Here is a 140,580-nt window from a genome sequence, read left to right as displayed (position 1 = left end):
ACCAACTCATTCTAGTTGTAAAAGCAGAACCATTGGCCTCTCCCAGGGAGGATTAACTCCTTTCAATAACTATTGGTACTACCATGTGCTCATCTTTGCTTGTTTACAATGTAATATTGTTTTAAACATCGGTTGCAAGGTTTTTCTAAACTTGTTTGGGAAAAGTATTCGTGAGAAAACTGAATTCTTTCTCACGCAAGCTCTCCATTTCCGAACTGGAGAAATGCATTAGCATGCGAGTGATTTGCATTGGAAATAAATTCTGCCGTAAACTGCAAGAAAATGATCCACAGATTGAGCAATGTGACATGAGACATCATCTTGACATGTGAATACTTCTTTGAGGTGGAATACCAAGCAAAAATATCCCACGTATGACGCACAATGAAAGGACACTAAGTGTTCATCACCAACCTTCAGAAAAGTGCTTAAAAGCTGCTGAAATTGATTACTAGGTAGAAATTTCACAACGCATTGCTTTTTGGTTGAGCAAATTAACAAGGAAAAAAACTGCGATTATAAATGAGCATCAAACAAGGTTCTACAGATTCCATTTCATGCATGTCATTATAACTGATAGAAATGATCAAACACTTGCTCCGGAATCAAATGGAATTGCAGAGTTTAGTGCAGTTTTTGGATGTGCACGGTTGACGATCTTTTTGATCGTCTGGAAACTGCAAATGATGCCTTCACTCCTCCCCACAATTGTACTTCCACAATTATGAAAAGTGACATATAATCTTGATTTGGACATTTTCCTTTAGTCATGACATCTAAAGTTTGAAATTTATTTCTGGTATGATGTTTAAGGCATCATGCAGTTAAAGACTAAAGTCCTTCCCTTGAATATACTAGCTGTAGCAGACCCAATTCATGCCACTATGACAAGCCAGATGCATCATTTGTCTGTCCCAACTCACTGAACATGAGAAGAATTATCGCAAGAAATGAGAAGTTGGGTACACCACAGGCTAGCTGTTCTGGGGGATACAAACGGAATATGAAGAGAGAACAATAAAATGTCATCCATGACAGGAGGACCAATAGGGTTCTTGCTCTCTACCATTCATGATGCCTCCACTGTCAAATTCTTCTCTCCCCAAAACCAACCTTCCAGACGCTTCATACTGCTATTGATCATCTGTTCATGAAGAATAATATTCAAACACTAGCTTTAGTTGCTTTTGAACCTTCCATTTATATGCATAGCTTGTAAAAAGTTGACAAACTTTTCCATCCACCACCACCACCTTCTTCATCCCCTTTGGTCGTCGCCCTCCAATCATCTTATTCAAAAACAATTGTGAAAGTTATTCATGATTCTTTCTCAGGATTTGGGCTTTAATTTTTTAATCGTTAGACCTGAGGAGGAGATAAATTAATTACCTTGCATAATAGTGGTAAATGCTCTAAAACAATGTCCCACAGGCATGGGATGTCGGCTGTATCTACACCCGAGTTGTGTAGAATAGGGTGCAGCAACTTTTTTGAAGAATGTGTTACTTTGTACTAGAAGAATATGCCAATTCAGAAGGAATTAGTGCTCATATGCACAAGGGCTTTGGGTTCTTTGGCTAGTCAAGTGGGCTTAAGGGGCCATTTGGCACTCCTAATAAATTGTTGCCATCCAATGATTCTGCTCTACAATTTGGAGTAGATTCCTGAAACAATATGTTAATATGCTCTAATTTTTGGGCAGTTTTACTGGACAGTAACAATTTGTTATTAGTGCCAAAGGGCCTTTAAAGGATCCAACTTGAAAGTGGCTTGAAGTTAAACGACAATGTTTCTGTTGGGTAAGAAGAGTTCTGTCAGCCAGCACAGGAAATGGTAAAAATCACACTTCCTGACTCGATATACGTCTAAAGAAAGCGTCCAATACAAAAAAAGGAGGATTAACTGAGACATCTGAGGCCTCTAGGCATCATAGTGCTTGCCCTGCTATCTAGGAAACGCGTGGGGCCGCATTTTGATTGAACTCTGTGAAAAGTTTTCCTTTGAACATCAATATATCACCAACTTTCCATGTTAATAAAAGGAAATCTTCTAGTATAAACATAGTCCATGGATAAAGAAGCCCCAAGAAAGGGATGTTGGGTTTAGTTGAATGCTTGCCTTAGAAATAAGTGTACTTGCGTTCTACAACATTTAGTGTTAGCTTTTATGCGTTCACCATTCTTCCCATCAACCACTCCTCATGTTTTCATTTAGAGGCCATAATGGCTGAGAGATTTGGTCCCTCCACTTCCTTTCATGTCTTCCTCATTGTTGTGAACATGATTCCAAGCCTAGAGCTACAGAAGACAATAATTCCCCTATCCCCAAAGAGAGAGAAGCTTGTCAATCGCGCATGCACACACGCACGCATGCATACACACACCCACACATCTATGTGCATGCATACAGAAAGGGTGAGTGAACTTCAAATCTGAATTTTGTTGTCGCCATGGCCCTCAGTAACTATTAAATAAGAGGGGTTGTAACTTATAACATCTATGTGCTTCATATGAGTAACAGCAATTAAGCCTGCAGTCTGGACATGGAAGATAGATGGTTCAATAGCTTAATCTTCACAACATGATTCAAGCATCTTGGTTACTCATTGACATTGAGAATTCGGCATGCTCTAATGCAGCCACAAGTTGGAGATGAATTTTGACTCCCTCTTTCTCTTTACTACTTTTGGAAAGTAGAATGCAAGGACATGCATTTTTTTTTTTAAACTAATGATAAAAGTTTTCTTTTCCCAATATCCAATTAGTATAAGCTGAAGGTGGTGTGTTGGATTGCCATAGAACCAATTGAAACCCCCCACTCATATATGTACCTCAAAACTAACAATGGACTATCTAGGTCTTGAAGCAGTTCCGGACTCCGAAGGGTTTAGCCTCGCCTCTCGTGAATCGCCAATCCATAGTACTTTGTTTTACTTATTTCTAAGTCTGATAGCACATGTTCTAACTTCATATGCATTCAGCCCCTATCATGTGAGAAACCATGTGATATTGTATGGTGTTGATCGCTTCTAAAAAGTACAGAATTATCTGAAAATGGATTGGAAATGAGAAAGGGGTCATCAGGCCTCGGCCTCAGCTAGCCCCTCTCCTACACTCCAAAACGTGAATAATCTCAATGGCTTTCTGTTTCCTTGAGGGTCATTGCTTGATAACATAGTTCATGTGCCCAGGTCTCCAATCAGAGAGCTCATGCTTCATCATCCTTTGGCATAAACAGGGGTTTGGGTCTTGGATGCATTTAGAAGGAACCAGTCAAAAGGTGCCCATTCTTCAAGTTTCCGGATCAGATCCATGGTGAATGACCTCTTAGTTAGAGTTTACAGTAGTCTTGTCAAAACCTAGAGAGAGAGAGAGAGAGAGAGAGAGAGAGAGAGAGAGATGTCCAGAGGAAATTTAAAATTAGAAGTCTCACCATCTTTGAGTCAAGTTAGGTACTCTCACTGTAGGGAAAAATAAAGAATTAGATGAAAAAGAAAGACCTTAACGTGGCTGAAATAATTGCTAGACCACGGAAGGCTCATCCATAGACCTTGAAATACATGGAGCTAAAGCTCCTGATATTTATAACTCCTTGATTCTAGGAGCCGTTTACAATAGTTTTGATTTTATTCATTATTTGTTGCATTGTTTCTATTATTTATTGACTTATCAGGATCAACAATATCTCCACACATATGCGTATCAAGTTGAATTGTCGCCCAAAAGGTTTGGCTGCTTATATCCAACAGTCCCTCCTGTATGCAGGAACACAGCAAAGCGTGGGGTGCGACCTCCCCCCTGAGCAGCAGCCCACCAAGTGTGGATAAAATTGTATGTTCTTTCCCCTTTTAGCTTGCAAGTGTACAGATATCATCTTCGTAACCACTATCAGAACGAAATTAGATGGATGCCTTATATGTCCGTCCAATTAAATCCGAAACACCCACCAAGAATTTGCTTTCTAAATGGAGATACATACATTAACAGTTGAAAGCTGCAGATACTGGTCAGCCATTGAATATGTTCTGTAAATATCTAAATATAAACAGATCTTTAACCATGGGGATGGAGAAGCGATGTATATCTAAGTGGTTGTCATAGAAACATCTCAAGACAACATATGCTACGCCGCATTGGCTAGTGGAGATCGGCCAAATGGCTGAAAGCAGCCTTACAAGTTTATTTTCCACCTTATATCTTCTTTTTCATCCAATGGGCAGTCGATTTCTTGGCCGCCCAACAGGCAAGAAGAAATGGGCTCGCCGGGGCGGCGCATATCAGGAGACCAAGGCCGCCGTCCCATTCCCCAAAAACTAGCCATTTTCTCACAAAGTGTTGTGTGTTTGAGCTAGTTTTTTCGGCCACGGTCACCAGGGGAAAAGGGCTCTGGCTTGGTATATTCTTATAAAATTTATAAAGCTTTTCCTTTTTCAATCTTCATGTTTGGTTTCAGAGCATCTAAGTTTACGCTTTTGGGGAATCTGGTTTGCTAAAAACAGTGCAAAAAGCCTAGTTTCTTTTGTCACCAGTTTTTCGTTCTGCCGTCAAAGAATTCAGCAGAAGCGGACGTTGGTGCATAGATATAAAACTTGGTTTTAGCCAGCTCGAACTGGGTTTTGCATGGAAAACCAAACTTTTATTTTAAACTCGGCCTTCGTGCCATTCAAAAATATTAAGCCTTAAATGTGCTTTTTGGTTATGTCCAAAGATCATCTGGATATGTTCCTGCAAAAACCTCATAAAACTAATGAATGAGAAAGAGAAAAAGAAAGCTATTGGAGAGCAGTCAATGTCAAGGGTCAGATTCTTTGAGGACCCTCATGGATCTTCCTCTTCTCTTGCTTACGCCAAGCTTTTTGAGAAAGAGAGAGAGCGGTTGGTTTGTTGCTTTTGTTGACAGTAGAGAGAGAAACAGAGAGAGAGGTTTGCTTGCTTTTGTTGACAGTTTAACTTTTACACCCACCATTAATGTCGAGGGATGATCAAAAGGAGAGAGAAGGAACAAGGAGGAGAGAGAGATAGAGAGACTCGGTGCTCGTCGCTTTAGTTTGGTTACATCCGATTCATTGCTATCTTTCTTTCTTGACGCGGCTTCGGGGGAGAGAGAGTGGGCCTGCATGAGCTCATGATTGGCCGACCAATACGTCCCCAAATGAAAAGAAAAAGCTTCCCTTTCACACATGGCCCGACCGCCCTTCGGCTCGGCTCAGCCGTGCTTCTTGCCACTCAAGCCCCACCTTCTATTCCAGCTACAATTTTTCCAGGAAACCAAGAAATGATTTTTCTGACTTCTTGCGATTAAAAAGGTGTTTGCCTATGAACAATTCAAATATATATATGAAGTATGAACATATTATACATATCAGTAATGGAGCATGACTCTAAATGTGAAGCTATAAATTGTTTATTACAGAGGAGGCTGAACTACAGTTTCAAAGTTTTAATAGTTGCAAAAATATAATTTTTCAAAATTTTTACTTAAGATAAACTAAAATTTTTAAAATTTATGTGTAATTTAAAAAAAAAAACATGAGGAGGGCCATGGCCTCTGCCTTTGCCCCTGCATGGCCTCATGCATCCTGCTGTCAAGTTTGTCTGAGTAGCGTATCAGTTGTAGTTTCCTTTGGCGTGACCAGATTCACTCTTAGTTTCCAATATTCATTTTGTATGATGCATTCCGGTTTCCTATTGTGGACCTAATGCTAAACCCAATTTGAACATACAAGAAAGCCTATTTCAAAACCTAGTTATGTCCCGGATCTTGGATCGAATTGCGGGGGTTTGCGGGGTTCCACCTCAACATTCATGGTTTACTACACTAGGGATGTCAGCCATTATATATAACCTCAGCCTGATTTAAGGTGAAGACTTTGTCAAGATTGTCTCAATTTTTAGAACAGATACATGAAACAATAACATACTGTTATGTGATCAAACACAACTTAAAGTCTAAGTTTGAAAGAGCTTTGATGAAATTATACCAAGTTATTAAGGTACATTTTAAGCATTTTAGATATGATCGGACCAAATAAGCGTCGCATTTCAGATCGTTCGTACCTCCTTCCTTCTCCATTGTGTCTAGTTTCTGGTTCAATTCCCATGAGCATCTATCTCTTGCACAATCTAACACGGTTCTAGCCCCTAGAGTCAAAGGAAAAACGAAGGTGAAGGAGCCTTATCCTTTTGTTCTTAACAAATTCCTCTCTACCAGAGTTAAATTTGAGGCTATCGAATTAACACAATTTTTAAGATGTCTCAATTAAGACTAGCATTTTCAAAATCCGCCTAAATTCGATGCCCAATTCTAAACATTTTCTTACTTTAAATATTTTTATATATTGAAAATTATTTTGATATGTTTGTCTAATTCACAACGAATTCAATTGAATCAATGAATTGGCTGATTGACTAAATTGATATGGTTCAAGAACCGATTTGGATAACACTAGTTAAGATCAATTTAACATGAATTAGTGAATTGGCTGATTGTCTAGATTTGGCCACGACTGCTCGGCAAGTGGTGGAAGGTTTAAACACCATGAGTGTATATACATCCTACATATATAAGCCAATAACACAGGCCCTTCTACTAGAGAAAGGGTTTAGGGGCCACATGGTTTTACACATGCCCAGAAACCTAAAGATAGGACTTCATGATTTAGTGCACAAGATTAAATTACTTGAACTTTCATAACAAAGGATTATAATTACTAGGTTAGGACTTCAGATCATATATAGAACTTGGATTTTGACTTGACTTAGTCTTGACATAGCCAAACTTCTTTGAGTAAGAAAAGCAACATGGGTAGGCCACCTGATCTCTTCAAATCCCTTTTTCTAATATTAAAGATCTCATTCAACAAGTTGGTTCATACTCAATGGGGTAAGCTGTTGAATCATGAGGACCAACTAAGTCTCAACCATCCTGCTCCCACTAAAATGCCCTAATGGTCTAAAATTTGAGCTTTTTGTGATCAAATTTGAGATCTTGTCAACATCGAGAGTTAAAAAAAAAAGCGAGAATCCGGGAACCAACTAAGCCTTTATGTCTCTGATTTAAAGAACTACTTAATCTCCATGGCTATAGCAGGTTGAAAAGAAATGTCTAATGACCCAATGCACTCATGCATTGTACCCAGCTAGACGTAAAATAGTTTGTTCGACGTTAATGATCGTATTAATAAAAACTTACACAAATCAAGCTGGAAAAACTATTATCGAAACCATCAATAAAAGCAAGTTCAGCACTAAGAAACCATGATGATCAAATCCTGTAGCGGTTTCTTTGCAAGATTTCGTTTCCTAATTAATAATTTGAAGCTTGGATCTAAATCGGTTTCTAGAAGTGTAGATTTGAGCTCATCGAACTGTTGGTTAGTAAGCGTGTGGTCAACATTAAAAATATCATAATGATTGTGCCCCATAAATTCACTTCATTTGTAGGGGCAATCTGAATTTTTTATGGTTTGGAATTCTTTGGACTTGTATATTAGCATATAGCTCTTGTGGTGAGCTGTTTGGCCAAACTCTCTCAACAGGCAACCTGAGGTTGGGTAGACCTAAATCATAAGTTCAATTAAAGAAAAATGCCATATAAAACATCTGTACTTAACAGAGGTGTTGCCAGAAATTTCTGGCTCAGGGCGCTCTAAGTTTAATTTTCAAACTTTAAGGGGAACTCATATATAAAAGACTGAAAATTAATGAAGTTTTTATATGTAAACAAAGTATGGGCTGGTGTGGGCGGCGTAGCTCCGCCACTGTTGTATTGGATATCATCCGACCGAGGGGCCGGTTTATCTTTCTGAACTCTATCTTCTTGGCACATGCATGCATGCTTAAACTGTTCCATGGCTGTTGCTAGTACTTCCTAACATCAAGATACAAAGATGCTTTGCCATGTGTAGAAACTAACAGTCGCAGAGCTATAAATTTTTGGCTAAGGAGCACTCTAAGTTTAAATATCAGACTTTAAAAAGCACTCATATGTTAAAAAAAAAATGAAAATTATGAAATTTCTATGTGTAATAAAGTAAAACTTGTGGGCTTGTGGACAATTGCCCACACGAGCTACAACATAGCTCTGCCACTGGAAATCGAGTCTCCTAAAGCTCAAATTTTGGCTATCCATCTGCCAGCCACGACCACGGACCACCTGCATTAAGCCAACCCTTCTTAGAGTCATCAAAACTTTAATCTACATGCCACTGGTGTGTCCTCACCTCTATCCCAGACTCAATGATATCCTAAATAGCCGCAGACCCCACGCATACACACAAATATAAAGCGATTGAGACAAAGTAAATGGTGTGTCCCAAGTTCTTCTGTGCCTTATGAGTGATTTCACTTAGTCCCATGATATAAATATATATAACCACTGCAGGTTTTTTTGTCAAAAATTATGCTTTGAATATACATAAGGTTCTTGAGAACAAAGTACCATAATTGATTTTGACCAATCAAGGTCAGTTTGATTTTGCATTGGTCTTTGGTTTTCTATGTTTTTGATTTTTTCTTCTTGCATATGAAAAAAGAAAGGGTTTCAAAAGTTCTTATTTGTTAAATGTACTACATAAATTACATCTACCAATTCCCGTGAGTAAAGGAAGTATTTCATCTTACCGCCCAAGAGCCAAAGCCTCCACCATTCCTCTCTTCTCCTAAGGTACCAAACATGCTTTTGATGCCTTGGAATTACGTTTCTGCTACTTACATATCGTTGTATCTTCTTGTAGAACAAGGAGTTGATAATATGAAAACTCGAAAAGAAATGAACTGCCGACCAGCCCAGTCCTATCCATTGCGCTAACCCCCTTGGAGATCAAATTACATCCATCAAATTGTTTGTTATTTTAACTCCTGTACCACTTGATTGAATAGTTTTGAGATAAAAATTTATGTGCGCATCAAATTGAGAGCACATTAAGCAATCACCCATAACTGTAGGAAACATATCTATCCATCTATCTATATAGCATAGAGCAGTACCAATCAAGGAATTTTGTGCGCGCTTAAGGCCATGGTTTTTACTTTGTTTTGGGGCCTTTTGAACAACTATTCTACAGAGTCGATTGTTGTTACTGATTGATCGGTACTTAGCTTTTCATAGTTGCAGCTAAACGTGCGCGCGCGCGAGAGAGAGAAAGCTGTGTTTTATGTTCTATTTATTAGAGAGGGCACTCGCTAATTGATTAATTAGTTCATTTTCAGCTTTTCTTAAAAGGCTCTTTTTTACGCCCAATGGGAAAATATATTTTTTGGTTCTTTTGTTCTTCTATAGGCAAAATCGTTCCTATATATACATTTTTTGTCCAATCAAATGGGCGTTACTTGGTATGGCTTGAAAGCTAAATACCTTTATATATATATATATATATATATATATATATATATGAGAGAGAGAGAGAGTCAATAAAATGGGAATATATAACAAAATCTGGGGACAAGAGGTCTCCTCTATATATATATATATATATATATATAGAGAGAGAGAGAGAGAGAGAGAGAGGGGATAAAATGAGAACATATAACAAAATCTGGGGACAAGAGGTCCCCTAAGTACAAAACAATCCAGAGAGAAAGAGAGAAAGAGGAAGCCCTAAAATATAGTGGGGATTTCGTCCCTCAGCAGCCGCTCAATGAACCATTAAACAGTAACCTCAAGGCATGCACCCAGTACAAGTGCAATTGGGTGCATACAATAAATGAATATTTGATCGTAAAATTAAAGCGTTCCTTTTATTTATATTTAATTATACCTTTATATGTATGTGGGAGCTTACAGTTACGGGTGGGATAGCTAAAAATAAAAAAATTATCACTAAGAAAATAATCGATGCAAAACATTAATGATGTTTTATAGAGCAACAATAGTTCATAGTGCTTTTAGTAATAGTTTATTGTACTTTGATAAACATATAGCTTTAAGTTTTTACCACTTAGCGTCCCATATATTTGAATCTTGCATGTGTTTGTTCATGTGTGCGTGAAAGAAAGAGATAGAGATATCTGCAAATATATATATATATATATATATATATATATATGTGTGTGTGTGAGAGAGAGAGAGAAGAATTAATGATGTTAAATGGCTGTGTTGATCAGGATACGCTGTTGAGGAGGGGAGGGTAGGGATGTACAATGAGTGAGCCAAGCTCGAACTAGATCAGTTCAAACTTGACTCGATTCACATATGCTTGGTTCGAGCTCGAGCTCTTTTAAGCTTATGTCCCTTAATATATATTTTTTGTTTAAAATTTTCATGTTTTTATTTAAGTTATTTTAAGTATTTGAGATTACAAAAATAAGTATTAATGTTAAACAAGCCTAAGCAAGCTTAATTGAATCGAGTTCATTCAACTCAACTCGACTAGTTTACAAGTTCAAGTGATCAGTTAAGCTTGACTCTTTTAACTTTCGATCCAAACTCGAGTCGAGTTTAACCAAGTGAGTTGGAGTGTAGCTAGAGTTGACTCGACTAGTTAACATTGTTAAGGGAGGAGACGGACAGCAGCAGCACATGGAGCCGAGCCACTTCGTCCTGAGCTTCAGCCGGCTACTGAAAATCCTCGGTGGAAGTGGTCCCCCCGTACCGTCCAAGACCACGTGTCAGCTCCAGTAGAGAGATGATCCGTTGTGTCATATTTTTTAACCTTAAAGGCTGTAGAGGGAACAGGAAGGGTGACGTCACTCCGGGGGGGGCACAACAAGCCTTTACATGCCCAACAGCCACGCGCAATCGAGAACTATACCACCCCCACTCACCACCTTTTCCTCTCTCTCTCTCTCTTCTTTCACAGGCCATCTGATCTCTCTCTCTGTCTCTCTCTCTAAGAAACAGGGGGAGAGGACTCCCCTCGCTCTCCCTTTATATTCTTGTGTCTTGTTTCCCGTTAACGCCATTAACTTTCCCGTTCAACTTCTTCTTCTTCTTCTTCTTCTTCGTCAGAGACAGCACTCCTATTCTCTTGCTTCTTGCAGGTAAAATAGGTAAGAGAATCAATATTCTCTTTTCCATTATCATGCTATTACCAATTACAGTATGTAGAAATGGTACCAATTCATTGGGAGTATATTTTTAAGAAAGGAGGATCGTGCTTTTTTCTGCAGCAGTTGCATGGCTCTTGTTGTTCAGATCTACCCCTGACTCGACGGTTTCTTCGGGCTTTCATTGCAAATTTTAATGTTTTGACGGGGGGCGGGGGGTTGTCCTCCGTTTTATGTGCATGAAAAATGTTGGGGGGTTTCGTTTCGTCTCAAGACTCTAAGCGATGCAACCTGAAGATCACAATTCTAAGCAGTTCACAAATGCCGACTGCCTGTTTATCCGTGACGACGTACAGTCATATTGCATTTCTTCTAATTTCCCATGTGGATTCATCAATCTCGAGATCTTGTTCTTCTTCCTCTCTCTCTCTCTCTCTCTCTCTCTCGCATGCCACCCATTTCTCATGTGAATTCACCAATCTCGAGATCCTCTCGTCCTCTCCAGTAAAACGGCATATTCTCACCAATTTCCCTTACAAGTTGATGAGGTTGTCTCGATTTCTGATATTCCATGTCCAGAAGGTGCATTTTTTCAACAAGATATTCCTGCAATCACGAAAATACACATAACCAGGCTGCTGCTATCGAACAAAACTTCGTCTATAACTGTTATCAAAAGGTCCCATGTCGAGGAGAGAAAAGGGTGGGAAGAAAAGGCATTTTTCCGAAATAATTGTGTCACTGAATCCCAGACAAGGCGACAGGAGAGTCAGTAAATGCTTCCTTCCCCCTTGTTTTTTGCTGACAAGAGATAGTCATAACGATAACGCAGGCAAACTCATAGTGCAGGCCTGCAGCATGCTTCCACACTGTGGAAGGAAAAGAATAACTAAATAAATGCATTGAAGATGCATTGGGAGCTGAGCTTCCTTTTTAATTGTTTTCACCTTCTCTTTGCTTACTCTTGGATGCGGCGCGTGCTCTCTGTGCACTCTCATGGAGGCCAATGGATGCTGCCTACTTCTCCTTTTCTCCTGATTCTTTCTACATTACTCGAGTATTGTGCGCCTGCTTCCGTTGACAAAGCCAACTTCACTCGCCGCCTCCCTTCAGTAGCAGTATGCTAAGAAGCATACTCTTTTTTGGTGAAATCTCTAGCATTTCACATCATCGAGGGAATCATTTTGTGCACCATGACGTTACCAACATGCTTCTTCCTTCTCCTAGTTAGCAACCTTGCCGAACGAGCTTCAGGTTTTCCTCTTATCAGATCAAAATAACAATTTATGTTCATTCATGGAGGGGTTTCGTACGCTTGGGTTTGTAGTTTTGATGCAAGAGGTGAATGACAATATTACGATGTTTCTTACCCATTTATAGGACATTTTGTTGCTTTTCTTCCTGCTTGCTTTCCTAAAGCTTCTTGAAGTTTATTTTCTCGTTAGAGAATTCGAATGCTTTTCAGTAACGAACAAGGTGGTGAATATTCTGTTGCAGGAGGATGGAGGCCCCGGAGTCTTGTGTACCTCCTGGTTTCAGATTTCACCCAACGGATGAGGAGTTGGTTGGCTATTACCTCAGGAAGAAGGTTGCCTCGCAGAAGATAGACCTTGATGTGATCAAGGACATCGATCTTTACAGGATAGAGCCATGGGATATTCAAGGTAGTAACGATTAACCACAGAACTTTCTTTGTATGTGTTCCTTTGGGAGAGAGAGAACAGAGAGAAGATCGGCCACACCGTAGCCATGGATGTGGAGTTATAATTGTGGATCATCTGTGTATATGTATCCACATATGGTTCAAAGTTTGAGGGTCTTCTACGAGTTGTAATGGGTGAGTAATCCCCACGTATCTACCCTTAGATTCTCACCCATTCAGAACCTATGCAGTCGACCTTGACAAATGACATCATATCTATGTATTTTCAACAAAAGTATCATTCAAATACAGCCCTCTATTTTTCTTTCTTCTGTGATGAATCACAAAACTGGATTAACTATCTGAGCGTGGCCATTGTCTGATTTGGTTGGAACAATAAGCTAGTATAAATTCAAAAATGGGAGAGTACTTAAGGTTTGCGGATACAATTAAAAATGGTGGTTTCTATTAATTAATCTGCATGTTTTAATTAATCTGCATGTTCTGTGCGCTTTTCCGTTCTTCTCTGATTGAGATGCATACACTTTCTTCTTGATGAGAAAAACCAGACCAGGAGGCTGCTTGATTCTCCTTAGGAATCATAGATGTGAGTGTGCAAGTTATTCATGTCAGGAAACTAGAAGAGAGAGAGAGAGAGAGAGAGAGAGAGAAGTCACCAATGTGCGTGCATGCATTAAATCATGCGTAGATTCCCCATCAGTATGTTTGGTGCATGCGTTTGCGTGCGTACGTATGTCTGTGCACATGGCCTAACGCTATCCGATGCTTGTCAGATATAATAGTCTTAACTTTGTTTATGGGGGTTGGTGAAAACAGAAAGATGCAGAATCGGACAGGAGGAACAAACAGAATGGTACTTTTTTAGCCACAAGGACAAGAAGTACCCGACGGGGACGAGGACCAACAGGGCAACTATGGCCGGCTTCTGGAAGGCCACCGGAAGGGACAAGGCCGTCTACGACAAGCTCCGCCTCATCGGTATGCGTAAGACTCTGGTCTTCTACAAAGGCCGGGCACCCAACGGCCAGAAAACCGATTGGATCATGCACGAGTACAGGCTGGAAACCGATGAGAATGGACCCCCTCAGGCACGTTCCCCCTTTTCTAATGCACCTCTCTCTCTCTCTCTCTCTCTCTCTCTCTAGCCTTTGACTGATTTTCGTTCTGGATACATACTTGTAGGAAGAAGGATGGGTCGTTTGTAGAGCATTCAAGAAAAGGACCAACTGTCAGACAAGAAGCAGTGAGGCATGGGAATCGGGTTACTTCTATGAAGACCACAATGGTGCATTCGACTCCCTGAACTTCCTCTCAAGCCAACGGCCTGCTGTAGTATGCAAGCAAGAGCATGAACTTGAAGGTGTGAACAACTACAGCGTTGCAGAGAGGCTTCTGCAGCAGCTGCCTCAGCTAGGGAGCCCTAAGTTACAGTTTTGGAACGCACCCATCTCGCTTTGCATGGCAGAAGGTGGCGGCGGCCTGTTCCCACAGTATGACTGTGGTGGAGGAAGCGAGGAAATGGCGGGGAAACAAAAGGAGAACTTGACGGATTGGAGGGCGCTAGACAGGTTTGTTGCCTCACAGTTGAGCCATGAAGAATATGAAGGAGAAGGCGACCAAGGGTGTGAGTTTGGGTTGATCCATGATCAGCAGAGGGAGTTGGGCTTGGTTCTCTTGGAGGGAGTGGAGGGACATGGCCATGAGCTTGATCATCATGGGTTGCTGGATATAAGCCCTGGTTGTGATGTTGATGTTGTGCAGATCTGATACGTGGAATTTGCATCCTTCCGAAAGGGAGGATATGGAGCATCGTCTCCTCTTAATTTCTGTGCTTTTAATGAGTTAATTATTGATAGTAGCAATTGGGGTTGCTTGTGTAGATAAGGAGTAGGGATATATTGTTGAGAAGTATGTATGCAGCAGCCAGCGAGAGCTCTCTCTCTCTCTCTCTCTCTCTCTCTCTCTCTCTCTCTCTCTCTCTCTCTCTCTCTCTCTCTCTCTCTCTCTCTCTCTCTCTCTCTCTCTCAATTATTCAAGCAAAATGCAGGCTGCATTGATGGGTGAACCTCTATATCAATTTACAGCTTATCAGTGGCTTTTCTATATTGTGGTACTTGAATCTTAAGCAATTATATGTAAGAAATGTGTGTGGATATGCATGCATGTGCATCAGCTGTTCATGTGGTTGGCTCTAATTGAGAACCGTTTCTTTCAACTAATTTCTATGTATAATTAACAACGCCAATGCCCTTTCCGTGAGCGGAGGTTTACAGTCCACTGTCTAAAAAATAAAAAAGGTCTGCAAGCCCTCCTCATTTCTCTTACCTGTAGGGTCATGCTTGAGCATGGGGATGGCAGCAGTAAGTAGGGTCATGCTTGAGCATCGCGATAGCAGCAGTATATTTTCAACTTGGATACCACATCCCATCATTTAGGATGCAAAACATAATATGTAACACCCTAAAAGTTTAGTCTCATATATAAGAATCTTGTAAAAGTTATAAAATGGGTTGTTAAAATAATTAGTTGTTATTGTTCTTAGTTTTTTTTTTTAAGTTAAAATCAAAACTGTTAGAAGGCGAGTTGTGATCCATCAAAGCAGTGACTTGAGCCTGGTGCGAGTGGGTTGTTATAGTCGTATCAAAGTACGGTTCAACATTCACATTTAATATTGTGAGGAATCTTTGGAGACTTATAAAAGGAGTTGTTAAATTAATTGTTTGTCCTGGTTGATGGTTTTTTTCAGGTTCAAACCAAAACTACTAAGAGGTAGGTTGCAATTCGTTAGACTATGAGCCTAAGCCCAGTGTAGCCCGAGTGGTTACACAGCACCCATGACAATCAAACCATGGGCCTACCTTAAATAGGCCCCTAGCCCGCCTTAAACAATGTTAAGGACATTCATCAATGGTCTAGATGACCTTTCTTGCAAGCTAATTATGATTCTTAGAATTAATAAATACGAGCTTTTGACACCAAACCATAGATCAGTTAGGCGTTTGTGTGTATGTGTTTGTAGGTTTATGTCCAATTTATTTTAGCTTGAGTCATCATTCTCATTTGGAATTGTTCTATGGTCCGTCTGATCAGCAAATGCAGATGTAGGATAACATTATTTGCGTGTCTAGATTCAAACCTTTTTTTGACTTGAAAGAGAAGCTCAAACAAACCTGAACCGATTTAAGGGTAATGTGAAACATTTGAGGTTCCCCTCAACCTTAGAACGTATAATATCACCCAGCTTATTACCATAAAAGAAGGGACAACTTTGGCAACAGGAATAATAACAGAGTGTTTCATGAATCGTTCTAAAAATTAAGACAGATATTCATTGAACATTAATACAATGTTTCATGAACTTACTCTGGTAGTTAGGACAAAGTCATGGAAGTTGAAACGTTGTAATTAGTGTTCTTATTGCCAAAGCACTCTCAAAGACTCATGTGTGTGAATCAACCCTCAACTACTATAGAGACAACACATATAATTGTGATGTTTTCAACAGATCGAAGAGAAACCTTCTTTATTTTCACAAGTACTTTTTTTCATAAAAGTACCTAAAACGTTAATTTTTTTAGACATCCTCGTCACTTGCACATCTCTTAATATTTAATGGTCTAGGGTGAACTATAATTTTAGATAATTGTGACAATTTAAACATATACACACATAACCACATATAATGGCATTATGCACTACGGATCCCTATAACATGCTGTGAAAACTATAGCTGGACGTATTTAATTCAATCAGGCCTTATATACACAATATTCATCATGATTTATTTGATAGACATGTCTACCAAATAAATCGTGCTGAATATTGTGTTTTTAAGGCCTGATTTTAATAAATACGTCTAGCTCATGTACATGAGCTTTTAGATCGTGTTATTTTGGTCATAGAAACGTGAATATTGTCCAACTTTCACAATTGGCACATTACGGGGTCATAATTTTTTTCTCCAAGAAATGCAGCGCTCTTTGAAGAATTTACATCAACTTACCAAAAAAAAAATCCACAAATGAAATCATTTTTGTTCATGAAGCTTTATAAATATGTTCTACACATTTTTTTTCTCATGGGCTCTCCTTTTTTCCGCGCATACGTGAAAGATGAAACAACTGCGTTGGCAAGGTGGTGACGCTCACAGTTTTCAAGCAATAGTAATTGAAAAGGAGCACTGATATGTAAGTTACTTTTACATAAAACTTTGGAAAGTTTCTTGGTGAGGATGGTTCAGATTTTTGGGGATCTAAGGAAGAAACGGATTCTCCCTAACCTTTGAAGATACGTATTTTTGGTGCTTATGCTGTAGTTGGGCAAGTTGCTGCCCCTCCCACGTTAATACATACAGTCAATAAACTACATATGACATGTATTTGCCTCTAGTTGTTCAGAATTTAGCTTCTTGTCTGTTTGAAATGCTGCAAGAATCTGTCGTTGGCACCTGTATTAGGATACTTTTATTGGTAATTAAGCATGATGATAAAGTCCAGTCATTGCAAAGTCGTGCATGTTTTGCAATCTTATACTCAGTTGAAGTTGTAGTGTCGATGTTTGAGTCTCACTCGCATTTGGAAAATAATTTACAATTTTTGCTGTGTTAGATGCCTTTTTTTGTGTAGAAGGAAAGTGCATCATTTACATCCATTCTAAAATACAGCGACAGTGGAAATGTTGGTCTCTCTCTCTCTCTCTCTCTCTCTCTCTCTCTCTCTCTCTCTCTATATATATATATATATATATATATATATATATATATATATATATATATATAGACCTAGAGAGTCATCCAACTCACTCATGTAAACCTTCTAATCCACTATAATAGACAGTTGAGAGTAAAACAAAGAAAAAAAATGTAAACTAATATTGTGTGAGTAAGATAATCAATCAATGGTGAATTTGGCTTCCAAAGTCGATTATCCGACTGATCTGATAGTCGATTGAGAGAAAAAAAGAAGAAACAAAGTAATTGGTATCTTAATCATAAAATATTAGTTCACATTTTTTCTCTTTGTTTTTCTCAAAAAGTGGTTCAATTCTTACGAGAGCTAATCCATTAAAATGGACAAAAAAAATTTTAAAAAATGAGTATTTTCATCATCTAATATTATTCACACATTTTTTTCATTGTTTTTCTTAAAATTACAATGAACCAAACGGTCCCTTAGAGAGAGAGCGCGAAACTGAACCATGACTCTATCCCTTTCTGTGTCAAATGGACAGCTAAGCTCTCAAGGTGTCCATTTTTCTTTTTCTTTTACTTTTGTTCCTCCCTCTTCCTCTTTCTCACCAAATTCCATCACCAGCAGCTGCTGCTGGCGGTATCCACCAACGCCAGCTGGCCTCCGGGGGGATGCGGAGGCCCAACGGGCTGCCAGCATCGGTGGATACCACCGGCGGCTTCCCGGTTGATGGTAGATATGGTGAGAGGGAGGGACAAATGGGTGATACTCCACCCATCTTTGCCACCGCCACCCGGCGCCTCACCGGCACCCACCATTGGTCTTCCGTCAAGATGGCAGAGGGCCGGCCAGCCTATCACCAATGGGGAATTGTTTCGGCAGCCGCTGTGTTGGAGGAAATTGGAGGAGGTGGGGGAAGAAGGTGAGGAAGGAGAGTTGGGGAGAGGGAGGGAATCAGAGAGAGAGACAGAAAGAGAGGGAAAAAGATAAGAAAAAAAAAGGACAGCACTAGAGCCATCCCTTCTTCAAGATCAGACGACTTTGATTAGCTGTTCATTTGACACAAAAATGGACAGTCATGGTTAAGTTTCTATTTCTCTCGCTCTCTCTATTATATATATAATGGAAATCAGTAGATTACTTCTCTGACCGGACGATTAATTTTTGTATTGTGTCACTGAAAACCGTCACAAATAGAAAATTTCTTGGCTAGGTTTTTTCAATGGAAAACATCTTTTGTGACGATCTTTCGTGACACAAAAAAGAAATCATGTCCATAGAAATAGTCGGCTGATTTCAATTTTATATATCAAGTGATACAAACCAAAAGAAAGATGCTTAGTTATCCACATTGTTAACCTCTAGCTTAAAATGCCAGTCCCCAAGCCCAACCCAAACTCCACGGCTATCTTTTTCATTTCCCATATATTCATCTACTTTCATCAAACATTTAAAACAAATTCAGGAATAATTTTTCATTCTTTCAATTACTAGTGCAAATGTATATCCACAGAAAAAATTTTCATCCCCATCTCAATCTGGTAACTTTTTTTATGGAAACTTTTTCGACAAAAAGCTTTTCCAAACAATCACTTATGGAAGCCATGTAAGGGGTCATATTGACAGATATTATATATATCTGGTCCGTCTGACAGTCACCGTCTGATAATTCTTACCTTGCAAGCTTTAGATATGGCAATCTTTTTCTAGGAAATCAACTCTTTGTATAACAGCAGGATAGCATGATATCAAAATTCACATCTTCGAAACTTTCAACCATGGTCTTTCTCACATATCATGGTGGAATAGGAACCAGTGTAATCAAAATCAACTGATATGAATCGAAACGACAAACAATGAAGAAACAACCAAATGTATGTAACAGACTGAAACTGTAGCCTTGTTTTTTCATACATCAGCATATACACGGCAATAAACAACCGCCGACCATCCAAAAACATGCTAAAAAGCAAAATTAGAGTTGGATTTGAGACTTTTAAGCTTGATTGAAGCACCTTATGCAGCTACAGCATGCTTCAAACTTTCACAGCATTTACTGTTCATATTAAACAATGTCACCATCAAATCAGTATGCTAATCTATGGACAGCCAGCAAATTACATGACTTTAATGACTAACTGAATAGCCCGGATCCAACAGCCCCTCGATTTCAAACGCCTCTCAAGCACTGCTGCAAGCATGACTGATGTGATTGTATTTGACCATTCCATCACGAATTGCCTTCAGTTTCCTTCACGAAGCCACCAACCAGTTGGTAGTTAATGTCATGTTCATTCAATAACGAATTGCCTTCAGCCTCCTCGATGGAGCCACTCACCAAGTAGTTAACGTCATGATTCCACGTTCAAGCAGAAACCCAGTCCAGCATTAGACCACCAAATCTTTTACTACCGGTTTTGGATATCACTCTCGTACATCTACTTTTGAGGAGGATATAGACTCCAAAGAGCAATAGTAGCATCTTCTGAGGATGAAGCAAGCAACCTACAGTCATCTGAGAATGACACTGCATTGCACTGTAACAAGAAAAATTGAGAATAAAGTACATTTCTTGCACATGTTGACAAATTAGAAAAATAGCCTCTAAGCAGGTAATACAAGAAGAGATTATTTTCATTGATTGTCCTCCATAGGAGAGACACGTGGTTTTCATAATGTGTTCATGGCCACTTCTTGAATAGGGGATAAAGAAGAAACTAAAGTATAGAAACTTAAAACTAATGGGCTTAAATTCATAAATCAACTGTACTAAATGCTTCTAAGGATGACCATGAGAAATCTGTCACCATCAAGGATACTGGCTGATGGAGCCCAACGGCTTTGATGAAAACCAAAGATATTATCAAAGGACATTTCACATATGGCAAAAAATTGGAAAGCCACAAGTTACAGCAAATGAAACTGACCAGGGAGTGGGGGGAGATGCACTTTGACATACATACCGTAGCATAATGATACTTCAATATAGCTAGTGGATTCGCATTTCGGTAATTGTATATCCGAATCCTGTCAATGTGAGCCAAAGTGAGCATTAAATTTTATTTACAAAATTGACCCTAAAAATTAGAGAGCGAGACAGACAGAGCATGCCTATGCAGCTTACACATTTTATTGGAGAGAGCGAGAGGGAGAGAGCATGCAATATTTTTTCCAATTTTTTTGGAAAGTAGAGTGAAAGATGTGACCATGGTCAATTTAGTCTAAGAAAGGCAACACACAAGATGAATGGGTAATTTTGCAAGCAACAAACAGAAGACCAAAGTATATCTTTATTGAACAAAATAGTTATGTCTCCCCCTACCTTCTTGTTACTCATAGTAGTCGGCAATCGGCATGATGGCTTGAATGCTTCCTTGGTTGAGGATTCGGCTGTCTGCAGTTGAGGAAAAATTGGGGGGTGGGGGGATGGCTGGGGTACGAAAATAATCCTACTACAGCACGGATGGCTGGGGTACGAAAATAATCCTACTACAGCACAAAGGCAGTCTAAACTATTCCTTGTGCTATATATACACCTCAATTTCCATTTCTTTGAAATTCAATGAAAGATATCATCATTGCTAATTAGTCCAAAAATGTTTGGATATGTTATCCTACTGCCATCATTTGTCAAAACATCAAGCTTTCTTCCAGGCATATGGCAAGATGTACAGGCCATGCACCTCCATCCCTTCTCATTTAGGATCACAAGACCTCACAATCTCTCATATCACCTGTAACCATGCATTTTAGGTCCTTCATTCCTTTTCATATTTTTCCTGATTTGCTTCCATGCATTACCACAACCTTTTGAGTAGTATATTAGCAGCTTTCATAAAATATATGAGAAAACAATCTTGAGTAACAACTTTTTGTTTTTTTCATCGATAGAATTCCTATATAATCTATTTACTTCGATCTTATTCATTTCTTAGATTGCAAACACCATCCTAAAATACATATTTCTCAAACACGTACTCGCTCCTTTTCACTTCTCAACTGTGCCCAGCCCAGCCATGATCCACTCATTGCTACATGGAGCAGACAGCATTTGAAACTGCCTCAGAAATATCAAAACCACTGTTAGAATACCCTCACGAGAGGACTTTTCAAGAAGTTGCCATTTAGGTATTTTAAGATCTTCCAAAATTCTCAAGAAGTTGCTGTTTAGGTATTTAAGTATCTTTCAAATTATCATGTTAGTGCATCCTAGAATCATAAGTCTCAAGTACAATGAAAACTTCAAATATGTCCAAGATATTTTCATGACTTTCCACTGTCCCCATTTTACAGAAATTGGGCATTAATATCACAATATTTTGAAAAGTGAATAATAAATTTTATCTTAATATTAAGATCTCCATTAAATGTTTGATTTTGAGAGCAGAGCAGTTGGGAAGGGGGTAAAGGTGTGTAATAGATCACCTGTGATCCCAACCTGCAGTAGCAGCAATTTTATTATCCATTCGTATGGAGACACTCGCAATGCCTGGCTGCTGCAAACTGATCTCCTTCTTAGTTGAAACAGTGAACTGTGACACAATGAGACAAGACTAAGATAATAAAATTTTCTAACATACATAAGCTAATTATTTATTGCTTTAGTCGTTGGTCAAATTGCACAAACAAAAGAATAACCGTGTAAATCAATATGAAGGAAGAGATCTATTTGTTGCAGTCCCCACTTTATCCCCCAGTGAATCCTGGAATTCTAAATTATCTAGAAAGCAAATCCGAACAATGAAGAAATGGAGTTTTTATTCAGACATGACAGAAACTCAACAACAAAGTTCACAAAAGGTGGACATATCGACATGTTAAATAAAACCAATTTTACCATCTTGAGATTAAAGCTGATCCTAGAAGAATAGGAGAAAGTTAAAAACATATTCCCTATCAGCGACGAACAGTTAAGGCAATCTCATATTCGAAGCTCACCGGATTATGTGTAACATGGAGCAAATTACACCATGTCATAGATAAGATAATATGTTTGCAAGGCATAATGTGAATCATCAATCATGTGATAAACCCAAGATCATAAACCTGATTACTTCGACAAATACATACCATCTGATGATCCAAAGAGAAGAGCACGATTTTGTTGTCCGCACCTCCAGACATTCCACTGGTGCATGTTTTGTCAACTGCGAGACTCAATACTGGATGTGGATGCAATTAGTATGCATGTTCTTATGACATTTATGAATGAAACTACAATACTACAACTTTACCTGGCTCAGAGTGAAACCTAACTGAAGCTACTGGAGTCTCCGGCTTTCTTGAGTCCCACCAAGCAAAGCTGCCATCTTCATAACTACAATCCCGCATCCATCATATAATGTTTTACAAAATCAGCCACATTAAGTGCATAATCTAGAATAACATGGATCATGTTCCAATAGTTTACACTCTAGAAAAACCAGATTCATTCCCATTGTACTTTCATTTAAAATGAAAGAGAAGCACAGCCAAAACTTGTGGAACTATTTTAAAATACAGCTATCTTATAAAAACAAACATCCCCATGATAGAAGTCCTTATATATGTAATATGTCATGTCTTCTTCCTCTCCAAATTGGTCAGATAGAACTCTCCACGTTGTAGTGAAAAGAACTGAGAAAGAGAGGTCTTCAGAAAGAATCAGTATGGGCAGTTGACATAACGCTTTCTCTCAATAAAGGTAGTCAATGATCAAAGTGAAGATAAGATCATTCTGGTTCTACAAAATCTGGATAACAAGTTTAACATGGACACCAACTATAAGGACTAATAATTTCACTAAGACCAATAGTTTGTGCCAGGTGTCATAGAGATACAGATAAACTTGGCATTGACTCCTTAATGCTACAAGGATATGAGAGGACCAGACAGGACAGTGGTCATGTCTCATCCATAGCCGGAAAAGATTATCAATGCATACACTGTGCAAAGACTCACACACAAGTGAAGGAATAGATGGGATCCCATGTATCGTTACGTTATAGGCAAGTAACAATCTATCTAGCACAATGAAATGGATTAAGAAAGAGGATTTTGTTAAAGTATATGGGTCTAATTTCCTTTTATGTTGGTAAAAATTTGTACCTGTCATTTCTGTTGTAACTAGTTCTAATTTTCTTATTGTTATAACTCTTAAAAGTGAAGGGCAGTTTGGTCTTTTACTGCTTTCAGTATAGGGTTCCGCCCCATTCATTAAGTTCTTTTTAGTTCTCTTGGAATGTAGCCTTGGAGTACCGCTGCTTCTTCATGGCAGCTTGAAGATAATGAAGATTAGCAGTTTGATTCAACAAGTTTGCTATTGTGTTTGGGTTTGATGCATTTGAATTTTGAACAGATTGTTGAGAATATTTCAGTAAAAAGATGGTGAACAATCAATGCAACCAGATATTGACAATTCATCAAGTTGACCACCTGTGGCCAAGCAGAGATGGATAAACAAGAACACTTGCTCAAGCTATGGAAAGATTCAACCAAAATGATTGAGCAGCTGCCAAATTCTCTCACAACTAGAAAAAGGTAGTGGCTTCCATTTGATACAGACAACAATAGAAACTATAGCAAGCCCAGCTAGAAATCTCATGTTTTTTCACCATATAAGGGAGATACAACTGTTTGTAGTGGAGAGGAATGGAATGAGAAAGATGGCTCTTTGCAAGGAATAGTCAGGGTGGTTCACGAGGAACTAATCGCTTTGTTAAGAAGCATGGTCAATAATCAAAGTGAGAACAACTTCATTTCCCCAAGATCTGTCACCAATTTTATCAAGCTGGCTACTTATGCCTAGTTGATCACAGGGATGCAAATGAAAATAGATGCTAACTATTTAATTCTACAAGTCTTAAGAGAACTAGTAGAGTTACTTAAATAATTGGAAAAAGACAGCTATTTGACTCTACATGCTCAAATAGAGACCTATGAAATAAAAATATGTTCTGGGTAGATAGTGGGGCTTATGCAAAAGGTTCCCCAAAAAAGGGCCAAAAAGGGAAGGAATTGCCATATTATAAAGCCAGAAGCTTCTGAAGTGTGAAAAGATCTCTACATAGGCATGTCTTTGACAAATGAGATTCTTACCCAAAAAGAAGTTCATTGTGGACTTAAAAAGTCCAAGGGAAAAGTGGAGGTATTAGTTGTGCAAGATCTTGAAGATAAGAAAGTAATAAAGGCAAAAATAGATCCCCATGCTAGCAATCTAATCCTGTTGGAGTTTGCATCTAACACACATAGTCAGCCCATTTAGTAGCATTCTCTCAAGCTTACCTACAAGATTTCATTTATAAGTTGTATACTGCATGATATCTTATGCCAAGAATAAGAAAAGGCTTTCCAAGTTCCAACAAAGTACAGCAATCAAGTTATGCAAGTTGTGGAGGTTACTTTAGTTGATATGTAAGTCTAGAACCAAAGAAAGAGAAAAGATGGACCTCGTTGCATGAGGGCCCATATCTAATGAAACCAAGCTAACGCAAAACCTTGCCAGATTGTGGTCAATAAACACATTCAGGTACTTTCTTTATTCGTTTATTTAGTTTTGGGGACTTCAGTTATTGTCATAACATCCTTTTTGTGTCGTTGGCCTTAAGCATCAGACCGTATGCAAGTATTAGGACTTGATAAGACAAACAGTATGCCTGCCCATTGGAGAGTACAAACCAATGGCAAGGCAGAGACAAACCTTGACATGTTACAAGAATGGTTTATGTTTCATCTTATTAGGGGAACTATTAAAATGTATTATTCCCTTTCCATTAGAATTTTTCTTTATTTTTTAGTATATCAGCCATCTTTCAGGGATTTCTCAAGAAAATTGAATAAAAGCTCCTGATAGAAATTTTTCCAAGAAAAAACTTGTGAATAGAAAGTTTGCCAAGCAATTTTTTTTAACAAATTTCAGCTATGGATAGCAAAAGTAGGTAAGAAATTCAAGCATGATACTAGTTTTTTAACAATAAATAGTGGGGCTAGCAAACAAACCCTGCTAGAACGTTCAAGAATCCATTAGATGATTGGAAAAAAGCTTGGACAGCCATACACATGCCTGCAACATCAAAAGAAACAAATGTTTAAGGTACATGTGAGAAAAAGTACACCTTATCCACTCAAGCAGACATTGAACTAGGTACAGAATCAGCCATGAAGTACCTGGCTCAATATCACCCATTTTGCATTCCTTGACACATCTTCTTAGTAGTAAGACATACTATGGTAGATGTGTCTCATGGGTGTGAGGTATGCAAGTGTGGGTGTGAATGCAGGTGCTGTAAATTTCAAAAAAACTTGGGTGCAGGTGCAGGTGCAGGTGCAATTAATAAGGGAGTAAGAAGAATGGGTTTGAGTGTCATGCACGAATTAAAGAACTGAACTGACTCTTGCAAATGAAACACACAATCAACATATAATTTCCAAAACAAGTTACAAAAATCTAGCAGAGAACTATTACAAGAAAAAACAAACACATGGAAATTAATTGCAGACCTCTTGGTTTTGTGGAAAGCTCTCTGTTCTCACTGCTGTAAGGTGGAAAGCAAGCAACTTTCTCAGCAGCATTGAGATCCCAAATCTCTATCTGTACACAGCACATAACTAGATGTCAGAAGAGACTCATAAGGGCAAAATTGAAATGTATGCACATGAACAAGATGTATATTCACCTGAGAAGGATGTTCGCCAGCTAAAGCCACTATGCTCGGATGCTGGTAGGCGAGGTCTTGCGAATGTTGTGCTTAACCAAAACAAAACAAAATAATTTTTTTACAAACATTTATTGCTAGAATGGAATTTTCCGAGAAGCATGTTTTAACAGAATTTAAGATGACTGACGATACCATACAGAAGTACCAATAGGCAAATCAATAAATATATTTGCAACATAAGAACATTCTGTTGGTTTGCATGTATTGCATTACCTCTGCTATGTTTGGTTCTTTATTACTGATGCTATAATCTAATTCCTAGTATTTGTTAAATCTTTAGCATCATTTATTCTTGCAGTCTAGTGAATAGTGACAAGAGGTAGCTAAAGGAACATTACCTTTTACAGACTCGTGCACACTCGATATGAATTCAGAACATACTGCATCCATGACATATACCAACAGTAGGACAGGTTGAAACTTGACTGCTTTTATACTCATGCATATGGACATGGACATATGAACCAAAGGTTCAACCTTCAATAGAAAATATCAGTACTTTTTCCAATTTAGTCTGCCATTAAAGTGAATGTTTTCATATTTGGCCTTCCCATCTAAAGACTAGCAAAACAGTCTTCTGGTATTATAAGTTAATTCTAATAAAAAAATACAAAAATATGCCAAATATGGAAACAAATAGACTCCAACATGCCAGGACAGGTCATGCAATGTTACAAATAAGCTTTTCGAATGAGCTGCTTTAATCTGACAGCTGAAACATTAATAGACACCTTGTAATATGTGAGTCAAAATTTTTGAAACCTCACTCACTATATCTTTGGTCCCAAGCCATCCATAGACAAACTCAGAAAGCTTTGTTTATTGTTAGACCATCTCTAAATCCATATTTAGTTATCACAATCTGACTGACAAACAATGAACAGAGGAAAAACATCTGACAAAAACAAAGTTGAGACAAGAAAGCTTAAAAAAAAATCTTTCTGACGTCGTTACTAGTGTCGAGGAATATGAGATCATCAATATCTATAGTTCCGCAAAAGATGGAATAAAATATATTCAGAAACAAATAAATACAACAAGAACAAAAGCATCCAATGATGAAACAAGAAAAAATGTGCAGAAAAATGATACAGGAGAACAATCAAACGAAGTAGTCTAAGACAAACAACTTTTCTTCAACAAGTCAAAAGATAAATGAATGAATGGTCCTGAGAAGGATCTTATTATTCAGAAAATGCACAATAGTGGTGAAACATGCCCCCTTCTGTCTGCAATATGATGCACGCAAGCATCTGGCAAAAGAAACAGATATGCAAACATAGACATGCACATCGCAGACACAACTGCAGGCTTGTTAGGTACTTTTACTTGCAAACTAACATCTAAGTCATACAAACCATCAAATGGCATTGAAGTCGCTGGTCCAATAGTTGTAGAATCCTGCACGTCCAAACCCAGACTTGCTGTTCCTCCAATGAGAACATTCTTGATATCTTCAGTACATTCTACAGTTGACTTGCTTGATTGCTTGACAAATTCATCAACAAGTGCGGCACTCTGTTGTTGCACTGAACTGCATATTTTGGCTATTGAAAGCTTGCAAAAATGATAAGAGTCTGTTCTGAATGTAACTATGGGCTTCCTGGCCAACACAAAGCAACCAATAACAATTTAAACTTTAAAGCAATAAATTTTGAAGTGAATAGGCAAATAATCTTCAAGCAGTCATGATATAAAGCAGAGAAGTCAGCCTTATAAATAAACTAACTTAAAATCAGGGAAACAACCTTCATACAGTAATAACTTTGGTAAGAACACATAATGTCTTAGCAATGCATTACAACGCACACACATGTGAACTTGACAATCGTTCATGTTCTGATGCGAGACCTTAGAGGAATAACAAGTAACAAGAAAAGAATCTTGCGCAACTTATATAAAGATAACGACCATAGTTGGAGCTTCTTCAAGTGAAGCTCGGGAAGTTCCTTATGGTCTTACACTCCCGTAAGCAGACTGAATAACTGCCCCTACTTTTGACGGTAAGAGCTGCATGAGACTGCATGGACGCACATGTACACACAAGCACACGCCAGGCAATCGATCATACACACACAAACGGGTCATCAAATTTAAAATTTAAATGAAATTACACGATCTGCATCTTCTAAAAATCCGCTACGGTGATTTTTTTAGCTCTATCAAGGACCATCATAATATCAAAGATTATCATTTCCCGTTACCGAATCGCTTAAACTCAAACATGACAATCGTGTTGAGGGATCCGAAGTTGACGAACATCCAAATACTAAATACAGACCTTGATAAGCCACCTTCTTCGACATCCCAGAGCTTCACAGTTCCGTCTCTACCTTGGCTGAAACCGCATGTGAATAACAGGGAACGCGTTGAGGTGCACAAAAAAACATTAAAGTAGATGAATCAAGCACTAAATTGAGAAACCACCTTATGAGTCTGTTCCCTAGAGACGCGCTCGTTGCAACGCAAATAACCCCCGAAGTGGAACCGTGCGCCCTACAGCAAACCAACCCGCAAATGGTCAGAGTTAAAAACTTGCTCATGCATCCAAAAGAACCAATTTCAATATAATAAGCGAATCAAATAAAACATAAATATACCGGCATGAAGACAACGTCCGATGCTGAACCGTATCCCAAATTCGCAATTCTCCGTCCGCACAACTGTACCGAACAAGCGACCAAGGATAGCATTACCGGAACGGGACGTAATCAAATTACATCTCGTGACAAAAAGATAAAACCGCGGGCAGTAACGCTGAGCTAAAAAGGAGGGTACCCAGCGAAGAGGATGGGACTGGAATGATGGAAGCAAACGTCCGTAACAGAACTTCGATGGCCTCGAAGAACTGCGACGGGATCAGGAGGAGGGCGCTTCCCGCTCATCAACGATGCAAGATCACTCCCTCTTCTGGGTTTAATTTATCTCCGTCTCCTTTAGGGCTTGCATACAGCGACCTAGAGAGGCAGCCGCCCTCCACCTTATGCTGCTGCTTCGCGTAGCCGATCCTTTCCTCTCTTGGTCGACAGATGCACAGTTGACGATGAGCAGCCTCCGCTTCGATCGCCGGCGGTCGCAGGGAAGGATTGATTGAAGTAGCATAAGGCGGCTCAGAGACGAGGAACGAGGAAGAGAAAGAATAAGAGTGGAGCAATCAGAAGACGCGACCCAAGATGGGAACGGCTGATTCCGGAGAACCTGAAGAAGCTGATGGCATCGACGGCTCAGAAGAGGAAGAAAAAGCAGAGAAGGCCCTGGATTTCGACGAATCCGAATACAGCAACGACTCGGAAGAGGTGGAGGAAACAGAAACACAGTACACCATCAATTCAGACTAATCCGAAGACGCGGGAAAACTGCAGAAGAGCTCGCCAGTCGCCACCCACGGCGATAGCCGGCACCCAAGCTACGGGTTTAAGTAAATCGGATCAGTTTTATCTCGTACCCGAGAATCACATACCATGTTACCTCTCGTGAATATTTTTCTTACGCCTCACCTTTTAGTCATAATCCCGTGAACGACCCTCTCAATTTTTTGCCGACGCTGGGGTATATCAAAGTCCTGCTTGAAGTTGATTTCGTTTGGAGACGGGCCAAATAATCCAACCTTAAATTTTGGTAGGGTTAAAACTAAACTTAAATAAAAAAAATAAATTGAACAACTAATTTTTTTTATTTTTTTAATATAATTTTTTTTTCCAACTAATTCAAAACTAACCACGGCCTAGCCCTCCCTCCGTCCAAGGTGAAGTCAGAACCTAACGAAGGAAACGGCATCAAATTTTTTATGATCCTACTCGATGTAAACGATTGGGATTGCTCTATCTCATAGTAACCAAACATAAATTGTTGTCCTGCGAGATAATTCGATCCGAGAATTGATTATTTTCCAAATATTTGTACAAATTTTGTGATATATAATGTGGCTTAGTGATTTTTTTTTAAAACAAGTTCTTGGCCCATAATGTCTCTATCTATACGGGAGTGCTTACATACACCTTCAAAATGACCATCGACAAACGGGCAACTCTTTATCATTTAACGTTATTTCCTTCGAACATTCCTCCACCCAAATAGGTGGAGTTAAAATAACAGTACAGTTCGTAATATTATTGAGAATAATTCTGTAAGTTTTAGTAAGCAACCCAAGATCTGAGCCGGTGAAAGATGAGATAATCGAGCCGAGCTTTTGACTCGCTTTATCAAAGAGAGAGTCCATCTTAGACAAGCAGACGAGTCGAGCGGCGGTTAAGACAGAGGAGGAGGGAGCGGAAGGCTGCCACGAGTGGGATTTTTCCTTTTCCCCTTTTCGTTCTCACTGCTTCTTGCTGCGGTTGAAAGGAGGTCAGTGACGCGGGGTGTTTTTCGTTGGCGGGAAGATGATCCGAAGCAGCTAAAGACCAGAAGAGGCGGCGGAGGGAGGGGGACGAAGCGGTGGTGGTGATGGAGGCGGTGGTGGTGGACGCGGGATCGAAGTTCCTCAAAGCGGGATATGCCGTTCCAGACCAGGAACCAACAATAGTAAGAACTGAACCGAGGGAGAGAGGGAGAGAGAGTTCTTATTTGATGAATACGGTTCGATTAATTCCCGAATTCCGCGTGTCTGTTTGCTTATAGATGTGACTTTCTTCATCCAAGAATCCGATGATTGTGTTGGGCTGCTGTTGTTATTATCATGTTTTCTTCCTATTGTTAACCTAGAGACGGAGGAACAGGGCATCCCGGCTGTGTCTGGTTCAAGCGGCTATTCAACATAACGATGGTTCGTGAAGTCTTTGGGGTTCTGGCTAGTCAGGAAACTTCGGGTGTTACATGGGGCCTAAAATGCGGCAGTAGAAGTAGAACGAGACACTGCGGTTTTTTGCCAAGAGTGAAGGATAGGATATATAGAACGGTCTCACTCAATTGGATATTCAATAAAGATAAGGGTTTATGAAGCCTTTGCGGTTGTGGTGGTCTGGGAATTTTGGGCGTTAAATGGGGCTTAATATGCGGCAGTAGGGGTAGAAGGAGAAGACTTTATGGTACTTATAAAGAGCTGTCGCTCGTCTATGAGGGCTTACTACGGGGAGAGACAGGTCGTGCTTCTCCCCGGAAAATGAAGATTTTAGGAGAGTTGACCATATAGGGGTTTTTTACCATATTGCACTCGCTTAGATGGTTCCTTTCATTCTGTTGATCTATTTTTCAAGTTATTGGCACTGATCTGCTGCTTCATGCTGATAAAGAATTAAAAGAATGGGAGCCAAGGGAAATGTGATGTTTAAATACTGCTGTAGTCGGTTTTCATATGTTTTGCCCCAATGTGTAATACACTAATATATTGTTGTCAACCAGTTTTTGTGTCACTACACTTGTTGCCAAATTTCTTGCAATTATATGATTGCATGCTTCAGCAAAGTTGTCAAAAGAAATTGAGCTTTTGATTGGAAGCATAATTGTGCAATTGGCTAGCTTCTTTAACATTAAAAGTAGGATTCTCCACTATCTCCGGCATATTCATTTTCCTTATGTTGTAAACTGTTCATGATCGACCAAAGTTTCCTTATATGGATCGCAAGCCTAAGATAGCCTGGTCCCCGACAATCAGCTTCAAGCTCCTTAGTGCCCAAGAAAATTAGAATTATTATAATTTGTTTATTTTTCTATCTCCCTCCAATGAAATAATTATTTCCCTTAGAAACTGATATATATTTTTCAGATGAAAGAATTATTTCATTTCTTTGGAAATTAATATGTTTGTAGCCGTAACATTGAGATTGAATTGAACCCTATGCAGATAATTCCTACTAAGATGAGATGTATTCCTGAAGATGCGGAACCAGCTGATAAGTCGGTTTCTGATGAAATCACTGTCGATCCAGTTGTTAGGGGGTTCATCAAAGATTGGGATGCCATGGAAGATTTGCTACGCTATGTGCTTTACACAGGTCTTGAATGGGAAGTTGGCAATGAGGGGCAGATCTTATTTACAGATCCACTTGCAACACCAAAGGTAGCAGATTTCTTTATTCATCCTCTTTTCTTAGTTTATGCTTTCAGTCTTTTGTAGTCACACTGGATGTTGTAAGTTAACTGCTGAAAATTAGACAGAAGCATAATATAATTCACTAAGGTACGAAGCTGGGATGGCTACATGTTAGTGGTAATTGGTACTGATGCAATCCTATAAAGACAGTTGAATAACCAATAGGTTGATGAAGATTAGCCTTCTTATCAATGTCCAATTGGGTGATATTTCTTGATGCATGCAATGTTTTCAATGACTAAAACTTTTCCAGCATGCTGAAATTACTTATGAAAAAAGCAAACTATGATGATCATCCCATAATCTAATTTGTTAAGAGAAACAGAATGTTGAAGACCTCCAAAACGATTATTGCAAAAGTTGAGAATGGGCCGAAAGAATCAGAATAAATATTTGTTCACTTGCTATTTATGTTGTGTAATTGTTTCAAGAAAATGCTTGGCATTATCACCTCCAACCTGCTATGAGAATTTCTCTTGCATTATGTTTTTGTTGTCTTTTATTGTGAATTGGTCTTTACATAAAACTGCCAATCAGTTATTTCATTTATTGCTTTTGCATTTTTAAATTCATGAACATTCTTTCTACTGTGTAATGGGCTTTTGTATGCTTAAATGTGACTCTAGTAATCCAGAAGATTCTCACTCACTTGTAGGACCTTTCTTGTATTTCTCAGCTATTCATCTAATGTTGCTTTTGTTTGTGTTAGACTGTTAGTTGACAATTGATGACTTTGTGATGGTTCTGAAAACCTTCTACAGGTGGTTCGGGAGAAGTTGATACAGATGATGTTTGAAACGTTTAACGTTTCAGGCTTTTATGCATCTGAACAAGCTGTGTTGTCACTTTATGCTGTAGGACGCATCTCAGGTTGCACTGTTGATGTTGGGCATGGAAAGATAGGTTGGCATTCTATGATTGCTTTTTCATTTATTAAAAGTTAATTTGTTTTAAATATATGGATATGCTATCTGCAACAAGAGGTTTCTTTAATTCCAGAAAGCATGTTATAGAGTATGGAATTAACTGGACATGAGCATGTTACCATTGATATAAAATTGACTGATGATTGAAATGTACAACATCCATGTTATTTATTTAAGCTGAATAGATGAAACTTTGCTCTTTCAATCACAAATGCTGCTAAAATCCTATCTTGAACCATAAGCTATTGACTACATTGATAGCTACTTATCTTTCAAGTAACTTGGAGATTGTTTTTAGATTCTTCCACCACCCAACCCCCCTCCAAAAAATAAAAGAAAAAAAAATCCTTGGAATGTGTGGTATAAAGTATCAGCCAATTCCTCTTCTTCTTCTGACCTAGATCTATTAAAGTAATCAAGTTGAGGTTGGAAAGGAAGTTTTGGTTTCTTTCAGTTTAAGAGTGTGTCTGGTGTGAATTGCTGTGGCTTAAGAAATTAGGAATTTTAAGGTTGTAGATTGGCTAAAGAATGGTGTTGACCGGTAGCATTGTTCAATATTGTCCTAAGGCAGTCAGTAAATGCAGATGGTAGGTTGAGATTTTGGCTGTGGCATCTCATAATAAACTATTAGTTAGGCACAAAGTTGATCCACACTTGAAGAAGAAATTTTATCATTATCATTATACAATTTTTTTCCATTGGTGAAAATGACTGTTTTCTAGTATAATTAAGAATAGAAGTTTCTAGCAGTAAGATTTACTGCAATTCATCACCCTTGGTTCCTATGAGCTTTTACATAAAGCTCGTGATAATGAAACAGAGGTAGACCCAATGGTACTCTACCGAATTATAACTTTTTATTGATAGGAGCCAGTAACTTAGCAGTTACGTCCTTCATCTGGATATGCTTGGCACCAATAAATGGCTCAGTCTCCAGGTTGCTAAACAGGCTTGATCAGTTTGGCTTGTGCTGCCTTGTTATCGATTTGAGTTGAAATCATTTGATCTCATTAGTCATTGCAGACTGGTGCTAGACGGCCACTTACTGTTCAATTGGTTGCTGGATAGCAGATGGTAAAGTGTATCACAGGGACTTGATATGTCGTTTCCACTTTCCAGCATACTGTCCTTATGTCATGCATGATCATGCACACACACTCGTTTCTTTGTTTGAGAATATTATGACTTTTGATACACACAGAGGCATTTGTCAGACATTAGGGCATCACATTTTAATTTTGGCTCCACATGTAGTGTCTTTTGCACCACAAATATTTTCCAACAACTGTACACACGTAGGATATGGGCAACTAAAAGAGAAGCTCCTTCCATGTTTTTTTTTTGCAGGTAAGAGTAGGACATGACTTGTCCTGTTCTTGCTGGTTTGAGCTTGTTTTGACTGCAATTCTGAAAAACAATCTTTTTACCTTAGGGGAATTTGGCAAAGACGAAAAATTAAAACATCTTAGCAGGTACCACCTGTTCAGAAGTGCCACTGCTGAGTAGAATGAAAACTAAAAAATGTAATTGCAACTTAGGAGTCTGATCCTTTTTGACTTTTGGAAATTGAATAAATGCTTTCTATATATCCCTTTATAAGCCATGGGATTAGGGCAACCTGTCGGAGATGTTTCTTTGCAATAAGCAATTGCTGCTGTAATTTGACCAGATATTGCACCAGTTTGTGAAGGTGCTGTTCAGCACATTGCCTCAAGAAGGTTTGAGATTGGGGGCTCTGATCTGACAAGATTACTTGCTCAGGAACTCCAGCAGTCCAACCCATCAATAAATCTCAACATTGCAGACGTTGAAAAATTGAAAGAACAATATGCATGCTGTGCAGAGGATCAGCGTTCCTACAATGAGAAAAGGAAGGCATGTCAGGTGGAGAAGCACACTCTTCCAGATGGGCAGGTTTCTCTCTCTTTCTCTCTTGAACTGAGGACATGTGACATAGATCTTTCCTGGAATGAAAGGACTCCTTGTTTTTATTTCTTTACAGAATTTCATGGCTGAGCAGTTTCTTAGTGGTATATTGTTAACGTGTTCCTTTGTTGATGCCATCCATAATCTGTCTTGTTGGTGCAGCATGCCACCGAGTGTAGACAATTCTCGCTGTTTTTGATATGTTTCTTTTCCTGTCCTTGGGATTTTGGATTTAGTTTCCAAAGTGTTGGTGTCTTCTGAATTTCTGATGAGGTATAGACTAGCCGCTGTAGGGTTCTCCCAGAGTTCTGTGCTCTGTCCTGAGGTGGACCTATCTGCTGGGTGATATGGCAGCAGCATTAAGGAACACCATGTGAAAATGAAGTCTCTTGCCTCTTGGAAAGAGTTATATTCCTAGCAAGAACTTCCAATTTTAGGTTTAATGATTAATCTGTAAAATTGCCAATGCTTAGTAAAATTTCAAGGTTAACTAGCATGAAAAAGCTCTTATCCAGAGGTGGGCCTGCATTGCTGGGTGAAATGGCAGTAGCATTAGGGATCACCATGTGAAAATGAAGTCTCTTGGCTCTTGGAAAGAGTTGTGTTCTTAGCAAGAACATCCAATTTTAGGTTTAATCTGTAAAAATTTGCATTGAGATGAAGCACCTTTTTTGGGCTGAGCCTAATTGTAGGTAACAGCTGTTTTCCATTAATAGAACGGCTGATCTACATCTAATATTGTTTATCGATACTCATTCTACCCTTGTCGGTGAATCTGAGATGTGCCTAGGGTAGACTTGGACTTCCCGTCCTTACAGTTTAATCAGTCTCGGAGGATTCGCACATGCACTTCTTCTCGTAAGATAGCAGGTACATGTCAAAATTGGGACAATGGTCAAATTTCATGCTACGCTCTTATCCAGAAGGTATAAAATTGATGCAATTGATGGTTCCTTTCTGGATTATGGAAGTTGGAAATTGTGACTGTGAACCACCAACTTAGCCTTTTCATATATGTGACCAATAGTGAGTCTCACTGAAAATGGCCCTTTTGATGTTTGTTTTGCCCAGCCAGGGAAAATTACTATTTTCTGGACAAGCAAATTTTTGAATCAATTGGGGCCTAAAAGAAGGGAGAAGCTTTGTTTAAAATGGATCCAGTAGAGATGGGGATAATCATGGGTTCAGCAGGAAGGTATTGCTAGTATCAAATTAACAAAGGCATTTAAAAGCTTAGGAATTCAAACTTATAGATAGTTTCCAGTCTGGAGCCTTAACTGTTAAAAGAATCATGTGAAGATTGTGAAAGCGTTATGCAAGTATTCATTGCTAAATGTATTCTAATCTGCAAAAAAATTGCATTGAGATGAAGCAGGCTTTGTGGGGCTGAGTCTAGTTGTACTTGTAGGTAACAGCTGTTTTCCATTAATAGAACGGCTGACCTACATCTAACATTGTTTATCAATACTCGTTCTATCCTTGTCAGTGAATCTGGGATGTGCCTAGGGTAGAATTGGACTCCCATCCTTACAGTTTAATCATTCTTGGAGGATTTGCACTTGCACTTCTTCTTGTAAGATAGCAGGTACATGTGGAAATTGGGAGAACAGTCAAATTTGATGCTTGGATGTGCCATTAAGCAAATTAAGGATCAGGTGGTTATATGATGCCAAAAAACTTGGTGATTGAAATGATGTTCTTTTCTAAAATATTCAAACTAAAGCATCGTCTATAACTGGTAAGCAGCATGGAACATGTTTGTGTTAGACTAAGTCAAAAACATGCTGAGGTATGTTTTTTATATGTCTGTATCTTTTTGGGATATAAACTGTGTGGGAACTATTATATTGTATATATTATATGTAGACATACAGACTTATATGTCACATGGCACCAACTCCCACACTCGAATGACATGGCAGCACACAACAAACATCCATCCACAGACAGACACACACACACACACACACACACAAAATATATATGTGTGCTTATGTGTGGATAAACATGCATCCACATTTATGGGCCTTAGTGTGTGCATGCATTTGACATCTATAAGCTTCAAAGAAGTGCATAACTTAATTTTTGACATTGACTGGACTATGAAAAATATTTTTCAGAATTCTGTTCCTTTTCTTTTTCCCTTTGAGGATCTTATTTTGTTTTATGGTTTGTCATCACCTCATCAAGCATGCAACATTTAGATAACAGTTGAACATTATGAAGATGTGCTTTCGGGTGTACGGAAGGCTTACTAGAAAAAACGCATGCATGACTGTGTTCTTGGTGTCTGCAATAATAATAATCATCGAGTTATCCATTTGAAATTTTATGTTCCAGGAAATAACTATCGGGAAAGAGAGGTACACTGTCGGTGAGGCCTTGTTTCAGCCTTCCATTTTGGGCTTGGAGGAGCATGGTATTGTTGAGCAGCTTGTGCGCTGCATCTCAAGTGTTACATATGAGAACCATAGGCAGTTGTTGGAAAATACTGTGCTTTGTGGCGGTACTGCATCCATGGCTGGTGTGTCCATCTTTTTCCCTAAGTTTGACCTTCCCATGGTTATTTTTCTATAGTCTACTAAATTATAAAAAACAGTTAATCACACGTTGTCAGTCTGGTGCCATACTTTGTTTAAAACTTCTTACAACATTTGTTAGTAAGTCATGCATGCCTCCATAGATCTCATCTTAAAATGAGCTTCTGAAGCAAAACAGTGCTGGAGGAAGGACTGTCTGCAGTGAATGGAGGGTTGTCACACAATATGAAATTCTAGCAGGGTTCTTCTTCACATGCATGCCCTATAATAACTGGCTTCGAATTGGCAGGAGTTGGATTATGAACCAAGGCAAACATATACATGATATCATCAAGGCATCTGTAAAGTCACCGACCATCCAAGCCTGGAAGAGGAAAATTGATGGAGGAATGCCTGAGGATATTTTTTGAAATGGAAATTTTGAACTGAAGAGGCTCAGATAAAATTAAGAGTTTTAGTGTTGAATCCCATCAATATGAATCATGGAAACTCAGACTAAAACCACCCTATGCGTACTATAGATGGAGCTCTTTGGGAAAATGAAAAAGGGGAAAGGAAAACAAACGTTTCAATCCTGGTCCATATTCAGATGTTTTAACTTCTCCTCCCGTCGTCCTTCATGAATATTGGCAGATAGGTCTACTATTATTTACTAACTGCATATTGTGATAGAGTTCATCTTAACTAGTTACATCATATTGCCTCTAAGACCCCTGGCCTCTTTGTGAGCATGTTTGCAGCTCATCCATATTGCAGAAGCTTTGAACATTGACTACTAACAACTAATAAGTGCATGTCATCAACGCTGATAAAATGAAGATCATGAAAGAGGAGGCTTTTAACGTGCATTAGCAACCTCATAAAGTAGGTTATTGGTTTCATGTCTACATGTCTTGTTCTGCAGGTTTCGAGGAGCGCTTTCAGAAAGAAGCACATCTATGTTCATCAGCAGTTCGGCCATTACTTGTAAAGGTAGGAAATTTTATAATTCTTGACCTTTTATCGGTTCATTATTCCCCAAAACTATGGATTAATGTGCTTGGTGATTGCAGCCTCCTGAGTACATGCCGGAAAACCTAACAAAGAATTCGGCATGGATGGGCGGTGCCATCCTGGCCAAGGTGGTCTTCCCCCAGAACCAACATGTTACCAAAGGAGAGTACGATGAGTCAGGACCATCAATCGTCCACAGAAAGTGCTTTTAGACCTTTACTCTGTTTGTATCTTAACTGAAGAGGAAAACCATGGGACGCCTGAAGGGCGTTCAGCGTTTTGAGGTTATTTGAGTTGGTTTTGGAAGATGCAGCATTATCATATGCTTTGGAACAGCTGATCTAATTCAGTCTGTCTTAAGACTAGATTGTGTTGTATAAAGCCCTTCATACCCTGAAGTATCTTCCAAGAGCTGAGAAGCCCCTTTTGCTTTTCCATCCCCCTGCACCGGCTCTCCCTACCAAATGTTTCTGCATTATTTATTCGGATGGGGGTTTGCACATTAATTTGTTTAGCTTGTATGAACAATCTCTATTATGGGTACAATGACATTCCCAACATTTTCACTTCTTCTGAGTGCTTTTGTAGTAATTTTAGAGCCTCATGATGTGCTGTAAAGCTTAAGAACTGGAATAGCTTCATTCGTAATGACCATTTGTAGTTGAAATGGGGAGAGATACATATTCCATTAAGAATGAGACTACAAGTAGAATGTCTACTATGCGTAAGGTTCCTCTTTCCAGGACTTCATACTGCTAAAGTTGCTAGCTTTCTAGATAACAATAAACCACTTTCGCAATTATTTGAACTCGGTAAACACTGAAACGTTACATGGGGTTCTCCAATGAAGGCAATGACTGCAAAACGAAAGCTTCATGGGACCAACAAGAAATGGTACAGCACTCTCTGTTAGCATACAGAATCTTGTCTTGCAGTTCGATCCCAAAATCTTGTATTTTATCAAAAAGCTGGAATTGACAAGATGCTACGATCTGATCTTTCTTAAAGTATTCATGTAAGTGTACCGTGAGAACACCACAAACAGCCTCCGAAACCTGCAAGAAAATTCAGAGTCAAGCTCATACATTGAAGGAAGATACAGATCCAGATCAGCATAGCGAGATGGCTATGAGAGATGATAAGAATCACAGCAAAGACTACAAGCATGCTTATATTAGCTCCTCTATGATAGGGAAATGATAATCTTCCACCTCAACTGCTTGCCATGTGTAAATGGTGATTCTTTGGACGAAGAAGCATTAAGAGGGATGGATAACGACTATCGCTGTATAAAAACATAGTGCGAAGGGAACCTCTATTCTCAAGCAATACAGAGAGATACAGAGAATTTCAGTTGTGGACTTGAAGACTCTAGAAGTTTTGAACCATCTACAATGTGTCCTGATTCGATCTACAATAGCAAGATACTGTCATGCGTGCTGACTTGATATAACTTCAACGAATGTATTCATTGTACAGGAGGGACCTGCAAGATTGCAGTTCCCTGGTCAAGTATTCAATTCCCATTCTCGAGTAAATTTCTGCAAGGGCTTTTGGGGGTTTGCTACTCCACCCAACCTTTACTTTTATGGGTCCGCATCAATTAAGCACCTAAGTCATTAGAAAGGGTTCCTCATCATTGAAAATAATAATAATAGTATTAGTAAATAAAACTTGCAATCCATTTTTACAATAACTGCTGCACAGACAATTAGGTACGGCTGATTTTTAGCGCTTTTGATAGCGTTCTCAACAGGGATTTCGCCTGTAAAGGGAATCTAGAGTTGCACAGAAGACCTTGAAAATGGCCCTTCACAGCCTTGTCATTTTCCTGAAGATGAAGATCATACAACGACAGAGAATGAATAATTGTCTTTTCAGATTGCCAAGTAGAAGCATCAAGGGGCTTGAGCTTCATAGAGACTAGTTTGTGCATCCTAAGAATCCTATTCGAGAAGAACAGGGAGAAAAGGAATCCATGCAATGCAAAAACAGAAAAGGAGAACCCGCAAGTTGGACGCACATTAGGAGTTGCCAAATTCACAACTAAGCATGAATATGTAATGCTTCATTAACAGGGAGATAAGGAAAAGGGAAAAGGAAAAATAAAGACATTGCATGCAAAGATTACAAGGAACCTACCATACCCACTGGCTACTATGTTGTGCCATAGCATTGGCACTTAGGCAAGGGGATTTGTTTGGCAAGAAACATATTTCCTCTTTCTGGCAGAAGTAAGATTCAAAAATTGACCACCAGACATCTACTGGGCCACAGTACTTGCGTGCAATATTAGTACTTACCTGCAAGAGAAATAACTTCAAAACTCCACGTTCATAAAATATGGTTTTACTAATTTTTCAGGTGATATAAGATAAACATCTTAAGTACCTAGCAACATTTAATGTACATATTTTTGCTTGCACATTATGGGCAAAGACCATAATGTAGTAAAGCATTAGATTGGCTACCACTAAGGGATGCAATAACGCGGTGGTACATTAGATTCAAACGTTTTAGCATTCAAAATGGCAAACTATTTGCTCTCTGTGTTTGCTGCTAACTGATAAAGGACATCAAGTTTGACTACTGTCATGTCAATTCTCACACCCACAGTTTCAATTAGCAGTTCAAAACGAGTGGCCAAAGAGTTAAATAATAACCGTTTACTTAAATGAATGGGAACTATAAACTGCTAGAAAGCATCAAAACACAAATAATAGCCAAAGGTGTGTGCCTTTTTGGGTACCAGCATCTATTTGCTCAACCTAGATGCATAGTCTTACTATGCCACATTTCTGATCTTTGTTTCATGTAGGATTTCCCAACTCCTTAATTCTTGCTGATGAACATCTAATTGTGAGATTGGTTACAAGAAGGGAGACTCTACATGCTAACTAGCAACCACATCAGGTCAGAGGATGAAGGATTTTCCATCAAAGACTATCTGAAATCAAGGGTTTCTTTGTGTTGATCACGGGTTGAGAAACATCAGACTAGGATCCACACTTGTGATTCCTTGACTGATGAGATGTGTCACCATTAAGAGGCTTAAAAAGCATTCATTTTCACATGCAACAATATAGGTTGAGTTTATTTTGTTTTTGTTTCCTATGGCTTTTCTACGCCTATGAGGAATCACAAGACTTACAAGTTACAACTATGGAATCTGGTGATGCGCAAGAGAAACTGCAGCAAGGAAGAAAAACAAAATGACAGAGAGAGGGAGCAAGAACCCATTTCTGAATGTGGGCAATGCTCTCCCATTTTCCTATTTATATCACTTCACATGGCCAAAAAGGTTAGAAAATAAGAATAGGAGACCAATAAACTGGAAAAAAAGCAATACCGGTCAATATATAAGATACTAAACAAAAACCACTATATGGATCAGATCATACCAGACCCAACCAGGTTCACATCTCAACAGCCTTTCACAAATTGTTTATGGTCCTTAAACCATGGATAACTTGACTTTCATAAGCCAAAATCTCTGTTTGGCCATGGCCATAGTTTGGTGAAGAGATCTGTAGTTACTAGTTAGCTATTCAATGGGAATCCACAAGCTTCTATCTCTAGATCCTCCATCTTCCTTCTAGTAAAACATTACCAAATTTTCATTGTATTAAATGTTTACTTGGGGAAAAACCGCTTTCGGTGTAAAACTCTTAAGGCCATACCCTTATGCCTCCAAGGTTCTGGCTTGCTTTGGGGCCTAGGTCGGTCTACAGTTCATCCTTTAACTCAGATGTGGTGCTTGCGACCATTTGCAGCCCAGAGAGTTATCAGATTTTAGAACAGACAGATCAAAATCACCCAACAAGTCTAGTGTATTTAGTCTCTGTAATTATGATAGCCTTATAGCATACAACTGCTTCCATACCTGACCTATTTCTTCCTTCTCTAAAACACCAAATCATGTCCAATAAGGACATTGTAACAGGAAGTCATTATTTTATCTAGACCTCCAGTCTATTTGGTATCTGAATATGCCAAGACAGCAATCATATGTTGTTATGTTTACAACATGCTCTTTTTCAGACGATAGGCCAACTCCTACAGTGTCTCTTAAATAGCCTTTACACACTAAATGAGTTTTTCCCGTCATGTGCACAAATTACCAAAACCCGATTCAATGAATAAACAATATATGACCTAACAGCAGTAAGACATCGAAACATAACTATATAATCATCTTGTTGGGTTATCATATACCTTCCCATATCACATACTCAGTTTCTGACAAAAGAGGGTTTAGGCATTGACATTGGTTTCCAGTCCTTCATGCTAATTTTGCTCTGTGTACACAAACAGCTATGCAGCTCAAGGAGATACACGTGTCACATGTTCGCTTAACAAGTAATGTACTTATATCAATGAAAGATAAAATAACATCAAATAACATTTTTTGCCAACTAAGATACTGTATTGATAATGAAGAAAGTATATGATGTATGTCCTCAAATAGAACAGTTTTTCATATCAATTGAAGCATGCAGGATCAACAATGACTAAAAGAAGAAAGCACATCTAACAACATAAAAACCCTACAAGTTCCCAGGCTTCAATATCACTCTGCAAGTTGCTCATCATCAGCATGCTGGTGGTACAATACGAATAAAAACAGGATCAGTCTCGTGAAACCATGGCAAAAGATAGATAAAATTATTAATAGTTTATTGTCCCATCATTAAACATTGATTGTACATGCACTTGATTCTAACAACAGAACATCAAGTTAATACAGTATTCTGAGGAATAAGAACACATAATATATCTGGTTCAAATAGTGATGGTAGAACAAAATGACTGTACAATGCTTTTTAGTTTTTTCTTTCAAAGTTGAAAAGAAACTTCCTATTCCCTTACATTTCCTGTTCCATTGCAAATCAAAGTCAGTGACCCATAAACTTTATTGACTTGCTTATGTTACAGTGTTGCTAGAAAATAGACAGTAGAAATACATTTTCTAGTCACATGAAACTGGTTATTATTTGAACTAAAACAAGAACAAAAGTAATAATTGAACTTACAAATGTACATGGCCATCAATCTCTCTCTAAATTTTCAACATAAGATTATTCCCAAGCTATTCTCACACTTGGGATGTAAACTAATTCCAAGAAGATTTAGGAACTTATGGTTTCAACAACCATATTAATAGACAATGATATGAATAGAAGTCAACAACATAACATAACATATTCAATGTGTGGGAGGTTGATAAGTTAGTCATCCATATGTTGACTTTCACCTATGGTCAAGTACATCCAAAGCTTGTCCCAAAAGGTTCATGAACTTCAGGAAATAATCAAGAACTGAAGTCAAGCTTTGAGATAAGAAAGAATCACGGGTAACATGTAAAGAAGCTAAAAGAACGCTTATCCAATCTGAAAGTTCAAGTCACCCTCATATTCCAGTATCCAAATTAACAAATTACCTAAAGATGTATTTAGTATGGAAATTTTCCTAATAAGTCATGATAGAGAAACTCATTTAACTCTCTTTCAACTTACCGTAATCCAGTATGCACATCTTGGTGGTTTCGATGACCAGAAATTCCATAATTGTCAAATGTGATTACCTAAAAGACAACAAAAGCAAGAAAAGGTCAGTCATTTTGGATGAACAACACATGGGATGATACTATAACAAACATACATGATACAACTAGCTATCAATTGTAATGCATCTCAAGCATCAAACAATCCAACAGCATCTAATAGAAAATGCCTACATTACAACTGCACACACACGCACACACATATATGTATAAGGAAATCGAAATCTGCCAGCTGCTGGATGGTTAAAGCAAGAACAAAAAAATATACTGCGTAAAAACAAAGAGAGTGTATACTGGCCCAAAACTCCAAATCCTAGAAGACTAATAGAAAAAATGAATTACAGTTGACAAGAAGTAACTGCCATATTTTTTATATCATGAACTTAAGAAATAAATAAAAGGTAAAATATCATGATCGGCAAAGCCACAAAAGACAGGTAGAAGAACAGTACAGCACTCTTTAGGAAATGGAAAACATACTGTGTCGATTTCCCAAGCTATTACAGCTTCCTCAATAAGATCCTTAATCAAAACAGGACTCCATGATTTGCCAAAACCATCCTTCAGATTGGAAAAGAAAACATTACATATGAGAAGGAGCAGGTTGAACCTAGGTGCAACTTGAGTAATAAGCGTTTTTGTCAAATATGGCATACCTGCAAATCTGGATGGTCTATGATCTTTACTCTATGAAGTTGTACCTGATAAGTGATAAGTACATTTAGAACAGCTTCACCAGTATTATTCAATTGAAACAATATGTTCTTTGATGATATTTTATTATTTTTGACATAATTATCCATGCCTTACCTTGAGGATGACGCAAGCCTGATAAAGCTCATTCTTTCTTAAGGTCCCTTTGCCTTCTGCATCACCTACAAGGTGAAAAAGGACAAGACCCATAGGTTAAAAGGACAGATCTGTATTCTCTGAACATTAGCTATAAAAGGCAAACAAACAACAAGACCTTAATAAAGAATATTAGTTTAGGTTTTTTTGACCAAGATGTGATTTGTTTGCAAGAAAAATTAGCATCAAAGGAAGTAGATCTTATTAGTAACTACTCTCTGGAAACTAGAAGCAATATCAATGTCATATGAAAACACCTCTGTCGCTTATAAAGAAAAAGGAAATATTACTTAGCCCGTGGGTCTGGCTCATTGCTCAATCTGAATATGCATCTTGTCTTAAATTTCATTTCAAAATTTTGAATGGCCCTTGACTTTGATTTTCTGAACATCGTAATGTAGAACACAAAAACCAAAAGGAGGAATGCACTTAAAGACCAACAATACATCCAGTTGATTAAAAAAATTATGAGATGAACAAAGGAAACGTGGAGGAATTTTCTTGAATATAAAGAAAAATAAACTATAGACTTCTTGAAACAAGATGACTCCTGCTACAGTAACCACTGGAGAGAAAAAACAATCCTACTGCTAAAATAGCACTAAGGAAAAACCATTTGATCCATAAATTATAACCATATCTAATACAAAGAGATATACCAGTTGAGATGCATAAAACATGGACAGCATGTCTTGCTGATATCAAGCAAAGAACTGTCGGTGTAAAAAACCTGCACAAAGACCCCACATATTAAATAACAACACATATGAAGTACTTACAGAAGGGTTGTCTTTTCAAAGCACTCACCCAAAAAGCTTCCCAAGAAATGCAAAATATTATACCAGAACAGGAGTGGAGTGAACAACACACAAATGGTCTAGGTTTTCGGACCTTAAGCTGCCAATGAGACAGAGCATGTGAATTTAACTATGTACAAATATAAAATGCCTGTTTGATTCATAGAAAAGGGCTTATCCAGGTCTATTATGATAATGCAAGGATGAAGTTCCAAGGAGAATCATGATTACAATTTACAACTATCAAATGCATGCATAATTCAAGTTTTATTTTAAATAAAGTGATTCGGGGATAAGACAATATGATAGCAGTTATGCTTTTTTCTCCTCAAATCTTCTCCAAGTTATAAAGTTGACAATTTCCCTTGAGATAATGAGAGAACCAGTTATGGAGTCAAGATTAAATAAAGGGTCTGCTACAAAGAAACACATCAATTTTAACTTATTGTTATCTTCATTGTTTTTTTTTTAACATGCTATAATGAACCGATATAATTTTCCATTGCCTTTAATTTAACATCCTTCAAAGGATTGACGGATGATCGACATATAAACAATAACAACAAACCATTTTCAGGATTAACAGGTGATCAATATATAAATAAATAACTATAATTAAGCCCTTCACAAATGAGGGGATAAGGAGTTGTTTGCAGTTTTATCTCCTTTTATACATTACTGCCTCCTCTTACCATTGTGGCAAAGAGTTCTTAGCATGTATAATGGTGTCCTGAACTCAGACAGAAACCTTGGTTTCTCCTTCATCTTCTTTGTTTTATCTGATCTAATGTTTCAGATTTCGTTTCTTTTTTGTTTATTTCTTAACTTCGTTTCTTCCAGATTTTTCCCATTGCCCGCCTTCTGTTGGTTTCACCTACCCCACTTCAAGGCTCTAGCTCAGCATCCTAAACCTACCCTTCATAGTTCATTAACTCTTCATGCTTGTTTGCTAACCTTGACCTTCTTCATATAATTGTCCATTTTTTGTTTTCTTTGTCTAAGCACTTGTTACACCCTTGTTGCCTTACGATATGTCATACCCGCATAAGGGATGGCTTTGCCCAAAGGCAATTGATATTTATTGCAGCAACCACTCTGAACAGAGATTGACTTATCCTGGATCCCTGTACTCAAAGTGCATACAAAATTGGTTCAGACTATTTTTCTGTTATACCAACTAGAAGTTATAGTAGAAAAAGACAGTGAAGTAGAAAAGAACCAGTAGAGTACTAACTCCTTGAATCTCTCCCCCTCACCAATGCGAATGAAAAGGCAATACATACAACTTCACTAATTTGGCTCCTGCCTGCATAGCAAACAAATAAACTTTTGAATTCCTGACATCAGGATTGGATTTGCAGAGACCTATGTGTTTATATGGTGGATCAGTTAAACTCAGTGCTTCCAGAATCCAGAGACACATTGACTTAATTAATCAATTTTTCCAATGCTGCCCTCTGAGTCAAGTGCTTCATGGTAATATGCTGTGATTACAAGAATACTAATGATACAGTAAAAAGGAAAATATGGTCCCAACTCCCAAATATGTTGTCAAACTAATGATGGTTAAGCAGCCACTCAGCAATTATGAAAAGTAATACTTTTGGGAGCTTGGACCAAACAATGTAAGACCAAGCCACCAGTTATTTCGCCATTAATTATCTATCCTGAGAAAAGCACAAAAAAGAAAAAAATGTTGAAAATGTTAATAACATCCAATGTTTCACATTCTGGTATATAAAGGTCAAGAGATTGAAATTTTCTGGCCAAGTGACCATAGTGGAAAAGGAAGGCTAATGCAAGAATTACCATACATCTTGAAAAATCAATAAAATAAGGTTGTACGTTGTAACAGAATCCAGCTTTGAACATAGAAAAGGTGGGGTTGCAGAAAAGGATATGCAAATGTGTTTTATCACAATTTTCAAGGCAGGGGTTTGCTGAAAACCTTCAGCTGGAAGTTTATAATTTTATATGCCATTTTCTGCAAAGAATTCAGACAAGTTATGGTGTGCAAAATTTTCCAGCAAGTTTCCATGGTCCAACTTCACTCTTTGGTAAAAAGAAACTCAACATGTGTTAATTGACATAGAAGAGGCATCATCATGATGACGAAGGAGAAACCAGTAAGCAGTAACATAATGTGGAACTTAAAGTTTATTTTTCTCTTGGTTCAACCGTTACTAGCGACGGCAATGTGCACCTAATAATGGGTGCAGTTCATCTTTATGGCCTTAAATGTTTGATTGATTTAGAAAATGCAATTTATGTTACAGTTTTTTATTAAAAAATACATTTTCTTTCTCATCTGACAACAATAACAACATGCTAATATTTCTTAGCCTTCAACCTTTTTTCCTGAAGGGAATTTGCCAATGCAAAGCACATGCAGTAATGGATCTCAACATAACGAGATATATGCCACAGATGTACTAAGAAAGTGCAACCAGGTTTTATTCATGCCAATAGATAACAATTGAGGTGGTTGGTACCAAAAGTTAGAAAACTGATTTATGTTTAATTCACATGAGGTTCCCTTTTTGCAAGGTAATAAAGAATACATCTTTCTTGAGTTAACGCACATGGATGCAAGAATACTATCTCCTGTTTCTTCTGCTTAGGGTTCATCTTGCTATTTGTCAAATTATCTGTATTTTCGTATATATGATTACATTCTATTAACTGCTTGATTACCAAGTCCTTAAGACACTCTGGCCCTTGTACATTACCATCCTAGGCACAACAATGAAGCACATTTTAAAGGAACTAAAAAAATATCATATGATATTTACTATACGACAAGGTCTCTAATATAGCTCAGAAGTAGCTGACAAATTTCAAATGAATTGTAAAAAAAAAAACAAAAAAGAAAACCCAAAAAATACAGTAGCTCACATTGATTCATCGTCAGGATGAGCAATTACCAGCAACACATTTCGCATTTGTGCAATCCCTTTAGCTCCTGAATAACAAAGTCATGATACTCCGAATCATAACTCAAACAAAGCCCACAAGTGCTAATTATATGAACAGTAACCAACCAAATATCAAAAGTAAGGTCATACTAAATCAATGATGCGGAAAAACAAACACTAGCCATGGAATAGAAATTGATTCCCCAACTTCTCATATTTGGAGTCTAAAACCATCCTAAAGTCATACTTTAAACAAATAATAAATAAGAAGCGAGTGAAAAAACCAATAAAGTTCACCTTGTTTTGAACCAAATCTAACACCAGAATTGCCCCACGGCAAAAATAGAATCACAAGTAGGGAGGCCACCCAAGTGAAGAACAAGAGGATCCACAACCAAGCCATACCTAAAGCCACACAGACACCAAAAAAGAAACGGATAAGTTACATTAAGGGCTTGCAAAATTATAGCCTTTTTCTGGCTTTTTCACTTTTCATTTTTCAAAAAAACTGTACTTTAATTTCCTGGAAAGATTCAGTGTCCAAGAAAACCTAAAAATCTAGAAAAAAATAAGTTTTCAATTTTCCTTCATTTTGGTGTGATTTTGGAATTGAAATCTCTCTCTCTCTCTCTCTCAACTGACACACGTTTGATGACTCGCAGGCAACTAGAAATTCTGCAAGCAGGATAAACTTTCAGTTTCAATATTCAAATATATGCAAACATGCATAGGTCCAAATTTGAAAAGCCCATATCCCATTAGCCAATATCCATTCAGTCGGGCATGATGATGGCAACACAAGTCCAATCTAGCTTTTCTACATCTCTTAATAAATCCAGTTTTGTAGAAATAGCATTTAAGATTAGGTAACAAAGACAACTCCTCGCTTTCAGAATCAAAACCCAAAAAGCTCATAAAAACAATCCAGGGAAAAAATGTGAATTGAGGATATTCATAAGCAAGATCTGCAATAATAAAAAAACCTACATGATGTCCACTGAAAAACAGTCAAGTTTTCTTTGTTTAATGATACTGTGGAATGAGTCTTGCTGATCATCTACCAACTATTTATGAATATGCTACAACTCTACCTACACAACCATGGTACAGGTACATAGAAGCAGCAATTTGATGTATCAGAATACTGCCATCAATATTCAGCATTGCTATTCTGTCTTTCGGCAGTTTATCAGGTACTGGGCCTTCTAAAATATTTGAGACTTGAGTCAGATGTTCAGGTATTCGATATCATACAAATAACAGACGATAAAAATGTCTTCTGGAACACAAATGAGTCCTCTCATCTACATAAAGATCCTGTTGAGAAACTTATGCAGAAGCACAAGTGACTTATTAGCCAGGTATCAGAAAAGCTTGGACCCCGTCCTGATGGAATGAGAACCATTGAACAGTTAATCCTTCTAAAACTCATCTTCAAAGTTAACTTTTTCATCTAATTTCAACCAGCAACACATTAACTAAGTAAAACCATTTAGCTTGAGTATTTACAAGTACAATCTTTGAATGGAAAAAGTTGTGAGTGGTTTCCGTTTCAAACCAGTGTTTTGTCATTAGTTTTATTAGTTTAGAAGACTTTTTGTGAATAAATGCAGTTTTCAAAAACAACACCATTCCAGTAGCCTAAGTTTCGCCGTAATTGGAACGGCAAGTGCGATTAAAGACCAATTCCAATCCAATTTCAGTACATTAGTTTGACACAAGATAGGCAACATAAAAGACGACAACGTCTGAAGAAAATGAAGAAAACCTGGGAAACAGCAGTCGAAATGAAAATCTGGCAAAAATAAGAAGATAATGAAACCTGGTCAAACGAACCGAAATCACGCCGCTTTGGCAAGACAAAATGCCTCGTCTTCCTTTTGCGCCGTGGGCAAGAGAGAGAGCTTCGCCGGGGAAGAGCAATGGGCGGTGTACTTCGAGACGTGAGTCCACCGGCAAGCACGGTGGAAGTTGTGTGTGGGGAGGGGAAGCGAGGCTCTGCTTTGGATCTAGTTTTGCAATTTTTCATAATTTCAGGTTAAGTCCATGTGCCCTTTATAATCTGGGATTTTAAGCGGTTAAACCTGACTTGTTGGTCTTTGAGTCGTGGCTGGTAAAATATTTTTGTTCAACCATTTTTTTTTTTTAATTTCAATTCAAGATCTTGTGTAGGACCTGGTCCATAACCTTTTTGGTTCGGGTTCATTACCAAATTCAATTTTAGTTGGATCAAATACCATGGTACTCAAATTCCAACTTGGATTCGAAGTTCATCTTTTGGGAGAGGATTGCATGTCTTTAAACTGTGGAGATGAACTACTCACCTTTAAAAAAAACAAAAAAGAAAAGAGAGGATATATTTGATCCATTTACGTTCCTTTACGTTCCTACTCTACTTAAATCTTGAGTTCAACAAAGTTTTTATATTTCTCAAGGCCGTTTGATGAATTTGAAAACCTGAAATTAGAAAAAAAAAATTGAAAATAAGTTTTATGAATAAAAAAATAAAAAAAATCTTTTCGATTCTTATTTGTGTGTGTGTGTGTGATTGAAAAATAAATTTATAAAATATTGTTTATTAATTTGATAATAAAATATATATATTTTATGAATTAATCAAACCTAATAAAATTGGATGGTCTAAATGCGAACCTCCCTAAAAGGCTTTATAATGTCAGACTTAGAGCTAGATCCATTTAAACTTAATATCGTAAGAGCAGCCACATCCAAGCGAGAGATTTTTCTCTGAAATGCAATTCAATCAAAATGTTCATATTTACTAACTGGATTCTAATCAATTCCCGCCAGGTATCGTCACGTTCGATGTTCTTCTAACCCAAGTATCTACCTAGTTAGGAATTACCTAAATCGAAGTCCATCCTAGTTAGACTTTCCCACTATCGGGAGAGTTGCCTATTCTTATATCGAGATCGGCTCGCAGCCAGACGGTGGTGATGAAATTGGGGAAAATGCCAGGTGATGGTGCAGCGGTTGGGAGGATTTGGAAAGGAAGAATTGGGTGGAAGAGAGGGAGATAGAACGAGTGGAGGAAAAATGGAGAGGGAGTGGGAGAGAAATCCGTAGCAGAGGAGGAGAGGCAGACAACGAGGAAAAAGACCAAAAAGAAGAAAAACGAAGAACGGGACAAGCGAATAGGAGGCGGAGAAAGTAGGTCTTACCCTGCGGGCAACAGACCAGCGGTGGTGATCTCAGGGATTCCAGCGGTGGCGTGCTGGCGGCAGGGATGAGGTGGCAGGGAGAATCAGCCACCAGAGGAGGACCCAGGCGGTTAGGCTGGGGGAGAGGAAGAGGAACGGGCAGTGGCGTGAAGCGGTGACTACTCTTCTGCGAGTGAACCGGAATGGGTTGCCGGATTTTGGGGTTCAGGCTGGGTTCTCCTGGTGGAGATGGTGAAGGACGAAGCTCACCACGAAAATGAAAAAAGAGGAAGACTCGAGCGTGCTCTAACGGGCACAAATATTTCTTCGGAATCGTCCTCAACGGTTTCAACTTTTTTTTCTCCGTTGGATGAAATAAAAAATTAAAATTTAAAAAATTTATTTCCTGTTGAACAGTATTTTCAGCCTCGCAAACGTGCCCTGAATTATTGTATCCCAAATTTATTTATATGACCATGTAAATGATTTTCTTATCGTCAGGTAAGAGTTACTATTTTTTAAAATATTTATTCACGAGAAACCATCATCAACATAACATATATGTTTTCAAGGTTTCACCTTGTTTTGGAGTCTGAATAAACCAACGGCAGAGCGACATATTGGCAATTGGCAATTGTTCACACCACTCCTATAAAATACTTTACTTTTATATTATTGCTTCAAATATTTAATTATTTATATATATTAGTGCCCCCTCCAAACATAAAAACTTTGGATTAGTGTCATTCCAATCAAAATTTGTGGTTTTATTATTGGAGTGAATATATGATACATCTTTCAACTTGAATATCATGCTTGTTACCGATCCAAAAGAATATGAATCATGTAAACATAATCACAACGTTCAACTCACGAACATGATTATGAAAACGCTAGGCATGAGAAACTTGCGTTGCTGAACATCACAAGAACATGCATTTTTAAGCATCGATATTGTACCAAAACATTATATCGTTTATTGGTCCAAAACTTATATAACAATGTCTTATTACAAACATGTGACAAGTACCCAATTAAGTTTTTTCACGCCCCACTTAGTTGCTGAGCTATAAATGATTTTTGTTTTTGTTTTTGTTTTTTTTATTTGCATAAAGACCATGTACGTGGTAAAATGATTGAGGGACACTAATAGAATAATCAAGGACTACTAATATGTAAACAAACAAATCATTAGGAACAAAACATACGTAATGTCATGTGTGGCGCTCATGTGGCTTACTTTTAGCAACAAAGAGAGGAGGTGATGTCATGACTTTCAACCTTTTTTTTAACTATGATTTGGAATAAAAGCTTGTGCAAACAAAAATATTTGTAAAGCGCAAAGCTATATATATATATACATTGTAAACTTTAAATAGGGAAACCATTTATTTAATGCTGCTTCTAGGATGATTAGTAACATTCAAACATATGAAAAAGCGGTGGGTGGATGTTTCAAGAAAACAAATGCTTAAGAATTTTAGGCGGTAATATGTAATTTTTGAAAATTAAATACAAGTAAGCGGTGTCACATAAAATTGTCTTCCTTTTTAAACTTGGTCCCTAGTTTCGCCAGAATGTTGAATGTAATCAAAATCCCACGTCGCAATCCAATCTGTTTCAGTAAATCAGTTTGACCCAGATTGTCGTTTTCCTCTTCCTCAAATGGAGAAAAGAGAGAGGCGGAGGTCCCCAGAGAGACGGAGAGAAAAACGGCGGAGGAGAATCTGTTTTTAGGTTTTCCTAATATCATGGTTTTGCCGCTTTCAAAGCACCGAATCAGGTTAGCGTTTTTTTTTTTTTTGGTTTTTTGCAGTTTTTTTATACGAAGTTACGAACAGCTAGATATACAGAAATTAAACGTTTCGAATTGCAATGTGGGTAACCAAAACACTCGATTCTAAAAATGTGACTAGGCCTTCGGCGCATTTCTCTCCGCCCACTTTCCTCTCTCTGCTCGTTGCAGCAGCCACGCCTCAGGCGGTTCTTCTTCAGCTGCAAGTGTTCCTTGGCAGATCGTTTTCCTGAGCAGCGGACTCTACGATGGTGTGCTTGCAGGTACGATAAACCCTGGTCGGTGCCTCAGAAAACAGAGACGCTGCCCAAGCTGCTTCACTTCATTACGACATAGCTTCATCTGAAGGCAGACAAACAATAGCTAAGAGTTGCGCTTGAGAAGCCCCACCATGGCCAAACGAGATTGAAGAGTCCCACTCGGCCACAGTGAGAGCTCTCTCTCTCTCTCTCTCTCTCTCTCTCTCAAAGAGAAGATCGCCGTTGCTCATAGGCCGCTGCCGCATGAGACCAATCTGCTTGTGAAAATCTCTGTCTTCTTATTTCTTGAAAATGGGCGCATAATCCCATTGAGAATTATTCAAGTCGGTTGTGGACATGGTTTGATCTTCGTTTTTCTTTCCCCTAATTCCGTCTTCGTCATCTTCTTCATTTGGTACTTTAGTTTTCTCAACTGTTTGAGTAACTCAGATTGTGTTCTTTATACTTGTAGTTAGGTTGGTTTCGTACTTATGGGATTTGTAAATTTTGGCTTCTGTAATTTGTTATATTGACTCAGCTTTGAAGAGACAGTGGATTAAACTTGTTCTCTCGGTTCTTTTTTTACAGTAAGTGGTAAACTTAAGATGAGCAGTTCGAGTAATGGAGTTCATAAACCTTTGCGCGCTGTTGCTAATACTTTGGATACACTATCTAATGACCACCAACGGTCATTTTTGTTTTCCTTGAAAAAATATTCAGTTCCAAAATGCAGCAAACACTCCTTGGACCTTAAAGAGGTGAACTTTTTTCTTTTTTTCTTGCCGTACAATTTTCGTGATTTCTTTTCCTTGAACTTTTTTCCAGGAAGATTTTCATGCCTTCAAGCGCCACCTGTCAGTATCACCATGCGGCGGTTTCCAATGTCAGCAAACGAAAGGCAAAACGGTGGGATTCTCGTGCTATACCCTTTTGGAATATCTGAGAAACAGAGCAGGCCATCGCTTGTAGTAAAAGAAATGCCTTGCTTCGGGTCGACAGCGATATTGCGAGCAGCGAAGGAGTGGGGTGGCTCTTGAACTCTTGGAAGACGTACACGCCGAGGAAGACCGAGAGAGATAGTGCTTAGCCATGGAGATGGGCCTTCCCCTCTTGCTGAGGGCTTCATGGCTTGCTGGAATCCTTCCTATCGCCCTTGCCTCCCTCCCTTTCTCCGTGCTTCATCCTGTCCGGGAAGTAGTCATGAGCTTTGCCAAGCGCGGGAAACTCAATACCAGTTCTCCCTCCCAAGTGAGTAAACTTCTATATCTTTTACGCATTACTTTTAAACTTTCCTTCTTTATTGAAGGAGACTGTGTTGGAAATTAATCGTGTACTAGGGTCGCAAAGGTTTTTTTTTTTTTTTTCTGGATTTGCCCATTATCTGGAAAACAGGACAAGTTGGGGAATTGCCTGGAACAGTATCCCGAACTATCTCCAGTTTTCTGGATAATTAGGTGCATCAAATTGTTTTTTTTTTTGGTTTCCGTTTCCCTTATTTTCGTGTAGGAAATAAGAAATTCCGTGTGACAAGGCTTGTGATGGTGAAGAGGTTGGGGATTCATCGACTGTATGGTTTAGCATTCTTAGAAACTCTGAGAAATTGTCGTCTACTTTTCAAGATTATGACCATGTTGCAGAAGGTAAGTCACGGAAGCGACTTTCGAGAGAATGTTTTAAAAGGAAATTGGACGAATATGTAGCGCCTCTAGGTTTCATCTGCACGTGAACTTAGCTGCTATGATGATGATACAGTCTCTAACTTTTAGAGAAGATATTACTCCTCTGGCTGTTCTTGTTATTGGGATGTTATAATATGATTATTTCCAAGAATAACCTAAACGTGAGCTATTGCAATTTATCCCTTTTGAGTAACTTTCTTTCTTTCATGCTGAAGATGAGGTCCCAAGCATAGCTTGGCATAGCTTGAATACTAATTATAAATGCCAACCAAAATTATCCCAAGAACTGAATCTGTCAAATCTTAGCTCATTTTATAGCATATCCTGGCTTGGTGCCCAAATATAATCCAGGTTCTTCAGGTACTGTGCCACTTGAGATGTTACAAAACTTGTTCTCATGTCATGCCTAAACATGATGCAACCCAATTGCATGTGAAACATTGAACTTGACATAAGAGTATATGTCTTTAAAACAAAGAACACATGCAAGAAAAAAGAACATTGAAGTGCATTTCACCGAAAGGATGCAACACATGGCAATAAAATCCACAAAGAGCAATCAGGCGCTGAGGTCCACATTTTTTGCTGAAAAACTTAAATGATACTGAAATGGAAAATGCTTGGAGGAAACATTAATTTTGCATGTCAAGTGTTGCTTGTGTCATTCTAGAGGTGAAAATGAGGTTTAAAAATTTAACAGCACATACCAAACAACCTGAAGACCATCTAGGTACTTATAATTTTGTACTTTGCACTTTGGATCTCATTTCAGAAATTTGCACTCATGGGTTATTGACACATTATAATACAACTTGGAAAATATAATAACTTCAAAGTGAGCAATCAGCTTCAAAAGTATGAATATGTTTACGTGCTCAATATTTATGAAAAACTGGTATTAGATCAAAATCAGAAGGCAAATAAATTGGTTTTAGAACTAATAAAATTCTAAATTTAGATTAGTACATATTCAAAACTGCTGGTCAGCACTAGTAGTGGACACCTAAGGCCTCAATGTCAGAAAATAGTATGACCCTCCACATCTAGCTGGAGTTAGGCAAGCCTAACTGGAAAATCCTGGCTCCCATTTGCTTGAGTTGCTTTCTTCTACTTTTAAACACATAGATATTATTCTGTACTATAAGTAATTTTAATTATAGATTTAGTCAGGTTTGTACTTAAGACGTATTAACTATTGAGTCAAGGAAATAGGGCTTAGGACTATGATTCTTGTGACAGACAATTTTGTTTCACTCGTAAAACTTGGCTGTTGTCGTTTTTTGTCAAAAGCATCTGTTCTTGTGCTTATAGAATTTCACATATCATGTTCCCAGCAGTTTGGATTATACCTGCTTTTCTGTTTTTGAATCATTTTAAACTTTTACTCATTATAGAAATTATGTGTACAGCAAACTTGTTTAGGTATTATTGTAGTAGCAGTGCATTTTACTAAACTGGTAAACAACATAAGGGTTTGGGGATAGTTCGTATGTTGATTTTTTCACATCATGACACCTTTATCTGCATTTTACTAGCTTTCCGAATCAAGGACTCTTTGTTTAATTTGCGATGCTTCATTTTGCTTTATGTTTATTATCCAATTACCCTTTTGCTCTTTGAATTTTGTGTAGAAGTTCACGGTTCCTCAAAGTTTCTTCTTGCATTTTTATTTGGTAGCTGTTGTATGGACCATGTTTTTGGTCGTTTCTACATGGTCTTATGCATATAGTATCACAGTACCAATGGCTTCTCAGTCACTGGATTATTCTACCATTGCTAGCCACTTGACTGGAGGCTCACATATGTTCTCAATTCACAAACCCCAATCAACTTCTTTAGAGCATTGGCATCTGCTGTGGAGGATTGTTTTCTTGCTCTTGATGATGGAGATTCAAGCATTAAGACGCCTCTATGAGACTATATATGTGTTTAACTACAGTTCTGCTGCACGAATGCATGTATTTGGCTATCTAACTGGGATATTGTAAGTCCTTGCAATTGTCTTCAGTTTGTCTATCTATTCCAAATTTTCTATTGCATTTTATCTTTCAGAGTTTTATGACCATATTGTAGTTTAGTATCTTTCGTATTATGCAGTTTCTGGCTTGATTTTTTATGTGCTTACAAACATAGAGTTCTCTATGCGTGTTTTATTTGCAGCTTTACTCTGATCTTTCTTCAACTTTGAAATAAGGACAGTATTTCTCTATGTCACTTCCAGGTTTTAATACAGCTGATTTCTCGGAGGCTAACAACCTACTTATATGTATTTTATTTTCGTTGTGATACATGATCTCTATATTTAGCATAGGTTGATATGTGACCTGTCAAGCAAATTTTATGTTATCTACAGCTAGTTATTGTTGCTTCCACTGTCACCCTAGGCCACTATTTGTTGGTAAAGAAGTGATAGAAGAGGAAGAATTCAAGGGGGAACGAGAGAGAGAGAGAGGGAATTGAAAATTTGGAATTCAAGGACGCCTTGATGTAAAATTTTTGATGTGGCAAGGATGAGAGGGTAATGTGATTATCTATCTTATGTTCCCGTATTGCCTCAATCTTGACGTGGCAGGCCTTGTCACAACTCACAACTATTGGTAGGCAGTGTTAGTTGTGACAGATTTTTGAAAGTCAGTTGTTGCAAAGATATAATGAAATTATAACTCATAGGATTGTATGTTATGTTTCAATAATCTCACCATTATATAGATCAACTGGTATAAGTCAATTGTGACATGGCACCATGACCCTCCTAAAAATTGGTAACAGTTGTTCAGGTGGTGCAGAAATTAACAACTGAACATTTTTGTGGTAGAGTATGGCTAAATAAACAATTGATTTAGGCTTTTAGTTGATTGTCTTCTTAATTTTCCTTGCACTACTTGTAAGCTCCAGGGCTTTACATGTGAATTCAACAGTGTTATATGTCCTGATTTCAAATTCAGTGCATGTTGAATTATCTTATTTGTATTGCAATCAATTACTAAAGCTATTAGTTTTGATGTCCATAATTTGAAGCAAAACTGCACAAATGATTCTTTCTGATATGAGTTTAGACATAATGTGCATAGTCTAGTAGATGGGGGAGGGGGGGGGGGGGTGTGTAAATTTCTACTCATTGAGGACTTTAGACGTATTGTATAAATGCATCCTGCTGCTAGGCTTAATCTGCCACATGTTGCTGACTTGTAACATACATAAACTAGGATGTGTGTTTACAACATTTGCACCGTTTGCCTTCCCACATGTGTTTAATCCTTTGCTTTTTTGTTTGAAACATTTGCATTAAAACATGGTTATTTTTCTCATGTAAATGCATATTTGTCCTTTTGTTCAGCTTCTATACAGCAGCACCTCTGTCACTTTGTAGTTTGTGTTGGCCAGAGATATATGGATATGTTGTCCGAGTAGCTACTTCTATCATCATCAAGGGGAAAACTCATGAATCAGACATCAAATATGACTGGTGGGGACTTGTGAAACCATTTACTTCCCTTGGTTGGTGGCAGTGGATTGGTGCAATTATGTTTGCTTGGGGTAGCATTCATCAATTTTGTTGTCATGCCATACTTGTAAGTTGATGTATTTTTCCTGACTAAAATTAAACATTTTTTATCCTGAATTACAGAAAAGTGCCGTCTGTATTGGTATTTGATGATCTTCACAAAACCTTTTTGCCGAAGTCTTATAAAATCATCGAAAGGGTGCATAACTTTTTGTTACAATCTAGGGTTCGGATCTGGAATCGGGTTTGTATCGGGTCTACTGGACTGATCCAGAAGATCACTATAGATAAGGGAATTGTGGGGGTCATTAGGGTTATCGATGAAATAGGGAGTTTCCTTTGGTGAGGGTCGCTCTAACGGGGTTAGGGCAGTGTGTGTGGATGTGTGTTTTCTTCTAGCAACTAGCAAGTGGATGTTAGCAGGTGGTGGCTAACACTTCTCTAAAATTTACACATGCTTGATACAGCAGCAGATTTTGTTAATTACCTCGATCTAGACTTCATTATGCATTTTCAGGAACAGAATGTCATGCGTGGAGACCATGATGGAAATAAAACATAGGATGGCCACGTGGGTTTTCCCAAACATCGTTTTGGCTCTCTGTGATCATTCTCAGAGCGAAACTAATTGGAGAATCAGAATGCCCCAAAGGGGGCTGCTTATTGACCACAAGAGAGACAGAGTTTTGCCTCACTGTTTTCTTCTTCTTCTTATTTCACTTATTTTGCTTTTCCTTTTAATTTTGTGTCTGGTTTTTCCCCAACAAAAATTGATGTATTTTTATTCTTCATCATTACTTTTGTGGTTGTTTTTTTTTACTAAATTTCCTTGTTTTTTGAACTTTTTTCAGAAGTTCATTTAAGACTGAATATATTTCTGAAAATTTATGATAGTTTTTGTCATAGTGAGTACAATATCGTTTTATAATCTACTAGTAGTAAGGGACCTAGTTTTTATCATAATTTGTACAATATCATCTTATGATCTGGTACTAGTAAAAGACCTTCACTCAGAACTGAACGTATTTCTCAAAAGAATATGAGAGTTTTTGTTGTAGTGAGTACAATAACATTTTATAATATACTATTAGTGAAAGACCGGTGTCATTTTTTTACAATAAAAATTTATGAATTCTTAAAACAAGGGTTTTGTCTATATTGTCTGTGAAGCAAATGTAAAATGCATCGATAATGGCAAATTTGTCCTAACAACTCAAGCCACTAGACAAAGCAACACCTTGCACATCTGGACAAAAATGCTTGTGCTTTCACAAAGTTTTCTGGCAGGACTGCAGTCACAGTTTTGTTCCATGAATTAAATGTGGCCTCATTGGACCTGAATTTCTGTTCCTTTTTTTTCATTTCTCATTGTCTCAATAGGATCGTCATGTTATGGGCTCTCGATAGAAGTTTTACATATAAAACATTTTATTTATAGAGCAGATTTTGTTTGTTGCCAACAGGTCAATGTTGTACAGCATGCAACCTGTTTTCCAACTCATTGTATACATCTGCAGAGCATCATGTTATCTCATTTCTGACAGGGCTCCCTCCGAACAGTCAGCGAAGGAGAAGAATATAAGATCCCAAAAGGCGACTGGTTTGATTTGGTCTCATGTCCTCACTATCTTGCAGAAATTGTAAGCACTCATATCCATTCATCCTATCCATTTATTTGTTCTCATGTCATGGTGTGTATGATGCTGCATGTTTACATTCATAATGCAGGTTATATATGGGGGCATTCTGATAGCCAGTGAATTGTCAGATCTTACAGTTTGGCTTCTTTTTGCATTTGTGGTAGGTTCTTCATCTTTATCCTTCCTCACGTCCTCTTCCATCTTCTTCTCACAATGATATATATTTTTTTCTACTACTAATTTGGGTTACTTTCCACAGTTTGCAAATCTTGTAGTTGTTGCTGGAGAAACCCACAGATGGTATCTCCACAAGTTTGATCACTACCCAAAGTCCCGAAGAGCTATTTTCCCTCGTGTATATTAGTTTCTAATGATCTCGAACATCCAAAATTATGAGGTAGCAGCAACAATCATGAATAACAGGTGACAAGCTTGCTGGTCATCCACTGCTTCAGGTATCCCCACTAAGAAATGTGTCATATTTGGGTGACTGGTTAATAATTTCGTGAAATACTGTTGTAACTGGTACCATGGCATTCTCCGGAACTATATTTATGGTTGCACTATAAAATGTAAATAATATTTCTGGGAATACCTTCGTAAGACTTCTTCTTGCAGTAAACTACTCAAATTAAACCATAACCAAGTGTTATTTCTTGAACATTGAGTTATGGTCATACTAAACATCCTTGACGCTTCAGTTAGTAATATCAGTCCATAACTTGTTAGAATCTACAGTAGGGAGATTACCTCCTCAAAGCTGAAGGAAGATTTTTCAGTTATAGTCTTTCCAATATTTGATGATTATATGGCGCTTCATGTACCACTATTTTCACGAACATTTGAGGTTCATTCTGTATTTGTTCTAGATTGGGTTTGTTGAATTATGTTTGTATAAATCCATGATATGGAAGATCACACGAACTGATATGGAAGATTACACGAACTGAAAGAGAGAAAAGTGTCGTTTTTTGTGTAGGCCTTTCCACCAAACCACGTTCTTGTGGCTAAGCCACAACTTGCAACGAGTTGCAAATTTGTGCAATGTCGAACATGAGGGCACATTTCTGTCTTTTTTAGTCAATAGTGAACTAAAATATTTGAGATGCATTTAAAAGTAGTAAAGTGATATTAGAATAATGTGATGGTCAATGTCAAGAATCATCGTGTCCAAGTGTGTTTGTTCATGTCACCCATGACAGAAGGCCAAAATGGCAAGTCTTTGGGATGGTTGATGGTTGTTTTATCTTTTTGACGACAATCTTCTTGAGATTTGTTCACAAAGCATACCAAACCTTTCAAGCTTGCTTCTGGCACTTTTGATGGACCGCGTAACTGAGATCTTTGGGTAAGCGTTAGATTGATCATGATGAGACAGTCACCATCGGACTAGCACACACTGACATCAATCGGCTTATACATAATTAGAAGGAACGAGTGCAGCAATATCTTAACATGCACAATCGCAATAAAATGTTGGATATATACCTCGTGGTTCATATTTTTTCCTAGGTTAAAGACATGGACATTGAAAAGTCAAAGGTGAAAGAAGAAGAAGTGTGTGTTAAGAATATATATATTCAGACATTAAAGAAATGAACATTGAGAAATCAAAGGTGAACGAACAAGGAATGTGTACTTTTGGTTCCAATATGTCTCTTTTGTTATTATTATTATTACTACTCTCATTATCGTTAACATCGTCATTATCATTGTTGTTATTAATATTCTTAGTGAAAGGTAGGGTAGGCCTCAAATAATAGGAGCAATGGTGCTCCCTTTTGATAGGTAGGGCTCAAACGGACCCTAATCACATGTCTTATGAAGCTCAGGATGCAAAATAATAGAGTTGAAACTTGGACTAGTGATCTTCACACCCTAATCACATGTCTTATGAAGCTCAGGATGCAAAATAATAGAGTTGAAACTTGGACTAATGATTTTCACATCAATTATCAGTCTCTTACAACTTGGCCACTACCGCATAATAAAGGATTTTTTTCTATTGAAACTTTATTACATATACTAGAAAAAAGTTTCTTTGTAGATGGCACGGGTTTCTATAACCTCAAATCTCATTGGATTAAGAACCCTTGGGGTTAAGATTAGACTCTCTAAATAACCTTTTATCCGTTCTTTGGCCAATAGGAAAGGGCATGTGATTGGTTCATACTTGGTATGATTTAACTTTCGAGATCCCCGACTTTGGGATCCATGGGCCCAATGTTGGAATGGATCTCCTCCCCACTCTCTTCTCTCTTCTCATCGGATTGCTCAATCCCTCCCTCCCCCTCCAACCAAACAAGCCGTTTAAGGCCTTTGGACAACTTATTGTGAATTTCAAGTCTGATCGAGAGAGAGATATGAAGAGATCAAATCCCATTTTCTTTATACCCTTAGAGTTTGAGGTTGCTTTAGGACTTGGATGAGAGCGGTTCACTCACCACTTAGAATATCACACATTCTATCTAACCATTTGTAGTTCAAGAAAGTAGTATTCATGAGAATCGAATTGATGACAAAACTTTCACTATCTTATTAGTTTAAGCTATGCTTTTAGACAAGATGTAGATAGAAAAGGGCCGGAGAAGCGGATGGCGAATTGACAGACTAAAAAATATAAAGAGATAGAAAGAAGGAAAAGATGAGCTTGTCACCCAATGAAGAAGCTCATGTATACGGTGGAGGTATTGGCGTCTTGTTTATCTTTATCTTTATCTTATTATTCTTTTGGCAAATGTAGAAAGGCTTATCCAATAAGAAGCTTTACTAGAAATGGGGATCATGAGAAGGAATTGTACGAGTGCTTCCAAACAATGGGTTCAGCTCTTAGATTTAAGGTAATCAAACACTATTTATGTGACCGTTAGTATCTAGTTTACTTTAAGGCCTTCGATAATCTCGGATTTGAGATCCAAGACAAAATTTTAATCTACATAAGGTTAAATCACAGTTTAAACAAACAATAGATTTCTCAACCATGAATTTGTAGCCTGAGGAGGGGAAGGGTCTGACCAGATATTCATGGTTTTAAAATTAATGATAGAGTTGAATTTGAAATCCGAAACTATCAAACAGAACTTAAAGGTAAAAACTTTGGCCTTTTTAACAGAAAAGGGTATAGAGAAAACAACTAGAAAAAAATTAAAAGCAATTGAAAACTTTTGTAGATATTGCCTTGCAGAATCCTGCTAATAAAAAATGTCGAAAAGGAAAATGAAGTTTTTTGTATTCTTCCATGCGGGTTTTTAAAATCATGAAGACATTCGCCACCGCACTGCTGATGAAACCCCATAAATGAAAGTGAATAAACGACCAAAATAAAATAGATTTAGAACAAGAGAAATATATATATATTAAAAAAAAGAGATCATTCCACCTGTCCGTCTTCTCTTCCTGTCGAACAGAAGAAAGAGGTGGGGGTAAGGAGAAAAAACAACCCCAAAAGGCAGAGCTACCCAAGAAGAAGGTGGGATTCGGAAGGTCAGGTTTTCATTTTGTATTCGTCTTCTCAGATCCCTCGCCCCGATCGGTAGGAGAACTTAGAAGAAGAAGAAGAAGAAGAAGAAGAAGAAGATGTCGAGCTTCAGCGGTGATGAGACTGCCCCCTTCTTCGGCTTCTTGGGTGCCGCTGCCGCGCTTGTTTTCTCTTGTAATTCCCTCACTCCCCTCCTCCTCCTTCTTTGTTGTTATTGTTGTTGTTGTGGGGATGGAAAGTGATGTCAGTGTTTGGGGTTGGTGGTCAGGCATGGGTGCTGCCTATGGAACGGCGAAGAGTGGGGTCGGAGTGGCGTCCATGGGCGTGATGAGGCCGGAGCTCGTCATGAAGTCGATTGTCCCAGTCGTCATGGCTGGTGTCCTTGGTATCTACGGCCTCATCATTGCTGTCATCATCAGCACCGGGATCAACCCCAAAGCCAAGTCCTACTACCTCTTTGATGGTTATGCTCACCTCTCTTCCGGGCTTGCTTGCGGCCTGGCCGGACTTTCCGCTGGCATGGCCATCGGCATCGTGGGTGATGCTGGCGTGAGGTTTGTCTTCTGTCTTTTCGATCTGTCATTACTTCCTTGCTGCCTCTGCTTTGTTTTTACTGTTTAATGTGATGATGGAGGAAAGTTCATTTTTTTTTCTCGTTTTTGCTTTTGTTCCTCTTGATCCTTGGAAGAGGAAGACCTTCCTTCTTATGTGAAAGTTTGGGATCTGATCTATTCTGTCATTCATGAATTCGCTTTTATTGTTGTCTTTCTTCTTTGTCTCTGTTCGGAGTTTTTGAGATCTGGTGGTTTGTTATCGAGGGTTTGATGCATATTTGGAAGCAACTTCTGTTGTTATTTTTTGTTTTTACATTCACGGTTCTGAGCGTTGGATTGAATAGTGAGATTGGACTTGGAAGAGATTACTGTTCTGAAACTTTTGGCATGGAGAGGGATCTTTAAACTTTCTCATGCTACTTGTTTGAGAACCCTTGGTTAAAATAGTGCAGTTCGTTGATTCAGATATTGCATTTGATTGTCCTTAGACACTCTGTTAGACTGTTACATTAATTTTACCTGTTTACGGAAGCACAAAATCATAAAAGGTTATTTGTGATCTACCACTGTATTGACATTGAAAATAATACCAAATAGAACCACTCATAGTACGAGTATGGTATGATGAAGGTGCTGGCGTTGTCTCTAGTAATTGTGAGCAAAGGGAACTACAAAAATTGGGTTTCCTGAATTTTAGGGATGACTATCACGTGAATTGTTTTGTTTGCTGTTCCTATTTTTGAATGCCGAAGAAAGAATGCATTTTATGATAATAGCAACTACTAAAATGATAGAAAAGCAATGCTTAACATGCCAAAAACTGTTGTGCTTGCTTTGAATTTTTTTGGTGTTTTTTTTTTTTGGGTAATTGATAGATACTGGAGCCTGGATAGGAATGAAGGAAATTTTGCCCCTGCTACGTTTAAATATTTACTATTTGCTAGCTTAATGTTTTTGACTTTTAAAAGCTTCAAAGAATTTATTCATGAGCGTATTCCTAAGTTCTGATCATATTATTTATATCTGGTTCTGCATGCGTATTTGTTATTCTTAACAGCTCTGCAAGGAGTGAACTTTTTGATGGAGATCAAAAATTATCTCCTGCGTTCTTCTTTATGGGAAGCTGTTTAGTTTATTCCTTTAGAGAACAGTGTAGCATCTTTTTTTCCCCCCCAAGTGTTCTTATCATTTCATTCTTCAAGTAATTTCTTACATTATATTTTTTCCGGATAAGTTTGTGGAGGTTCTATCACATTAAATTCTAGCTGCAGAACATGGGTAATTAGGTTTTTTAAATTTTCAGATGTCTTAAATGAGGTATTTTTTACTTTAAAATATTGTACTATTTGGTCATCTAAGCTTATACCTGTGGGAGAAAGGAGAAACTACGTTTTTTCTGGAGTCACTAGTTGCCACAGCTGTACTTTACTGCTGTGTATATGTGTATGTTTGTGTCTCTAGGTGTATATATTTCATTTCTTGTTCCCATTCGAACTATGCTTATATGTTCATTTCTGTCTTTTATGCTTGCCATCAGTTTTGTGTCTTATATTCCAGTGAAATATCTCTATAGTAGTGCTGTACATCTCGTACCATATTGATTGATAGTGTATGAAATATGTCATGACCAAGGGGGAAATGGCATTGAATTTCAAGGGTCTTAGACTATAGTACAGCTTTGTGTTTTAACTTTTATCTACACCCAAGGATACTTAACGAGTCCCTTAGAGATTCTGTTTTTCTTGAAGAGTGTTATTGTAGGACCTTTGACCGTTAGAGGGATGGAGTTCAATTTCAGGTTGATGTCATAGCATGAATGAGCTCGCATAAAAGCCTACTTTTACCTTCCATAGTAAGAAAATTTTAAGTAAGTTGAGTTTGTCTAGTTGCTTTAGAAGCATATCTTAAAATATCAAAACATGCTGTTGTTTTTATTTTCTGAGCCTTGGAGGTAAAGAGCCAGAAGGCTGAGCTTGATTAAACATAAAAAAAAAAGTTAAGTTCCCTCTGTGATTTAATAATTTAGAGTAGATGAAGCTAAGGAATTTTCCATGTAGGGGTTATCTTTTCTCAAAATTTTGAATGGGCTTTATGTTTTTTTATTTCCTTGATTTGCTGCTGAATCTCCTGATGACTTAGGTTAAAAGTTTAATCTGGCTAGGTTACAGACATATTTTCCTTTTTAGTATAAAAGTCAAAAACAATTTATCAACTTCAAAGGGCAATATGGAAAGTATAAAATTTTGTGCGAGCTTTAAGCTTGGGCCCTGTTTAGTATTCTGATCCGCGGCTAAAAGAAGAATATTATAAATGCAAGACCCTTTTCGGAGATTATGGCCAAAAGATGGGCCACAGTACAAAAGTTTTCCTAAGAATTACTACTAATTTTTTTTAGTTTCATGTCAGATTCACGAGTTGATTTAACATGGTAACTTCGGTTGACTTATTTTCTTGGTCACCTGAATGAATTATAAAAGTAATATTAATCTTAAAGGATGATGGTATGCACTTGTCAGTTAGTTTGTTAACCTTCTCCAAACAAGTTAAACCTAAGGAAATGGCAGGCAACAAGCAAGTGCATCTTCAATATGCTGTTGATCAATTTGAGCACCAGTATGATCTCATATGCATGTGCGTGCGCTAAGTTCCAGTGTGGCATCATGTGCCCCAACTTAAAATACAATTGCTTTATGTAATATGATGGTATACATAGGTCCAGCGCAAGTATTTTTTTTAGAAATCATGCCTTGCTTCATACTTTTGAGAAATAAAATCATGATTCTGTAACCCATCAAGTATTGCTGCATTTGTGAGATTGTTTTTTTTGTGCCATTGATTTCATTCTTACGCATCAAATATTGTGACACGATCTTGTTATTTCTTAAATAAACTGCATAGGATGTAGCTCACATCTATCAAGTTATTTTGATCATCTATTCATTTAATCAGAATGTTTTAGGGCAGGGAACACCTTTATACATGAAGCTGGTGCATGCTACCCTATCACACACTGTGTCTCTCTTTCTATATGTTTGTGTGTGTCTGTGTGAATATTAGCTAGTAGATGACTCATAGAGCTACTGTTAGTTGTCCAATCATATTGGTAAGATGGCTCATCTTTTGTCACCTACAAAGCAACTGTTTGAAAAGGTGAACAACACAACCTGTAATTAGTGTCGACTTATGGAAACCACCTTGGAAACTGCTACATGAAAAGTAATTTTATAAGGTCAAACATTCAGCTGTTATTCACTTTTTGAAAAGTAAATTTGGTGGTGACAAAAATACAAACAGCCTTTGGCACTGGCACAAGGACTGAACCTTGAAGACAAAAGGCGCCAGAGTGGAAGGGCTTTTTGGGGCAAGAAGCTCTAAAGAAGTGGTGAATTGTCGTGGGATATAGAGCAGTATTTCAGGGCTACCATACCCCAGATGTGGGCCAAGTTAACGGTTGCCAGCATTTATTTGCTTGGTGATGGAAAACTTTGGTGGGAACCAAGTTGGAAGAGGACTTGTGCCTGCAACCTCCCATCTCTAGCTAAGATGAAGTGGAAACCTTCAAACCAATTGTTGCCTGTAAATGTGGCTTGGCAAGCTTGTGAAGCGCTGCCTTGGTTGAATGAAACAAACTGCCACTGTCTGAGACTACATAAAACTTAAAAGCATTCCTAGGCCATCTGCTTGAAGTCAAAAACATTCCAAAGGACGATAAACCCTTCAATTTCTGTGTCAGGTCAGTGGAATTGCCTGCAGGATGAGTTGCAAAGGCAATAAGTTAAGGCTTGTCACTCGCTCTTGCTGTGCCTGAATGGTTGGTAGGCTTTTGTTCTCTACTCCTGTCTAATTATACATCGAAAAACAAGGGAAAAGCAGGCCAAGGGAAGGGCCTGAAGAATGAAGGACAAAAGAGGATAGGAGGAAAACAACAAAAATAAGGGGATAGCTGCTATGAAAAATGTAACTGTTGTCTGCGTGCTTTATCTGCAATGGCCCCACCAAGCCAAGGGCCATCCCCGGCAGAAGGCATTCACACTGCTTCCCCTGGAGGAACATCCCGACTCTTTCTATGCGGCTGAGGTGCATGTGGACCTTCTGTATATGCTCAACATTTGTTGGTTCAGTCTCAGGGCTTTGTCCAAGATTGTTCTCTGTTTGTGCCCTCATCGATGGCAACTTGGTGGATTGCATGGTGGCCATAGGTGCAACCCCACAATTCCTTGGCAACAAGAGTGGTGACTCTTGAGTTCAATTCTCTAGCTGAATTTCGGGAGCTGTGAATGTGAATTCTATTTAATAATTGCATGGATCATGGATGTGGATACATATTTGAAAACCTAGGACTCATGGAAAATCATGTTCATCTGATGCATAGTGGGGATTTAAAAGTCATGGGTTTGAAATTTTTTGGCATATAAAATTCTATCTACATGTCTGAATAGCATAATTTTTTTGTCCCAAAATTCCATACAAAGAATCAATAATAGGTCAACGCGGGATATTTAGCTACAATGCATTGAACATGGGCAATTTTGTGATATTTTGAGGAAAAAGGTCAAAGCCAAAGATGTTTTAGTTGTGTCTCTCTGTTTTTAAAGTTATATGCTAAATATAGTGAGGTTTCCTAATATTATTAAATATTTTGACTTTTGATCAATGTTTTTGTCAGAAAATCTGTAGAAAACTCAAATTTTCATGTTTTTCCTATATGTTTCTCTCTCCTTGTCATAAAGGAGTATGCAGAGTGTATGTCATTTCCATATGTATACCTGGACTTCCCATGTATATATCTGTGTGAGTGTGTGTGTATAGGTAGTGTTGTTCAATGATTAGAAGTTAGGACTGTCACACAGATTCTCCATTTTGACTCACACCTACATCCTTTTATTGTATGTAACATTGTAAATTTCTGGAGTTGCCAAACCCTCTAATCCAGAGTATGTGCCATGTCATCCAGATGCAATTGGTTGATTATTTTAAACGTTTAGTAGACTTTTCATACTCGAGAAGTATTGCCAATTTTCCAGCATAAAATGCCACTCATCTTGAATACTAACGCTGTTATAGCAGTACTTTTCGGGTGCTATCCTAGCATGGGATACGCCTGCAGTTCTGTTATTTGGCCACATCTGTTTTTGATTGCTGAAGATTCTTTCTTTGCATGGTGTAGACTCTCTCTCTCTCTCTCTTGTCTCAATGCATGAAGAAGTTTCCGTTTTCTTTGCTTGTCTCTTCTGCGACTCCATTTCTGCTTTTATGCTTCACACCTGAGCAAATTAGATTTTCAGGTTGTGACCTAATGATTAACTCCATTTAATGCTGTTGTTTAGCATCTGTGCCTTTAGAAATATGCTAATATTCGTGTACTAAACTAAACAGTCAACTATGTCCTGCAGGGCTAACGCACAACAGCCAAAATTATTTGTTGGAATGATCCTCATCCTTATCTTCGCTGAAGCTCTGGCGCTCTATGGTCTCATTGTGGGCATCATTCTATCGTCCCGTGCAGGCCAATCTAGGGCAGATTAAGCATATTCACGATCATTGTGGTTGGGTTTGTTCAGGGTGAACCATAAATTCTTCTAGGATCATTAGCTCCGTTATCCTCTCTCATGTTTTATGTTTTTAATACTTAAATTTTTCTTGTTAAAGAAGCCGGTATATGTTAGCTGTACTCTCACTGTTCTGTGTCGGAGTAGTAAGGTTGCGATGGAAAATAAAGCTTGTTGGCGGAACTGCTGTATCTTCCTGTACTTTGTTTTGGTTGCAATGGGGACGTTCATAAAGCAGCAGCTGCCTGAACGTTGGTCTTGTTTCTTGATCTTAGAGGGGAATGAGGCTTCAATGATTCTCGTACGTTATGAAAAGGAGGTGTTTTATATTGAGGTGAAACAAAGGATGGATATTGTGGTATATCTATGGGTGTGCCACGTGATTGCATGCACAAAGGTGTACAGGTTTGGTGCCTCCTCTGATTGATTCGTTTGCATGCATGCATACATGGTTAGAAATGCCTGATCAGTTTAATGCTCTCTCTTGTGTTGAGCCATTAGGTGCCTTCTGAATTACAATCTATCCGTCTGTGGAAGTGGATGGGTCGTAGTGGGCCTGGTTAGATCCTATCTACATGTCTTGTTGCACATGGTTGCTGTTTCCGCAACTTCACGCTGTTAGACATTCTCTTATGAGCAAAACCATAAAATGCGCGTTTTTCCCTTTTTACTGTTGCTCATCTTCCGATTGCCATGAGTTGCATTATTCGAAAGGGTATTACAGAGACCCGTCTGCATAGAGGATTACCTTTTTAATGGTTGGGGTTAAAAAACGTGATCTTTTTTCTTTTAAAACGTAGCTTTTTGTACGAGGACCGGTGCGTTAGGTTGACAAGTCAACGATTCTCCCTGCAATGAAGAAAGATCACAATTTCCATCCCTTTGAAGTTACATGCTTAAGAATATTCACTTAGTCGTTTTATGGGATGATGTAGCATGGCTTGTCAGGTAGGTGGCGTGGGTGTATATAATGTAAGTTGTTTGTGTGATTTTTATGGGTAACAATCTTTTAGACTATTGGAGCACTCTTTTTTCTTCTGGATTCTAAAAGGTGGGATTTTAACACTCAAATTTAAGGGTGTACTGTATTTTACTCAAGTTTTGACACAAACTATGGAGGTCTTTCGGGTCTGTTGGTCAGACAGACTGTAAGTTGTTTGTTTGATCTTTATGGGTTTTATTTTCTTGAATTTTCTTGAACTGTAAAAAGTGATATTGCGACAGTCGAGTAGAAGTCATACTCCACTCAATTTCTGATACAAACTAAGATCTTAAAAGCAGGGGGAATGGAAGACTTTTGGGTCTTCTTGGAGCGGTGGGGTGGGTTGTTAACCTCTTAATTCAGCTTAATTCAGCTGATCAGGTCGTTATGGCACTTATTTGATACTTCTGGTAAGAATATAGCCCAAACAGTGTTCGGAGAAAAAATTCCCCTTATTTTATGCTTCATCGTAAGAACATGACCCAAGCACAATTTCTGATACAACCTAAGCTCCCAAAGGCAGGACGAATGGACTCGGGTCTTCTTGGAGCGGTGGGGTGGGTTGGTACCCTCTTAATTCACCTGATCAGGTCCTTGTGGCACTTATTTACTTGCTTCTAGTAAGAATATGTCCCAAACAGTGCTCGGAGAAAAAATTCCACTCTTATTTTATACTTCATCGTAAGAATATGACCCAAACAGTGCTCGAAGAAAAAATACCATTCATAAGCTTCTCTGTCAAGAGTTCGTAACATGCTAATCATACATCTTTCACACGGTTGAGTCATTTGGGCCATTCCCGAGTGTTGCTGCTCTATGAATTTGAGGTTGTGTTTATTTTGAACCGTTGGTTTCAGGATGACTTGTGGCATTCAGAAGCCTCCCAAATTTGAGAGGCTGCGAGGATGAATCGACCATATCGGATGCGCATTGCTGAGGACAGAAGATCCTGTTCTGTTTAGATATCAAAAGATCTGTTTATGTATTAAACCTTGGTCCAGTACAATAGCGAAGCTAGATATAAGCTGGTGTGGGCTGTTGCCCACATCAGCAACAAAAATTTTATTTATTTTTGTATAGATGTCTTATAAGTATTTACTTATTTATATATGTTGTGCCCTTCTGAAATGAAAATTTCTACAACAGTGCCTCTAGTTAAAAGTTTATGGCTGGAGGCCTCTGGTCCAGTAGATTCTTGGGAAGCGTTTCATTCTCATAACCTGCACCCATCATGGTGCAACAATCAGACAAAATCTCAGTCGAAACATTTCAAGCATTTTGTGGAAAGTGAGAGAATGTTGAAACATGAAAGGTCGTCGGTGGCGGGACATGAAACTAATCTACGGTGGGGCTATATATGTAGAAGATACTGATGGTAGGTCAGTGTGCGACTAAAAAGAGAAAAAAAAAAGAGTGAAGAACATATGAAAAACATAGAAAGAGAACATAAATGGCTAACCAGACAAAATAAGCAAATAATTGAATAATCTCTCTCTAATGGAGTGAGGAACGAAGTTAGGGGCTTCGCTCCTCTCTGTTTCTCTTCCTCGGAAAAATATTTGCAAGTGAGTCGTCCTAAGCCCTCATCAATTTGTTCTTGCTTTCTTTTCTTTATTGTAATCTTGTCCTTTTCATGCTTTTCTTTCTTTCTCTTCCTTTTCTTTTTTGTTTTGAAGAGAGTAGAGCGGACATTGCAAACTTAAAGTGGACATCTATCCTCCATTGGCCTCTCTGGTTGTTGGGTAGCTTTCTTCTGATTGAATCTTCTTCATTGTGGGGTGACTGGTGATTTGGCTCTGCCCTGGAATAGAGGCACCTGGGGTTTGAAGAAAGAGGAGGTAATCGATTCATAGAAAATTGGTTCTTGAGTCCATTGTGAGCACTGCTTTCATTGGACTCCGTTTCGAAAGCGGATGGATCTGGTTTGAAGGTTTTGTCATTTTTTGTAATACCCAATTCGCTTCGCGGCGAATCTGCCCGGTTTGCAAGCCTACCATGGATCTCAATTTGCCATGAAAACTTTCAGGACTCAAGTTTGGGCAAGCTCGTGGATGACTTAGACACTGCAAGCGGATCCGTTGAACCAGAGGGTTCCTTGACTGGGACGTCCCTACCACCCTTAGTTTTTGTGATGTTGTTGGGGAGTCAAGCATTTCGGCCGAAACACTGAACAATTCCGCACTTGGAAAAGATTGTTCCTTCCGCCCTATTCACAAAGGGAGGAAAATATAATTATTGGATCTGATTTCTAGATGGAAACGAAATGCACATGATTTTCTATTCGTGAGTCACTTGGAGAAGAACTGTGGTTGGTGAGTTCAGATGGTCTTCTAGGAGGGTGTTTGAAAACCCGAAGAGAAAAATCTACGCTGATCTTTTTTTCCTCATGTGTACGGTTGGTAAAATAATTCGAGAAAAATTAGTCGAACCCTCGACCCCACCCTCTCCGTTTTCGAGCTTCGCCAGCAGATGAAGTTTTACCAGTTCGCTACGCCGTCAGACATTCCTCTTGGAGAAGGTCAAGTGTGTTTAGCAAACGCGTGGTACTTCAAGGTACGCCTACATAACGTAACGTAACGTATTTTGATAAGTTGAAGTATTTCTTGTTGTACCGTCCCTAAAAGTTTTTGAAACAAAATTGGAGTTCAATTGCTTTGGCTAATTTTTTGAAAAAGCGGTTAGGTTACAACGGGATAAGGTAACTAGTTGGACGACAAGTTCAATTCTGGTGGTGAGTGTTTGGTGAAACTTAAGTTAAAGAGTGCACTGCTACTATTATTGATGTCAATGCAATTCACAACCCTAAAAAGCATAGAAAATAGAGGAGGCCTTCACGTCTCTTTTCGGTCAGGAAGTTGTTAACGTTTTGCTCATTCAAAAAAAAAGATCTTAACAAAATAGATTTTTTTTTTCCAGATATTTCTAGTGTTTGGTTCATAGTCGTCAAAATCAACTTTTTTTTTTCCAAAATAAAGTTTTAACTGCATGCCTAAGAGAGCTCCGGGAAGCATGAGTTCCTTTTTTGCCCTTTAGCAATAATAACACATTAGATTTGTGTTAAAAATAAAGCAGATTCGTAAAACAGTATATTGTGTGTGCATAAACTATTTTTCATTTTTCCACAACATGGTTACATACGTTAGCATAAGGAAGCCAGTAAACATATTTTTAATTCTTGCCATCCCAAAATGTAATTCATTTTAAAATGTGGTTCATGGGTTGTTGGCATCAATCTAATCTAAAGTTTTCCCACTTTCGTTCATACAGAATATTAAATGAAATTATCTAGGATTGGAATCAACCAAGGGTTCACATTTTGACCTTTACCCGGCCGGAACTTTCAGATAGATTTGCAAGAAGGAGGTAAAGCCGCCTTGCAGGAAAAATGGAGTCGGGTGATCAGGACGCATCGCAGTCAACTCTACACTTACAAGAAACGGCGGGTCCGCCTCCGCCTCCGCCTCCGCCATGCCAGCCTGCGGCACACCTTGAAAACGAGTAATTGGTCAATCTTCCAGTCTTGGCCTCCCACACATGCGCCCTCTCTTGACTGCCTCCTCTGTTTTGTTGCAGTCACATTTTCACTGAATTTACTAAAAGAAAAAAATAAAAGGTTGTTGTTGTACCACAACTTTTATAATAAGAAAATTAATTTTTATAAACTTGAACTTAAACCTGATTTACATTAAATTGGTGTTCATGAACACAATAAGATGTTCACACTTTATTCAAAATATTTTTTCACATAAACTTAAGTGGTTTGGTAAGTGATCTGACATCTACCAATTATATATATATATATATATATATATATATAAAGCCGGCTACCTCTATTTTATTTTGTATTGCTAAAAATCATCAAAAAAAAACGACGGCCAGATCTTTCTTTCCTAAATATCCATTATTGTGTCTCTAAAAGGACCATATTGGATGCACTATGCAGCACTGAGTGCTCCCCATCTCGTCTCTATTTAACTTGTATATCCTTGAAACTAAACTTCAAACAAATTTCATAAATTCGGAGACAAGTAAAATTTGCAAGTTTTCTATTGTATTTGTGCATCAGAATTAGTGGTTCAAAATGAATAATTATCGGTGTTGGTACACGGCCCGAGGCTCAATTAATTCGAGTTTGGTAGCAACTCGCTGATTGATCTTCTTGTAGTGAGTTGGTCAGACTCGCATGTCCTGAATTCGATTCTTGTGGACACTATTCTTCTGGAGTTAAAAGATGTAGAGTCTCTGTACTCAACGGCATGACGTGCTAGTCAGCTAGTAGTGTCTTATAATTGTATGATGCCATATATACATCTCCTTTTGCTGCTATCATTCTTCATGTACATATTGATTTCATTTACAACAAGGGAATTAGTCCTCCTCCTACCAATTTCCATTGGAAGTTCAAGTTTCAATTGAAATTTAACTCTGCCCTAAGAGACATCTCTCAAACTGGTGAACTGAATGTGTGTTTAGCGCTTTCTCAAGTCGACCTGCAGAAGGCTATGCTCCTGTACCAAAAAGAAGAAAGGGGAGGGAGGGTTCAACATTCAAGTTGATGTATCATACTGCTTGATGCCGATGCATCTTCGGACCTTAAGGACAATGGAAAAGGGAGGAACTTCGACTTTCTTTTAAACAGTAAGATAACCTCTTATTCACTAGACGAATAAATGATCATTAGACGAACATTAAAAGGAAAAAGGCAATGTAGTTGGCATCCAGCAATATTCACTCACTCCTAATGCATCCTTTTTACACACATCTGAAATGAATATACGCGTGCCACCACCACTATAGTGTGCATTCATTCCAGGCCTTGCCCTTCCCACTTAGCAGCAGCAACCATTAAGCAAAGCATCGCACATTCGATTCCTTCTTTAACACCATTACTACACAAATAATAGAGCTACGTGCTCGGGAATCTTAGATCCGAGATCCACCATTTTAAACAAACAGCAGAATGAATGATATCCGACGGCCGGGGAGCAGTGGCGGAGCCAGCGTGGGGCAGGTGTGGGCGCCTGCCCACGCCAGCTCAAGAAAACTCCATGTGAAATGGAGTCTCAACCCAGCTTCACGCCTTTGTTGCCCACGTCAATATTTGCTTTATTTTTAAAATAACAGAAGTTTTTTTTGTACTAGTGCCCCATAGCAAAAAAATTTTTGGCTCCGCCACTGCCGGGGAGCTGACCCTGAAGACTGTGAAGAAAGGTGGCGGAAGTTGTTGTTGCTCGACTTTGATTTTTGGCTTTAGTTATTGTTTAATAAGTTTGAGGGAGGGTGGGTGGGAGAGCTATGTGGTTGGTTGGTGAGGCCGTAGACGGCCGGGCCGCCGGAGTTTGGTCCATGGTGTGACCGCTCCGCAAGGATCCAAAAAGCAATTGGAAAAAGGAAAAGCAAAACAGTTTGAAACTGGATCTCCATCTTGTCCACGAACTGGTCTCCATCTCCATATTCATCGGTGCCTTCTTTCTCACGTAAACTCTAGAGATAAGAAGGTAAAGAAGAAACAATATTAATAGGAAGAATGGATCATCTTTCTCTACCGGATTTTTGGCTGTTCCTTTCCCTGCAGCTTCTTTTCCGGTCTACTGACCGAGCGCTGCTCACCGAGAAGGTGCCAGTGGGTCCCCTGCTCCTTCTGAGGCTGACGTGGCCTCCGCAGAAGGCGTCAAATCTTTTTCCTCAAAGGTAGTGGAAGGTCTCCACGTGGCGAGCCGTGGCTGCATCAGCCGTCTGGGTGAGAAGAAGAGTTCCGTCCTTTTTTTTCTCCCAAGAGATTCAGAAAAAAAAAAAATCAACATTTCCCCTTTTTTTCAGGAGATATTATTTTAATTTGGGGAAAGGAGAGAGAAGGAGGGAGGAGGGTTCCCCGCCCGCGTTCCTTCCCCTCCCTATATAAACGCCCCAACGGTCTCATCTCATGCATCCCTCGCATTCAGCGTCTGCTCTCTTCCTTTCATTTCTCCCCACCTCCCCAGGAACTCTCCCTGCATTTCGCTCCCCTCTGCTTTCTTTCTCTTCCAACACCTCTCTTCTTTTCCCCTTTGGGCTTTCTTTTTCTTCGGCTGCTGATCTTTCTTTCCGTCCTTTCTTCCCCTTCTATTCGTTCTTTCGTTTTGGGGGTGGTCGTTACTACCATCTTCTGCTGACAGGCAGCGTGGGGATCAGCGGTTGCGGCAGAGGCGTGCTAGGCCTTTCTTTTTCCTTGTTCCTTCCCCGCCTGCTTCGTTTGGGGGGGTAGCCGGGGCTACGGCCTCGGCGTTTGGTTGACGCCCCCGTTTTACGGACTCGGCCCACACACAGAGAAGAAGAAGAAGAAGCAGTAGGGGAAAGATGCCTGCCTTGGCGTGCGTAGATGCTGCGACTCCACCCCCTTCTCCTGGCTGCGTGTTCGCCAGGGAGACCTCTTTCCCCGATGCTTTGCTCCCGGAGAGTTTCGCTCTCTCCGCTGGATTCGTCAACCGCGCCACCGAAGGTTATGAATACGCTGGGGTAACGGCAGAGAAGGCCGCGGCTTGGTCCTCTGACCTGTCCGCGTCCCTGTACAAGATCAACGGCTGGGGCGCGTCGTACTTCTCCGTCAATGCGATGGGAAACGTCTCGGTGCGGCCCAACGGCGTCGCGACGATGCCACACGGCGAGATCGACCTCATGAAGGTCATCAAGAAGGTGACCGAGCCGAAGTCCGGCGGCGGGCTCGGCCTGCAGCTCCCGCTCATCGTCCGATTCCCGGACGTGCTCCGCCACCGCCTCGAGTCGCTCAACGCGGCCTTCGAGTCGGCGATCCGGTCGCAGGGGTACAATTCCCACTACCAGGGCGTTTACCCGGTGAAGTGCAACCAGGACCACTACATCGTCGAGGACATTGTCGAGTTTGGCCGGCCGTTTCGGTTCGGCCTGGAGGCCGGGTCAAAGCCTGAGCTCCTCCTCGCCATGAGCGCGCTCTGCAAGGGGAACCCCGAAGCCTTCCTCGTCTGCAACGGGTACAAGGATCGGGAGTACATCTCGCTCGCCTTGATGGCTCGGAATCTCCGGATCAACACCTTCATCGTCCTCGAGCAGGAGGAGGAGCTTGATCTGGTGATCGAGATGAGCCGGAAGCTCGGCGTCAGGCCGGTGATCGGCCTGCGAGCGAAGCTCAGAACCAAGCACTCCGGCCACTTCGGATCCACCTCGGGCGAGAAGGGGAAGTTCGGGCTGACGACGATGCAGATCCTTTCCGTGGTGCGCAGGCTCGAGCGCGCCGAGATGCTCGATTGCCTCCAGCTGCTCCATTTCCATATCGGTTCGCAGATCCCGTCCGTCGAACTCCTAAGCGACGGCGTCGGTGAGGCCGCTCAGGTATACTGCGAGCTCGTGCGCCTCGGCGCCGGGATGAAGGTGCTCGACATCGGCGGCGGGCTTGGGATTGACTATGATGGCACGCTGTCGAAAACGTCGGATATGTCCGTCGGATACAGCCTGGAGGAGTACGCAGCCGCCGTGGTTCGGTCTGTCCAGGACGCCTGCGATCGGAAGTTCGTCAGGCCTCCGGTGCTCTGCAGCGAAAGCGGGAGGGCGCTGGTCTCTCACCACTCTGTTCTCGTCTTCGAAGCCACTCCATCTCTGCCAACCCTGAAGGGAGCTACCCCTGGGCAGCACGACCTCAGGTTCCTCATGGAAGGTCTCTCCGACGAGACCAGGTCTGACTATCGCCGCCTGTCAGCAGCTGCCGCCCGCGGTGATTATGATACCTGCGTGGCCTACACTGAGAGGCTGAAGCAGAGGTGCGTAGAGGAGTTCAAGGAAGGATCACTCGGGCTCGAGCACCTGGCTGCCGTCGACGGGCTTTGCGAGCTCGTCGGGAAGGTTGTCGCTCATGCGAATGACGCGGCCGACGATCAGCCGGCTGTCCGCTCCTACCACGTGAACCTCTCGATTTTCAAGTCGATACCGGACCTCTGGGCCATCGAGCAGCTCTTTCCCATCATGCCCATCCACCGGTTGGACGAGAGGCCTGCCGTCCGCGGCGTCCTCTCTGACCTGACGTGCGACAGCGACGGGAAGGTGGAGAAGTTCATCGGCGGGGGGCGGAGCCTGCCGCTGCACGAGTGCAGGAAGGGCCAGGATTACTACCTGGGAATGTTTCTGGGAGGTGCCTACCAGGAGGCGCTGGGGGGCTTGCACAACCTGTTTGGCAACCCCAACGTGGTGCGCGTGGTGCAGAGCGACGGCCCGCAATGCTTCGCCGTCACGGGTACGGTGCCGGGGCAGTCCTGTGCCGACGTCCTCCAGGCGATGCAGTACGAGCCCGCCCTTATGTTCGAGGTGCTCCGCGCTAGGGTCGAGGAGTGCTTCCACGACGGAGCTGCCGCAGAGCAAGAGGAGGAAGAAGACACAGTGGCGCACAGCCTTGCGTGCTCCTTCCATTCCACCCCGTACCTTGTGGCCACGCCCGTCGCGGACGATGACGAATGGGCCCATTACTATGCTTAGCGCTTCGTGTCCTTCTTCCCCTGAATACACAATATCAGAGATTAGCCTCAAGGCGGTTCCATCGTCGTTGTTTTAGACGAAGAAAGTCCATACAGTTGCCATTATTTTTTTTTTTGTAATTTCTTTTTTGTTCTTTTCATACAATAAGTTCAGATAACAAGGGGGTCAAAGAGCCCTCCATGTATCTCTTTCCCCCCTTCTTCCTCTTTGTAAAGAGGCAGTTCAGGAAAAGACGTGTTTATCAAAGGCTTGTGGTTCTGGTTCATGGAAAGTGTGTGTCTGTGTGAGGGAGTGACTGTGACTGTAAGTCGACTAAGTTACGAGTCTTGCCACCATCTCGTCTCACTTGCTCTTTACGTTAACTTTCGTTTTGGAATAACTCAATTCATGTTGACCAATGGAAGAGGTTGGTGAGGCGTCCCTTTGGAGTTCTGCCTCATCCCCACCGGAAGATCGGTTTCCCTGCGGTAGGCTGAGGCTTATCTTGGACTCCCTGCCGGAAGGGGGCTCCGGCGACCGTCCTCATCCCTCCGGCTCCCCACAGAAACCAGAATGCCAAACTTACCTACCACGATTTGTTTTTTTCCACTTTTTTATGTGCACTATCTGGATATTGTTACATTGTATGCGCGGCAAGGCACCCACATATGTCGCTCGATATTCGATCACAAGGGTGCAACCAAACCCACCTGTTTCCTCTGTTGGATTATGAGAAAAACATGTGCACCCGTCTCAGAAAAATGGAGCACCCCACTCGCATTTCTTTCTTAATCTTCGCGTCCACAAGGAAGAGGAAGGCAAAGGATTTCCTCGTCCAGTAGTGTGCATTCGATGCTCTGGTTCTGCTTCACCGTCACATGCGGCTGCCTAAGCTCATGCAAGCAGTTACATATGCTATTCTGCTAGATCAGTGGAGGGCCCTTTCCCTGTGAAATCAACAAGCCCTGCTTAGCTCAATTCGATCATTGAACTCCACCGGAGATTGGCAGCCGGAATTTTGAATCTTCACCGAGCCGATAATGAGTTCCAACTTTGTGCATCTTAGATTAAGATAAAAGCAGATTAAGGTAAAAGCTGCTTCCGGGTTAAACGAAAGAGCCAACTAAATTTTCTGCTCGATCTCGATCACGATGATCTTTGACGCAAGATGCATGATCAGGCGAGCTTTGGCCGGTGGAGACGAAGGGTCCCCGTTTCCCAGCTTGCTCATGCCTCGACGCCTACGGCGGCCTGTCTACGTCAAAGTGGCTGGCCGGCACGTCATGGTGATCCGCGCACCTTCCTGATTCCACAAGTTTCTTGCCAGGAGTCGAAAATGTTTGGGAGAAAGGATAAGAGACGTAGATGCTTCTCTTTAGAAGTCCATTCATTCATAAGTTTGAAAATCTCTAAACATTATTTATATACATATAGTTATTAGTTGAAAAACAAATTAAGATGATGAATGAAAAGTAGTGAACAACCACCGCACACAAATTCTGAGCACGTGGCGCGAGGATTTTGAAGATATCGAATTGAAGACCTTCAAAAAGTTTCTTCTTCATTCTCTGTTGCGTAAGTTTCCTAATGATGCTATTCTTGCGAGATTGGTGGTCTGGTCTCACGCTTATATAAAGAAAACAACACCTAGAACAGTGTTGACAACAATGAAGGAGCCAAAAGGGGTAGGAGGCTGGTGGTTGGGTAGTAATAGAATATGTTTTTTGTTTCTTTTTCTATTCCTTTTTATACTTGCAATCGGAAGATATGAATCAGCATAATTGACAGAAGGTAATTCTTTTACATTTAAGAATTTATCATTTTATGTGTTTTTTGAACATTTCACCATACAGATTTAATATATGGAAACTTTGGCAAGCAGAAAAAGCAATATAAATACAGGAGGAGCTTATTTAGATAATCTTATTGTGCAAAATATCAGATGTTTTAAATTATCCTTTTTTTTTTTTGCAAAAAATCTCATGTGCACAACCAAATGTATAAATTCAAGATAAATCTTTTAGTTTTTAAACCATGGAAATCACGTTATTTTAGATAAATATTTGAAATCTCTTAAAAAGTGATTGTAAATATGTCACCACATTGCAACATTTTAGCATTGCACACAACTGTCGCGTGTAAGACAAGACATTTTAGGAACAAGGTGTTACAGGCCATGAAAACGTCCATGCTAGGTTCTATTTCGACAAAATCAACTGTATTAATCATTTACTCGAGAAAGTTGGCTTTTTGAATTTCTTTTCTTTAAAATACGATAAACATAAACTTTGTAATAAGATACTTAAATATGAGTCTACTTGTGACTCGGGAAAGCTAGTTTTTCTACTTTATTTTATTTTAAAAAAACGATAAGTATACTTTGTAATATAGATACTTAAATATGTTAAAATATTATGCACCTAGAAGAAGAACCCATGTCACAGAATTTTATGTATAAAATAGTATAGCGTCTTGCGGATTGTATATATACATAATACGAAAAATAAATAAGGAAACTAACAACAATTGAATAAACAAAACATAATTTTCAACTTCCAATATCAAGAACAAAAAACTTTACGAAAAAAATGGATGACTCATATACCCGTTGACCTGGGTCAGGTCATATATATTAACAGTCCCATCTTTGTTCCTAATAGAACCCGATCTCCTACCTAACCACATTTTGAGATTCATGGGTATGTAGATATGCACGAGAGAAGATATTCAACATGGATGCAACTAGTAAGTGAATTGAATACGGATGTGGAAAAAATTCAGATCCAATTGCTAATTGAAATCATATTCCGGTGAAATTGAATTCATATTCATTATGCAGCTTAGTGTCAGATCTGAATCAGATATCAGATATCTGACTGAATCCAGTACAGATCGGACCCAATTACATAAAAATGTTGGATCTTATGCTAGACAAGCCTGGATTCCATTTCCAAGAGTCCGAGTGTGAGGCTGAACCATAATTCGGTTGATTTGTGGTCGGTAAAGGTTGAATCAGACTTCAACCCAAATACTCGATCCGCAAATGAGACATGACTGCAAAAAATTGAATTTTATTTTCATTGTGCAGCGTCCTTGATTACCGCTGCAATTATTTGATATCGATGAGGCAACATGCGCTATCAACTCCAGTTGGTTAAGTTTTCTGAGAGATAAAGTGGCGATCAGTACTGATCATCCTATCTACCGGTGCTGCTCCGTCTCTGCTCCGGCTGACGAGTTTCAAGAAGATTCTGAATGAGGCTGAAGACCTTTTCCATCGAAGCGGTCGCGGTGGAATATAACAATGGTGTCTTGTAGCCATTGTTTGTGTAATTCTGCTTTGTATTCCATTAGGAGCTTTTGTTCAGTTCTTTTGAAGATGTGATCATCAATTTTCATTCTTTATATTCTACAACAGATTTCACTTTCCACTTTAACACCCAAAATTTTATGAGTGATTTTATTTAAGCAAACACAAAAATCATCAGCGAACTTGGTTGGTGGTTCGCTCGAGAGCTTCTAATAACAATAAAGTCCGTTGGATCAAAATAACTTAGAACAATGAGGATTCTCAAAAGGAATCAAGACAGGGATTACAGTGCGGATAATAAGATCCCTTCAGATGACTGACGGGTTCTGGTATCAAGCTAGAGAGAGAGAGAGGGAGAGAGAGCTCAGCCACCACCTTCAACTTGAAGGTCTTATTTTTGTCCTCCAGCCAGATAAATGGGCGGAGCTCCTGTTGTTATCCACGACTAACTCCAGTGCCACCTTCAAGATGCATTTCGTTGTAGGGTTCTTATCGCTAAGAGTTCTTATAAGGAATTCCATGTAATGAAAATTTTGATTCCTCAAGCACCCAAACAACAACTTTGTGACTGACATAGGCCAAATCATGCTAACACATCATCGAACAGTTCCACTGAAATTGTAATAAGGGATGATAGATGAAAAGCAAACCCTTTTCTTTTGGTTGTTGTGACGTCAAAGGTGGTAGGATTTGCTTCTCAACGAACCTCACAAATTAAGGTTCAGTGGTAAAAACTGACGTAGCGAACGCTGGTTTCAAATATTCCTATCGTTACTGCAGAAGAACCCCAGGCGGTGAATTGAAGTTAGGCATCTTAGTCCAGCCAGTTTACATCACTAATATAATTTCTGAAAATTTGCACGTAAGTAGGTAATAAATCGTCCAAATTGTATAATATAATCAAACTATTTTTTTTGGCACCAAGGTACTTCAAAAGCAAACTTTCTAAAATTGCTTTTTATAAGCATCCCACCATCATCGTCTGGTTCCTTCCAGCTAAGGACAACCATTTCGTGAAATGTATTATCATACAGACTACAGTTCTCTCACAATGTTCCATATGTTGAACACATTGAGTGCCCTACAAGACTGTCAGAAATTTTACAGAACCAGGAGGAAACACTGAAGGGGACCAGCAAGCATATATGTAAACTAAACATCTAATAGGTATTCAAAACAGCTATGCTTGGAACCGTGACTAAGCCATGAGAATTGACAACCAGTCCCTGTTATGCCTTCTGAAACAGAAACAACATCCTTTAGAAAAGAAATCTTTTGTCAAGGATATGAACAGATTAACAGTTCTTGAGATTCTTCAATATTGCGGGAAAAAACCACATGACTCAGCGCCCCTGGTCAGATGTTGAAGCTTGTCCCCAATGTGGTCTAGCATTGAGATCTATCATTTTTGAATCTGGCTTCTCATTCTCAATAAGATTAGTATCATTGGCTGGAATAGTTGGTGCCCAGTGGTTGTTCTGAATCCTTTCTTTGGGGCCTTCTACTGGTATGGGTGTTGCTGGTTGAGCCATTTGATTCTGCACCCGCCTAGGTTCTAAAAGCTCCGTAGGCTGCAAGGCCTGATCATGTAGAGGATTTTGTTGGTCTCCTGGAAACTGTTAAAAGGCCCAAGTTATTCAACTTATAAAGCAGTAGAAAGTATGAATCTTGATCCCATGCGCATTATCACTAACCTCAACCCTCTGCCTCAAGACAAGGTATCTCTCGTGGGTTCTTTTACCACCAACATGTACAATCATGTCACATTGCAAGCAGAGTGAACTTCCATCTATTTCACAATAGAAGAATGCTGTTTGCAGTTTTGTCATGAGAAACAATTTCAGTGTCTCCACTCGTAACATAGGGCAAGCACTTCCAGATGAAAAAAAGGAATACCTGGGGCATTTTCACAAATGTCACATAGAGGTACAGCATTAGGAGTAGCAATAGAAACTCTTACGTGCCGGCCAGCCAATTTGTTGCACATGTGAACCTGTAATTCATAATACCAGAAGGTAAGCTTGATGGCTAATATTTCATTACTCTCATAGACCTTGTAATATGTACAAATCTACTTTAAAGGACAGAAGAAGTGAATAAACTTTTTCCTTTTTTCTTTGACAGGAAGCAAATTATTTCTTAAAAAAAGAGAAGCCAAAAATGTCAGATATACATCATAGCAGGAGACAAGCAATTTTCAAGAAGAAAAGAAGAAAAGCATAGGCTTATGATTGGTCAATGCCTGAGCAAAATGAGAGGTCTCAGGTGATCCAATAGGCAGTTAAACCATTCCTGAAATACAGTTCCCTCTGATTCATGAAGGCAATTTCTCTCTCTCTCTCTCTCTTCAATAATACTGCCATGAGACAGCATAAAATAAAAAAGAATGCCCACGGAGAAAACCAGTTAAAGGCTAATCAGACTGGGCTTTGCTGCTGAAAACATTCACCAGTCTAAAGTTATGCAAGAAAGAAGTCAGTCAAAAGGATGCATAATAACACCATGAACATAAATATGAACTATTCAACGGTGTCACAACCCTCCAATTGTACTAGCTTTCTGCAAGTCTCCTGTCAAAATAAATAATCAAAGAGCATAGAAAAGGCTTAAAAGAGGAGCATCAGCCTATGAGCATCTAAAATACTTGAAAGTGACATGTGACAAAAGCAACAAAATTATTATAGGACAAACCTTGTGACATTACTATCTGTTCATTTTTAGAGGTTCACCATAGCAAGTATGTTTGTTCAGAACACTCAGATATTACTAAAAAAAAAAAAGGAAAACCCTTTGGAGGAAAGCTATGATCAGCTATTGTTGGCTTCATTGCTCATAGATATAATTTGTGAACTAATAATATTCACAAATCATGAAGGCACATATAATTGGAAACATAAACAAAGAGATGGAAAATATGTAGGGGAGATTCAGGAAACACGAAACTTATCATCAAATTTTATGAGCATCACACGTACAACAATATGTCATTTTTTATAGCAACAGTAGAAAGGTAAGAGAAGTTAAACCCACTTCATGGAAAATACAAATACTAGACTTGCAACCTACAATACCACAAACATGAGATGGCATGGCATGTGCCGTTGATAAGTTCCCATTCTTAAAAAGGAAAGAAAGGCAGGTTGCATATGATGTCCATAACATCAATATGTGACTTTGTTGGTATATCAATATTCAAGCCAACAATATTCAGCCGATTCCACAATATTTGATTAACCTATTGTAATTGCCATTCAAACATTTGTGCATTTACGTGGAACCACTTCTGGTATAAAGCTAAAACTGGCTAAAGAACAATTCTTATGGAAGAGAGGCTCAAGAGCAACTGTAGAAGGGTTCTCATCCTATATCTGATTAACTTTCAATTAAATGAATACATACTAATAACTATCAAAACTAACTTATCATAGTGTAGGATTTTTTTTTCTCCACAAGGAGCTTCTGGCATAAACTAAGAAGTTAGAACATATGGAAAAAACTCCATTTGTCATGTCAGTGCTTGAGAAGGGCATTGCAGACATTTATTTTAGTAACAAAACAAAGCAAAATAGAGAGACATATTAAAAAATGCGTCTGCTTTTGTGGGTTTTTAAATTGAACGTAGCTAGCTTATTATTTTGTTCCTAGTTTATTTTCATTTTGATCCAACTATTTTTATGAATTCAAAAATAAATGGTAAACACAATAAAAAAAATATGTATTATGGTGATGATAGAAAAGTGGAGGAAAATGTGGTCCATTTCTTTCTGTACAGAGTGCAATGATTAGTCAATGATAAAATTATTTTTGATTGGTAAATGTTAAGTAATTTTTCCAGTCCTTGACCATCAAATTGATGATATAGTCAACATCATCACCGTTTCTTTGGGTTTTAACCATGCTATGTATTTGTGTGCATGGAGATTAGGCCCTAAGAATTCAATGCTGGGATGACCAGGACAGCCCCTTTAATCTCTCTTCACATTACATGTTCAACATTAATCATAACAAATATTTAATAACGAGAGAGATAGAGAAAGTTGTCCTGTTGATTGGTTTTGACTTTTGTCTTTTCCCCTCAAAGTGCAACAAAATAAATCTAGGATTATAACTTGTTTCTGGTTGATAAATGTCAAGTAACTTTCCTAGCTTGCAACTATAAAATTGTGAAATATATGGTGGAGTTTTATGCTATCGTACGTTGGATGATGCTAGATGGCTAAAATTTAAAAATGATCACTAAAAAAACAACCGTCAAATGAGCATCCCCAAAGGTTTATGATGCAGCAATGGTTCACAATGTTCTTAACAATGATTCATGGTGCTCTTAATGATGAATATTTATTTTTTCTCTATTTGACAACATTTGACACATGGCAGAACAAAATTCTCTGACATATATATATATATATATATATATATATATATATATATATATGTGTATATATATATATATGTGTGTGTGTATATATATATATATATATACATATATAATACATATATAATACATACATATATATAAGGGATTTTCAAATCACTTTCCTTCCTAGGATCCACCAATCCTAGGGTAGAGAGCATGGTGGTTATGGAGAGGTGAACTTCCTGCATGTAGGTTCATTTCCTCGCTTGCATGCAACTGCACTTCTAGTCTTCCAGAGCCCATTCCACTGGGTTCAATTTGCGTGCCCAAAAGATGGACATATCACATAATAATCAAGTCTTAGCATCCAAATTTACTAAAACCATAAGTAAATTCCCCATGTTTCTGTTCTTTCTGTTAAACCAATAAATAGAAAGTTAAAAAAGAACATTAGCTTACACTTACCTGACTAAGGTAGATGTTCATGATATTAAGTGGGACAAAGACAGATTTGCTTTAGTATATGCATGTGAACAGAACATATCTAATACCCACAGATACACACACAACCGTAATAAATTAGATGTTTATGACATTCAGTGGGACCAAAGACATATGTGCTTAAGAACTTGCACGTCAACAGAAACATATCTATTACCCGCACACACAATACGTGCTAACTGTCCTTGAACCATCATGCCTGCCTAACATCCAGCATACCTCTGAAACTGAAGAAGGACTCAAGAGAAGTAAATGCCAAGCTTGAGAACTTGTTCATTAGGACAAGCAAATGAATCTTCCAGGCATACCATGCCATCATTATGTTCTAGTAGTTTCCTGGTGAAGCTGCAAGTCAGGCATGTTGAGTTACAGAACCAACAAGAAATTTACTGGGCCAGAGAACTAAAACGACCATTGTCAAAGACTCTTCGCCTACCAAACTCCCTGGATCACTGTGGTGTATCAAAATCAGGGGGTACAGTAGCAACTAAACAATGCTGCTCGTGGAGAAGAAAGGTGAAAGTGATCGTGTCGTCGAGCAATTTTGGAAAAGAAAAGTAGAAAAGATAACGAATGGAGGGAAAAACAGCCTCCAGTTCCATCATTTTGAATCTCAAGGAGATGAATACCATCCACTTCTATATGTTTTCTTTTCCCTGGAGGGAAGAAGCAGTCAAGTAATCAAGTAAGAAAAAATGGTCATCTAATCCTCAGTAGCAACAGTAATTTACTAAAAAAGAAGAGGAAAACAACCGATTGCAACGTTGAAGACGAAATGGTTAACATAGTTTCCACCACGGAATCAATTCAAAGTGTGCGAAGGAAAAGGGGAAATTGCACTATTTCTTGCCGAAGCAACCATTCAACAGCTTGCGGACACCACCCAAAAAGAAAGGAAGAAACAGAGACACCACAAAGTGGGGGAAAGAAAAGAAGAGCGGCTGCATCATTGATGGCCCCTCTCTGAAGCACTACCTTTTCGTCGCAAGCTCTGCAAAGGGCGGCCTCGTCAGCGGCGCAGAAGAGGATAGCCGGCGCGCCTTCGCACACGTCGCAGATCGTTCGCATGGCTCCTCCCTTTCGATAGGATGCGCAGAGGCCCTTCTCCCATCTACTCCCCACTCCTCCTCCTCATACCATTAGAAGACGATGCTCTGGGAGCGACGCCCCTGCCTCTTCCTCCCTCCCACTGGCACCAAATACTGAAGGCTCAAAGCCAACCTCAGAGAGGGGAAAAAAAAAGGTCAGGCAGAGTCAAGAAGAAGCAACCTGAGCCATGGCTGCTTCAAGAACGCCGGAGGGGGCGGGGGCGCCTGCCGCTCAGAGCGCTCTCTTTCTCTCTCTCTCTGGGTGGTGCATGGGAGAGAGAGAAGAGAGGGAGGAAGGAGGGAGGAGGCAGCAGGGGACCACCACATGCCGTGCTGCTTCCCCGACCCTCCTCCCTTCTCCATTCCCAGCCACAACGTTCTCCACATCGCCTTCTTGGATGACGAAACTTTGATGATATAGAACATGAGCCACAAGCTGCCTGTCCCCCTCCCTCCGCGAGGAGACCGGCGGCGTGGATACCGGATCAGATGATTTGCCGTAGCCCCCACGCCCCCTCACCTCACCAGTCCATCCACCATAGATACAGTTGATCTGATACCGATAGAACGGCCTTCTGATCATGTCCCAACCATTTATTGCTAAATATACAGCAAATGATCTATGGGAATAATCAGTGTCGTCATTATCGTCTCTTAAAACATATGATCCGAAAATACCATGTTATTGTTCTAAGAATCTCTCTAGAATTGCTAATATTGCTTATAGATTCAATCATTAAGCAGAAAACGTGGTGTTCTTTGCATATGTGTTTCAAAAGCATGTGTCTTTATCTTTGTTTCTGTTGGACCATATCTCTTGTTGCTTTGCAAAAAGCCAGATGTGCCAACTTAAACTTTACTTCTTTCAGCTGGATGTTTGGCAGATCTTGTCATCAATGAGGTATCTTAGAAACTCCTCCTATGAATGATTAGACATCCTCACAGGAAAGTTGGACAAACTTGTGGTGCCCATGCAGAGGCCAAAAACCAGGCCCACAGGGCTAGGCTTGGGCTATCAAATGAGTTGGGCCTTAAGTTATTTGATGGTGGGCTTAAAATTAAAGCTATACTGCTGAAATCATTATAAACTATTGCTAAAAGTACTGTGAACAAATATTGTATGGTAAATGGTCTCTAATACTTTTGTAGGAGTTAATTTGTAGCAATAAATTTTCAATTTTTTTTCATCTAACAACACCAGGCGGATGTCAAAATGGCAGTTGGCAGGTTGACTTCTAAAAAAATAGTTCAAATTTCTTCATAAATGAAAACATCGGTTTTTCATAAATAAATTTCCTAAAACTTGCACTAGTTGATGAGTTTCATGGATATGGTGATGCCCCTATTAAATACTAAAAATTAAAACACAAGTTAGGAGTTGAGGTTATAATTACAACATGAATGATAAAAAAAACTGATCCGGCTAAGTTTAGTTGGCAGGGAGAGGGTTTGATACTTGATACCCTAGATTCGAGTTTATCTTTTAAGGTTTAGGACCTGTTTTAGGACTTAAATAGCTGTGGTGCTATAGTTTGTAGTTTAAGCAAGTAACAATCACAGAAATCGAACCAACTGCGTTGTTTACTTCCCAACCAGTTCGATCAGCTATTAGTGATCTGTAAAATTATCAAGCTTTAATCTTATTTTTGTTTAAGATATATATTATATATATATATATATATATGCATGTTTCTTCCGTATCGGGTGCCACTGGAACCCCATGGGTCCGAATGCGCGAAGGTCGGGTTCGGACTCCAGCCAGGATTCGGTTCCAAAATCCGGAATATTTCGGGTCAAGTGGACCCGTTGACGGCCACACTGAAACGGCGGGCGGACGAAGGAACGGGCGTCGCCGTTGCCCATCGCAGCTACAAAATGAACTGGTGCGGACGCGTCTCCGCTCTTGGGCTGTCGGGGCAGACGTGCGCGGGCAGAAGCTTACCGCGAGCGAGTGCTCTCGTCTCCCCTTTCCTCGATCCCTTTTATTGTTCAGATTGAGAGTTTTATCGTTCCTTCAGTCCCATTGTCTGAAGCAGGTTGATCAGTGGACAAGCTCATTCCAAGGTAAATCCCATGCAGCAAGCAATTTCTTCTCTGTGGATTCTTTAAGGTCCAGGGGCTTTGTGAAAGAGATCTGCCAAACTCTTAGAATCTTCTCTTGTTTTGCGTCCATGTTTCAGTTCGAGTTGGGCGTGTGGTTAGTAAGTAATTAGTCTCGTCATTTGAGGATCTGATGATTGAATTGAGCCGAAAACTTTCAACAGGTCATGTACCACAAATCTTGCGCCCCACACCTTCAAGTTACCGAGTCAACGTTTTTGACCAGTCTGCCCCACAATTCTTCTGCTTTAGAGGAGTGTAAAGAGTTATGAATTAGAGAAAACGTGAATGTATCTGTGAAGTTGGTTAAATGCTGTTTGGCGAAGCAAAGTCCGAGTTCAATTTGTCTGTGTCTGCGTTTGGCCGAGTTCAATGTGCCTGTATGTGTCCGCGGGCGGTTGCTCTTGCGCCTGAGCAACACCTACGACCAATGAACATGAACATGTAGAAGTAGAACCCAAGCTGTTGGCACATTTGGGGCGGTGCCCTACGGCTAGTCATGGTTTAACCTTCTTGTAGCCTCGTGCAGGGTTGAGTCCTACTGCCTTGCGTGTGGCGTTGAAGAGGATTCACGTCAGAATTTTGCAGTATCCGGGAGGCAACTGTAGGCACAACAGGTTAAACCAGTGCCGCCAAGTCTCACCCTCCAGAGTCGTTTCTCTGCTATTAGAAGAACGAAGATGGAAAACTACTTTTTCTTCAATACTTGAGATTTTTGTCAATTACACCCCACGTGGTACCCTTTTGTGATTTAATCTGTTGAACAGCATGATTAGACCATGAGTTGCAGTTCCAGCATATCATAAGGAGGTTATTCTATCCAAGTATGCTGTGAGTGAAAATGACAGTCTAACTCAATATGCGTGGTTCGTGGAGCTGCAGATTTTCTGTGTTGACGTTAACACACTGTAAGGGCTAGCCTGATCAACCTTGATTTCCACATCTTCCGGTGGTCAACGTAGTCCATTTGCTGTGTCTTGAGCCATTACTCGACACTTTGCCTTTGTAGTAAACAGCGCAATTCCTGGTTGTTTCGTACTTTTTTCATGTACTACGGACTTGTTTCATGCCTTTTTATTCATGCTTGTTTCATACTTCACTCCTCCACCCAATGTCTGCACCTGGCACATACCCACAAGTTTATATTTGGACAAGACAGAACAAAATATTGTCTTATGCGTGGTTTCCATTGATACATCTAATGATCCTTAACACTCCAACTAAGTGCGGAGCATAGGCTTTTCTCCGTGTCTTTTTTATTTTGTTTGTAGATTGGATTGTGAATTTTCAGTCAGAACTTTTGTGGGTTGCCCTTTTTCATTTGTTTGAGTTGCTTGAATGACAAATAGTTTGATGTGTAAAATTAAGATCATTACAGTGACATCCTTGCAGGGCATTTAACCAGCACGTGGTCCAACCATGGGAGAACCAGATGAAAACAGCTTTCTTTTCCCTATCTTTGTTCTAGCAATCATGGCTCTATTCTTGGTTCCCTATACAATACATAGGATCTCTCAGGCTCTCTCTAAGAAGGCAAAAAACATATGTTGCCAGTGTTCCATATGTCTGCATTCTGGGAAGTACCGAAAGTCCATATTTAAGAGGGTGAGTCTGAATCATGCTTGTCTCCTGGTCTTGTTTAGCTAGAGATTCATTGATCTTGTGCTAACAATTCAATCATCATATGATTTGTGGCATCATTTTCCCTTCTAATTCAATTGAATATGCAGATGTCAAATTTCTTTACGTGTAGCAATCTGACTGTCATCCTGCTCTGGGTTTTTATGGCAGTCCTTGCCTACTATGTCAAGAATATTACTCGTGAGGTATGCTACAGCTCTTTCAAGCTGATAATCAGATTTCCTGGTTGATGGAATAAAAGATGGGATAATGGTTGATCTTGCATGATAATCACCTTGTTTTCATTGTGGTTTTCACTAGCCTGTCTTCCTGTTCTTAATGTATTTTAGTTTATCCATTTATCTTGCACATTTTGGTTTACTATTATTGGTATTACATTATTATTTAGTTAGCCATATGTGGTTTTATGTTAATAGTTTGCATAGATGAAAATATTTCATATATTACCAAGATGAACTTAAATTAAAAAGGCATACTTAGTGTATATGGTAAATAGGAAGATAATTTAGCTTGTTAAATATGGTGGTTGTCCTATTCTGCAAAGTAAAATATTTGTGTGTAAATGTGTTGAAACTTGAAAGTAAAATAGCTATTGTACTTTGCATGAAGAATTAGTGATTTAAGGTCGATGCATGTCTGTCTGCAAACTTGGAAGTAACAACATATTTTTATAACAGGAGTTTTTTCTTTTTTTTCTCCTCTTTCTACTGCTGTTTCAGGGTGCATTCATTTGTTTTATTTGATCTGCAACTAGGCTTGCGGAAAGACTTTGGAGAATTAGGTCTGCTGTTTGGCATCAAACTGATTCATTGGTTGCTTGAAGGGTAGACTACTTGAATTTGAATACAATATCTAAATAGATCAATGGTGGGTCTGCATACTTATTCCTGGCCTATTTTCACAAAATAGCCCCTTTATACCTCGTACACTGCAATAACGTCCCTGTCATGTATTATGCTAGACATGTTTCAACCTTCACCTTTTCCCTGGTACTCTCAAAATCATAGCCCTAAGGTGAGCGAGCTGATCTGGTGATGGTGACTATGAGTTGCAAAACTGTGAATCTTTCCTTGTTGAAGGACCATTTTTGAATACGTTATTGTACAGTATTTTTTAAAGTAACCCAATCTCGGTTGCATGTACATCTAGGTGGTGTCTGAGTAGAAAATTAGTTGTACGTGAAATGCATATGACCCAGCCATGGCCTCTGACTGTTCTCTTGATAGGAGGAGGCCAATCCTGTAAGTATTGTTAACATGCTATCTTATCCCCTAGAAGGAGATGCTACAGAAGGATTTAAACTTAAAACAAGTAAAATTATATTGTTACTATGGCACATAGAGAAAACATTGCAAAGTGCAAAAAAATTTTACAAAAGTGCCATTAATGAGCCTCTTCTGTAAGAGAGCCCAACATGCCTTTGGCTCAACATGTTTTGGGCCTTTTGGCACAAAAGGAAAAGCAAACTTTTTCCTCTTGTTTTCATTTGTGAGCTTGAGTTATGATATCCATCAGCATAATAAGTGTTTGATATAAATGCTAAAGTCTTGCTGCATTCAAAAAAATTCTGTAAGTCCATGCCATGCTTCAGATTAAGAAGAATTAATGGGCAATTCATTTGTTTGATGTTTTTCTCTGATGTGCATGCATGTTAAATCTTGAGACCTCTAGATGTTTCTTCTGTAGTCAAGATCTGTTCAATCTCTGATTGAAGTATTCATGTCATTCATATTACTTTTTTCTGTTTTCTTTTTTCAGATTCAACCCTTTGAGCCATTTGAGATTCTTGGATTGAAGCCTGGAAGTACAGATTCTGAGATAAAGAAGGCATACAGGAAACTCTCTATTCAGTATCATCCTGACAAAAATCCAGATCCAGGTTAAATTTTTAATTTTTTCTCCTTTTTCCTTGCAATTTCAGTTTTCAAGTTATGAGGTGCAAAGCAGATGCATTTGAGTTTTGCTATAAAGTTGGATACTGTGCTATTTATTAGGCTTATTCAATTTTCTTTTCATTGTTTTTCCTTTAGATTGTTTCTGACAGATGCATGTCTTTGCTATTTCCAGAGGCTCACAAGTATTTTGTTGAGTACATATCCAAGGCATATCAAGCACTGACTGATCCAGTGTCTCGAGAAAACTTTGAAAAATATGGTCACCCAGACGGCAGACAGGTTATGCACTTTATCTACTTCATGGTCTAATAGCTGCTATCTGTTAACTGGTGCTTTGTTGGAAAATAATTTCTTGATTCAATGCAGGGCTTTCAAATGGGAATAGCACTGCCTCAGTTCTTATTAAGTAAGGATGGCACATCAAGTGGAGTACTCTTGCTTGGGATCGTTGGGATATGTATTCTGTTGCCTTTGGTTCTAGCTGTTATATATCTTTCAAGATCTTCCAAGTACACTGGGAACCGTGTCATGCACGAAACCTTATATGCTTACTACAACTCAATGAAGCCTTCTTTAGCACCAAGGTATAATAATTCATCAGTTCTTTCTCTTCTGATGTCACTATATGTGAAATCTGGATGCAGTAGTTATCATGATTGTGATACACTGTTTGAAAATTATAGTTTGTTGATGCTTTTGTTTACAAATTTATGTCATAGTCACCAAATGTCACTGATATTTTAAGAATATATTGATATTATTGCTATTTGGAAGCTGACAGGGAATACGGGTAAAATATAACCGTGTTTTCAAATATCACCAGAATAGAAGTATTGAAATGTTATCCCAAGATAATTCTTAACATATTTCCTAGATTTTCAAAACATTCCTTCTTTCAGATTTTAAGAATGCTATTTCTTTCTTTTTCATTTGTTTTTTTTTACTTGTTTCTTTATATTTTATTGCAAAAAAAAAAAAACTAGTTTGTCTCCAATTCTGGCCGCAATTATGCATGTACTTGACCAGCTGTATCAATATGCAGTAAGGTAATGGAGGTCTTTATTAAGGCAGCAGAATACATGGAATTGCCAGTTCGCAGGAGTGACATGGAATCCCTTGAAAAGCTGTTTACAGTTGTCCGTACTGAGTTGGGTTTAGACACTAAGAACATGCGGCAAGAGCAGGCTAAATTTTGGAAGAGGAATCCAGCTGCAGTAAAGGTCTCAGACTTCAGAAACATGCAATTTGCATTGTGCTTTGAGTTTCAATAGCTAATACATGGACTTATAGTTTTTTTGTTTTTTGTTTTCTTAATTGTCAGGCAGAACTACTGATTCTCGCACAGTTAACTCGTGAATCAGCTTCTGTTCCACTAGATCTAACAGGTGATTTCAAGCATGTGATTGAGCTTGCACCTCACCTTCTTGAAGAACTACTGAAGGTGAGTTCTACAAGTGCCTTTAATACATTCTGATGCTTTTATTTATCAGTAAAACTATATATGGTTCTGTACATCAGATGTAGAGAGATTCATGGTTAAGGAAGTTTAGGTATTAATTTATGATGAAGAAGAAAAAGCACGAGAAGCTTAAGCCCAAAACAAGAGGTCTCGACTCTAGAGTGCTTATCTCCTTTGTACCTATTGTGTATTTGACTGTCACACCATGTTTGGAGAAATGGTCTTCTTAGGATCATTTACAAGTCATGAGCCTCTGCATGGTCAAATAAGTGGTCAGGTCTAGCCTACCATATAATTTTTAACAAAAAGAACTCCACATTAAGTTAATGCAGCCTATCAAATGTCACAGGATTAGATTCGTTCTGTTCAGGCATATTATTGAAGCACCAAAACATTTTATTTCTCTCAAATTGTTCTTTCACAGGGTATGAAGGTGAGAGATGGAGATGGGTTGATAATGAGTAACTGAATATTTGAATGTAAGAAAGAGTTCATAATCAATGGAACAAATCCCAATTGAGCCTCAAACTAAAGTCAAGGCCAAATCCTCAGCCACTAAAGCTCAATCTTAGCCTTTTGCTTTATCCTCCCATGCTTTGGCTATAGGTGGTCTGTTATAATTCCCTCTCACCTTCTTTGCCTATATCTTCAAGGTGGAAGTCAGTGCAAATCTGTAATGCAAAGTAATAGCACCTCATCCCACAATTGGCTAGAATCCATCCTTCCTGCTGAATCCATCACCATGCATAAAGCGTGTGCTGTGTGGGAGATGTCATCCATCATTATCCTTAGCTTGTACTTGTTTTTTTGTTGCAGTTGATGGTGGAATAAATCCTACTGATTTTTCTGTTTTCTGGTATCAACATTTTGGTAATTTTTACATCCACAAGAATCCATTTGGATGTCATGATCATAGCAATAGTGGAGCCAGAAATTTAGGCCAGGAGAGGACACTAATATATAGTTAAGTGAAAAGAAACATATACATTAAATTGAACATTATCTAAAAAGTTTTAATGATGTAGATTAGAAAATGTAAAAATCCTACGAAGAAAACAATAAAAAACAGTAATCTCAATGCTCTAACTAGAACGATAATAGTAAATAAAGAAAAAAAAGGAGACCTAGTAACTAAACCCCTACTTGCGTTCCGCAGATAGGATCAGCTAAGAGCCAATATAAATATTATATATATATATATATATATATATATATAGTATGTATATATGCATGCATGTAAAATGAGAGGGAGAAAAAAAATGCAAGAAAATTCTGTATTCTCTTTACCAGTCACTAGACTGACCAGACTAAAAAAGACTAAATAAAATGTAAAAGGAAAATTTTAAACAAGCTACCTACTTCTTGTTACAGGCTGCCACTTGCAGGCTTGCAGCTAGTCTCAAACTCACCAACGACTGGCGGTGGCCAATTCTACTCAATGCACCAAAATGGGAAAATATATCTTTTCTGAAGAGTAATACTTGTAAACCTGAAAAAGGCAGAAAACAAAAGTCTAAAAACAGGCTTCTTTCATTTGTGGATTGCCGGCTGTCAAAGCAGCCGCATGCAAATCCACTGTCAGCCAACTACTGCTGGTCAAATCCTGCTTGATGGACAAACATAAACAAGAAAAAAGGGAAAAAATACACTACAAAAATGTGAGAAACTAACGGAATTAAGAACTGCGTTCAATTAGATTATCATATGAATGGAATGGTTGTGTGTGTGCAGTATGCCTGTGCCTGTGGAAATGTGGCCTACATCCTTTGGCAACAAATGAGAGAGAGAGAGAGAGAGATAGAGATAGAGAGAGAGAGAGAGATGAAATGGAGTGGAGATTGCAGGTCTGAGGTCTCTAACAACTCTCCAACTGTTAAATGGCAGCATAGATGGATTTCAATGGGATGTTGATTTTGGGGATTAACATAAGCAACCATAAAGTTAGATTAGGTTTTAGGGCAAGAGGCAGAGATGTGGAAAGAAATTTCAGTTTTCTTTTTCAGAGAGGAGAATTTTCATGGAAGGGTTGAGTTCATGGGATGCACCACTTGAGCCTAGGGTGGGCACCTGGATCATAGTTTGACGATGTTCCTTTTCAGAGAATCCATTTGCATGTCATTTGAAAGTCAACATGGATTACTATAATAAATTGATTATATATCATTCTGATTGACAAAGGAAAAGAATATTGTCTTGAAGGACATGAAATGACACCTTTTCTTGAAACTTTAATATTACCAAATAATTATCTTTGTCACATGGATACCCCGTTTTGATGTGAATGCATAACCGTTTACAAGTCATTCTGCATGGTTCATACAAATGGTCATATCCTTGTATATGTAGCTGACCTTTACAATTTGGATTGGTAAGCTGCCCGAAAGCTGGAGCTTTGGCTGCTAGGCAAAGCTGGGACATTCACATTATAGTTGGAAAGATGTGGGCTTCTGGGCATCCTATCCTTGACTAGGTCTCATCATCTATGCTTAAAATTAGAACTTATTAGCCATGACCTTTCTGATTGATGGTGAATGGATGTACTTTCTGCAGCAAGCAGTAGTACATTAACCCTTTTCTTATCCTCTTTATTTAATTTTGATGGCGTTTTTACCAGCTGTATTTGCTGAGAATGCAGTAGTACATGATTAGGTATCAATAACTTCATAATGAGATAGTTTTTGATCCTTTTACCATCTCCTTCAAACAGCGACCAGTAAGTTTGAATTTAGCTTTGTTATTTGTTGCAGATGGCTATTGTAAGGCGCAGTCCTGCTGGGCATGGATGGCTTAGGCCTGCAATTGGAGTACTCGAACTGTCTCAAAGTATAGTTCAGGTAATTTTTCTCCATCATGTTTTATATTTTGGCTTCAATTTCCTCCTAACAGTATCATGGAAGGGAATTTCTTTTCCCAATTCCATAGCTTATCTGTTGATTCACATGGTGTTGCCATATATCATTATGTATGCACATGAACTATTGCTACTAGAAATACTTCTCACGTTACTTGTAATGACTTTGTATTGGCAGCATGTAGCATTATAGCCAACCTGTCAAACAGAGCCTATGTTCCTTTTATTTTCTTTGGACAATATAGTTTGAGGTAAAATTAATGCAATATGTAGCATTATTGCCTACTTGTCAAACGGAGCTTCCTTTTATTTTCTTTGGACGTATAGTTTGAGGTAACATTAATGCTTAGGGTATAACTACGTGAAAATTTTCCTAGATGACTAGGTCTGATCCTTGAAGACATTATGAGAATTATATTTGGTTAAAGGTCCTATTTTGATGGTCTTTGAAGTGTACTATTTGAACATAAAGGGTTCCTTCATATATCTTATAATGGATGGTATTGTGCATGTGAATCAATCCTGTGAGTAGTTGCAGGTTTTTTGTTACTTAAGCATTTCTTTCTTGTGCTTGGCATTTCAATGCTTAGGGTATAACTACGTGAAAATTTTCCTAGATGAGTAGGTCTGATCCTTGAAGACATTATCAGAATTATATTTGGTTATAGGTCCTATTTTGATGGTCTTTGAAGTGTGCTATCTGAACATAAATTGCTTAAGTGGGTTCCTTCATATATCTTATAATGGATGGTATCATGCATGTGAATGAATACTGTGAGTAGTTGCAGGTTTTTTGTTACTTAAGCATTTCTTTCTTGTGCTTGGCATTTCAATGTCAGAGAGGAGGTCAATTTCTTGTCAGTTAAGAGGGTCCTTAATACCTGGAAGGATGGAAGATGTGTTTCAGTAACTGGATTCTTATGAAGTGGCAAATTTGCAACTGTCAGAAAAAAAATTTGTACTCGATTATGGAAGTTCAGGTTAACCTTTATTAGTTTTTGTTATTTATTTATTCAAGGGTGAGTGGTTCATTCCACTACCCTTAAGAGAGGCCACTGGGACCCCCTATGCCCACTACCCCCAAGGTTTTCACAGAGCTTGATTTGGGGACTTATTACAGTACAGAGGAGGAGGCACTGAGATGTGACAGTGACCACTTCAGGGTTTGAACCAAGCCCCTTAAGAGGTGAACCACCTTGCACCCAGTACGCTACAGCCCCTTGGGGTTAACCTTTATTAGTTGTTGCATCTTATTATAGTAAGGAAAAGTTCATTGAGAGCATCTTAGAGTTTCCCGCTTTTTAAAAACTGTGTAGTCTTTCCATCTTTACCGTTCAAACTAAGCATGTTTTGTGAATTTACCATATGGATATGGACTTCGGTTTCTGTTTGGTGCATTTACCAAACTTCATGTGGAAGGAATGAAACTTTTAGTAAGTATCGTCTTTGAAGTGATTCATTTGCGCTTCAAGGTTGCTTATTGTTTGTAAGTGCTTGACGGTGCTGTTGGTTTCTGATACAGGCAGTTCCTCTTAGTGCAAGAAAAGCTGCCGGAGGATTTTCTGAAGGCAACGCTCCTTTTCTGCAGCTTCCACATTTCAGTGAATCAGTCATAAAAAAAATTAGTCGAAAAGTGAGTAACTCTAATTTCTTAAGCTTCATAGGACTTGCTGTATGCATTGTTAGATGTTGTCATTGCCTGTTTTGTTCTCTATGCTTCTCATGGCATCTGGTTTCAAAGTTGTACATCTCTTCTTTGAGACTTTTGACAGTGAGCACCGTAATAAATTCAGTTTCTTTCTGGAAAAATATAGGGAAAATCTTGGTAATAGTAAAAAAAAGTACGAAAGTAAATGTTAAAGAATGTACACAAATGTTAGGGATGGTTTATTAGCAATTTTAATACAACGTTTCTTGTTTTAGTATCTGAAGATAAGTTTAAAAGCCTCAGACTAGGAAATCTAGGAAGCTTGTCCTCATCAATTACTCTAAAATGAATCTCCAACTTCCCACCAATAAGGTGCCCTAAAGCCTGATTTAAAAAAATGTAAAGCTAGGCTAATTAGTGTGGTTCTAAGCATTGATACTACTAATGTTGATTATGACAATTGGTCAAAGATCTGGCCTGTTCTCATGTCAGCCTATCAAAAGAAAAAAGAGAGGACTAGGAAGGAAGTGAGGAGGATAAAGAATAAAAGTAGGTCTTTCAATAGAAGGCATTGGTCTTCAGAAAGCACTTGTCTCGGAGAAAAGGAAAACTTCAACTTGTATAAACATTTTTTGTATCATAAGTTATAGTATGAAACACAAGGTGGTCTGATACAGAATGATACAGATATAGGAGTATATTGTGAATCCAGAGGCTGTGTCCTATGGATTTGCTATACATTACCACGATAAACCATATGACATATTAGATTGTAATGGTAGATGCAATTCTTGCAACACTATTCTATTGTTCTAGAGTTTACAACATTGGTCAAACATATCTGGCAGTCAAAAGGTTTTAGGTTTTCATGTCAAGTTTCATGAACAAGCACCATTTCACTTGTGAACCATGTGATTTCCTGGTTGAATGAATTTAATCCATATTTGTAAGCATGTTCATAAGTACCAAAAACATTTGGTCCATGATATCAATGGGCCAAGTTGATGCCATGGTGTTGCTGGGCATTCTTTTTATGCATTCATGGTTTACCACTTGCAAAGCATTTTCTCAATCTCCTTCTATGGTTGCAGAAGGTGCGATCGTTCCAGGAGCTGAAAGAGATGGCACCAGAGGAGCGTTCTGTGCTTTTGACTGATATTGGCAATTTATCTGGTGAAGAGGCCAGGGATGTGGAGGCTGTTCTTGACATGATGCCGTCCTTAAAAATTGATGTCAACTGTGTGACAGAGGGTGAAGAAGGTGGCATACAAGAAGGTGATGTTGTCACTATGCAAGCTTGGATCTCCCTGAAAAGAACAAATGGCCTCACTGCTGCACTCCCCCACTGTCCATACTTCCCATTTCACAAGGATGAGAACTACTGGTTTATCCTTGCTGATTCTGCATCAAACGACCTCTGGGTTTCCCAGAGAGTGAGTTTTATGGAAGAGGCAGCTGCTATAGCCACTGCATCGAATGCTATAGAGGAGTCAAAGGAGGGATCAGGCACAAACAGTGAGGAAATACGCTTGGCTGTACATGAAGCAGTTGAGAAAGTGAAAAATGGTTCAAGGTTCGTGATCAGTCAGTTTGAGGCACCTGCTGCAGGAACTTACAACCTGACTGCATATTGCATATGTGATTCATGGATTGGATGCGACACAAGAACAAGTTTTAAGTTAAAGGTTGCGAAACAAAAGCATGCACTTGCTAAAGGTGGTGCGATGGCTGAAGAGGGTCTTGCCGTTGAAGATGGTGTTGAGGATGAAGAAGAAACAGATGAAGGAGATGACAATTACGAAAGTGAATACAGTGATGACGGTGAGGACAAAACCAAGAAAGGACATGGCAAGCAACAGGATAGCAACACGCACAGTGACAGCGATTCTAGCTCGGAGAGTTGAGGAACTGCAGATAGTGGTTAGCCATATAGCGTTCTTATCTCCTTTCTTGCTTCTTTTATTGTTTTTGTGATTTTGTATCTTTTTTCTTGAAAAGTTTTTTAATCTTTTTTTTCTCAATTTTCATAAATGTAACCGTAACAGCGGAAATTTGAAATGCATCATAAATTGGATCGTAGAACATGATGCATGCTTATTGGAACGTTCAACGCTAGAATTGGGGACTTTGTTATGCTATCACTGGCCACTGCTGTGCTCACACCACCCTCCGGTCTGATGTTCGTCCAAATCATTTTGAAGAGTATGTGGAAACAGAGGCGACGTTCTATAGTCAATGCTGATATTTGACTCATACATATATGTGATCTTTATGGGTAGTTCTTAACATCAGAATTCCACGTGTACAGGCTTCATAGCATCTAAATAATCAAGAATCAAAAAGAAGAAACAAGTGATCTTAGAACTGCTTTTTACATTTGAAAAACAAAGTTCCGAGGTCTAAGTCCATAAAATCTGCATCCACCTCTTTGGGGAATTGGAATTCAGAGCTTCAAATTGAAGGACGTTAAGAGATGACGCTGAAGGTGCATCTGTTGGCATAGACTGGTAAATTATGACCTACTTAACCCAACTCTTCTTGGAAAAGAAAAAATCATTGAATTAATTTTCTAACAGCACAAGGGGCTTATCTTACAGGTCTCCTGTCAATGTAGTATGGAGCTTCAGGAAACTTTTTATAAGCCCCAAGCTATGCATCGTCGCGTTATTTAATTCCTGACGTCTTCTAGGCCCCAGGATGGGGTAGGAGACTGACGTGCTTTCGAGATCTAGAGGCATGTTTTTCATCACTAACACCACATGAAATATATCAGAACTACTTGCCAAGCCAAACAAATTCTATTTCCTTGCTGATCCAGAACGGTATACAAGGCTGAAGGATCAGGAGAATTCGAATCACAATGTAATAGTTCAAGCCATCCTCAAGGCCCAATAAGAGAAGCTCGCAACTCTTGAAGGTCGGGAGGCTGTTCGAGAGTGTACATAAAGAGTAGTCGGGACGGAGTCTCCGAAGAGTAACCCAAACTTTCATCCAAATACAAGCTTTCTGGGCAGTTGCTATGATTTTCATTACTGTTCCACATTTAGGATCAGAAAGACTGCTCTTCTCCGTGCCATCAGTCGTTCCTTATATTGTACAGACTTCAAGAACGATAGTCTCGCAGAATCTGTTTTATAAGGTGATCAGTTCTAAGCCATGCAATGAACGTTGAATTTGAGACCGGCCTGCTTGCCATCTTCACCGGCGATGGTACTTGGAGGACGAGAAGAAATCTAAGATGATCTGTTTTAAGCAACGTTATGAGCTTTGGATTTCGGACGACTTTACGATCTTGACTAATGACAGTACCAGAAGAACGAAGCAGAGACACCATCAACAATCACCGTCAAGTGAAAATGGGTAGATGATGAATTTGGATGAAACTGTCCCCTTCACAGCAGAAATTTAGTCGAAGTGAACATAAACCAAATCAAGCCACGATATACCAGGTGAATATAATTCCTGCTGGAAAGAGAGGAATTTCCTCGAATTGCGTACCAGTTTTCAGGTTGGAAGCGGCGAGGGTCACTACTATTAATCACCAATCGGATAGAAATATGGCCAGCTGTTGAACTTTTTGACCAAGCACCAGCTGAAAAAAAGCCAAATTCCCAATATCCTGGCTCTGACGTCTGCCGAACCATTATCCAGCTAGCTAGTGGTTCATTGTCAAATCACTAATTTAAATTAAATTTTCTTGTTTTTTGTTTTTTTTTTTAAAATAATTTGTGCCATGGAGTGATGCTAAAACCAATCCCATTTTGAGAGACAATTTGTTAATTAGCAGATCATTTATCAGGAAAGACCACACAGTATTGAGGAATGTGATGAGAGAAGATGCATGTGGCTGATCAGACTTCAATTTAGGATCTTCATCTCAAGACCAAGAAACAGATAGAATATCGTTCAGGCTATCGTTCCACCAATGCGGAAGAGGGAATTAGGGGTAAACTCTACCCAGGAGGTTCCAATGAAGTCTTGGCCAAAACTCAGTTCTGAATGAAGGTACAACTGATGAGTTCCATACTGGGTTTATTATGTCTAAATTCAAAATTCTTCCATTAGGTCTGGATTATCATTTGAGTCAACAAAGGGACAACTTACACTAACCTAATCAAATCCAAAAGTTCTGTAATATATGTATTGGAACCCCATCAGCAGAATGCCCCAAGGTATATGGATCTTAGAGGAAATGGAAACAAAATCCTTTATTAGATTCGATTTTGGATCCAAATCTGAAGTAAATCTGATTTTTTAGAAATGCCGCAAATCTGAATGTGGACCACGAATTAAATCTGACTTAACAAATCCGGATACGAGCGAGTAGGGTTCCACACGAGCCGAGTCGAGCCCGAGCTTGGCCACCTCGAGCTCTACTCGGCTCAAAAAACTCGAGCTCGAGTTCGGCTCGAACTCGAGTTGAGCTCCTTATACAAGTTCTAGCTCGACTCAACTACACAAAATCGAACTCAAACTTGACTCGTTTAACCCATTTAACTCGTTAGGAGTTAACTCGTTTAGGGTTAACTCGTGTAACTTGTGAAAATTTGTTTTTGCCTTGAAAGTTAAAACCAATGATTCAGTGAACCGGTTTTGACAATATTATATTGAGTAACGTTTTGCGAATCGAGTTGAGTATAAACAAATCGAGTTCCTGAAACTAGAACTCTACTCTTTTATTGTTTTGAGTATCTTTGTAAACTTGAAGTTGCCAAGTTCAAGTCGAGCCCGAGTTGGCTCAGCCCTACGTGCGAGCTGATTAATGCGAATATAGTGCATGGGTGTCGGTTCAGGCATCCAATTGAAACTGGTTCGTTTTGCCTTTACAAGTTTTAAAACTAGAATTGGGTGCCATTTTCATGTTGATTGTCATCCGTTCTGGGTCGATGGCGATCCCTTAAAAATGTGCGACTAGCAATAAAGAATATCTCTTTGGCCTCAACTGACATCCAGTAGGCATCAGAAAAGCAATTTCTTTCTCTTTTTCTTCTTCATTCATTCCTGCATTGTATATCGTGGGAAGCCATTGACTGCCATGAAGGTCATGATACTAACATTCTTTTTTGCTTTTTATTTTCCCAAGATCAGCAAGAATTTGGTTTCTTCACGCGTCTTCTGAATAATTTGAATTTAGTCTCCTATAGCTGTTGCATGCCTACTGTTTGAGGGAAATGGAAAACTTCCTCATGAATGTTTGGCGGCGCCTTGTGGATGCACGTTCTTCCTAGTCATAGTATTCTTGGAGATAACATGGGTGACTCATTTCCAGCAAACATCATGGATTACTTGTGCAGTCCTACACCCGGACTTGTCGACGGAAACAAGGCAGAGACAGGTCAGACTCTCACTCTCTTTCTCTGAAATTCTTATAATTACCTTGGATATCTCTCATTTCTTTCTGCATTCATCAATCTACACACACACACATCTCTCTCATCCCTAATCTAGAACATCTAAGGTCAACAGGATTTTGGTTATGGCCTCCAAAGAGAAAGAGTTGCCAGCTGCCTCAACCTTGCCACTGGTCTCCCTTAATCATGTCTCCATTCTCTGCAGATCTGTAAAGGATTCCACCAAATTCTACCAGGACGTGTTGGGTTTCGCTCTAATCAAGCGCCCTTCTTCATTCGATTTCGAGGGAGCATGGTAGTTGTTTACTGTGATGCAGAGTACCATCTCTACTTCGTTCTTCGTACTTATTTTTTCCCTTACTGCAGGTTGTTCAATTATGGCATAGGAATTCATTTGTTGCAGTGCAGCTCTGCCAACGACATGGTTATGAAGTCTGGAGTTATCAATCCTAAAAGCAATCACTTCTCATTCCAAGTAATTAAGAAGCAGTATCATCTAGCTACTAATCCTATAGTTCGGCAATTGCTCTCCATAATGAAGTGCATGTTTAGCATAGTGAGGGGCGTGCATGTGTATCACAGATAGACATGTCATGTCAATGATTGTGATGACATTACTGACATCAGTTGTCATCAACCATCTTCGAGCTTTATCCGATCTACATCGAAAATGCAGCAAGTCCATGTCTATCATATAGTATTTATCCTTGTACATGCAGGAATCCGTATTATTTTATTAGATTTGGTTAAAAAAAGATTTTGGCAGACAAAAAACCCGCCATACTGCACCTTGGATCTTAATTTGATAATCAAAGCAGAGAATAAATCAGCTAAAGTGAGTGCAAACTTGTCATGCCCTTAAGGTATGCTGTGTCATTATTTTTTGCAGTGTGAAGACTTTGAATTAGTGAAGAAGAAGTTGGAGGAGGCAAGAATGGAGTACGTGACAGCATCGGTAGAGGACGGAAGAATAAAAATCGACCAAATCTTCTTTCATGACCCGGATGGCTACATCATAGAGATCTGTAACTGCGTCAAGCTCCCAGTTCTACCACTTTCGGCTTGCCCTTCTTTCTCTGCCACAACTGACAAGCAGCGGTAAGCGTAGCCCTTGATTATTCTACGCTCTATTAGGTGTTGGATATATATATATATATATATATATATATAGAGAGAGAGAGAGAGAGAGAGAGTATGTTAAAATGCAGTTTAGTAATGACCGTAGCTTCTGCAGGTAAGTCTCCCGGAGCTGTCGCTGAAGCATCTCGTAGCAGCTAAATTGGGCACCAAGATGAGGAACTTGACCATGATATGATCAGGATAGCCTTTTAGATCATGCTGGTTCACGATCATGTAAGTGTAGTTGAGACATCGCCTTGGTTCATTTGTCTCCGCATTTGCAGATTTGAAATTCCCTCTACAAACTTTTGCCACCATTGTTCTTTGTATCAACTCAACAAGCTTCTTTTGTTCTGTATTCGCTCTATAGTTCTAATAGTTTGACATATTAATTTCTCCAAAAGTTCTTCATTCATATTCTCTTTTAAGTTCCTCTTCTTTTCCTTTAATTTTGAATTCATCTTCCCACCATGAAGTTGGAAGAGACATAAATTATGAAAGGATGTTGAACATGTGGCTTATCCATCGGCCTTTCACCCTGCCTTTTTGCTGGTACCTGAGTGGAGAAATGGTAGAGGGTGTGAGTAAGGAGCTTACGGTTCAGAAAGAATATCTTTCTCCGACCGTTTCCCCCATAATTTAAGGAGCTTACAGTTCAGAAAGAATATCTTTCTCCGACTGTTTCCCCCATAATTCACGCCCTTAATTTCACTACTTCTGTATCTTGCAATTTCTCAGCTTGAATCGAACTCTAGCTTAGAAGTCAGAACTACCAAACAAGGGACCCGAAGCCACGCCACATCTAGGTCAAGGTGGGCATGTTCTTTCAAGATGAAAGAAGGCTTCTGCATTCTCAAGGAAAAAAAGGAATTTACTTCCGTCATTTTATTGAATTGACTTGGTGAAGTTAGACATGACTACTGTGTTAGCAAAAGTGTCGCCTATACGAGGAAACTCCCAAACAAGAGATCAATTTTCAGAATTAAGAACAAGAAGCTGGCAGAACTCTGTCTCTGCCACTTGTCTGGGGCCGAACCTAAGCCCATTAAGTTGAAGAAGGTCGAGAATTTAACACCTAGGTGCACGTTTCTGTTAACACAATCTGGCAACTGTCCATGTATTCCCAGGTTGCCAATCCAAATAGAAAAAATTTAATGGGATAACTGTATTTTATATTTTCATTCTTCACCAACACTGTAAACAATATATCTGCTTCAAAGCGTGTTTAGACCTGCAACGCAAGTGTGAGAAAAGGAATTTCTTATCTGGTGTTTTAGAGGCAGATATAGAGACGCCAGATGAGAGTAAGGTTTCCTCTACTTGTAGCATCCATTTTTTCTTTGAGAGAGAGAGAGAGAGAGAGAGAGTGCAGTAAAGCAAAAAAATGAAGGGACTAAGCAAATAATAGTAAAAAACAGACTACATGAGTATTTAGTCCCCACTAGGCTGGAAACGCAAAGAAAAGGGCAATTGTATACACGCTGCATGCACCAAAGCAAGCAGCAGAAGCTACTCCACGGAACAGTAGACTTAAGAACATAGAATTTTGCTTCAGTAAACATAGCCCTTGACAAACATGCCCTGCTTAGATTCCTCTGACTCTCCCTCACCAGTGTATTTTCCGAGCTGAGCAAGGGAGTTGGCCTTGGCCCTCAGGAGAAGTGCATCCTGTGCTGCCTTAACATTCTCTGGTCTGCCACCCCATGTTTTGAGGCAAGTGTTCTGGAGGGCTCTTGCATATGAGAACGACACATGCCATGGGTTGGGACCCTGGTTCATGGCGTTCAGGTTGAGGGTAGCCTCTACTTCAGATTGTCCCCCAGACAAGAACTGTACGTTCAAATACATAGATGCACATGTTAGCTTTTCAGAGCATGAGCTTGAACAGAGTATGAAACATGTATTCATTTCCTACTCTGTTCAGCATTATGGGTTCCTTGCCTATGTCAATTTTCAGTATATATTGTTTCCCAAAGAAACAGCCTTATAAAAGAAGATGGTATCTTCCTGTTTAAAATTAGAATTAACACAGAAGCAATTAAGAAGGGAGGAGAGATGTTAATTGATACCATAATGCCTGGAACAGCAGGGGGGATGCGGTTGTGGAGGAGTTTCAGGGTGTAAGCAGCAACTTGCTCAGGGGTCGCCTTGTCCTTGCACTCTGCACCAGGGGTGACCATGCTAGGCTTCAAGAGGATACCCTCAAACATGACATTGTTCTCAGCCAAATAGAAGAAGACCTCTGCCCAAACCTTCTTGGCCACTTCAAAGGTCCTGTCAATGCCATGGTCACCATCCAACAGAATCTCTGGCTCAACAATGGGAACCAAACCATTGTCCTGTTTGTAAATTAAAAAAAAACCACGAGTTAGAAAAACAGCAGTTCGAAAGGTTGTCGCTTGAAGCTTCTAAGACTAGTGAATCTGAGAAAAAGCTTCTGCCGTGTGAATTGTGATTTTTGAATTGCACTCACTTGGGAGATTGCAGCATAACGAGCAAGGCCCCAAGCAGCCTCCTTAACAGCCAGGGCAGATGGTCCATTTGGAATGCTCACAACAGTACGCCTGTTTCGGAATTGTAGTTAGTCTCATTAACAGTAAGTTGCTTTCTAGGGAATAAGAAAGTCCAAACAAGTGGTGTTAGCAGACCCAGTGACAGTAGAAAATGAAAAATCACCGAAGAGACCTTCAATTTCTTTTTATACATTGAGTTGCTCTTACGTATTTTATATTCTGTAGGCATAAACTTGAACATGCTGAAGCTTGCTGTCCAACCCATAGCACAGTCAAACTTTCATACATTGAATTCAAAACTCCTACTTGAAGTCAGGAAGATCAATGCCATTATTGATACTAAAAGGCAAATTCTACTCGGATGTTCTTTCTTTAGCTCATCCTCATCAGATGTAGATAGCGATGAGAGTGACTCATGATGATGTCAACCTACCCTCCTACTTTTGTGGTCCACCAGCAACGAATTGATCAGTGGGACCTGAAGTTCTCTTTATCAAAACAAGTGCGGGATCCTAGCAATCAATATATGCCAAGAGTAGAAGGCTTGCCATGTTTGACGCAGACTGTGGTTGCAGACGGATGATTGGGCACAAACAAGAAGAACAATCTAACGCATGAAATGGACAAGATAGTTACCATTTGGCAAAGCGAGCACCCTGCTGATAGTATGCGGCAGAACGAGAGGCCAGACCATCAAGACCTTGGCACCATGATTCATCGTTTGAGCCAGCAAGAGGCACCAAACCCTGTATGGTAAAACCATACCACGTAAGAATGGCCGACATACGTCATAGTACTATACATGGTGCTGGTCACCATGTCATCGACATCACCATCATCACAGGATAAGGTAGCAGAAGATCACTTGGTTCATAGATTGAGATAATACCTTGTCGACTTTGATGCCGGGGACGATGTTCTGGGAGACGAGAACGTCGACCATCTTCTGGCCCTCGGTGGTGGACTGGTAAAGCGTCTCCTCGAAGAGGATGGCTCCAGAGATGTACTGGCCGAGGCCAGGGGCGGAGACGAGCAGAGTGCGGTAGGCCTGGCGGTTGGCCTCCGTGTTCTCCAGCCCGATGGAGGCCAGCCTCTTCCCGCACGTCGCGTTCGACTCGTCCATGGCCAGTATCCCGCGCCCAGGCGACGCTACGGTTTTCTGCAACGCACCATTAATCAGCACTATCCTTTTAACATCAGTCACCTCTAAAATCTATTTCCCTTAAACAAATAATACACCGTTTTGGCTATTGAGCTTTCAATACTTAATCTTCGTCGACTGGTTACGGAAATACAAGATTTAATTCATAACTGAAGCACATCTTGGACGTTGTTCGGTTGTTCAGATGTAATCAGATGACGAAGAGTCAGCTATCTATTACAGGAGTGCAGCACAGAGCTATCACTGTTGAAACAATTAATAATCACAAATACCACTATTAATGTTACAATCGAAGTTTCTATTGTTAATTATTCTTATTGATATCATTAATATACTGCATATTGTAGCAAATCCTGTTTAGAATCTAAAGAGAGTCTTATTATGTTGGAAAGGCAAGCGACACATTTTTAGTACTAACTTCTCGATGCAAAGGCCAAAGTTAACCGATTGCATGGTGTGGAAAGGAGAGGGAGAGGGAGAGAGAGGCGAAATGGTACCGCGGTCTTGATGAGCTCATCAGCGTAGGAAGAAGCGGCGCGGACGACAAGCGTGGAAGGGGAGGCGGTGTTCGCCCTGAAACTGGCGGTGGAGGAGCGCAGCAGGGACTGCCCCTTCAAGAACTCTGACTTGTCCAGCACGGGGGACGACTTGAGGAGAGATGCGCTCGCCATTTCCTCCGGTTACTCCGCTCTCTGTCTCCGGCCTTCTTCTTAGCTCAAACAGCTACAATGGCTGCCTCACCCGCTGCTCCTGCTCCTCCTTCGCTCTCCATTCTTGATATACACTTTCCAGGGACTGCTCGAAACTCCATGGGTGGCGATTTTGAGGTTCATATCATCCCATCAATCTCCTGCTGACACGTGTGTGATAACGAGACGTGTCTTCTTGCATGGGATAGAAACAAGATCGCAATTAAAGCCCTCCCCAGAGCCGTATAAAATAAGGGGACTGACAAAAATTAACCGGGTGAGCAGAGAAAACCGACGGCCATTGTTTCGTTTCTGTAGCGTGGTGTGAGGCCCACTGCAACTTGTTTTATCAGCCACTGATCAGGGATTGATTGAAGGAACCATGAGGCTGTAGATGGAAGAATTAATCCTGTGGAGTTCGCTCACCCGATGGTGATTGGTGAGTGTCAAGAAAAAGGCCAGGCGCTTTTGATTGATTTTTCTTCTGTGGCCTGTGACAGTTTTCTTCTTCTGATGATGATGATGGTAATCGTTCTTATGAGTCACGAAAAACCTATCTTCGTTCTTTTCTCGTTTAAGAATTCTCTGCTTCTGCAAATGTAGCTAGCATATTGGTAGAATATGCTCGTTCGCATGGCGTAATTCTCTTTGAACGGTGAAAAACAAAGTGAAACCGTGATCCCACGGAAACGCATCGCTGTAGTTTTGGAACTCTTTAGTTTCTAGATTTAAGGACTTCAATGAATCCAATCGCTTAAATTGTTTCCTTGTGTTTAGAGTTTGGGTAGTCCTTTGCTTTGTTACATACTTTTTTTGTTTATGTTGAGTCTTTGGTTTGTGTTGAGTTTTAGTTTAGGCTTGAGTGTTCACCTGTGACAAAAGACCCTTCAATCCAGTTTCAAGTGTATGCAATGAAATTCCTTGTATTGGGTAGTGGGCAGTATAATCTTATAAGTGGCTTCGACCAACCTCACGTAAGCAAGTTGAAACTATTTTTTTTCTTACCTTACTCATTACTCATGATGTACAAGGTTTTCAAGAAAAATACATTGCGAGTTTTTTTTTATTCACATTTTGATTCTTTATACATTTTACTTTCTAAATGATCTCTGCATCCCTTTGGATGATTTTAAGGCTGACACATAAGGTGTTTGCCATACCGCAAGGTTTGAAATTATCAACCCGTGATGTAAATAACGCTTTGACTAGATGAATAGAACTTACTGGCTCAAAGCAAAGGAAAAGAAAATTTAGCCAGTTGTGTTTCCATGAGAGGAAAATGTAGTATCACGGAGATAGTTGTGTTTCCATGGAAAGGAAATGTAGTAAAAGGCTGAACCTTCCCCTTTTTTTCTTATCCTGCTTAATATCATGCCTAATATCATGGTTAAGAGTTGCTTTTGGTCTCGAGTGAAGAGCAGAAAATGTCATGCATCAACCGTTTGCAGTACAAATGACTACCACTTATGAAAATCAAACTGATGACCAAATTTTCACAACTCACCAGCTATACTACATTCGATAAGCAAAAAAAATAAACCATTTAAAACAGAAAAATGAACTATTTGAAATCAAACATACTAAAATATAAAAAGCTTATGTTCCTGTACAACTCAACCCAGTTCTTAGTAATTCGTACCGCATGGGCATGTGTATGAATAAAACTGTTGGATATTTACCTTAATATGTTCTTCATGAATGCATGAGCTGACCATAAATGAGCTTCAGCGAGAGCTGCTACGTCCATTATCAAGATGATAAGCTCCAGGCCTGACCAAATCTAGGCTGGACTAACGGAGAATATCGGCGACTGACCAATCATACCTTATCCTACACTTACACGGGATGGTGGGTGCCTGTCCAACTTGGACCCACCGCCCTAAACACGGACAGTTCGTCGGTAGATAAGCAAAATTATGTATACGAATGGAATCGAATTCGTCCGATCAAAGATCCGGTTTAGAAAGAGTTTAGCCGGACTGATAAACAAAACATGATCCCGTTACTAGTCGGATTCAAAATTTTGATAAAGATCCAACGTCATTAATTGCACATGAACGGCAAATTTTATTCTAGTCAGATTTGGATTCGATTCCAAACCATAGGTCGGAGATAAATTTTGAACTGGAAGTCCGGAATCCACTTTCATAACATCTAGCTGAGTCGAATTAAGAGAAGCTAGGTCCAACCCGAATCCATACCCGTTGTATGCCACAGTCCGGAGCTTCATGGCCTGGTTGTTCCCTATCGGTCTTGCTTTCAGAACGTACATATAGCAAACGGGTGGTGGGCATGATAACGATGGATGACTGCTCACGAGACACGCCTCCATGTAACTATCGGTCTTGCTTTCAGAACGTACATATACCTTTCATGTAACAATGTTATAACATACATGACATATGTCGATATTAAAGTCTTATAAAAATATATTTGTACCTTGTGCTTGCAAAAACGGAGTGTTGAATTACGTAAAATCAATTACGTAGATTACGTCTGACAGGCTACTTCTATGAAAAACAGAAAAATGTGGAGTCATTTGTCTATTGTTATGACTCCCTCGTCCTCTCTCTCATTTAAGTTAGGATCTGCTATGTTTTTTTAACTCATATTAGTATACAAACACATATGAGTTATACACAACACACACGCACACGCACACATGAGTTTTAGAATGAGCAGATCCTAACCTAAAAGGATTTGGGGATAGGAGATGAGGGGATTGCTTCAATCCTTTGGGCAATTAAATTAAAATTTTGCGAGTTTCATGAGGAAGACATGTCGAGGTCATATATATGCGCTATAACATGAGTTAGATCGATTCTAAGTACATTTGTCAATTTTTGTGGAAGTTTTAGAGAGAGAGAGAGAGTACATATATCACTTACCAACTGCAAGGGAGTGAATAGACCAACTGCAGGCAACAACACAGCAAGAAGTTATGACATCTTATATGTACAGTAGTTAGATGGATCCTTTACATGGCAGAAATCCAGATAAATATATCTACTTCAGTCAGCTAGTTGTTCATCAAGTTTCTAGGCAAGGATGCCACTGCTCCCAGATCAGTGGCTGGTTTAGATCTGAAATCAGATTTAATAAATACGACGCTATGCAAGCATTTCTCAAATAACACAACTAATATTGTTAGGTTGAAATTTTGGTCAAATCTCATCTCTTTTAAATTTCCAGGTTGCTTTTCGGCCATGTGCGATGCTTGCGATCTTCAAACAGATGGAAGTTAATGGGATTCAGTTTTACAAAAGGAGAGAGAATTGTAAGCTGGTGGTCTCTTCATTCTTAAGTTTGCACCTGTTGCTTAAAGAATCCAGTTTTGCATCCTGAATTCACATCTGTGGGCTTTGCTTCTTATGTACTGGATTTGGATCATAGCTAGATCCAATTAGGATGGCGCTGAGAATGCTCACCAGTTCTTTGCTGAGACATGGCATACGCTTTGGCATGTCAATGCAACGGATTCAAATTCGATGTACCCTTTACCATATCTGATGTACCGGACGGATATGGATGTGAATGAAGAAAAGCCTATACCATATTAGAATCCAAACAAAAACCATGTTTACAAAGTAAAAATTTAGTTTCCCTCGTGTCATCCAAACAGGAAATCAGGTCCTAAAACCTGGTTTAGAAAACCAGATATCTAAAAAACCTGGTTTCCTTTTAACCAGGTTTTGAGGGCTGTCTTCCAAACAGCCCCTTAGAAATTTTAAATCACATGAATAAGAGACGCCCATAGATTATGGAACCACCACATTGTCCATTTCTTTTATACTGATTTTGGATCTTGAACCAAAAAGTCAAACCAAATAGAAATTATGTTGTTTAATGCACAAGCTATCATTCTGTGCAAACTTATGGCACGATGGATTGCTTGTTAATTGATAGCAAGCCTGCGGATTGGGTTAGGCGGAGAAGAAAAGGCAATATTGGTCACGGGGTTAATGAATCGCCTCAAGGGGTATAGTGTAGCTGGTCGAGTTAAGGGTCTGTATAAAGGCAGGTCTCTAGTTCGATTCCCGTGGGTACTATGTTCCTATGTCTTAAGGTGGTAGGACACAACATTTAAGTTGAAGGGTGCACCGTTGCTATCGCTGACACCGACGCAGCTTAGGACCCTGGAGGCAGGGGGAATGGGGGGGCTTTCGGACCTTTTTCGGGCGGTGGGATTAATACCTCTCGCTCACTCGGAAAGAGTTAATGGATTAAAAAATAGTATTAATTTGCCATTCTAGTTTGATTCGTTAAGTCCTTGCTCAATTTTTTAATTGGATGTTATTATTTTCCCATATCCCTATCTCAAAAAATTATTTTTTAAAAGCTTATATGAAAATTTAAAAAAATTTACTTGTCTTATATAGAAATTTTGAAACATGATATTTTGCTTGTGTTAAAATTTAAAAACTTTAATTCGCCCTTTGATGAAAAATTTCTCCGTCCTTGCTTAAAATAATAGTAAAAAACTCTTGATGATATGTCGTGATTGCTTGATGCCAAAAAGGCACCATCCATGGTCATATGCACATTTAACTGTGTGTGGCAGCACGGAAGCCCTTAAACCAAAGTCATGAACTGATCATGCGGCCTTATGGAGCATTAATCGGCTCTGTAGATGCTCCATCTGAATATTTATGTATACTTCATTTTTAACTCTTTTCCTACCATCTACCTTATAGCTCTGATCATTACGTCTTAATCATTCTGTTCCTTTATAAAGAACGATGGTTTTAAATTATGTGAGCAAGATTTTCAAAATTAGCACTATAAATGTTTTATCCTGGTTTCTAACCCTATTCAAGATGCCCACAAAACATTTTTCCCATGTCGGTTTGCTAATTATCCATACGAATCAATTTCTTTAATTCGCGGGGACTCCAAGCATCACAATTCCTTAAAGTTATATAGCTACTTGGCTTAATTTAATATAAAGGTGTTCGGATTCTATCCCTGACGATATATATACTTTGTTAGTCACAATTTTTTTGGCTCAGCATGACTCAACGTGTTGAACTAAGTGAAGGTGATTGTCTCTTCCATTCGTTTGGTTATGACCCGTGAATCATATCTACCCTCTCTCTGCCTTTTCTTTTCTATACACAGTAGAAAATTAATGAAGACCTACAAACTGAAAAAGGAGGCCGCATGTGATGCGTCCTGAATCCGTGCATGCTACTACGTGATCGGGGGCTTAACTACCGGCTTGATTAAAGTTACGCAAGTATATATTTTATTTCTGATGCAGAGGAAAACAGTTAAACCACAGGGATTATTCTGTTATTAGGGTTGTTATCACGACTTGCTCAGCCTTGGACCTCGGGGTTAGGGGAATTGGTGTCTATGGTTCGACCCATATCATCGTTTAACATTGTTATTAAAATCGAGCTGAATCGGCCGATTCACATTGAATTGTCTCCTTTCCGATTCGATGCATACCCGATTCAAGGGCTTTTGTAAATCAGCCAATTTTTATTCTACCATGTCTGCAGATTCAAGCTGATTTTGACGTATATTGGATGTACAATAAAGTAAATATGCATATCGGTAGTATGGTTTATATCCAGCATAGAACGACATGCAAAACTTGGTCTTTTCCAATGAGCCTACCTTTATTGAATCTCAAAATTAAGTAAATATGCATATTGGTGGTATGGTTCATATCTGGTCTTTTCCAACGAACGTACCTTTATCGAATTTCAAAATCTTTTTTTTTACGGTTTCTTTTTTTATTCTTACAATTTTTTTTTTTGGTATTAGCCATGTCTACTTTTTGTCATTATTAAAATGGCGTATGAAAAATTCATACACGGCAACGCGTATATAACCAGCTGCGCTAGACAATTATATGAAGTGGTAGTTGGGTAGCAAGCATTTATTTTCGCGCCCCAGTCATAGTCTTTGTACACAGTTAAATCAACCAACGATCATGAAGAAAATTAAGGGTTACGTTGTTGTCTGCTTGAAGAATCTAATTATCAGAATTGTATTTGCATGTACAGACTTGGGAAAATGTGTAAGACTGACCTGCGAATACTGATTACATGTGAGATGGGCTTCACATTTTCATCTTCAAAGATGTACGTATTCCAACAGGACGCTAAAAATTAACATATATTCAACAATTCTTGCTAGTTCTGACATTTAGACTGGGAGCTAGTGATTTTTTCACGTTTCAAAAATGTGTGCAAGTAACTTCAAATAACATGATTGAGAATTGATGTACCATAAAAAGGACTGTGAAGAACAAATAATCTATAATATCTGATCGTGAACAAAGCAAATGACGTTGGTTCGAGATTTTCCAGTGTCCTTTAGTTGCATCGGTGTATTAATTTGTTGCAGTGACAAAAAACCTAGAGATCCACTTCAACCGCTCCTTGCTAGTCTGCTTTTGTATAAGATAATATATATCGCTCTGTCCTTCAACCTTTAAATGATAACTATAGATCACGTTCACATTGTCGGTTCGTGAAAATTCCAAACCAGTGAAAGAGAAAATTAAGATCCTGCAATGTGCGCAGATGACATAATCTAGTTAGTGGATTGAGTCGGTTCAGACAAAAAGATGGTATGACGGATTACGTATAATATATATATATATATATATATATATATATATATTGTAACTACTATTTATATGTGTGGGCAGGTGATGATGTATTATGATGCTGCAGCCGTATATACACGTAAGAATATATAGAGTTACGCAGGACGATCTGTCTCTTAAGGGTAGAAGCTGCTTCTGGCCTAACAGCAACTGAACTTGATGGACAGTAGACGCTTCTAGAGGGATCGATCCCTTTCTTAAGAAAGAGAGAAAGAGAAAAGGGGGAAGAACGAAGAAGATCAGAGGAATATTGATGAGGAGTCATACGTGAGATATTGCACAGAGTCATAAAGGAGTCTACTTTCCCCGTGGACAGCATCAAAGAAAAGCAAAAAATTTAATTACCTGGGGGCTAAATTTGGATTATAAGTAGGCACCACTTTAATGTTTTTTGAATTGATTTTCGATCTAAAAAAAAGAAAAATTAAAGGAGAAAAAATGAGAGGGGTAGGGATTTATGCAGCTGCATTTTTAATTTTTAACCATCCATCAATAACGATGTTTGGCTTGTGTGTCCTACCGATCGAAATGGGTATGCATAAGTGGTATAGGACAGTTTAATTACATGTAATTTTGTGAACAAAAAATTGGGAAGGGGGTGGGGTGGGCGGCGCCGTGGCCGCTACCAGCCCCCTTGGCTCTGCCTCTGTCTAGACCCTGGATCGAACCCTAGTGCCGCCAAATTGTTGACCGAGCTTTCTCATGCATGACACGGTGGTCGTAAGGCTCACCTTGGTTATTTGTTAATTAAGAAGTTAAGCATGTATTACGTAGATATTAGCTCATAGCGTTCGTGACTGTCGGCAGAGATGGTTCTTCTGTCCAATTCTCCACCTATTCAGGAGACTAACAATAAATTGAACAAATACAAATTACGCTTGGCTTTCTTACGTAATGCACCACTAACTCATGCTTGCTTTTTCTTCTCTTCTTGTCTTTTTTCCCTCTCCAGAAATATTTGATTAAAGAAAGGTCACTCTGCATCTCCCTCTCAACATTCATTATTATTCATTCACTACAAATAATAACTCAGGGTATGTTTCTTGAGCACAGAAGCATCTTTCAATTTACTTGTCCCAAGACCTAATTAATTGGATTATCCAGTTATTAATTGGATTCATTCTCTAGAGATCCCTATCAAATCTGTCCTAATTAAGCCAGACTTCATCAATTGGAACTCTTTAGAGCGCGTTTCATAACAGAAAAGCTGCGTCCTTTGCAACACAGCGTTCTATGAATGTGTTGGTGTCACCAAACACCCTCTTACATTTATTACAAGGTGTCATATGCATGGTCCAGAGTTCTTTTACCACATCCAGAACCTGTTCTGCTAAGAAGTTTATGGCTATCCATCCTCCAAAACTAAAGAAAATGAAAGCCCTTGCTTCCTGTTAGGTGGACATAACATAAATGCATTTTAGCTTTTCATTTAAATGATAATGACTTGTCATAATTGCATATTTTCCAAAATATGTAGTGGGCAGCAAATGATTAAGATCAGAGGAAAAAACAGCATAGATGATTGGTGTTACATTAAGATAGCCCAAAACTAGTCAAGAACACCCTCTAGTACATAATAAAATCATCTTAGCAGCTCTTCCATTTTTCTTTTTCGAGTGAATGTGGAAGAAGGTCATGCCTGAACTTATCTACTAGTCTTATATTGATAACATTAACATGTTGTCGAACGTCTCATATTGATAACATGTTGTCAGTTCGATTCTTATGGATGCTATGCTTTGACCTTTATTAAATGGTCAATCCCATACCAAATTGACAGTGTACCATACATAAGACAGCGTTAGACCCTAAAGTAGGGTAAAAGAGAGCGGCCAAACATCATCTGGATGGCAATGCAAGGTCATTCAGAAGGCCAAACCCCAACACTTTTGGCATCATGCACCTAGCTCATGTTACAAACCCTGCATTAATAACAGCAAACAACTAACCCTCCATATTACTAACTAATTAAGTGAGATGTCAAACGATCAATGGCGGATGATAATAAGGTCGAATTCTTGTAGCTCCAGATGGTCATATCGTACCACGATGACATAACAAGATGACAATGACCTCCTCACACTCCTTTCATCTCTTAAATTCTCAATAATTTTGTCGCTACACCTTCATGAAGACAAAAAAACTATCACAATCTAAACTGTAGTACCAATTGTGTGGGCCGATTCAAAGCTTTGAGATATGGGAAGCAGACCTTGTACTCTAAAGGATAATATGTTGGATATAAGCTGCGACTCTCTACCATGCAATAGAATGATGCTAAGTAAATACTTCTCATCGTCTTCTTCTTTTTTATCAAGTGAGAACATGGTACATCAATATTATTACAATTATCACTAATGATCACAATCACATATCTAATCTTCTTGAAAGATGCTTCTGGCATCCGGATGACAATTATAATGACAAGGGTGTGTTTGATAGCTTCAGATGAGCATTAAATTAGACCTACTATTTAAACAAACAATGGATTTTTCTGCTGATCTCACATCTGATGTAAACAAACATAGCTTAAGTGAGACCCACCTTAAGAAAACAAGCCTTAATTTCCTGGTTTCGGCTTCGCTATGCTTGGACACATGTCACCTAGTTTGTGGTTCGGTAATCAATCGACTCTTAATAATTTAAAGTTTTGAGCAAATCAAAGAGGACAATCCATAATCTGTCCCTACATATGAAACACAAGCAAATGCCAAAACCAAGACTGGACTCACATCCAACCTTGCCGAGCCGTGGGGGCTTTGGACTGCTTGAGCCTTACAGGTTGCTTCTCTTGAGGTGTACTTCTCCCTACTCTTTTAATGGCAGCAAGATAGGGTAGCACTGCACTTTCACTCTTCCGCCCCGTCCTTCTTTATAAGCTTTGGCTTCTGGTAGCTCATGTACTTGTTGTGGCAATAGATGTATGAATCATGCACCTTGGTACTTAACATCAAAGATGAATAGTACGCTCTACTAATCAATCATCAATGGTGCTGCTATTTGATAAACAAATTATTGAGAGAGAGAGAGATAGAGGTGCTCTTCAAAAAGAAAAAATTGTAAGCTTCTTTTCAAAATTAGAACTTTATAATTGTCACTTCCATATACTGGGAAATTGTATATAATATCAAATTTTTTGAAACAAATCAGATCATCAAATGCGAGTAAGCCAATGTAAGCCTGCAAATTATATTCTAAAAAATAGATATGTTGTCTTACATGCCAAAAAAATATTTAAAAAAATAAAAGTGGGGATATAACTTAATTGCAGTTAGTCCTTTGTTTAATTACATAGCGTGACCCCATCGTCGTTTCAATGCAGCAAAGGAAAAGGACCCACAAATTAGACAGGGAAAGGGACAGCCTCAGTGCTTTGCCGTACCCCGAGAGAGTACCTTTTTAAGACGTTGATGCCCTTCGGATCACCTTCACGTTGCGTGGATGCCCCTCGCTCTTTAAAGAAAATTATCTAAATTAAACTGCAATTAGCATGAGAAGAATTTATATATGTTGTGGTCTATAACATTAAACCCGTTCCGTGGCGGAGCTACATGCGTGGACATCCCTTAAAAGTTTCTTTATTTTTTAAAATGTTTTTTCTTAAATTTATCCTTAGATATATATATATATGGCCATATAAATATTTATAAACGTTTGCCATTCCAACTAATTTTTGGTAGCTCGGCCACTGGACTGGATAGAAATAATGAAAACAATTTTGTCACTAAAATGAAAAACCTTTATAAGGATAAAAGTGGAATAAAAAAATACCTTAACAAAATCATAAAAACGCCACTTTAGTCGAACTATGAGAACACGGCTTCTTGTGTTAGCAACGTAACGCGGAAGGCATTCAAATGACAAATCCGACCTCCTCCTCGGCGGCACCAGTGGAGGAATTACGTAAACCTGGCGGCAGCAGTTTGGAATTCTGCTGAGAATGGAGCATCGAAAAGATGAGTTCGAAAAATGATGGGTCTGGCGGGAAATTAGGAAGGGAAGGCTTCCGCCACTCTATCAGGCGGTGGCGTTGAGGGTTTTGCCCGGTCCGATGAGCATGCTAATTTTAGATGACAAAATTACCCTCCGTTTTTGCAATTATTTTCTCTCCCAAGCTTACCAACTTGAACTTTCCTAAAAAGCTATTTTGCTTACTCAGACTGACCTCATCATGAAGCTATTATATCGTTTTAACAACGCCTTTAGTTTTCGTGGCCTTAAACCGACGAGAAATCATGCTACCTTGTGCAAACTAAGTATTAAAAAAAAAAACAAAAGAAAACTAAGTATTAAAAAAAAAGAAACAAACAAAAGAGTCTGCAAGCTCCCCTTAAATTTGAATTTGCTTTTTCAAAATTTTTAACTGTAGGAAATGGTTTTTCCCCTAATTTCAAGCTAAAAAACTGAAAATTCCCTCTTAGATGGGTTTGTTTAGATCAACCAAAACTTGACAACCTAAAATTTTCGTCATCTCAAATACTGCACAGCCTGTTGGACATAAGAGTGTTCTTTGTATTATAGATAACAGAGCAGTTGAGTGATCTGTGTATTATAGGATAACAGAGGAGGGCTCCACAGCCCTCAATATAATGCACATGAATGCTCGCATATGAATCTGAATTTGATACTAAGATCCAAACCAAGAACTGGATCTCAAGAGAGTTTTTGAAGATTGAGATGACTGGCTCATACTATTCATTTAGAAGCGAAGGTAGAATTATGAAAGTCTACTTCAAGAATTGAGCTTGGAGAAATAGCCGTACACACTTCGTGTTTGGTTCACCATAATTTACAATTCAATTATGTGACTTTTCATCTTTAATTTTGAAAGCCACCTTTCTTAGAGTTCCTGATTCCCTTCAATCTTAAAGTACTACAACTTTAGAAACTTGTTTGTCTTGGGCTGAGCAATCGACTAAATATAAGCGGGCGCCATAAGAGCTTGAGTAAAAATAATCTAAGCAGAGACTTCTGCGGAGTCGTCCATGGAAGACGGAGCATTCGAGTCATCCTCGGCAACCGATCCATAAAGAATCATTGCTTACGGCTGAGACCATTATTTGATGATGATCCTTCATTGTGTCAACTACGACGACGAGTAAAATAAAATGCTAATTACTTTGGCATTAAATGGAGAGAGGAAGAGAGAGGAAACGGAAATATATTATCATCTGCCCTCACTGCTGCTGACATAGAAAATTAAAGAGCTATAAGATTAATAATGTAACTGCTAATAAACTTTTGAAGGAACAGTAAAACAAGCCCATGTTTGAATAGTTTCTATTGGTAGCTGCTTGAATGAAGGCATATATCACTCAGAATTTGCTGTTACAAAAATTTGACCATTGTCTGTCTTTGCCTTCTGCAAATCATTCAAAGTTACATTGGATATATATTCTTCTTAGTTGTAGATAAATATTTCTTTAATTATATTTTGCAGAAGTTTATCGCACTCCACATATATATATATATATATATATATATATATATATATATATATTCAGCTTAAAACTTTATGGTCGAACTCAGATGCTCATGGAAGAACGAACAAAAGTTGACAACCATAAACCAGGCACAAAGCAAGAGGCCACAGGGGACCCATTTTAATCGAATGCACTTTTGGCTATATCCATTTTTTTGGTTGTTCACATACTCGAAATCAATCGTTCATGCATTTGGATTCTAATTCGGATTGGACGGATGAAGAAAAATCTATATTGTATCCGAATTCACAACATGAATCCGAATCGAATTAAATTCACAGCCAAATCTGAATTTTAAACCTAATTCTAACTGCATTGCTATATGACTTTCAAAAACTAGGAACATGGATGTATGATATTTATTCAAAATAAATTAAATCAAATCTACATGAGATCCAACCGGATACTTATTTGAATCTGAATCTGAGCCCATTTTTATGTATAGCTGAACACAGTAGAGGGGTGGATTGGGGCATTACAGTTAAACTCCAGCTGCATGCATGCACAAGGCACTTAATTTACCCCTAATACAATTATGATATTAAAATCAAAGAAAATAGATTTGTATTAGATGATATGCTCTACCGGGAAAGTATGTAAAAGGTAAAAATGTCTTCCAGCGTAAGGAAAATGAAATTAAACTTAATTTTCCAGAATCTCAAGATTGAAAAACAAGGAATACGATAGGTCTTGCTTTCAAGAAAGCGACGAGGACGAGATTAATAACGACTTGGTAGCCACCGCAGCTGCCGTAACTCCGGCCGTCAAGCAGGGGCCAGGAACGAGCAACGTGGAGCGTGTTTCCGTCAATTCACTTGCTTCCCCTTTTAACTCCCGGGAAGCACCGGCTTGAAGCCGAACACTCGTAGCCGAGCCGGCTGACCGTTAGGCCCCAGATGCCGAGCTCCGGTGACTCTCCCCTTTTAAGTTTTAACTTCCGGCCCGTGATCCCCATAACTAAGTTAAACAGGAAGCTCTGCCCCTCCCTTCTCCTCCGTCCGTCCTCCCCCCACCTCCTCACACGTGCCGACGGCACGTACCAACGAACCACCCAACCATAATCGACCCATTAATTATGTGCATAAATAGATACACACTGAGAGGGAAGTAGAAGAGACGGACAACAGAAAAAGAAGGGGAGAAATGGATTCTGTTAACGAGCATCTGAAGAGCAATAGGAACAAGAGAGCAATGGCTTCTTCTTCTTCTTCTTCTTGGGTTGCTCTGTTTTTGGCGCTACTGTTGGCGGCAGAGTCGTCACGCCCGGTTGCCGTGGACGGGGCGCACGACTATCTCGACGCATTGTCGAAATGCATAATGTTCTTCGAGGGGCAGAGGTCGGGGCGCATCCCGCCGGGGCAGAGGCTCGTCTGGCGGATGAGCTCGGGACTAGGGGACGGGTCGAAGGCGGGTGTCGACCTCGAGGGAGGATACTATGACGCGGGGGACAACGTGAAGTTCGGGTTCCCCATGGCATTCACAACCACCATGCTGGCCTGGGGGATCGTGGAGTTCGGCGAAGACATGGCTCCGGCCGGCGAGCTCGGCAACTCCCTCACCGCCCTCCGGTGGGCTACCGACTACCTGCTGAAGGCCATAGCCGAGCCCAACCGCATCTACGTTCAGGTTAGACGCGACCGGAATTTCACGCACAGACGCAAGCACGAATACAGATACGGACGCTCTCCGAGACGAGGGGAGGGTATTCCGGGTATCAAGTTCGTAGAGAGTGACAGTTTTGATAACAAAACTACATGTCATGGCTGTTTCCGTCATTTTTGCGCCATTTCTTTGCCTAGTTGTTTCTCTCCAAAGAACTTCGGAGACCCGACCTAGCTCTGGCTGGAGTACGAAACAAGGCAAGGATAAGAATGAAATTGCGGGATTGCCCTCTTCTCCTCTGCTTACTCCATGCGCCCATGGAAAACAGAGCAACCGGCGATCGGCCTTGTCGCCGGTTATCACTTTCGTCCGTTACGTCCACCGACCGTTCGTTTAATCTTTTCGGTTACCTTGCTTGATTTAGAAAAAAAAGGGCAATCCGATCGTTTGCCTGTTCTTTTCCTTGATCCGACAATGCTATTGACAAGTTTGCCTATGGTAAAATGATGAGGCCCGAGATTCCTATCCTTCCACCCCGTGAAGGGAACGTTCGATTCGACTGCCAGCTAGGGAGACCGAGTCCGAAAGAGGTCATAATTCACCAGCGCTCTGGTGGTCGAATTCAGCCAGGGGACCGTTTCAGGGGAACGAAATCATTGATGGCACCTCTCATCTGTTAATAATTAATTGCTTGTGGTTGAATTGAGCGTTGTTGGTGTTTTTTGCTTTTTCCGTTCAGGTGGGCGACCCGATTCAGGATCACAACTGCTGGGAGCGGCCGGAAGACATGGACACGCCTCGGACGGTCTACACCGTGGACCAGCAGAACCCGGGGTCGGACGTCGCCGCCGAGACGGCAGCCGCACTTGCGGCGTCTTCCATGGCATTCCGGCCCTTCGATCCGGCCTACGCGGAGATGCTGCTGGCCAACGCGATCCGGGTGTTCGACTTCGCTGACACCTACAGGGGAGCCTACAGCGACAACGCCGGCGTCAAGGACGGCGTCTGCCCCTTCTACTGCGACTTCGACGGCTACCAGGCACGCCTCTTACCCCTTCCTCTAACCAACCATGCTTTTCACCCATCAAGCCCATCGGTCCTCCCAGACACTGATCGAACTCAAGCGCCAAACGCAAAAGTTTAAGTTCGTGATATTGCGAAAATTTCAAGATGTCGTGAAAATCATCCCATTTTCCAAAAAGCGAGAATCCTCTTTGTTTCTTGTGTTAGAATAACTGTCGCCTTTTTTGCGTTTTCGCAAGTTATACTGTTGTTGCTTGTAGTTTGGCATTTTAACTGCTGTTTTCCTCTGGCCCTTTCGCTATTCACTTTTCCGTTGATACTATCGTTTATCGAGGAAGACACGCGTCCTGTTTCTCTCATCTGATTGTTTTCCTTACATACATATTGAAGTAAAAAATGCGAGTAATAAAGTAGCGTTTAAGTTACATAATATTTTGATTTTTACTGTTTTTCCTTTGTTACGAAGTCCTTAAAATGAAAAAATTGAGATGTAACTACCTTCAGCCACTACCTTTTATAACCATAAAAGTAACATCCAAAGGAATCAAAATGAGGACATACATCTACACTTATGTTGGCAGTATCCCTTCTTCTTCCCCTTAGGCCTCGTGAATGGGAGAGCTTGGCTGCCCGTGAACTGATCATGTGGATGTGGACCATCCCATCATGGCCCTTTTAGAGGTTGAGGGGCGTTAACTAACTAACCATGGTAGGGAACAACAACCAAGTGGCTCAACTCCATCCAAAATCTGCAACCCATGTCCTTACTCCACCCTTTTTTGCTTTTTTTAATTCTACCATCATCACAATTGGTATCATACATGCATCATACCATGATGTTGTTATGTATTGGTATCATCATCACAATTGGTATCATACATGCATCATACCATGGTGTTGTTATGTTGACATCATCATTGGAATGGATGGGATGAGCAGGACGAGTTGCTGTGGGGGGCGGCGTGGCTGAGGAGGGCAACGGCCAACGATTCGTACCTCAACTACATACAGGCCAACGGCAAGATACTGGGTGCCGACGACAACATCAACGAGTTCGGGTGGGACAATAAGCACGCCGGCCTCAACGTTCTCGTCTCCAAGGTACGCCATTGACGCCGGAGCTCTTTGATCATATTTATTTTCTGCATACAATCTAGGCATGAAGTCTCTTAAGTTCGAACGGTAGTTGATTTGATATATCTCCTCTGCCTTGATTATTAATTGTATCAATTGAATTAGGGGTTGGGAGAGTCTACGACACAGCCACGGCCAAGGCTGTTGCTACAGTAGGAGAGAGACCTTATTGTTAAGAGTCTCCTCTGAGTTCCTTAACTGCTTCACGGTGCCGTGGCTCTATAGTCAATTCCGTTGCCACATTTACACTCTCTATAGCTAATGGTGATTTTATTAGCGACCCCGCGGGCCGTGGCACAAGTGGGGTACCTGACGACAAATACCCGCCAGTTTCTCCCATCCACGAGTAGTCCCTATAAGAGATTTCTGCTGAGGGAAGACCATTTCATTACATTAAATTTTGTAGAAAGATGCTTATGGCTTCCATAAAATGCCTTTTTATCAAATCTTGGTACGAACTGACTTTCTGAAAACACTAGATGAGTAAATAGTTAATTACATTTCTCCTAGGGCCAATTTGGGTGATGGAGGAGAAGGTCTTGCATATGCTCTCTACTCAAAAACATGGCAGAGGTTGTTCCATGGCATCCTCCTCCATTTTCATTTTAAAATGTATGGTTTCTCCAGGAATTCTGTGAGCATCGACAGAAAAAGAAGAAGAAAAAGACAAGTCTCAAAACTTGCTGTCCCACCATGATTGTTTTCTGTTTTCCGTCATGTGCCACGGTCAGAGAACTTGTTTCCCCTTTACCAAGGTTTTCAGAGGGAGATGGCAAAAGTTCTGCATTTTTTCAAACTTCATGCGTGTAATGATAAAGAGAACACCTTCCAATGTTTGGTCCAATAGAGTTTTGTTAGATGCCGCCTTTTGATTAGGCCGATTATTCACAAGAAACGATATAGTCGAGATCAGCTTAAAGCTGAAAACAAGATCCCCATTTGTCATCTTTCTCTAAGAGATTGAGTCCGACATCGTGGCTGTCCACTCATGGAATCGCGCAATACACTGGTGGGCCTGTTCGCGACCCTGTTTACCTGCAAAAGACAGCGTGGAGTTACAGGATTCCCCGCTTTTTCCCGGACCATCTTCTCCCTTCTTATCTCCGGTGAACATTAGTCGCCGTACACGTCCAGAGCTCAGCCCGTGACATTCTTCCCGTCGTTTTACATCAATCACGACCATAATAAAGAAGTCAGCCAGACTCCCTTCCTCTCCCGCTAGGCCTGTCAGTCCACGAATCTCTTGTCAGGCTGGCTGGCTCGCTGACCCGCTTGTTCAGCTTTCGATTTTCGAGCTTTGAATCATTGACTCTTTCGGTGATGGTGTGCTGAAGAACTATAAATTGGGTTTCGTAATTTATTGAGCACGAAGTTACAGTGGGCACATGACAAAAGCGAACAGTTCTTCAGCTTAAAGATCGATTAAAAAAAAAAGAGTTTGGGAGGTTCTGTGTTCTTTGGTTTTAATTGGTGTGGACGGTGGCTAGTTGAAGGGAATTTGGGAAATAAATTGAAAAGAGAAACAGGAAACTGGTAACTGAAGTATTGAATGCAGGAGTACTTGGAGGGAAGGGTGGTGTCGCTGCAGTCGTACAAGGAATGGGCGGACAGCTTCATGTGCACGCTGGTGCCGGGGTCGGCGTCGGACCACATAGAGTACACGCCCGGCGGTCTCATCTACAAGCCAGGCGGCAGCAACATGCAGCACGTTACGTCCATCGCCTTCCTCATGCTCGTCTACGCCAAGTACCTCTCCTCCTCCTCCCAGACCGTCTTCTGCGGCAACGTCGCCGCCGACCCCACCGCCCTCCGCCTTCAAGCCAAGAAGCAGGTACCTAACTCACCCATCGACTCAGTCGCTCTAGTTGGGACACAGTATCATGGCCAAAGATTTGCACTTCGAATCCCGCTCATCCTATATGAACTTGTTTTAACCAAATTTAACAACCTCTCCACCAATGGGTCTTTTTATTTTTTCAATGTTACAAAACCAATTACTCTGTTTATTTTCCCCATGTTTACCAATACAAAAACAAAAACTGCCCAGGATATGACCTTTTGGGCTCTTTCAATTTGAAAGTCTGCAATTCCAAAATCAGTTTTTTTATGTAACAAAGTAATGTTATTTTTATAAGCTGTAAGTTCTCATGACATACTTTTGACAATAAGTAGCATGGAACAAGCACACCTATCCTTTTAGTTGACAATCACTGCTCATTTGCATTTCCGTCAGTTTCTCAAAGCTAGAAATACAAAGTGCCATGCTTCCACAGTGTTGATAACTCTAAGAATGTAGCTTTCGAATCCGAGCCCACCTGAAGGAGAGTAGCTCCAAACTTGGCGGTGGCCGTAGGAAGCCTGCCAACCTTGACACACATCCCATTTAATACATTGGGTGAACAAACTCAGCGCCCCACCCCTGACTCGGCCACATGGCCCAGACTCAAATGATGATCTTGAGCTCTCTGGTTCTTCTTCTTCTTCTTCTTTCTCTTTTAAAATTCTTGGTTGTAATTGGTTTAATGGTTGGTATGGGACCAGGTGGACTATCTCCTGGGGGACAACCCCATGGGCATGTCCTACATGGTTGGGTACGGCGCCAGGTACCCGCAGCGCATTCACCACCGCGGCTCTTCCATCCCCTCCGTCCTCGCCCACCCCCAATTCATCGCCTGCAAGGAGGGCTCCGTCTACTTCAACTCCTCCGGCCCCAACCCCAACGTGCTGGTCGGCGCCGTCGTCGGCGGCCCGGGAGAAGACGACGTCTACGGCGACGACCGGGCAGATTTCAGGCAGTCCGAGCCCACGACGTACATAAACGCCCCCCTCGTCGGCGTCCTCGCCTATTTTGTAGCTAACCCCAACTAGAGGAGACAGCGGGTTTCGACGACGACGATTTGGAACTTGGAAGTCTTAAAGAACAGAAGTATAACAGTAAACAAGTCGACGGTTCACGTGACGGTGTAGATATGAATCGGTGAAAATATCGAACCAAGAACAGTGAAGAGAAAAAAACAGAAAAAGAAAGAAAAAAAAAAGAGGAAGGAGCTCAAACCAGCCCACATGTGAAGCAGTAAATAATGCATATCCAATCCCACCTTTCTTTTTTGTCAATTCTTGTCAAATTGGAAGAAAAATGAAAAGAATAAACGGGAAAAGTATAGTGGAAAGTGCTGTTGGATGCTTACTTTCTCGTTTCAATTTCCTTTTTGCACTACCACCATCCTTTTTGTGGCTTTTCTTCATTCATTTTTTGAGTAGTTGGGAGGTTAGGAAGGTGAAAAAGGTCCGATCGGTGTTTGTTTGGTAGACAATATGTCGGTCCTAAATCGAAGCCGCTGGCCGCTGACAGTTAAAAAGAATAGGGTAAAAGATGAAACGAACAGGGATTTCTTTTTCCACCGAATCTGAAGCATTTGCAGTGCAGGCCTAATGGTGGTCGTGGTCAGCTACAGTGCCGACCTTTTCGTTTTTTCTGGTGGACGTCATTATGGAATGACAAAACTGCCCTCACATGACTCCCGTGAGTGTCGGACATGGAATTCGTGCCGGAGATTCCTCTTTTCTTGTCTCTTTGAAGCCAAGACTGGAATCCGAGACTTTTTGATCTTTTCACAATTCACTCGCACAGTTCTTTCTTACTCCTAGATAATTTTACCGATACTTTTCACTTTTACTTTGCCAGTTCTTGCTTTCTCCTATATAGTTTTACCGATTACCGATACTTTTCACTTTTGCTTTCTTGTTTTAAGACAATCCGTGAAGAGGGTTGAAGGTGGATGGGACACTCTCCCATCCCATTACGTACGATTCTTCTGTGTTTGACAGCAAGACATTCTTTCAATATGTATAATTTGTATAATTTGTTAGATAAAAGGCTGGTCAACTAAAAAAATACTCTCTAAGTATTAGAGCAGATTCATTCATGGAACACAATTTATGGATCTACAAAAATATTGGAGCAGACGCATCCTTGTGTTTCATGAATATGCACACATTTTTTGGACAGATTTACAGCAACACATTCATAGAGTGTTCAACTACCAAACACCCTTAAGTTCCACAAAAAATAGTTCAAATCCACTCATTGAGTTGTGTTGTTTGTAGAGGAAAAATGACCTACACCAATTGCAATGAATCCTACGATTAAAATAGGGTGGAGAAAGAATTTCTTTTCTAAGTAAAACCACCATATATTTTCTATTTTTTACAAATTCTTTTGAAAATGTCAAGTAATAAAATTTTATTTTTCAAAAAACTCCCGAAGGGAAGAGGGGAATGGAGGAGGCCATGGCCTGCTAGGCCACGTGGCTTGAGAGTTTGTGCTTTTGAGCACCTCAATGCGTGAATTGTAACAACTAGCAAGATAGATCCAGCTCTAGTCGACATAAGGAAAAAATACAAAAAAGTATATGTTGCCAATCTATATTATATACCCCATTATAGCATTCATTATATGATGAGGAGAATGTCATGAACATACACTTGCCGATATTGCAAAAGGATTCGGCAGCCTACAATACGCCAAACATGTGCTCTTGGCACCACATCGACAAATTGCTACAAAAGGGTAGGAAGGATTCGTCTCAAGATTTCTAATCTTGGAGATCTAGTTAGCTCACATGCTACATGATTGGCCATTTGGGCCGTATGAGCCAGATCCGATGGACACACACTCACTCACGTGATGAGGATATGTATGCCACATATTTGGCGTTAATGATAGTCCTCTATTCTTCATTTCTTCTACGAATCTTGACTTTCGATGCAGATAAATTGCAATACTATGTATTCATTAATTAAAGCGCAGGAATTGGGACGATGACAAATTCAGACGCTAAAAATGAAAGGACGTTATATATATAACTCGTTGCGCGGTGCGCAGCGACAAAAGAAATTGACTTCTCAAAGGCCAAAGGGTTAAACGCAGAGCAAACGTCACATCCATATCTCAATCTTCATTTGTTTGCATTGTCGAATCTCTTTACCATGGTTCATCGTTTCTCTCGTGGGAGCGAAGAGACGATAAGACCTTGCATATTGCACTGTTAAACCCCATGTGGTACATCTAGATTTGGCTTTGCCATCTCAAAAAGTAGCTCTTTTGAGTCGGGCTTGTTGGTGTGCCTCATTTGAAGAAAAGAAACTGAAAAAAGAACGCTCTAGGAATACACTTTCAAGCAAGGTTAGGAAAAAAATAGATGCAAAGAAGAAAGGAGCAAAGCAGGCCGACGTAAATGTAAAACAGTAGAGGATTATGTTGGGGAGTTATACTTTTCTGGTTAGTTTCTTTCTTCTCTTGTTGTGATTAATCACAGGAAATTCTCTTCTTCCGTTTCGTTTTCCATTTCAATACCACCGCAATGTCAAGCTCTTGATGTGTATAAGTGAAGGTAGCATTTAATAGACTCGGATATAAGATTGGAAATGACTTCAGATTTTCGGGAACCTCAAATCTACAGATTTAAGGTCAGAACCCATCTAATCCCAAATATGAGGTTTTGACCATATACCGAAGATCTCAAATGTAAAATCCAGTGTTTGCTTGCATTGTAGGGCCCCCATGAAACAGATGTTTAGATCAGCCTTCGATTTGAGATACCAGGCTATCAAACACAAAATGTAGAAGCTGGGTCACCTCTTGGGCTTCGTGAGGACCTTTGTAAAGTACTTTCACTCTCACCAGTGTAAGGGCTTACTTTTTTCCTCGAAAGACAATTGTGTTATCAGGCGCCTAGCTACTTTTAGTTGACCTGCCCCTTCTGTCGACCAGATGCGTCTCTTTTTTCATAATTCTAAATCAGATCTCATTTTTGGATGTAGGCCACACTTTATTAGCAAGAAGATAGGTATTAGGTTATTCCCTCTGACTTTGATTTTGTACAGCAGTTGACTACCCCCGCCCATTCTTGGGTATGTCAGCAACATAGATATTTTCTCAATCTGATCCAAATTTCAACTGACTGTTTAATCAGTAAGATCTGATATTTATTCTAAGTTTCTCTCACTAAATTACCCTAAAGCTACCAAATTTAGGTAAGCAGAACAACCCAGATTCAGTTCGGCTTATTCTAAATCAAGGCCCATTTAATTTCTGTGCATCTGCAGTTTAAAAAGCCAACATCTTTTTAAAAATTTTGAAGCAGACTAAACAGGAAATCGTAATTATAAATCCGGATCCCAAGGATATAAACGCTCTTCATATTGAACCATGATAAATCCAACTGTACAATATGATTTATTTGTTAAAACAATACCCCCAAGTGTGGATTCTGGAATGGATAATAAGAACCTAATGCATATACATCTGCAAATATAACTGCATGAAGATTATGTATGAACTAAAAGACTAAGCAAATCTGATCATGCAAGGTTCCTCTCTCGTTCTGGCTTTTTGCTTATGTTCTTAGATAAATATTTCATTATTCATTCGATCAGCAACTTGCCACGAACACATCATATGTATTTTTCACAAAATGAAGATAAGGTGTGCTGTGAACCCTTCCCAATTTTTTGACTGCCCTTGATCAAGCATTCATAAATTCCGAGTGAAGGTAGCTCCCAATGATTAAAGGCAATTATCAGCAGCGTTGAAGATGGCTGCTGGTGAAGAGCACCTCTGGCCCTGCACAGCCAGGGCATCCACACCAGGTCCCTGTCTCGAGGCATAAGTACTGTCCCCCTTGGCCCAATCAATATGAGGTGAAACTAGAAGAGCCCATTCAAGTAAGCTTCAACCTGAGCCTCTCTTTCATGTCGGCCGGCTAATGTCGGCCGGCTAAGTGGCACAATTTGTTACCAATTATCATTCTTTTGGACGCCTTTGTGAAAGTAACAGCAGTTGTTTTCTTTTGAATTGCAGTTACTTACCATGCATGGACTCCTTTATATGTCTATTCAAGCTTTTATGGTTGATTTGTCATCACATGAGACAGGTCCTTGTTCATGAATTTCTTTTGCATTTCCCTTCTTCAACGATTAAGCAGGTAAAAAAATTTGATCCATCTGCACTTTCTCTGTTTCATGTGATGATCATGATGCATGATGGGTGAATCTGATGCTTCCAAGTGAATTGAAATTGTTGCACCATGTGATGTGGTCGCCAGTTTAAAAGGTACCCAAGATAGACCTGGTCACTCTTAACTTCAACAATCTTCTAAGATTTTCTTGTTGTACTCTAAATGTAAGCCTCATCTTTCTGGTTTTCTTAGCTTGCTTGTACTGCCCAAGAAGTTGTTGAATACCCATGTCCGTCTCATTTTGGAAACCTCAATTATATGGTTTTTTTTCGTTTCATACACATCAGTGCATATATATTGGTCTGTATTGTCTAATTCTAAATCACATTTGCATAAAAAATTAAAAGCTAATTTTTAAACATTATTTTACTAGTATATTGGCTCTAATTTCATTTTTCTATCGGTATGAAATACGTATCTGCCTATACAGTCTGATTACTCTTACGACATTGATACTGAGCATAGCCAAAGAGAGTCATAAGTTAAGTCATGCCATGTTGGAACATGTGAATCATGCCGCCACACCTTGTCATTTCAAGTCCTAAAGTGTTTCCCAATAATTTACACGCAGAAAAGAAAGACATGACTGCTACTTTCATCAACTTTGGTGATTACTGGAGATTGGTTGAGAGGTCGAAACTGCCTCCTATATAGTCCAGAAGAGTAGACTCGCCAGCCCGACCTGCTACGCTTTTTCGTCACCTTTCGTAATCACTGTAATCACTGAAGTTATAAGAAATGATAAGGCCAAAGGGCACAGCCTCGTTTGCAGTGGCCAACAAAACGAGGCCATTCCTTGAAATTACGGCAAGAAGATGGCCCTTAAATGTGAACATCCTTTTACAATTTTGACTATTATCATGCAAATTTGTTTTAGAATTGAGCACTTTTCGGCCCTTTCTTAAACTCCTATTCGGCTGTAACGAAGAGAAACTTATCCTGTTCACTTAGTTTCTGTTTTCGTTTCTTTGTTTTTCCTCTGCTACCCATTTGGTTCTTGAGGAGTCAGTTCCACTAGCTGAATTGAGTGGCTGAGCTATCTTTGGGAGTTGGGTCCCTCCAGCCCTTAGGAGGCTTTTGGTATCACCAATCTACTTGACCACAAGAGTGGAGCTTGTCTTGGTTGACCCTACCGGGCAGTTGTATAAGCCAGATGAATTTTCTCTTCGTCAAATACTAAGTCACGCCATGTAGACAGATCTCCTAAAAAACAAGTTTCCCCAGTTACTTGGGCAGCGCTTCTGTCATCCCTAATTGAGTCCCAATTCCAAACCATGGACAAGGTTCCTTTGCAAAGCGACAATTTTCTTTTGTTAGAATGCAGTGAGTTTCTTCCGTATCACTTTCATCCGGCCCCATCATCAAAGCAACAGTGGAGTATTGTCTCTAAAGACCAGCAAGATATGTACTTAAAGCTTTTAAAAACAGAGAAAAAGTTGCAGAAGTTCTGGATAAGCCAACGGAAGGTAGATTAGAAAGAACCTGAAGGTTAGATGAGTTTGAGGTCATAGTCCCAAAAAGGAATTGGTAGAATGCAAAGTTTAGTTTTCTGGATAAGTGGTAGACACAAAGTGGGAGGTGCTTTAGGCCCATAGATTAAGCGACTGTGGATCATAAGTCCTTAAGACAAGCTACTGTGACGGAGACCAATGGTGTAGCGCTGTCCATTACCTGAAAAGTATTTTTTAAGATAATAAAAAAACTTTTTGAATGCCGTGCTTTCATCCATGTAGACTTATGTGTCTTTTCTTCTTTAAATCAAAGTCATATATTTGAATAAAAATTTATGGGTAGTTAAGATATGGATGTTACACTGTGTTGAATATATTTTCTGAATTCCAAAGGAGAAAACTTGGTGCTCCACCCACTTTACAATGATGACCCTTTGCCTCGTCTGTTCACTTTATTGTAATAGTGCCAAATTCTGCGGTATAAGCCAATGGACTGATTAAGTTGTTCAATAATCAATTCAGCCGGATGAACAAGTTTGATAAAATTTTTGATCAGAAATTTCCTGAAGGAGGGGAGATAAATAATCATCTGCGTAAAGAAGAACTTAAATTTGCATCGGGCAATCGCATGAATTGCTTTCAATCATTATGGTTATGACTCAGAAGTGCAGTAGATGCAGAAGAAAAGTCAAAGGGCCCAACTTCCATTACAGAATCGAAACAGCAAATCTCGTGGAGGCAGTAGGATATCTTTCAGAAATTTCTGATTAATTGCTGCTTCTTCAGAAAGATCGGACGTTGAAAGTTGTGTAGCATAGCTTTCTGATGCCCATTGGTGTCTTAGGCTTTCTGATCGTTGGTCAGTTCCAGGGATATTCTTCTTTTCAGTTACCTGTTCATGGATTCGATGTATCATGTATGTGGTTATTTCTCAACATGAAGGTTAGTTTCCATTGTCATAACCTTCATATCATAGGTATGTAATGAATTTGCAAAACAGAAACAGAGGGTTTGATGCTTCATCAGCGAATACATGAACAACTTGGATGTGGAATGAAGACTAATTCTAAATGATTTCGACAAGTATTTTTCCATGAATATGGGCATATTTTCCATTTCCAATCTAGGTGATGGGAAATTTTTTCCTGATCACCATCTATTCCCCCTCAAATAGAATTGCAGAGTGTTGACATAATGACTGTTCTAATGGCAAATTGGGTTTCAGAAGCGTCCCGCCAGGAACCACCCAGTAACAACATCATGAGGAAACAATCAACCAATTGAAAATTTGAAGCAAAAGTACACTACTCAACATTTAGACGTCAAAAACAAATTAAAATTTGGAATGTGGTCCTTAGAAAAAGAAAACATAAGAACATCCCAGAGAGACAACTCCCTGAAGCTATTACGGTGGCCGTCGAGGTCAATGCACCGAGTCTTGACTATGAAAATCCATCAAACAGTGCCGAGACATAGAAACTGATGCCCGGAGAGTTCGAACTGTGTCTGCCTATCATACAGTGAAGACCCACTCCAATCCCCTCGGGAGAGTTTGATTAGAACTTGAGAAAGCAAAGAATCATGAAGCTATATGTAGTTTATCAGTTAATCTAGTCTGATTTTTCTGTCACTGTGATGAAGTATCATAAAAGCCTGTGGAAGTTAGAAGAGCAAATCTTAGCCATGCAACCAGATATCTTCATGAGTTTGCTTGAAGCAGAACTGGGCATATTTCTATTCAAGCATAGAAAAAGAAAAAGGTGACTAAACTTTTAATTTTCAACAAAGAACTTGGGCAATATGTTCATAAAATCAACACTGTCATGCAAGCCTGTAGGAATTAGAAACAAATAAAACAGAGGTAAGCTCGTGAATCATGTCTTAAATGATACTGCGGTGACAATTATTTTCAAGGTGAAGCAGTAATCTAAACACCAGTTCTATACTAACAATTTTGTTTCTTCAGGTGATATTATCGTGTAAAGACCAGAACCAAGCAACTACATTCTACAAAAGATGGTAGGCCGCCACTCAAAAGCAAAACATCGATATGCAACCAGTAAATACATAGTGCAGAATTTCATCTGAGCTTAACCCATGTAGCGGCTGGTGTCAATACGCACTCTATGTAGGTTAGGAGGTCAGGAAAATACACTCACTATTTCTAATTCAAGCGCATCAAACCTCTACGAATGAAGTAAAGCTAATCTCAATCCTTCTCGTTCAGTCAACTGGGACTTTAAATGAGTTGAGAGGGTATTGATATCCCTAGCTTCACCACTTTCCTCTTGCCCAATACCGGTGAAGTAATGGCTAAGACACGATTGACGGTGAAAATGAAGCAATACAGATAAAAAAAAACCACAAAGAAAAACATATACACAAGAAACTCCCCACTTCACAACAACACTGTGTGGATCAGAGAAAGGCCACTTAGAAGTCTGAAGAGGATGCATCTTACAGATTGGGAAGTGTAAACTAGACAGAAAACAAGTGTTTTACACAGAAAGCAACCGTAGATGTAGCAGGCCTTGGGAAGGAAGAAGGCCAATGAAGAGCGTTTAGAGGGGCTTACTGAGGTTTTAGATGGTCCCGTCCATGTCAGGACCCACTCGTCATTAGGGTTATAATATACATACGCTGTTCGGATGGACGCCGCCTCTGGCCTTCATTGAATTTGACTTAATCAGATATGATGTAATCGGTTTGAATTTTGGTTTGGATTCAGACCTTGTTTTCAGCATTAACTAAATTCGGGTCCTACATGCATAAGGTCCAAAAAGCAAAGAAAATCTAGTTGGATCCTCATCAGACCCAACCAGATACTGGACTCGTATTATGAAGCTGCCTACCAAATTCTAATCTGATTACATTGGATCCAGGTTGCAGTTTTTTTTCTTTTTCCAGATCCAAATATTTGAATTCGAAATCAGATTGGTCATTGAACATGTCCGATCCATTTGTTCTTGCCCTTTTGATTTGTAGTAATATTTTTTCATAGTACTATAGGAAATTTTGACAAGAAGATGATACAGCTTATAAAATTCCATGGGCTGTTTTAAAATTTCAATATGCCACCCATGTAAAAAGGCAACTTGGGCCCTAACATTGGATCTTTTGGGCATTAGGGGGTGTATATATATATATATGGGGAGAGTTGAGATATTTTGAAATTTTTTAAAAAGGAAATGTATTTTTTGGACTTCTGAGTTCTTGAGAATCATTGTTTTTCACTTAAGCGAATCTATTTTAGCATTACACTGTCGATGCATATAACCGACTTGGGCTCTACCCATGTACCTAAAACAAAGGTGTGCACATAACTGTTTATCATTTTTGGGTTTCTGCCAAACTGCAAAGGCAATTGCTTGTATTTTGAAATATTTTTTCTAAATCATATCAGCGAACGGGTGGCCGATTAAGACAAGCCAAAGAAAAAGGCTAACACAAAGCTATTAATTTATTCCCCGTTTTAGCTACAGCAATTAAAAGCTTCTTGTACTTAATTAGTTAAGAAGATCGGTTTAGTCCATCAAAATTTTCTTGCCAGGTCAATAGATTGAACAAATTCCCTGGGTTTCTTTTATAGTGAGAATGCATGTACCATTTTTTTGAGAAAATAATACAAAACGGTTTAGCCTCAACAGGTAATTGTACTTTGGAAAGGCTAGCAAGAGTTATAGACACACTTGTCAGCAATGATGTAAGAATGATATCAAGGGGCATAGCATAGCTGGTCGAGTTACCGGTTGTTTAAAAGGTGCATTTTGGGTTTTATTCTCATGGTTGTTGCTCTAATATTTGATTGATGTACCGTATGTCTCAATTTTGCTTGACACCCCAGTGACTGGCAGGGAAACTAGGAAGGCCCTTTAAGGCTCATTTTTTTAGCGGAGGGTTGTTAACCTCTTACTCATCTAATTAAATGGCTCATAAGGTTCGTGAGATATATAACAAAGTGCTTTCTTCAAAGCTAAAGTTGAAGAAGTTTTCCAATTGAAATGATATTGCATAAAGCCTATCATTTGATTTTTGCTGGGGACAGACTGATCATACAATCATTTCACAACTTTGGAAATTAGGGAAGCTCTTGTTCTGAGACAAAAATAAGTATTTAAACATTGTTAAAGTCAGAAAAAGAAAAGCTTTCGTTGACTAATCTTTTCGTGGTCCCAGGTATATTTCTGAAAAATCTCGTTGAAGTGAAGTGCAGACAACTGTTTCTTGTTTAGTTGAGGGAAAATTAAGTCCTAAAAGGTAGGAATACTGGGAAACTTGTTATGAATGAGGAGTTTGTTCTTCAATTTAGACTTGACAGATGTATTTATCAAATATTTTATAGAAGACGTACACCGTCACGGGGTGACTCTTCCGTCCGTCTAGACACAGGGGAACATACACATTGGTTAAAATATTTTTGACACGTACATGATTGTCTTTGAAAGAGATGCAAAATCAAATACCAGCAAAAACTTATAATAGAAAATCAATCCTTTCAGCAATCAATTTCTATTTAATGAATAACCGTTGAAGCACAAGTGGGTGCTTAAACTAGGAATCTGCAACACGAAATTCTTTTTTTGTGAAAGTGGGGTCTGAAAATTAAGGCTAATCAATGAACGCTGGAAGTGCAAAGAATAATTGAAGATTAATTAAAAATTTTTACTTCAGCTACATAAAATAAGTCTAAAGTTATGTTGATTATAAGATCGAAATATTATGGCGATGATTAGGTAAATATTACATAATATAAAGTGGATATATTATGACGGTAAGTGAGGTATTTGATATACAGATTGTCGAGTCTAGATTTGATATGCAAATGGCCGGATTTAAGCATTCACTGAGATCAGATAGCAGCAAAATCTTACGTCGAGCATGAATTTGATCGCTAATCAAACCTAGAATTGCTTATTTGTAAGGAAATGTATTTTTTAAGTAAACTTGGTTTTTGCTT

At 39.4% G+C, this 140,580-nt stretch overlaps 12 protein-coding genes across 27 annotated transcripts; 8 read left to right on the top strand and 4 right to left on the bottom strand.

Moving 5' to 3' along the window:
• The first annotated feature begins 10,813 nt into the window (after positions 1-10,813).
• Positions 10,814-14,643, top strand: LOC116260980 (NAC domain-containing protein 105-like). 3 transcript variants are annotated; one of them, XM_050079658.1, is made up of 4 exons: positions 10,814-10,988; positions 12,483-12,649; positions 13,465-13,740; positions 13,835-14,643. In XM_050079658.1, exons 2-4 carry the CDS (start codon positions 12,487-12,489, stop codon positions 14,413-14,415), a joined length of 1,020 nt encoding a protein of 339 aa, XP_049935615.1. In that variant the 5' UTR covers positions 10,814-10,988; positions 12,483-12,486; the 3' UTR covers positions 14,416-14,643. The 3 variants fall into 3 exon arrangements, with proteins under 3 accessions (XP_049935615.1, XP_031495396.1, XP_031495395.1); XM_031639536.2 differs by having other exon boundaries at positions 10,820-10,979; positions 13,465-13,736; positions 13,831-14,643; XM_031639535.2 differs by having other exon boundaries at positions 10,821-10,988; positions 13,465-13,736; positions 13,831-14,643.
• Positions 14,644-19,154: 4,511 nt separating this feature from the next.
• Positions 19,155-29,445, bottom strand: LOC116260737 (protein DECREASED SIZE EXCLUSION LIMIT 1). 3 transcript variants are annotated; one of them, XR_004174162.2, is made up of 14 exons: positions 28,811-29,444; positions 28,633-28,695; positions 28,460-28,528; positions 28,314-28,370; positions 27,391-27,635; positions 25,991-26,061; positions 25,815-25,905; positions 25,314-25,377; positions 22,571-22,653; positions 22,407-22,498; positions 21,762-21,868; positions 20,300-20,363; positions 19,675-19,873; positions 19,155-19,587 (listed from the first exon to the last, which is right to left on the bottom strand). XR_004174162.2 is itself a non-coding variant. In XM_031639186.2 (13 exons), the coding sequence occupies exons 1-12, from the start codon at positions 28,915-28,917 to the stop codon at positions 20,326-20,328; spliced, it is 1,074 nt and encodes a 357-aa protein (XP_031495046.1). In that variant the 5' UTR covers positions 28,918-29,445; the 3' UTR covers positions 19,155-19,873; positions 20,300-20,325. The 3 variants fall into 3 exon arrangements, 2 of the variants coding, with proteins under 2 accessions (XP_031495046.1, XP_031495045.1); XM_031639186.2 differs by having other exon boundaries at positions 19,155-19,873; positions 21,775-21,868; positions 28,811-29,445; XM_031639185.2 differs by having other exon boundaries at positions 19,155-19,873.
• Positions 29,446-30,249: 804 nt separating this feature from the next.
• Positions 30,250-39,011, top strand: LOC116259781 (actin-related protein 7). Its single transcript, XM_031637692.2, has 7 exons — positions 30,250-30,553; positions 31,812-32,027; positions 32,822-32,963; positions 34,656-34,900; positions 37,253-37,436; positions 38,357-38,424; positions 38,505-39,011. The coding sequence occupies exons 1-7, from the start codon at positions 30,476-30,478 to the stop codon at positions 38,655-38,657; spliced, it is 1,086 nt and encodes a 361-aa protein (XP_031493552.1). The 5' UTR covers positions 30,250-30,475; the 3' UTR covers positions 38,658-39,011.
• A 211-nt stretch (positions 39,012-39,222) lies between these two features.
• Positions 39,223-52,170, bottom strand: LOC116259782 (uncharacterized). 5 transcript variants are annotated; one of them, XM_050079426.1, is made up of 12 exons: positions 51,749-52,170; positions 48,867-48,974; positions 48,579-48,616; positions 46,911-46,960; positions 45,517-45,587; positions 44,819-44,883; positions 44,665-44,709; positions 44,489-44,569; positions 43,962-44,029; positions 42,997-43,045; positions 40,588-40,748; positions 39,223-39,500 (listed from the first exon to the last, which is right to left on the bottom strand). In XM_050079426.1, the coding sequence occupies exons 2-12, from the start codon at positions 48,970-48,972 to the stop codon at positions 39,431-39,433; spliced, it is 804 nt and encodes a 267-aa protein (XP_049935383.1). In that variant the 5' UTR covers positions 48,973-48,974; positions 51,749-52,170; the 3' UTR covers positions 39,223-39,430. The 5 variants fall into 5 exon arrangements, with proteins under 5 accessions (XP_049935383.1, XP_049935382.1, XP_031493553.1 ...); XM_050079425.1 differs by lacking the exon at positions 51,749-52,170 and adding an exon at positions 50,406-51,742; XM_031637693.2 differs by lacking the exons at positions 46,911-46,960; positions 51,749-52,170 and adding an exon at positions 50,406-51,742 and having other exon boundaries at positions 48,550-48,616.
• Positions 52,171-53,332: 1,162 nt separating this feature from the next.
• On the top strand, positions 53,333-61,188 carry LOC116261532 (polyprenol reductase 2-like). Of its 4 annotated transcripts, none has more exons than XM_050079757.1 (8): positions 53,333-53,510; positions 53,644-53,950; positions 54,587-55,009; positions 57,118-57,424; positions 58,778-59,012; positions 60,490-60,585; positions 60,674-60,745; positions 60,845-61,188. In XM_050079757.1, exons 3-8 carry the CDS (start codon positions 54,886-54,888, stop codon positions 60,947-60,949), a joined length of 939 nt encoding a protein of 312 aa, XP_049935714.1. In that variant the 5' UTR covers positions 53,333-53,510; positions 53,644-53,950; positions 54,587-54,885; the 3' UTR covers positions 60,950-61,188. The 4 variants fall into 4 exon arrangements, with proteins under 4 accessions (XP_049935714.1, XP_031496197.1, XP_031496196.1 ...); XM_031640337.2 differs by having other exon boundaries at positions 53,334-53,510; positions 57,178-57,424; XM_031640336.2 differs by having other exon boundaries at positions 53,336-53,510; positions 53,644-53,785; positions 57,072-57,424.
• Positions 61,189-63,962: 2,774 nt separating this feature from the next.
• Positions 63,963-70,403, top strand: LOC116261379 (V-type proton ATPase 16 kDa proteolipid subunit). The gene is made up of 3 exons (XM_031640112.2): positions 63,963-64,237; positions 64,332-64,617; positions 70,011-70,403. The coding sequence occupies exons 1-3, from the start codon at positions 64,162-64,164 to the stop codon at positions 70,141-70,143; spliced, it is 495 nt and encodes a 164-aa protein (XP_031495972.1). The 5' UTR covers positions 63,963-64,161; the 3' UTR covers positions 70,144-70,403.
• A 6,658-nt stretch (positions 70,404-77,061) lies between these two features.
• Positions 77,062-79,891, top strand: LOC116261001 (arginine decarboxylase-like). Its single transcript, XM_031639569.1, has one exon. It carries the CDS (start codon positions 77,485-77,487, stop codon positions 79,624-79,626), a length of 2,142 nt encoding a protein of 713 aa, XP_031495429.1. The 5' UTR covers positions 77,062-77,484; the 3' UTR covers positions 79,627-79,891.
• A 3,950-nt stretch (positions 79,892-83,841) lies between these two features.
• Positions 83,842-89,232, bottom strand: LOC116261441 (B-box zinc finger protein 18-like). 2 transcript variants are annotated; one of them, XM_031640191.2, is made up of 5 exons: positions 89,043-89,232; positions 88,749-88,962; positions 84,812-84,908; positions 84,610-84,725; positions 83,842-84,531 (listed from the first exon to the last, which is right to left on the bottom strand). In XM_031640191.2, the coding sequence occupies exons 2-5, from the start codon at positions 88,839-88,841 to the stop codon at positions 84,259-84,261; spliced, it is 579 nt and encodes a 192-aa protein (XP_031496051.1). In that variant the 5' UTR covers positions 88,842-88,962; positions 89,043-89,232; the 3' UTR covers positions 83,842-84,258. The 2 variants fall into 2 exon arrangements, with proteins under 2 accessions (XP_031496051.1, XP_031496050.1); XM_031640190.2 differs by having other exon boundaries at positions 88,749-89,232.
• Positions 89,233-90,696: 1,464 nt separating this feature from the next.
• On the top strand, positions 90,697-102,593 carry LOC116261326 (dnaJ protein ERDJ2-like). 4 transcript variants are annotated; one of them, XM_031640034.2, is made up of 12 exons: positions 90,697-90,925; positions 91,491-91,578; positions 92,354-92,566; positions 92,692-92,787; positions 94,361-94,481; positions 94,670-94,776; positions 94,864-95,081; positions 95,540-95,717; positions 95,819-95,938; positions 98,704-98,790; positions 100,330-100,440; positions 101,547-102,593. In XM_031640034.2, exons 3-12 carry the CDS (start codon positions 92,381-92,383, stop codon positions 102,357-102,359), a joined length of 2,037 nt encoding a protein of 678 aa, XP_031495894.1. In that variant the 5' UTR covers positions 90,697-90,925; positions 91,491-91,578; positions 92,354-92,380; the 3' UTR covers positions 102,360-102,593. The 4 variants fall into 4 exon arrangements, with proteins under 4 accessions (XP_031495894.1, XP_031495891.1, XP_031495890.1 ...); XM_031640031.2 differs by lacking the exon at positions 91,491-91,578; XM_031640030.2 differs by lacking the exon at positions 91,491-91,578 and having other exon boundaries at positions 92,340-92,566.
• A 3,295-nt stretch (positions 102,594-105,888) lies between these two features.
• Positions 105,889-107,238, top strand: LOC116261275 (glyoxylase I 4-like). The gene is made up of 4 exons (XM_031639960.1): positions 105,889-106,101; positions 106,173-106,281; positions 106,696-106,904; positions 107,041-107,238. Exons 1-4 carry the CDS (start codon positions 105,932-105,934, stop codon positions 107,042-107,044), a joined length of 492 nt encoding a protein of 163 aa, XP_031495820.1. The 5' UTR covers positions 105,889-105,931; the 3' UTR covers positions 107,045-107,238.
• A 1,059-nt stretch (positions 107,239-108,297) lies between these two features.
• Positions 108,298-111,380, bottom strand: LOC116261348 (fructose-bisphosphate aldolase 1, chloroplastic-like). The gene is made up of 6 exons (XM_031640066.2): positions 111,098-111,380; positions 110,328-110,597; positions 110,075-110,184; positions 109,399-109,489; positions 108,995-109,264; positions 108,298-108,755 (listed from the first exon to the last, which is right to left on the bottom strand). The coding sequence occupies exons 1-6, from the start codon at positions 111,269-111,271 to the stop codon at positions 108,477-108,479; spliced, it is 1,194 nt and encodes a 397-aa protein (XP_031495926.1). The 5' UTR covers positions 111,272-111,380; the 3' UTR covers positions 108,298-108,476.
• Positions 111,381-124,383: 13,003 nt separating this feature from the next.
• LOC116260870 (endoglucanase 23-like) lies at positions 124,384-130,354 on the top strand. The gene is made up of 5 exons (XM_031639391.2): positions 124,384-125,020; positions 125,736-126,035; positions 126,959-127,120; positions 128,709-128,984; positions 129,695-130,354. The coding sequence occupies exons 1-5, from the start codon at positions 124,538-124,540 to the stop codon at positions 130,019-130,021; spliced, it is 1,548 nt and encodes a 515-aa protein (XP_031495251.1). The 5' UTR covers positions 124,384-124,537; the 3' UTR covers positions 130,022-130,354.
• Positions 130,355-140,580: the final 10,226 nt, after the last annotated feature.

The sequence above is a fragment of the Nymphaea colorata genome, chromosome 9 (genome assembly GCF_008831285.2).
Source record: "Nymphaea colorata isolate Beijing-Zhang1983 chromosome 9, ASM883128v2, whole genome shotgun sequence".
NCBI lineage: Eukaryota > Viridiplantae > Streptophyta > Magnoliopsida > Nymphaeales > Nymphaeaceae > Nymphaea > Nymphaea colorata.
This window is presented reverse-complemented; position numbering and strand designations above follow the sequence as displayed.

Bases quoted from the DNA above. Each gene is read 5' to 3' on its own strand.
- LOC116260737 (XM_031639185.2), bottom strand. From the start codon at position 28,917: ATGAGCGGGAAGCGCCCTCCTCCTGATCCCGTCGCAGTTCTTCGAGGC. The intron at 28,696-28,810 runs GTACCCTCCTTT...TGTTCGGTACAG, and splicing joins AGTCCCATCCTCTTCGCTGG to TTGTGCGGACGGAGAATTGC. The intron at 20,364-21,761 runs GTGATCTATTAC...TCACATTGACAG, and splicing joins ACTGCAGGTTGGGATCACAG to GATTCGGATATACAATTACC.
- LOC116261326 (XM_031640031.2), top strand. From the start codon at position 92,381: ATGGGAGAACCAGATGAAAACAGCTTTCTTTTCCCTATCTTTGTTCTA. The intron at 95,082-95,539 runs GTATAATAATTC...ATCAATATGCAG, and splicing joins AAGCCTTCTTTAGCACCAAG to TAAGGTAATGGAGGTCTTTA. The intron at 95,718-95,818 runs GTCTCAGACTTC...CTTAATTGTCAG, and splicing joins GGAATCCAGCTGCAGTAAAG to GCAGAACTACTGATTCTCGC.
- LOC116260870 (XM_031639391.2), top strand. From the start codon at position 124,538: ATGGATTCTGTTAACGAGCATCTGAAGAGCAATAGGAACAAGAGAGCA. The intron at 126,036-126,958 runs GCACGCCTCTTA...TGGGATGAGCAG, and splicing joins GCGACTTCGACGGCTACCAG to GACGAGTTGCTGTGGGGGGC. The intron at 127,121-128,708 runs GTACGCCATTGA...TATTGAATGCAG, and splicing joins TCAACGTTCTCGTCTCCAAG to GAGTACTTGGAGGGAAGGGT.
- LOC116261379 (XM_031640112.2), top strand. From the start codon at position 64,162: ATGTCGAGCTTCAGCGGTGATGAGACTGCCCCCTTCTTCGGCTTCTTG. The intron at 64,238-64,331 runs GTAATTCCCTCA...GTTGGTGGTCAG, and splicing joins TGCCGCGCTTGTTTTCTCTT to GCATGGGTGCTGCCTATGGA. The intron at 64,618-70,010 runs GTTTGTCTTCTG...TATGTCCTGCAG, and splicing joins GTGGGTGATGCTGGCGTGAG to GGCTAACGCACAACAGCCAA.
- LOC116259782 (XM_050079425.1), bottom strand. From the start codon at position 50,598: ATGAAAAATTGCAAAACTAGATCCAAAGCAGAGCCTCGCTTCCCCTCC. The intron at 48,617-48,866 runs GTGAACTTTATT...TTTGTTATTCAG, and splicing joins TAGATTTGGTTCAAAACAAG to GAGCTAAAGGGATTGCACAA. The intron at 40,749-42,996 runs GTAGGGTTTTTA...TTTCTCTTGCAG, and splicing joins ATATTGAAGCCTGGGAACTT to GTAAGTACTAATATTGCACG.
- LOC116261532 (XM_031640336.2), top strand. From the start codon at position 54,851: ATGGAGATGGGCCTTCCCCTCTTGCTGAGGGCTTCATGGCTTGCTGGA. The intron at 55,010-57,071 runs GTGAGTAAACTT...AATTTTGTGTAG, and splicing joins ATACCAGTTCTCCCTCCCAA to AAGTTCACGGTTCCTCAAAG. The intron at 60,746-60,844 runs GTAGGTTCTTCA...TACTTTCCACAG, and splicing joins GGCTTCTTTTTGCATTTGTG to TTTGCAAATCTTGTAGTTGT.
- LOC116261348 (XM_031640066.2), bottom strand. From the start codon at position 111,271: ATGGCGAGCGCATCTCTCCTCAAGTCGTCCCCCGTGCTGGACAAGTCA. The intron at 110,185-110,327 runs GTATTATCTCAA...TTTACCATACAG, and splicing joins CCGGCATCAAAGTCGACAAG to GGTTTGGTGCCTCTTGCTGG. The intron at 109,265-109,398 runs GTGAGTGCAATT...ATTTACAAACAG, and splicing joins GTTATGCTGCAATCTCCCAA to GACAATGGTTTGGTTCCCAT.
- LOC116261001 (XM_031639569.1), top strand. From the start codon at position 77,485: ATGCCTGCCTTGGCGTGCGTAGATGCTGCGACTCCACCCCCTTCTCCT.
- LOC116260980 (XM_050079658.1), top strand. From the start codon at position 12,487: ATGGAGGCCCCGGAGTCTTGTGTACCTCCTGGTTTCAGATTTCACCCA. The intron at 12,650-13,464 runs GTAGTAACGATT...TGGTGAAAACAG, and splicing joins AGAGCCATGGGATATTCAAG to AAAGATGCAGAATCGGACAG. The intron at 13,741-13,834 runs GTTCCCCCTTTT...ACTTGTAGGAAG, and splicing joins GAATGGACCCCCTCAGGCAC to AAGGATGGGTCGTTTGTAGA.
- LOC116259781 (XM_031637692.2), top strand. From the start codon at position 30,476: ATGGAGGCGGTGGTGGTGGACGCGGGATCGAAGTTCCTCAAAGCGGGA. The intron at 32,028-32,821 runs GTAGCAGATTTC...AACCTTCTACAG, and splicing joins ATCCACTTGCAACACCAAAG to GTGGTTCGGGAGAAGTTGAT. The intron at 32,964-34,655 runs GTTGGCATTCTA...TAATTTGACCAG, and splicing joins TGTTGGGCATGGAAAGATAG to ATATTGCACCAGTTTGTGAA.
- LOC116261441 (XM_031640190.2), bottom strand. From the start codon at position 88,841: ATGCGAACGATCTGCGACGTGTGCGAAGGCGCGCCGGCTATCCTCTTC. The intron at 84,909-88,748 runs GTAGTGCTTCAG...TATGAATTACAG, and splicing joins GCAGAGCTTGCGACGAAAAG to GTTCACATGTGCAACAAATT. The intron at 84,532-84,609 runs GTTAGTGATAAT...GCCTTTTAACAG, and splicing joins TCTTGAGGCAGAGGGTTGAG to TTTCCAGGAGACCAACAAAA.
- LOC116261275 (XM_031639960.1), top strand. From the start codon at position 105,932: ATGGCCTCCAAAGAGAAAGAGTTGCCAGCTGCCTCAACCTTGCCACTG. The intron at 106,102-106,172 runs GTAGTTGTTTAC...CCCTTACTGCAG, and splicing joins TTCGATTTCGAGGGAGCATG to GTTGTTCAATTATGGCATAG. The intron at 106,282-106,695 runs GTAATTAAGAAG...TATTTTTTGCAG, and splicing joins GCAATCACTTCTCATTCCAA to TGTGAAGACTTTGAATTAGT.